This window comes from Polypterus senegalus, chromosome 11, assembly GCF_016835505.1.
Source record: "Polypterus senegalus isolate Bchr_013 chromosome 11, ASM1683550v1, whole genome shotgun sequence".
Lineage (NCBI taxonomy): Eukaryota > Metazoa > Chordata > Cladistia > Polypteriformes > Polypteridae > Polypterus > Polypterus senegalus.
In genome coordinates this window covers 52,560,039-52,678,245 of record NC_053164.1, presented here as the reverse complement: position 1 = coordinate 52,678,245, position 118,207 = coordinate 52,560,039, and the positions used below count along the sequence as shown (strand labels likewise).

The window sequence follows — 118,207 nt, the reverse complement described above, 5'->3', positions numbered from 1 at the left end:
TGCACCTAAAAATATAAGAAATAAAAGATACTGATAAAGTTGGATTTTACTTATTCCAGCCTACCCATAATGATTACTTGAGTGTCAAAAACTTCATTCCTGTCTCGCTTTGTGGTATCGCCTACAGCGAAAAATGTGATTTTTTTTTAGCTTTAAAGAACTCTGTTGATCTAATTATTGTTTTGTGGACTCTTTTTAAGTGCCTTTTTACTTTTTATTATGGTAAAAAAAATAATTAATTCAGTATGCACTACATAAACCATATTTTGCCACTTGCTCACTTTGAACTCCAAATGGATGGAAACAGAGTCGCTTCAGCTAAGAGGAGCAGAGATTACAACTTGTGATTAGTGAGGTGGGATGAGCAGGTTAATCATAATTAATGCAAACTACGCTGAAAATGGTCCATGCACTCTAGCGGTCAGTTGTGACACTAGCAACACTCTTGCTGATTATTTCTCTCACCTTTCTGCACATTTCATGTCTTACTTTTTCAACCTTTTTCCACTTCTAGTACTAAAATGTATTAGGTTTAGTACTGTGATTCTCAAGTTAGAAAACAATCAGAGAATGGTGGCAGCATTGTCTGCCAGTTCCCAGTTAAGCTCACATGGCTGCTTGTCATGGTGAATACTACAACATAATCACTCTTGCTATAGCCTGAGGAGCAACCACTTGCTTCCGTTCTATTTCCATGTGCTCCATCTGCAATGCAAAAAAAGGGGATAATGTTATAGGGGATTGAATGTAGCATGGGGTGGAACACTGATTAGCACTACTGACTCCCAGCCCAAAACTTCCCATGTGGACTTTGTACATTTTCCTTGTATCTGTTGTATCCTGTATGCAGTTAACTTTCTACATCCCGATAAAGTGTATCTTAGGTTAATTGGCAGCTGCTAAGTTTGTCCCATATGACTAATGGTGGATGTGTGTGCGTACCTTGTGACAGACTAACTGCAGGTTCAGTGTGCTGCAAAACGTTAACAGGTTAAACGGAATTATAATTTTACAAACTAATAATTATGTAATGCACGCTCATAAAGATACAGATTTGTTTAAACACATAGGAAGATAAATTGGTTCCAAACTGATTAACATAAACAGAGCCTGGCACTCTCTGAAAATTAATTAATTGTTGAACTATGGACAGTCGACTACAGAGGAGAGGAAAACAAAACCTCCAGTCAGAAGCATCCCTGGAGAAAATATATCTCTGTTAGGTCCATGGTCAATTATAACAAACAACGTCAAAAGACAAAGTCAGAAACAGTCACAGTCCTGGAGACCTCAACTAACTGGCTGCGCACACCACCTCTTTCCATCAGTTCTACAAATTTAACTGAACAGATGCCTACGTGACTTACTCACTTAGATGGGGACAACTTACAGGCTCTGATTACTATAACATGCAGACCTTTGGGATGTCGAAGAAGATTGGAGGACTTGTGACAAAACCCTTGTGCTCTTAGACAGGGACGCAAAATGGAGCTGCAACCAGACAGATACTTAAAGTGCTGAGGCAATAGTCCAAACTACTGTGCCATCAAAATCAGAGTTCCTTAGTATACAAATACTCTCCTTTGTGAACATTAAGCAGAACTGTAATAAATAAGACATACACAATCACAGGTCAAGAGAACAGTTAAACTAATGGGCACCATGGATCCATCATCTGTTGGTGCCTTGCCCAATTAAAGGCTATGGGGCATCATATCCTTTCCCATAAGTTTTGAGTTCAAGGTGTAGACCATGCATGGACAGGGAGAAAGGCCCTCACAAGGTAGATGCACAAACTATGATGGATGCAAGTAACTGTAATCATAACATTTATACTGTAATATTAAGTTTTGTTGGTGCTGACAAAAATAAGAATATGTCAGAACAGGCAGAGAAAGAAATGGTTTGTAATTGGTCGTTATTGTCATGTGTACAGGGTACTGTGAAATTATTACTGGCGTGTGCTAAACAACATGAAACACTTCACCACACCATGGCACAACTATTAGTGAGTATACCTACATTCCTTTGAAACTTTGGTCTCCCTTACTTTAGATAAGTACCTTACCTTGAAATGCAATAAGGCTAAATAATACATGTGCTACAAATTATGCTGGTGTATGTTTATGCTGCAGAAAAACAATTTCCTGATAAAATGCATGTGTGAAAGGTGGATTTAAAAAAAGAAAGACCAAAAAGTATCCCCAAGCAAAAAGACGACAGACCTGCACAAAGACTATACCTGCAAGACATTAATACACAACACTAAGAACAAATGGAGGGGGGAATTATGTCTCACATTCATTAGAATTTGTAACTGCTGCCATTCAAAAGTAACTAGAAAACAGAATCAGTATGGAGGAAGTGGCAGCACATCAAGAGAGAACTGCTGAAAAACAAAAGGAGAATTCACGTCAGATGGCTAGTAAACTGGCTCCTGTTGACCTCTTCTCATTTATTATTAAGGATAGAAGTAGAAGCTGAGGACATTTATATATAAAGTGCACATAGTAGTGCTTTGTTATTATTAATATTTTTTAACATAGTTTTACTTAGAATAGTAGTAGTTTCTTACCACTCCGGAGACCGGCTACTTTGATTTCCTTCCAAGTTAGGCTTATGAGTGTGTGTGAGCTTGAATATTGTGCCCTGTAATGGACAGGTACCCTTTCTGGAGTTTGTTCTTGATTTGCACCTAATGCTCTGAACACCATAAAAATGGAGACAGTTCATTCAGAAAATGGATGGAAAACCAACTTAGAATTTTGAACCAGTTTATATATATATATATATATATATATATATATATATATATATATATATATATATATATATATATATAAAGACATTTTAGCGAACTGAAATCTGAGATGCATCACCAATATCTGCTTGCATGGATCAAAGAAGTCCTAAAGGCTGCAAGGAAGGCAAAAGCAAATATTCCTAGACTTTTCTATCTGTAAATACAAATTAATTTGATCAACTGTGATGTGAAAATGACAGCTTTACCAATGTTTCTTTGTTTGAAACTTTTTGAAATTTTCCTGTTGTATTTATTATTATAAATGTCAATATTTGTATTCATTCCTGGGTAGTGAAAGGGTCTTAATTGATATTAATATTATTTAATCTGTGTTTTCAAATGAAACTGTACATAATGATGCATTTGTGTAAAACAAAAAGAACAAAATTAAAATAAATTAAATAATAAAGAGAAAAATTGCATTAGGAAATGTTTTATATTCAAAACTCTGAGATAGATGCACATTTGAAAATTATGTGATACAAACAGAGAATATATTTGAAATAAAATTTTAAGTGATCTGTCTTTATCTACTTATTACTTAATCCGGGTCTCTGATGTATGGTACTGATTGAGCGTGTGACTCCATTTTACCATTATTGTCTTATTTTAGTGTTGGCTGGTCTGGTCACCTTAGTATGGGAAAAATAGCCATGAGAGATGTTGATATTCGGCAATTCATTATTTTTCTATATAGAAGCAGCTTAATACTTGCAAAGGCACGTGATGCTATTAAGCTCCGTAGGTTTAATCTTAAACATTCTAAAGGCAGCAGTTGAAAACAACTAGACTCACATAAATCTTCCATTGCTTGTCTTTTAGGGCACGTCTTCTGTGCAATTCAATAATATTTCAAATAATATCATAGATAGTCTTAGATAACAAATATTGTATTAGTTAGCACTACTGCTTCATTGATCTAGAGCCCCTGGTTTAATCCATGTCCTTCCATATTGAGCTTGAATGTCACCCTTGAGTTTTTGTGGAGTTTTCTCTTACTCTGAGTCATCTGGTTTCCCTCCCAGAAAGACACACATGTTGTGTTAATTGACTCTATATTGTCCCCATGTGAGTATATGTGTTTATGGAGTAGTCTGAGACTCCTAGGGTTTGTTCATGTCATGCCCCCCCCAAAAAAAAACACCGGTGAAAGTGCTCCGGCATTAGGCAATAGTTGCCCAACACTGCATAAGCTGGTTAGAAAACACATGATGACTTGGCCTTCCCAAACTTTTAAAAACAGACATATCCATGTAGAAAGCACACACTCTGAATGTAAAGTGACAGGTTAAATATTAAGCTATTTCTCTCAGTTACTTGGTATTGCATTATCTGTTGATTAAAGTGATTTAGTAAAGGCTACAGGGAAGTTCAAAAGGTAATGGAACCTTTGTGAAGTGTGGAACAATTCACCAGCAAGAAATGAGGAAGACTGCAAACTGCCAGCGCTTCTGTAAGTGTCTCTTCCTGTTACTGTGTCACTTCTTCATGCTGTATTTATGGATAAACAATAGATACATTTAATTAAGTAATCTGTATATACAGTATGTTAGTGAGGTGAATTAAAAAAGTACAAGCCACAATAACATTGAATGAATTTTCTGACTACACACCCTGTATGACTTGAACTGCACACTGCATGCCCTGTGGTAACATTAATTAACAGGTTGCCAGGTGGTTGCTGGTCAGTGTGAGGTCAGCACACGATTGAAAAAAAAAATGTTCTACATACAATATATACAGTGCATCTGGAAAGTATTCACAGCGCATCACTATTTCCAGATTTTGTTATGTTACAGCCTTATTCCGAAATGGATAAAATTCATTTTTTTCCTCAGAATTCTACACAAAACACCCCATAATGACAATGTGAAAAATGTTTAATTCAGATTTTTACATATTTATTAAAAATAAAAAAATTGAGAAGTCACATGTACATAAGTATTCACGGCCTTTGCCATGAAGCTCCAAATTGAGCTCGGTGCATCCTGTTTCCCCTGATCATCCTTGAGATGTTTCTGCAGCTTAATTGGAGTCCACCTGTGGTAAATTCAGTTGATTGGACATGATTTGGAAAGGCACACACCAGAATATATGAGGTCCCACAGTTGACAGTTCATGTCAGAGCACAAACCAAGCATGAAGTCAAAGGAATTGTCTGTAGACCCCCCGAGACAGGATTGTCTCGAGGCACAAATCTGGGGAAGGTTACAGAAAAATTTCTGTTGCTTTGAAGGTCCCAGTGAGCACAGTGGCCTCCATCATCCGTAAGTGGAAGAAGTTCGAAACCACCAGGACTCTTCCTAGAGCTGGCCGGCCATCTAAACTGAGCAATCGGGGGAGAAGGGCCTTAGTCAGTTAAGTGACCAAGAACCCAATGGTCACTCTGTCAGAGCTCCAGAGGTCCTCTGTGGAGAGAGGAGAACCTTCCAGAAGGACAACCATCTCTGCAGCAATCCACCAATCAGGCCTATATGGTACAGTGGCCAGACGGAAGCCACTCTTTAGTAAAAGGCACATGGCAGCCCGCCTGGAGTTTGCCAAAAGGCACCTTAAGGACTTTTAGACCACGAGAAACAAAATGTTCTGGTCTGATGAGACAAAGATTGAACTCTTTGGTGTGAATACCAGGCGTCATGTTTGGAGGAAACCAGGCACCGCTCATCACCAGGCCAATACCATCCCTACAGTGAAGCATGGTGGTGGCAGCATCATGCTGTGGGTATGTTTTTCAGTGGCAGGAACTGGGAGACTAGTCAGGATAAAGGGAAAGATGACTGCAGCAATGTACAGAGACATCCTGGATGAAAACCTGCTCCAGAGCGCTCTTGATCTCAGACTGGGGCGACGGTTCATCTTTCAGCAGGACAACGAGCCTAAGCACACAGCCAAAATATCAAAGGAGTGGCTTCAGGACAACCCTGTGAATGTCCTTGAGTGGCCCAGCCAGATCCCAGACTTTAATCCGATTGAACATCTCTGGAGAGATCTTAAAATGGCTGTGCACCGACACTTCCCATTCAACCTGATGGAGCTTGAGAGGTGCTGCAAAGAGGAATGGGCGAAACTGGCCAAGGATAGGTGTGCCAAGCTTGTGGCATCATATTCAAAAAGACTTGAGGCTGTAATTGCTGCCAAAGGTGCATCGACAAAGTATTGAGCAAAGGCTGTGAATACTTATGTACAGTACATGTGATTTCTCAGTTTTTTTATTTTTAATAAATTTGCAAAAACCCCAAGTAAACTTTTTTCACGTTGTCATTATGGGGTGTTGTGTGTAGAATTCTGAGGAAAAAAATGAATTTAATCCATTTTGGAATAAGGTTGTAACATAACAAAATGTGGAAAAAATGATGTGCTGTGAATACTTTCCGGATGCACTGTACATATATTCTTTCCACACTTGCACTTATTTCAAAGAGGACCATCTAACTGCCTATATCTTGTCCTTGAAGCTGAAAGAGCTTAGATTTGTTCTCCTCTCCAGTAGTTGAAATTTAAGATGCAGTCTAATATTTTGTGAATAATGCCTTCCTAATATTGATTTTCTTCCTTTTTTAAACTAATATGGTTACTTTTAAAAGAGTAAATGGAAATGCACTTTTTCTATCGATTCACGTGAGTTTGCAGCATGGCTTTGAGGGGGAAATTTCAAACTGGAAGTGCAAACACACATAATAAAAAACATGTGATTGTTCAATGTTCAAGCTCCATCGCTAACCTGGAAAGCTCAGGGTGTGGAGGGCACTGCAGGGTCACTTGGTCCAGCCCCTCAGTCAAAAATAGAACATTGAGAAAAAACAGCTTAAGAAGACAAAGCTGAGGATTACTGTACATACTTTAATATTGAGTTACATTACTTAGGGAAACTTATTACTTATTTTGCAGGGTATCTGTTGGTATCTTACATTAATTATTGGTCTTTTATTATTTGGAAAGTCTCATTTCCCAGCAGCTGTGAACTTCAGATTCGAGGATGTCTTATATATTTATAAAATATATCATTTTTCTTTACTAAGATACCGTCAATCAACATGTATTGAAAACCAAGCCACATCTGCACATTATTAAATCAATCAGGTCCATGGATTATTGACTGGAGCACTGCAGAATTCGTAATCAATTGTAATAACTATTATAAATTAATATTCCAGATGCATAACTGCAGGCTAAACTGAGATTCAAATTTTCAGAAAGATATTCCTGCAAATATGGAAACCTATATGTTTAACAATTTCAATACATGTTTTGATTATTATGTCTGTTTTAAAACGGTTCTTAAGCTGGGGAGAAAGACCAAAGGGGTAATCGTTAAGCATGCTAATTACAGAATGCGTATGCGTGCCCGATTACTTTTGGTTCATGGTACATACTTGTAATAATTGGTTTACCTCCATTTGAATTCAGTTTCTTCCCAGATAACAGTAGCATTTGTCCCTTTTATACTCGGCTATAATGCTGTTTGTTGGCATAAATTATGGGTGCAACAGTATTCATAGTGTTGCCTCTTAACATTAAAACGTTACAACAAACCTGCGTCATTTGCATGTGCCATCACAAGGGTTAAAAGTTAGGTCTCCCAAGATAAATTATTATTGATGAGTCTACTTTGTTAGGCATGCATGACACAATTAAAGAACTTCATTTTGTATGCTTTACTAGGTTCCCCTACTTAATAGTATTCTGGCCTCATAATTGCCCTTATAAAAGCTTTAATTTCCCTGAGCCTTAATTCAACAGGGTGTTGGTTGCAGAGAAATGGTTGACACTATTGTGTCCCATAGTTTTTGTAAAGTGGCTTGGGGAGGATCTCTGCTTCCAATAGCTTATTACATCTCTCTTGATTGTATTGGAAATTGGTCGTCTTTTAAGTCACACTGCATTACGTCCTTGGTATGCATTATCCTCGGGCATGTTTCGGGCTTGCAATGCCATGCAATTATAGTTAGACCCAAGTCGAGCCTGGGGTAACATGTAATGCTTTGTAGTTTTAACTCTTGGGTCTGTGTTCTGCCGCCATCTAGTAGATGAAATAACATTATGCAGCTTCTGCTGCTGCCAAAAAAGGAATATTTGTATGCTCTCTGACACTTTATGGTAACTCTTCAATATTCATGAGTGGGGAGAGCAAACAAAAAAACAATGGCAAACAAAAATCTATGAAGCCAGTTTTAGAACAAACTGAAATTAAATTATTGCTTCAATCGAGCGATAGTGATGAGAAAATAAAACTGGACATCAGACATTGACATAGATAGTGAAATGGAGGCATGATAAAGTAATGTACAACCAAACCACCATGACATATCTGGTGAATTCAGTTATGTGAAACTTCAGCATGGTGCAACAGTAGCTACATGACAAACAGGCAAATTAAATGCAATGAAGTGCAAAGACAAGCAAGATGTGAGCCCCCTAAGTATTGTTTGCAATGCAGCAATTGTTGTTTGTGTCAGAGGAAATGTGGAAGTCAGTAAACCTTGTACTGTGGTAGCTTGCATAACACAAAAGGTGTGTTGATCATGGAGGTCAGGCACTGACATTCTACCCTCTCATGTGCAACAGAAAAAATGACAAGAAAATTGCACAAAGAAGCACACTTCTACTGTCTTGATTGCAACATCGGGCTGTGCATTTGTGACCATCTTAACACATGTCACACGAAAGACGTGTACTAAATCAGCATCAATACAGCAGTGGACACTTGGCACACTTTTTCTACTGTATTTATGTTGACGTTTCGGTATTTACATGTTTCTGTTACATTAATAACATCTTTTTTTCTTGCTGTTTTTGGGTTGTTTTTCTTGAGGTAAATTTAAAACTAAGGAGGCTATGATCAGTTAACATCAAGTTACTATGTAAACTCCAGGATGTCCACAGCTGTGTAGCACAAAATATTATATTGCGAAAAGACTTTTCAGTAATAGGGAAATACTTTACCTGTATAATGTTCAGATATTTTGTGGCATTGAAACATTGATCTGCTTATCTCAAGGCACCCAATGTGCCCCATGGAAGCAATTACTGCGCCATTTCGCCACCCTCACCCAGCAGAATGGACTGATGAGGTTTGCCTACATATCCTGCTCCAATAAAAAAACTTGAATTTATCAATTGACGTTTTCCTGTTCTCTCTTCTTGTTTTCATTACTTCACTGCATTAGTATACTGTATTTGAGTTTATTGCTTGGCCAAAATATCTCATCCACAACAAACTTTTATGTGTGTTATAATACATTTCTTTTGGTGCCCGCTGAATCACTGCTCAACTTTTAATAGGTCAACTAAACCCAGTGTGTTTCCCTGTACAAAATATTGCAGCTTCTTTCGGCTACTTTCATAAATGATCTATTTTTGACTACTTATGCTCACCAACTTACTGCTTTCTTGGCCACGTTAATGTTATGCATTAGCCTTCTGAACTGCACATACATGCAGTCCATCACTGCCGGTCTGTCTACATCAGACAAGATTGTCTGCATATACGGTATGATGTTGCTATTCATTGACTTGTCCATTTAGTTTGAAAATTGGGTGTACCTAATAAAGAGGCTATTCAGTGCACGGCCAAATTACACCGATTTGTGTTTTTTTAACACTCAGCTCAAACTGGTAAAATAAATCATTCAAGGTCACTAAGTGAGTGAGATTAACCAGGTCACCCATGAGCCCCTACTGAAGACAGTTTCATAATTTTACTTTTTACTTACTGTTTGTTTGCTGTTTTTCCAAATTTTTCCTTGTCTCCTTCTTTTTCTTTTCTCATTTAAGCCACTTATAACAAAATAAAACAGAAAAGTGCAAACAGCTATACAATTTTTTAAATCCGATGTGAAAAATGCTGTTGAATCTCTGTTCATTGTTAGTGTAAATCAATGCTGCCATCTACTGGTAGTAAGAAACCTGCAACCAACCAAAAATGAACAGCATTGTTGTCTGTCCAACACTTCATTTATATCTTTCTTGTCTACATGGTTGCATGGAAGTGACTACTGTTTGCCCATCCCTTGCAGGGCACAGCATGTCAACACCCATTCTTACTTACACTTAACCGCTTTAAAGTTATCCATTGACATTTCAAACATGCCTTTATGATATGGGAGAAAAGTCTATACAGACACAGGGAAGACTGCACATAAATTCAGAATTAGAATTTACTGTATTGGCAAGGGGGTGGGACACAGTGGCACAGTGGTAGCACTGCTGCCTCGCAGATAGGAGACCTGGGTTCGCATCCCGGGTCCTCCCTGCGTGGAGTTTGCATGTTCTCCCCGTGTCTGCATGGGTTTCCTCCGGGTGCTCCGGTTTCCTCCCACAGTCCAAATACATGCTGGTTAGGTGGATTGGTGACTCTAAATTGGCCCTAGTGTGTGCTTGGTGTGTGGGCGTGTTTATGTGTGTCCTGTGGTGGGTTAGCACCCTGCCTGGGATTGGTTCCTGCCTTGTGCCCTGTGTTGGCTGGGATTGGCTCCAGCAGACCCCTGTGACCCTGTGTTCGGGTTGGAAAATAAATGGATGGATGTATTGGCCAGGTACTAGGAATTTGTCTTCATAGCAGTGATGCAACATACAAGGATAACAGGTCAGGTTGGGGAGAATGAACTCATACAGCACAGTGCCCCACCCACCACATAATGAAACAGCTCAGGATCCTGGTTGGCAACTCCCCAGGCAGACATGCAGTCCAGTCCCACCCCCAAGAAATGACCCTCTATTACATGGGTGTCCCTTTGGCCTGGTCCAGCCACTCAGATCCTCACTAATGAGGATCCTGCGAGAATCCTTGGGGAATCACGCCACATGGCTGTAGTGCCATAACTGGCACTCCCTCACAATGCAGGTCATTAAAGGCCTAGATCTTGGTTTTTATCTAGGACATTTGCAAGCCCAGACACTCAGACTCCTTGCTCAGTCTCTCAGTCCCCAATCAGAGCCTCCATTGACTCTGCGAAGATCACAGCATTGTTGGCAAAGTCAAGATTAGTGAATCTTTCTTTGCAAACAGGCCTAAAACCAGACTGTTCCAGTCGCTGGTAGGTGAGTAAATGATCACGGATCCTATTGAGGATGACCCTAGCAAGGACCTTACCCAGCACGGACAGCAGTGTAGTGCCGCAACCCAGGCGATCACCCTTCTGTTTTTCCAGGTAGGAACGACAAGTCCCGTTTTCCAGTCAGTTAGGATGACGCTCATCTCCCAGATGGAAGCAAAGATTGCCTGCAATGCCAGGAGGACAGCCTTACCACCAGCCTGAAGAAGTTCACCCCGGATACCACAGATCCCTGCAGCTTTTCCTCCCCTCAGCTGGTTCCCCACCTGTACAATCTCAGTGAGACTGGGTGGTTCACAGCTAATTGGAGGATCAGCCTCAAGAACTGTGGACCCAGAGATATCCAACATCCTAGCTGGAGGATCAGCTTTAAACTGCTGCTCTAAGTAGCCAGCTCAGAAACACAAAATATAAAAGGGCAACACAAACTAAACAAAAGATAAAATTGTATAAAATACGATAAGATATGAAGAAGAAAAAAGTCCAAGGTATGCAAGTGTACATACTGTAGATACTGAGTTGAAACTTAGACCTGGTAAGTCATAAAACTGTTAAAAAAAGTGACATATTGTTTTGACATTCACTGCGCAAAGGTGTTTGCTGGTGGGAACTCTTTGGAATAGGTGGTGCTCTGGGTGAGTCAGATCAGCAATGGGCTTTGTGGGTTGTTTCTTTACTCTGGACTCATTGAGGACTTGAATGTGAGGTAAGTTACAGCCTATGCTTTTTTCACAGTCTCTGATGATATGGTGTGGTTTGGCCTTAGCCTGAACTGAGGCATGACCAAACCAGACAGTTACAGATGAGGTCCAGAATGCACTCAATGATGGCTGTAAAGAACTTACACAGTATTTCTTGGAGGGAGATGTAATTTCCTCATTTGGCACCAAACAAGCTTTCTCTGAGGGGCTTTCTTGATAATACATGTTATATCTGCACAGCACACAGACACTTAAATGACTCATTTACAACAAGTGATAAGGGAGCAGGTAGCTGTTTCCTGAAATTTGTGATTATCTCCTGCGTTTTGTTTTTATTGTTTTAAGTTCTAAATTATTATAGCTGCACTACACTGTCAGATGTTACACCTCTTGTCTGAATATGGACTCACTAATTGTTTGGAATGAGTCCCATTAGTGTGATGTCATCTGAAAATTTAAGAAGTTTGACTGACAAATTACCAGAGGTACAGTTGTTGGTATGAAGTAAGAAGAGTTGTGGGGAAAGGACACCACCCTGCAGCACACCAGTACTGTTTGCCCAACCACACACATTGTTTCCTATCTGTAAGAAAGTCTGTAATCCAGTGGTAGATTGACCTGGGTGAGTTTCTTATCTAGGAGCTCTAGGATGATCACATTGAAAATGGAACTATTGTCCACGAACAAGATTCTCACATATGCTCCTGCCTTATCAAAATGTTGGTAAATAAAGCTTGGACCCAGGTTTACTGCATCATCCACTGACCGGTTAGCTCTAATTGCAAACTGAAATGGATCTAGGAGGTAAGGCAGAGTGATAATCCATTTAAATGAAAAACATTTTTTAAGTGCATAAATCATAATAAATCCACTATCAATGTAAAAACAGCTGAAGTGACAGCTTTGATAACACCATGAGCTAATGCACTTCTCAGACTGTTGCTTCTTCTGAGTTCAAACTATTCCACTATGCCCCAGTGCAGTGATGGAGACAGTGAGCTGTAAAAATGGCACCATCCTTCGCATGAGACAAAAAACTGAGGTCTTGACTCTCTGAGGTCGTTAAAGATCCCTGGGCTTCCCTTGTAAAAAGCAAGGTGTATCCTGATGTCCTGGCTAAATTACCCACCATGGCCTAATCGTTTTGGCCCCTTAATCATCTCTTGTCTCTAATTGGCTAACTATCTCTCACCCCTTCACAACCAAACAGCTAATGTGTGATGAGCATATTGACACAACATGGCTGCTGTTGCATCATCCAGGTGGATGCTGCACATTAGTGGTGGTTGAAGTGGCTCCCCGCTCACTATGAAAAGCGCTTTGAGTAGTGAGAAAAGCTCTGTATAAGTGTACTGAATTATAATTATTTTCTTACTACAGCAGTCAGTGTTAATATTATTGCAAAATGGCTTTTGATATACTTCTATCCCCCACCAGTTTGTTACATATTGGTATTTCCCTAGCTCCATTATCCTCCAGGCCCTGCTTTGAGTTTAGTTTTACCTTCTGCCATATTGTTTCAGATTAGTGAGATTACTCCTTTTTACCTTCATGTTTGTCATTGGTTTATACATCTTTCATACTTTGTATAACTTCTTGCCAGAAGCCTGTAATAAACTATACAGATTCTCAGCCTTTGACTTTCTTGGTGAATAAAGTTACTGTATCTGTCCACATTTACTACAACCAGCGGGGCAACACACACACCATATGGACTGGGTCCATTGCTAAAATAACGTTCGGGGGTGAAATACAGAATTTCATTTTGGATGGCATTGAAAGTGTTGTCTCTGTATTTCAGTGTCTTATCCTGATTGTTTGGTAACTTTACAAATTTAACACTCCCAAAATGAAAATGATGGCTCACTAGAAGCTCAATTGAGGTCACCCCCCAGCCCAACATCTTAAGATATCTTTGTTTCTTTGAAGTAGCTCATCCATTAAACCTGCATACACTTTGCTTTCCACTTGTGCAGCTGCTCAGCTGGCATGGCTTCTCAAGCCACCATATGAATACAATCCTGTTTCCCAGCCTGGCTCCTTTTAAAACCCTCTGGCCACTGAGCCATACTTTATTGACCAGAAGGCATATGCTGTAAACAAATGTCTCTCCACGGCCACCCATGTGCATGCACAAAGCACAACAACGACTCAAGATAACCAGCTAATTGCTGTGGATGACAGGGCCAAATGTCAACCTTCTGCATTAAGCACTTTGAGTCAAAGATACACTGGATGGTTTAATCTCAAAACAGCAGCAGGATGCCTGTGGGCAAGACAAATGTAAGGCAAAAGCAGCATTCTGTATCAAAGACTTCATATGGCCATGCCTTTCACTATTTCAACGAAATCATATTTAGTAATCAAAGATTATTTATTTTGTTAGAGCCCAGGCAGGCTATGAGGCCTAGAGAGTCAGAAGTGGCAGTTCAACCAGTACATAACACCGTCTTCATTAAATAACACAAGAATCTTGCATCTGACACATTTAAGTTATTGTTTTAACTTTAGGAGATTAACACAAATTGTAGAAGTAGAAACACTTGAAAATCCAACATTATATGACTGCCTCTAGTATGGATGCCGCTTGTTCTATTGCCTGTGTGACGATGGTGATATGTTTCTTGACCTGCTCCCAGTCACTCTTTACGTTACTTCTGTCAGCTTTGGCAAAGGCATCTGCCAGTCCTGGGAATGTGGACACCGAAGAGGTTTTAGGGGCCCAGATTACATGTCTGTAAAACATGAAACAGAAAGAGAAAAAGGGCAAGAAGGTTATCTTATTCTGGTGGACAGGAGCATCCAAAACGAATCATCTCTTCATCAGAATCAGACATTTATGGGCTTCACCTTGTATTTCTGACAAAAGGTGTGATGCTGGATCAGTGTATTTAATCAGCTTTCATTTGCGTACTCATATTGTTCAGTATTAGGGCAAATTAACAGAGCAATTAGGGATCTTTCAAACTTTTCTTATCACTATCCAAGGTTGCATTGTTTATTAGTTTGCAAAAGGTTCTAAAGTACGAATACAGTGCAGACATACAATAAAAAAAAAAGTACGAAGACTGCAGTAGTGGGCATTAGGTGGGCATGAAAAGATCTGGAATTAGGTGGCATGGTGATAAGGTGTTTCCTTCACATAGTCATTGATTTAGGTTTGCATGTTGTCCATATATACTGTGTACATTACATTTTTTTAGCATAACTGTATGTTGTATTTAGTGGCACAGTGGGCACAGTAGTAGCACTGCTGCTTCACAGTAAGAAGGGCAGGGTTTCCTCCCACAGTCCAAAGACATACAGGTTAGGTGAATAGGTGATCCTAAATTGGCCCTAATGTGTGATTGGGGTGTGTGTGTGAATGTGGGGGTGTTCACTTTACCTGTTCGGGGTTTGTTCCTGCCTTGTGCTCTGTGTTAGCTGGGATAGGCGCCAGCAGACCCCTGTGACCCTGTTCAGGACTAGGCAGGTTAGAAAATAACTGACTGTATGCTGTATTGTTTTTCTGTGCTCTAGCTGTTTGCTTTTAAATTGTTTCTTTTTTATTTGTTACTGATAAAATAAAAAAATAAAAAATAAAAGACATACCAATTCCTTTGTAAATTTGGATTTCAAATGTAGTGAATACGCATGTCTCTTGCAGATGAGCTTCAACTATACTGTAGTTGCGTAACAGGCTTACTCAAACCATTCCCCCATGTTAATAGAAAATCCGAACACTTTTGACAAAAGTTAGTCATCAAGCCCAAGAAGCATGCCAGTCCTTAACATTTGTAGGTCCCTGAAGTCCTATGCACTACCACACTACTTGGTCATTTATTCCATGTGTCTGTGTTTCATCAAGTGAAAAAAACTTTCTAACATTTGAGTGAAATTAACCCTTTTAAGTTTTCAACTGTGTCACCATGTTCTTGTTCAAGAATTTATTTTAAAGTAAGAGCTTGTATCCACTGTACTAAGTCCCTTTGCAATAGTAGACACTTCAATCATGCCACATCTTAATCTCCTTCGGCTCATATTAAAAAAATTTTACTCCTTCAGTCTTTCTTCATAACTCATTACTAGCCTGTAATCAGCCTAGTCACTTTCCTCTGGAGTTTCATTAGTGCTGCTGTTTCCTTCATGTGATATGGAGGCCTCACTAGTGCTTTATATAGCTAAACTATACCCTTTCTTGACTCGTACTGCACACACCATGATATATAACCTAACAACCTCTTAGCCTTCTTGATCACTTCTGTACACTGTCTGAATGTATTTAGAGATGAATTCCCCATGCCCAAGGTCCTTCTTATAAGATTTGCTTTCAAGTTTCAAACCTCCCACAGTGTACTCAGGTATAATATTTTTGCTTTGTATGTGTAATACCTTACATTTAAGTAATGTACATTCGATTTTATCATCCACAAACCTGCTCAAGCTTGTATGTATATTGTACATATCTCTCTGAAATGATTCAAACAATTATACATCATATGCCCATCTACCTACTTGACATCATCTGCAAATGTTGTAAAACTTGCTCTAATATAGGAGCAAAATTACCGCAATATAATAATAATAATAATAATTGTTGTTGTTGTTTATAGCCTTATGCAGACATTTTATGAATATTACAATATAAAGCAGCCTCAACACTTTTAACATCGCCTAATTCTGAAAAGATTCCTCGGACTAATTTTGTTCCCACCAACACAAAACACCTTGATTCCTCACTTCTTTTAGTTTGATAATTAACCTTTCGTGTGGTACTCATCAAAAACCTTCTGAGAATCAAGGTAAAATGTGTTATATATGCCTCTTTTATTGAATGTTTTTGTTGCCTTCTCTATAATTCCAACATATTAGTAAAACACGTCCTTCCCTGTCATGCTTTTTAACTAATGGGATATTTTTTGATATCTTACAATTTTTAAAAATGTAATTAATGTGCAGAGAATTTTTTAAAAAATATGTATCAAGGGTTTATATATATTATATATACTTATTAATCTCCTTGAGTACTTGAGGATAAATGTTATCTGATAACAGTGGTTTTCTACATTTCAACCTATTTAATCTAAGCAGCACTTTTCTCTCAAGAATTTCCAAATCAATGATAACCTCCTTGGCAGCCCCCGTCACTGTTGGGAAGTTACTGACGTTTTTGCACATGTAAACCTCAAATAAGTATAATTTCAGAGCATTTGCTGTTTCACTGTCTCTATATTTCAGCTCATCCTTACCCTTCCTAATACGGTACATTTCACCTCCTCCTTGACCATTCTTTAACTACTAAAATATGAAAGAATCTTTTTGAGTAAACTTTTACTTTTTCCACGATGTTTCTCTCCAGCTGTCCTTTAGCCTTCCTAATATATGTTTTACTGTTACCTAATGACTACAGAACAGTGGCACTTATGTCTCACATCATGAAGACATTTGATTGACTGTTCCTGGATTAGATAGATAGATAGATAGATAGATACTTTATTAATCCGAATGGGAAATTCACATAATCCAGCAGCAGTATACTAATACAAAGAAACAATATTAAATTAAATAGTAATAAAAAATGAAAAAATGAAAAAATAAAAAAAGTAGACAATAACTGAGTAATAATAAATAATGAGTAATGTTAGCATTGAGATTATACAAGTCCTCTTATGGTAGATCACCTGGACCCACTGCAGTTTGTCAATCAGACAAAGATGGGAGTGGAGGATGCTATTATCAATCTGATTCACTGTGAGGATTATGTTTTTTGATTTCTCAAGTGCCTTCAATACCATCCAGCCATCCCTGTTAAGGGGTAAACTCAAAGATTTGCAGGCGGATGAGTTTATGGTGTCTTGGATGATGAACTAGCTGTCGGTCAGACCACAGTTTGTGAGACTCAAAGACTACGTTTCTCATACAAATGTCAGCAACACTGGAGAACCACAAGGAAAAGTCCTGTCTTCTTTTCTCTTCAATTTGTACACATCAGACTATAAATATAACACCAGGTCATGTGACTTACAGAAATTCACCAATGATTCTACTTTATGAGGTGTATTGATAAAGGAGATGAGACAGAGTAGAGGACTCAGGTGGAAAAGTTTGTTCCCTGGTGCAAAGAAAATTGTCTGCATCAACAAAACCAATGTACTGGTTATTGATTTTAACCACACCAGTCACTGTTCTCCTTCAAGTATTTGAGGGTCCACATTAATAATAAGGTTGGACTGGTCTTAGATCTCAGAGGAGCTATATAAGAAGGGGCAGAGCAGGCTGTTTTTTCCTTAGGAGACTGAGTGCCTTTAATGTGGGAAGTGACATCCTTCACATGCTTCTATAACTCTGTGATGGCCAGTACAATTTTCTACTCCATGATGTGCTAGACTGGTAACATCACTTCAAGAGAGGCCCACTGAATCAGCAAGCTAATTAAAAGGGCAGGTTCAGTGATGGATCACATTCTGGAGCCCCTTGAGGTAGTAGCGAAGGAGTGAATTAAAACAAAACTGAGTGACACGCTAACACTGAAGACTTTCAGCCAATGAATTACAGGTATTCAGCAGAAGTGTGTCAAGAGATTCTTCTGGGGCTCCTGTATAGCAACTGCAATATGTCTGCATAATTCCTCTCTATGGCAGTGAGAGCCGAGTCAGACGTTTCCTTTCTTTGGAATTTTCTTGCTTTATAGTCATCGGGTGTGTGTTCAGACCAAAGTATATCTATCTATCTATCTATCTATCTATCTATCTATCTATCTATCTATCTATCTATCTTTTGCGGGACCCGGCCAGGATGCCCCTGGAATGGAAGGATGGGGGAAGGCAGCTACTTGCCGACACTGCCTCCCCCAACACGCTAGATGGCAGCTTCCCTGGAATATAGCTGTGCCCCAGATTCCTGCAGGGCTTCCTGGGATGTGGAGTTCGGATTCTCAGCCCTGTTGGGTGCCGTGGGTGCCACCAGGATGAGATGTCGAAGGACCTGACAACTCATGTTTTCCTTATAGCCCTGAAGTACTAGGTAGTCATGAGGATGGAAGCCCCAAAGTACTTCCAGGTTGACTAAAGAAATTGAATTCTCCATCTGACCCGGAAGTGCTGGCCAGTCACATGGTAGGAAGAATAGAAGCACTTCCGGGTTGGACACTATTGAAAGTACCCAGCAAATGACCCAGAGCCGGGAGGAGTAGCACAAAGCTTGCTGGGAGGTGCGGAGGAGAGATTTGTGTTTATTGTAATTAGTATTGATTTGCCTGTTTATTGTGGCGGAGGTGCTTGAGAGCACTATTTATAGAAAGAAGAAGAATAAAAGATCTTCTTGGTGCTTTTAACCTGTGTCCAGAGCATCTGTCTGTTGGGTTTAAAGGGGCAATAGTGCTACCTAGCGTCCACTCATTGACTCTATCTATCTATCTATCTATCTATCTATCTATCTATCTATCTATCTATCTATCTATCTATCTATCTATCTATCTATCTATCTATCTATCTATCTAAAGAGTTACTGTAAGAAGCCAAATTTCCCCTTGGGGACACATAAAGTTCTATCATCATTAAGTTGTATCATTATCAACTGTTGCTATCATGCTCTCACATGCCCTTGTTGATCTGAAAGCAAATGCGGTAGACAGAAGCCATCTTTTAAACCAGAATAACAAATGGTGATATGATCAAATAAAAATAAATACTTGGGAGTTGATAAACAGAGAAAGTTGTACACAACAATAAATAAATATTAAATCTTAAGAGTCTCTGTGGATCTACAGTACCTAGACAATCATGATTAAAAGGTTTGTGAGTCCATCTCTATTTTTGTGGGATAGATTATTCACTTACCCAAAAATGAACAATTACACTCTTTTACCTTACTGACCATTTCTTTAAACTACTCTCACCTTCTTCCACCCACTAATAGAGCCTTTGCTTCGCTCTACATGTCCGACTTCAAGCTCAAGCATGGAATGAGTAGAAAGGACCATTAAGCCCTAGCCCTGAAATTCTTCTCAATCAGCTTCCTGGATGATTTCTGGCATCAGGAACACCCTCTGGGAACCCCTGTGGCTGCCTTTCAGGAACTCACTCTAGCACCTACATGTGTTGTTCCAGTCCATATTACATTAAAAGGATCAGACAACTATCTAAAGGCTGAATTTAAATATGCTACTTGGCAAGGAGCATTGAATAAATTAATAAGCCTCTCTGAAAGCACCTACTGGATTGGAATTTTTTTCAACATCCTTCCATTATTTGACCATCCTTAGAACACTTGCACAACCAGCTGGTAGCTGGTTTTCTGAACTACAGTATAATGAGTTGCCTTCATGCTGGGACATTTCATAGATCTCTTTTCATTCAGGATGGCACTACAGGGGCTTGATTATGTATGACTTTATATTGTGTACATAATATGAGGAAAATGGGAACTCCTAAGAGAACAAAGATAATCTACTGCATGTCAACTAATGCAGTTCACAAGCAGACTGCTGTATGTGGACATTATTACTTTTCTCAGATTCCTTTTATTGAATATGTAGTGTTTTCTGAATTATCGCCCATTTGTTTTCTTTGGCTGCCGTTTATTCATGTCAGCCTTTTGGCTCCCCCAACTAACCTGCCGGCTAGAAAGATAACAATGATTTCTTTGAAGTTCCTAGCAGCTGCTGTCAACATTTACAGTGTGTATCAAGGCACAGGCCAGATGAGGAAGCTCAGAGGATAGCATAGACTTTTTGTGGCTCCCTTTCACCTTTTCTCTATTTATTCTTTGCTCCATGTTTCCTATTTAGCCCTGTCTAGCCTCCTTTTAACCTTCTTTTTCATATTTAGAAACTCTTTAAAGAGTTTTATCTTTTCTTCTCATCCATTTTTCTGCATCTGCTTAATTCAATTCATGACATCAGGGACCCAGTACACAAGCAGCAGGAATGGACATAAGGGCAGGGCGTTTACTGGATGGAGCCCAGTCCATAGTAGCACCTTTAAATCACTTTGGCTTGTTTTTAAATTATGTATTTATTTGTTTTACTGTTTCTTTACTTATATATTTGTGAGTCTGGTTTGCTTCTCAAAAGTTGAGCAAATATATAAACATTATAGATTTAAATGCCTGTGGAAGTATGAGACTATCCATGAATGCATCAGCATATAGGCTTCTTATATACATTGTTTCTCTGTAGTATATTCTGGGCCTTTTTAGTTATTTAAGTCAGCTCCCTGTTTTATGACTTTCTGTTTGAATTTTTTCTTGTTTGTCTATGACAAGACATGAGTTTGGTAGTGTATGTCCTGCAAGAGACTGGTGCCCTGCCTAGTTTGGCACTTTTTGCTGCAGGATTTACTCAGATTCCCTTGGGGTGGATGGATGGATAATAGTAGAAAACAGTCAAAGCAAGGAGACAGAAATCGGTGAGTGAGCTTATATCCTTGGTCTCCTATAAAATAGAAAAATGACAATGATGGATAGTGTATGATAAAATACAACAAATGAGCACCATTACATGTTCCAACCTGATGTGTTTTCATAATAATATAATACTGTATCTTAAATTCAAGTAATCCACTTCAGAGTCATGGAAGGTAGCAACTTATCTTGATAGAATCCCATACAAAACAGGAAGCAGCCCTGGACAGAGTGCAAAGCCAAGCTGACATCACTTGGAATGACTTTTTCAATTGTAGCATTACATTTGAATTTTTAGTACTGACATTTTTTATTTCACATTTTTATAAACATTTTTTGCAAGAGTTTAAAATTAACCAGCAGTGCATTAGTTTTACAACTTGGAAGCAGTGGTGGTAAGTTTAATTATTAATTAGCACTTAAAAAATGTTATGCAGATTATGACTCTACAGATATGCAGGGGTGAAGTGTAGAAAATAAATCAGGTTTGAACAGGGGCACTAAGAGGCAGCACCCAAGAGTTCACACTGGCATGGGATATACCATCTCATACAGGAGGTTCTTAAGCACAAGGGGCAAAAAGCTAAAATTAAAGCATTTCTAAAGTGGATTTAACATGTTTATTGAATTGCATTTTTCACATTTTATCATTTTCGAATTATTATTATTAAGTATACACTGTATACAATTTTTCATTTAAATAATAATGTCACTTCTTAAGGAAAGTGGGTGCACTAGGATTAGTTAGATGTCCATCCATCCATTATCCAACCTGCTATATCCTAACTACGGGTTCATGGAGGTCTGCTGGAGCCAATCCCAGACAACACAGGGCGCAAGGCAGGAAACAAAACCTGGGCAGGGTGCCAGCCCACCGCAGGGCACACATACACATCAAGCACAGACTAGGGCCAATTTAGAATCACCAATGCACCTAATATGCATGTCTTTGGACTGTGGGAGGAAACCGGAGCACCTGGGGGAAACCCACGCAGACACTGGGAGAACATGCAAACTCCATGCAGGGAGGACACGGAAAATGAACCCGGGTCTCCTAACTGCGAGGCAGCAGTGCTACCCACTGCGCCACCATGCCACTCCTTAGTTAGACGTGGAATTAAAAATATTTATAGAATGAGCAATTTGTCCATTTGTTTCTTAATATAATTGTGACTAAATTAATTCATAATATAACTATATATACTACTGTATATGTGCTCATCAAGTGATTCACTGATTGTCTTTTCAAAAGTAAATCATCCACAATTTGAACCAAATACATAAAACTAGGGTGGCACGGTGGCGTAGTGGGTAGTGCTGCTTCCTCGCAGTAAGGAGATCTGGGTTTGCTTCCCAGGTCCTCCCTGCATGGAGTTTGCATGTTCTCCCCGTGTCTGTTACTTTATTCAAATTTGTAAGCAGATCTGGTCTTAGGGATTTGGTCAGATCATAAATGGTTAGAATATTCATTTAAGGAGATTAGGGGGCTTTACCCCATGCTTGCTTCACTCGCCGACCCCCGTAACTGCGCTAGCCTCTATGTGGAGGCAGATGTACAATTTAAACAGATTTTAATTTTCATGGGAATTGTTACATGTGCATAATAGAACTATTTTTCATTACAGCGAGTAATTAACCATATTAAAAAAAAGAGCAAAACGTAATAATTTGAAAGCAAATTATGTTTCATGTTGCGTTATACAATTTTATTCTGTTTGGCTTTGAAATTAACACGCAAACACTTTTTATTCTTACACTTTTACTGTAAAACTTCAGTAAAAACAATTTTTTGAATTACATTTTTGTGAATATCGTATTGAATTTTGATTCTGTGTTTGGACTTTCTTAGTGACAATGCAATGTATAACTGCCTGTGATTGAATTTTGTTTCTTTCTCTCTATTAAACGACTTTTTTGAAGGTTTGGCTCTGAGATTTGTTAATTGTCATTGCAAAAACTATTCTAACGACAAACTGTTAACGTTTTAATATGAATGGCATATCAAGATCTCCTTTGTTGTGTAATGTTATCCATGGAATATGTACTGCATTACCTTTCTTGGATATATCCTTCTTTCTACAGAGACCAGACAGTGTTAATGGTTGTAGATATTCTTCAGGATATTGTAAGTTGATGTTTTCATCACCACCAACTGTTTCAGCATAGTCTATTGATACACATTTAACCAATTTGCCGTGTAACCAATCGACATTTTTGGTATTAATTTGTTTGACTTCATCGTTTCTCAGTGCTAGGATTGCCCGTGTACTCATTTTTTCTTTTGATAACCTTTCGTGATGAAATTCTTCAATAAGATTTGAACATAATAATTCTTTAATTGGGAACTTAAAGTGAGGAAAACATTAAAATTTATAAGAGCTGAGAGAGCAGAAACTGTGTCTGTCAAAAGCATTCACACGAATTAGAGGTGAGATTACCGTGTGTGTGGTTGAAAATGGTTGAGAGGGGGGCGTGACTTGAAAAAAATCTCAAGGCCAAAGTCTCAACTCACGGGACTTGAAAAAAATCTTCTAAAAACTCTCATCTCATCGTAGGATTTTTTTTATATAATAGAAAGATAAGAATCATAGTTGTCAAAACAAAGAAAGATGGTTTAGACCACTGGAGAATGGTAGTTTTCAAATTGGACACAATGAATGAAACATAGAAACTGAGCTCGGGTCTAAGCAATTAGTACCAGTGATGCACTGCTTAGACACAAGTGAAAAATGGACCAGCTAAGGAGTGCCAGAAGATCTATAACCAGAACATGCCAGTTGGTCACTGATAATAGAAAAGCAGCAATGAAAAGTGTCACCATATTAGCACAGTGTAATACTTTAGTCTTATGATATGTATCTAAATTTACCTGAAGTAGGTCTTGTCTGGAAAAGCTACTGGGTCCAGAAAGGCTCGCTCTAAAAGCATCAACTGGTCATTGATCATGCGAATCTTCAAGGGACTATTTCTGGAATCATTTACATATAAATAAATATATGAAAGCAAAGAAAAGCAGCCAATGAATTCAATAGTAGTGGACAGTTACTAGCAACTTGATGATAATAAAAAATGCTTGCATAAATGCATATTTCACACATGTTTTTAATCATACTGTATTTCAATATTATATACTAACAAAACATGGAATAATTTACAAGGAAGAAATCTTATGGAGCAGTGACAAATAATAATTTTTTTTCCATTTGTGACACATGCAAGCCTTAACAGTGTTCCTCTGGCTTGGATAAGGTAACCATAATGCAAATGGAGAAGGGTGTTACATAGTCGGTAACTGCCGTTGCATCTTGTCCCATAGAGTGGAGGAAGACAATTTGGGCAAACCATGATGTCCTTTCTGCACTAATGCTGGAAGCCCTGCCTCTTTCCGACTTTTCTTATCTAAGAAGAAAGACAACCAGAAGTCGTCATACATTTTGGAAACTGCTTTCTGAGAAGGAACATCTCTCATGGAGACAACTTCTAAATGACATTGGATCATTGGTCCTTCCAATTATTTTCTTTATTTTCTCTTTACTTCTTTGAAGACTTGCAACTCATTAAACAAGGTAGCCAGGTCAGTACAACAACTCTTTGAAAGTGTCTTTCAACTTTTATTACAGTGGCATAGTCGGCAGGACTGTTTTCCTCCATTCTATAGAACAAGAGGCAAAAGCAGTTTACAACTGTGTAACACCATTTTGCTTCTGCATTATTTTCACCTGATCCAAGTCAGAGAAGAACTCCCATGGCTTTCAAAAATAGACATGCTCAGTGCTTAACACAGTATTTTACATTGGAAATGTTGAAGGATACTGAAAGTAAATGCTTAAACTGAGAGATGTGACTTTTGTGATTTTTTTAGAATAATATTGGCAAGTTTTTAGGTCATATTATACAAAGTCTTGAAGGTATTAGTAGCTTAAGATGGAAAATAATTAAAACCATTAGAAAGCCAATTGAATGCCTGAACCTTATGCTGCACAGCTTTCAATGCAGCAACTGTTTAAAACAAAGTCACAACTTCATTTTGTAAGAGTTTGTTCAAAAGGAATTAATGAGCCGTGCTGGACTAAATGGCATGTTCTCAGCAATCATGTTTTATGTTCATAATTAGTAAGTAATAAATTCTGTTCATCCACTCCATCTAAACACACATAAAGCCAATGTTTCCCAGTCATGGTCCCGTAACCCATTGTATCTTTTGGTCTTACCTCAATTAAAAACTAAACATTTTACAGTGTCCTAAGGAGCTCTTCTCATCCTTCATTTGTAATATTTAGGATTCTACTTTAACATTAATTTTGTCAAAATTAAACTTTTATCTATACTGTTCATTTATAGCTTTTACTGTATATCCTGTTTGCCTCTATGTACGTGACAGTCCCCTTTATACAATGGATTCAGAAACTAGACCCCATCACTCCCTGAACACTTTATTGTGTTGTACATTTAATTTCAAATGCATAAATTTGCCATTTTTGCCCATCACTCTACACTCAATAACCCATAGTGACAAAGGGAAAAAGTGTTTTCAGAACGGTTTGAAAATGTATTGAAAATCAAAAACTGAAATCTCTCATTCATATAAGTATTCAGACCCTTAATTCAGTACTTTGTAGAATCCTCTTTGTCTGCTATCACAGCTTTGAGTCTTCTTGGGTAAGTCTCTACAAGCTTTGCAAAACTAGACTTTTGCAGTTTATCCTATTCCTCCTGGCAGATCCTCTCAAGTTTCATTGGACTAGATAGGAAGCATCAATAAACTGCCATCTTCAGGTATCTCCACAGATGTTCTATCAGGTTTAAGTCTGGACTTTGGCTCGAACACTTAAGAACAGTCAGATACTTGTCCTGAAGCAAACCAGTGTTGTTTTAGCTGTATGCTTCGGGTCATTGTTGTGGTGAAAGGTGAACTGTTGCCAAAGCGTAAGGTCATGTGGACTCTGGAGTAGGTTATATTTGGCTGCATTCATTGTCCCCTCAATTCTGACCAGTCTCCTGACCCTGCTGCTGAGAAGCACATCCACAGCATGATGTGGCCACCACAATGCTTCACCATGAGATAATATTAGGCAGGTGATGAGCAGTACCTGGACTTCACCAGACATAGTGCTCCGAGCTCTGCACAGTTTGTTTTTTGTCTCTTCAGACCAGAGAATCTTTTCCTCATGCTCTCTAGCAAAACCCTAGTGAGAATTATCCATTCTTTCACAAATGCCTGATTGACGGGGTGCTACTGAGATAGTTGTCCTTCTGACCGATTCTCCAGTATCAGCAGAGGAATTCTGAAGCTCTGTAAGAGAGATTCTTGGGTTCTTGAGCAAGGCCCTTCTTGTCCATTTACTCAATCTTGCCTGATAGCCAAGTCTAGGAAGAGTCCTGGTGGTTTCACAATTATTGATGCCACTGTGCTCCTGAGAACACTCAAAGCTTTAGAAATGGCATTATGCACTTACACGAACCTATGACTCAGCACAATTTGACAGTGGAGGTCTACAGTGAATTTGTCCTGACACGAATGATGAATTGTGGGACCTTTTATACACAGGTTTGAGCCTTTCTAAATGATGCCCAGTCAATTTAATTTTAGTTAGACCTATCTCAAGGATAATTAAAGCAAACAGGATGCAACCTGAGTGAAGGTTTATGGTCAAAAATGGCAAATTTATCCATTTAAAATTAAAGTGTGCAGAAAGGGAAGAAGTCTGAACACTTTCTAGATTTGCTGTAGATATTTAAACATACAAATCAAGTCCGTACATGCTTACATAAATACCTTTTCAAATTAATCTTATCATGCAAACAGATGATGGGCTAACTGAGGTTTAAGAAATTAGCACTTTATGAAAAGAAAACATTAACCGCCATTCCAATCCATTGAAATGTTAAATTGTCACATCCACATGTAGAAAATCTAAGAAGCATTCACAATAGCTGAGCTGCCCATAGACAAAAGTGGCACCAAGGATCAGATTCAAGAGTTTACTTACTTTTCTATATTTTTTTCAACATTTTGGATTTCCTGTTCCAGTTTAGAAGAAGCTGTTTTGAACTGTTTAACTGCTTCCTTTATTGAATCTGAAGGGATAAGGATCGTGGTATAAAAATGGCAGCATGTAGTGAATGAGTAAAAAAGCAATGAAACAACAAGTCTTTAAAGTTTCACTTTTAGTTGTTAAGATTTTTTTTTTCTTTAGGAACAAAGATACACAGAAACAAAGGAGTCATTGCCTGCTGAATTTGCAGGTTGTAACAGTTTTTCCACTGCTAAGACCTCCGCCTTTTGAGCCGGTTGATGTCGGGCCTTTACTGATCAGGCTTAATCTTCTGTAGGATCAGAAAAATGATCAGAGTATCTTCTAGAAGCCTTTACCTGCTTCCATTATGTCGCATTCGTAATTAAAGCAGACAATGTGTGAGTATATTTTTAAGGGGTGTGTTTGGGAAAGATGGCTTATAAATGTATTATTATTATTATTATTATTATTAAATGCTGGTAAGGGTGCATAAAGTCAAGCAAAGCAAATCATTTAGAAAACACATTTCTATTGGGTTTTTTTCCCAATAACCTACAATTGTACTTCTGTTGATATGTCAACATTTTTTTTCTTTATAATTTGGGGCTGCTTGCCATGCCCAGGGATTACATGCCATTTTGATTGTTAAATTAGACTCTTTTTTGGTTGTGAGGTCTCTTTCACGCTCTAGGACACACTGTGTTCCTTTTCTAATGATCTCTACTTGATGTGTCCAAAGAAGAATCAGCATCAATTTTTAATTATTGTATTTGAACATTAATGTCCACATTCCTATGTAAGGTACTTGAAGAAATTATCTGAAGCACCATATGTTGAAACTAATCAAGTTTTTGACTGGCTGAAATACTGAACAGATTTTGCACTCCTAAAGAAGGGATAAGAATAAGTAAAACTTCAAGTTTGGGACAATCTTGGTGTAGCAGATGTCCATATGTGGAATTTCAGGTGATATCTGACTACCTTTAAATGCCGTCTTCATCTCAGGTTCCCTGGCTTCAGCTAAAATTGTCTGACTGCTAGTATAACATAAATGATTCCATCACATCTACAAATTGTATTTGTATAGAAGGTCTATAGGAAGATTTCCAGTAGAATATGGATTGTATTCACATCTGCAATAAAAAGACTTCTTTTCCTACCCAACTTAATGCCATTAGCAGCAAGTTTGTTTCCAAACACCTCCAACGCCGTTGAGGAGTACTTCTCCAAAGACTCGGTATAATCACTGGCCTTGAAGGGCAAAATTAAACTGTCTGCTAGTCGGAGAAGAATATTTCCTGCTGTCCGAGTCACTGCCTGGTGACTTGTAAAACCTGAATGATGAAGAGAAGCAGACCATGAAGTTACTAATCAAATCCTTTATTCTCTGCACTGTTATGTATGCCATGTTTCATTTCTGATTAGTATAAAGCACTGAAAATGGGAAAATCTTAAACACGATGAGAAAAATTAGTACATTTTAGAAATTTATGATAATAGTGTCAATATGCAGTATGTCTTATATTCACGATACAGTTCAAGCACCCCTCATTCTCGAAACATTTCAGGCAGTTGTGAAAGACTGCCTGGTACAGACAACAACTACAAGGGATTTCCCAGAGGACAGAATACGGCTTGGGCTGTAAGATGTCCCAATGTGTAATGTTCTGTCAGAGGTATAAATTGCAGTGTCAAGTGACGACCACTAGTAGACACTATGTTCCATCTATCCCCTTACTGTATCTTCCTTACTCGTTCCCTCTCATTGCACCTCAACTCATGCAAAACTCCAGTTTGATCAAATATATATGAAACTGAAAGGGGACCACCATTCACTTTTCCTTAATCTGCCATATACTTATGACTAGCAAAATACCCGCGCTTCGCAGCGGAGAAGTAGTGTGTTAAAGAAGCAATGAAAAAGAAAAGGAAACATTTTGAAAATAACGTAACATGATTGTCAATGTAATTGTTTTGTCACTGTTGTGAGTGATGAGTGTTGTTGTCATATATATATATATATATATATATATTGTCACGCACGAGTAGGAGGCATGGATTGATTCGATAGCACCTGGGAAACCATTCGCGCCAGGGAATGGCGGGTATTAACTTTCTCCCTCTGCTTCCTCATAGAAAGAAAGACCTTCCTGCACCATAGGCCTGGATTGACGCAGTGCGTACTTCCGCCCTTCCTCCGCCATCTTGCCCTGACGCCATCCTTCCCATCCTCCCTTGCGGTCCTTCCCGCCCTCCACTTCCGCTCCTCCCCAATAAAATGGCGCGACGCCAGGAGTCGGTCGCGTTATGAACTGTTTGTTTATATTTTGACCCTTTTTTTGTGTTTCTGTACAATATACGGGCCGGAAACCCCAACCCTTATTGCTGTCTCCTCGGTCCTTTCACAAGTGGCGTAGCCGGCAGGATACAGAGATCCCGAGATGACGGAGGGACAGGACCTCAACACGGTGCTGCAGGCATGAATGACCAGCTCCAGGCGCTGCAGCTGCGCAAGCCGCCACCACCCGGGAGCTGGAGGCCACGAAGGCCAGGTTAGTGGAAGCCCAACGGGCGAGACCAGACCTCGCCAGGCAGCCGCCTCCTTTAGTCCGATGGGCCCTTCGGAGGACGCCGACGCTACCTGGGCATGTTTGAGAGGACGGCCACCCGAACGAGTGGCAGCGTCCGAAAGTGGGCGCCCATCCTGGCGCCATATCTGAAGGGAGCGCTGGCCTATTATGACCTCCCTGAGGAGGAGGCCGCTAATTACGACCTCCTCAAGCCCCAAATACTGGCCCGCTACGGCATTAGCCCGGGCCAGCAGGCGGCCGAATGGCGGAACTGGGTCTTTGACCCTGAAAAGCCCGCTCGCGCCCAGGCGCTCGAAGGTCTGGGGCAAGATGGGCGCTGGCTACGCCAGAGAGACCCGACGGGCGGAAAGTGGTCGAGCGGGTGGCCTGTGAAGGCCTGGTCAATGCATGCCCAGTTCCCTCGCCCAGCAGGTCCGGGACACGCCTACCAGAACATGTCGGGCCTCCTCGACGCCCTGGAGCGCCAGTTGGCGGTCCTCCGACTTGGGGGTCAGAAAAGCCTGCTCGGGAACCGGCAGGGACGGGCGGCCACCCCGAGCCCCTCGACGCTGCAGAAGCGCCAGCCAGAGCCAGAGAGGCGGGTCCGCCCGCGCTGTTTCAAGTGTGGCGAGACCGGTCACCTGCTACCAAACTGCCCCCATCACATCGCCCCGAAGCCTATGGACTGCAGCTGGACGCGTCGGAGAGGTATTGTACCCGCCGCATCCCTTGGCGAGTCCGAACACGGGAGTGGTGTTGCTAAATGGGCACGCCGTGGTGGCTTTGTTTGATTCCGCAGCAACATTACCATTGTTGCTCGCCGCTTTGTCTTACCGCAACAGTGGTTAAAACAGCATTTGTTGGTCACCTGTGTGCATGGGGGACTAGGTCATATCGTTCGCCACTGCTATGTCACCTGGAAGGGGGAACCAATCCAAATGACGGTCGCTGTGTTACCTGAACCCCCCTTCCCAGTGATTTTGGGACAAGACTGGTCTAAAAGAATCAGCGGTAAGCCATTCGCCGCCCCGGGCCTCGTTGGATCTTGTTATGAGGGGAAAAGGCACCCTCCCGCGGCCTCCACGCCGTGCACAAGGGCAGGCCCTATGGGCGCTGGTGTCTCGGGGACCTTTCGTGGCTACGGACCTTGACCCGAAGATTCCGCGGAGAAGGGACTAGCCAGGGAACTCTTCCCGGCCCAGGCCCCAAGACCCTCTCGGCGCCTGGACCATCAATTTCGTCCACGCCGCCTCCTTTAAGAGGGAGCAGTGGAATGATGACTCCCGCGCTTTGCCCGAATGCGTCGTTCTGCCTAACAGCTCAACAGCGGACGGATCCACACGCGGGAACCCTTCTTTGTCCTTGAGAATGATCTGTTGTACCGAGTGGCTACCCATGAGGCGAGGTGCGGAAGTTGTTGCTAATTCAGCGCACCTTCCGGCGGGAGATATGCGAAGTTGGCACATGCTCACCTCCTAGGCCCACCTCGGGCCGAAAAACACTGGAGAGGATTAAGCCCGCTTTTACTGGCCTGGGATCAATGAGGAGGTCCGGCGGTTCTGTCAATCCTGTCCGAGTGCCAGACCCGCCAGATTCCTAGGAGGGACCGTGCTCCTCTAGTCCCTATTCCCCTCGTGGACATCCCCTTTGAAAGGATAGGGGTCGATTTGGTGGGACCCTGGAGCCCTCAACCCGTGGCCACAAGTATATCCTAGTCATGGTGGACTATGCCACCCGGTACCCAGAGGCGGTTCCCCTGCGCCCGCTAATACTAAAAGCATCGCACGGAACTGGTTAATTTGTTTTCACGTGGGCATACCCAAGGAGGTCCTCACGGACCAGGGTACGCCTTCACTTCGGATACGCTCAAGGAGGTAGCCAAATTACTGCAGATAAAGCACCTGAAAGCGTCAGTCTATCACCCGCAAACTGACGGGTTGGTCGAACGTTTAATCAGACGCTTAAGCAGATGCTCCGCAAGGTAGTCAGCGGACGGCAGGAACTGGGACCAGCTCCTCCCGCCGTGCTTTTGCCTACCGGGAGGTACCCCAGGCCTCTACAGGCTTCTCCCCATTTGAATTACTATACGGGCGACAACCCCGGGAATCCTCGACATCCTAAAAGAAGGCTGGGAGGCCGAGGCTCTTCCCTCCTCTAACATTTTGGAGTACGTCGCGCAACTGCGCGACCGACTCACAAAGATCAGGCCCCTCCTAAAAGAGCACGTCACTCGTGCGCAAGCAGCGCAGGCCCGGTGTTACAACCGCAACTCCGCCCTCAGGGAGTTCCGCCCGGGACCGAGTTATGGTGCTCGTCCCGACCTCCCACTCGAAGCTGCTCGCCACTGGCAAGGGCCTTACGAGGTTAAGGAGAGAAAAGGACTCGCCGACTATTTGGTGAAACAGCCCAATCGCCGACCGAGTGAGAGGATCTATCATGTCAACCTGTTAAAGCCCTGAGAGATAGAGAGGAGCTCCCAGCTCCCATAGGTCACTCTCCCTTTCGCAAGCACAACTGCCCTTAACCTCGGCGAAGAGCTGACCCCCAAGCAGCGGCAGGAGTTAGCCCAAACACTCCGAGCCATCCCCGAGGTAGTGAGCGAGTCACCCGGCGGACCGCTGATTGAGCACGATATAGTCACGGAGCCCGGTAATCGTCCGAGAGGCCCTACCGACTCCGGAGGCAAAACGCGCAGAGGTCGAACTGGAGGTGAAACGTATGTTGGACATGGACATAATTGAAGAGAGCCATAGTCCCTGGTCCAGCCCTATTGTCCTCGTCTCCAAGCCAGACGGCTCCTGGAGGTTCTGTAATGACTTTAGACGTCTGAATCAGATCTCCAAGTTCGATGCCTACCCCATGCCCCGCATTGACGACCTCCTTGAGCGGCTGGGTACGGCTCGTATCTGACTACCCTTGACATGACAAAAGGGTATTGGCAAATTTCCTTTAACGGCATCCGCAAAGGAAAAACGGCCTTTAGCACCCTAGCGGGCACTGGCAGTACAAGGTCCTCCCATTTGGGCTGCACGGGCCCCGCGACCTTCCAACGCCTGGTAGATAGAGTGCTGAAGCCCCACCAGTCCTATAGTGCCGCTTACCTGGATGACGTTGTCATCTATTCCGCACCTGGGAGGAGCATCTACTGCAGGTCGCAGCTGTCCTCCTAACACTGGCTAAAGCCGCCTCCGCATAAACCCCCGGAAGTGTTTTTTTGGATTAAAGGAGGCCAAATATTTAGGCTACCTCGTGGGACAAGGACAGGTGCGGCCACAGAGCTCCAAAGTTAAAGACATCTTAGAATGGCCCCGTCCGAATACCAAGAAACAGGTGCAGGCTTTCTTGGGGCTTGCGGGTTACTACCGCCGGTTTGTTCCCCGTTCTCCCAAAGAGCAGCACCCTTGACTGACCTGACAAAAGGGCGCCCCTATACGTGGTGTGGACCGACAAAGCAGAACACGCGCTCAGTGACCTAAAGAAGGCCCTAACGCCGGCACCTGTGTTACGGACGCCCGATTTTGGGCTCCCGCTTATTCTCCAGACCGACGCCGGACACAGGCCTGGGTGCCGTGCTGAGCCAAAGCGCCGATGGTGTCGAGCACCCTGTGATGTACCTTAGCCGGAAACTGATGGACCGGGAGACCCGGTACGCGGCAGTGGAGAGGGAGGCCTTGGCCATTAAGTGGGCAGTGACCCACCTCCGTTACTACCTGCTGGGTCGAATTCGCTCTGGTGACTGATCACGCTGCACTTCAGTGGATGTCCCTACACAAAGAGTCGAATCCGCGGGTCACCAGGTGGTTCCTGGACTTACAGCCGTATAAGTTCACTGTCACTTATCGGCGGGCACCCTTCAGGCCAATGCCGATGCCCTCTCTCGTATTCACGACCTCTCGGTTAGGTCCGCCCACCTGACGGTCCTGGGCTAAGGGGGATCGGTCACGCACGCGCAGTAGGAGGCGCGGATTGATTCGATAGCACCTGGGAAACCATTCGCCGCCAGGGAATGGCGGGGTATTAACTTTCTCCCTCTGCTTCCTCGTAGAAAGAAAGACCTTCCTGCACCATAGGCCTGGATTGACCGCAGTACGATACTTCCGCCCTTCCTCCACCATCTTGCCCTGACGCCATCCTTCCCATCCTCCCTTGCGGTCCTTCCCGCATCCCTCCACTTCCGCTCCACCCCAATAAAATGGCCGCGACGCCAGGAGTCGGCGTCGCTATGAACTCTTTGTTTATATTTTGACCCTTTTTCTGTACAAGTTTCTGTACAATATACAGGGCCGGAAACCCCAACCCTTATTGCTGTCTCCTCGGTCCTTTCACAATATATATATATATATATATATATATATATATTACACACACATATATAAACATATATATACATATACATACATATCTACATATATACACACACAGCTATTTCGTATCAGTGCAATACGCTGCTTGTTAAAATGGATAACTCCCGCTCTTACGTGCAAGTCTGCGTGGATATTATGAACTATCGTATTTGTTCAAGTTCTATTTAAATGTTAATTAGAAGGAATTTTTATTTAGTCGACAGAAATATCTTTGGTAGGAATGGTAAAAACAGACAGGAATATTATTCCTGAATAAATCAACTCAAACCTTAAATAACTTATAATATTTTGCTCTCCATAAAAATATATCCTGTCTAAATTATACAAGTTAGAAATAAAATAAACATTAAAAGAACAAACATTCAAATTTCTTTACTCTTATGTAATTTTATATAAAAAATAAAGTTAGATTTTAAATATCCCAAAAGATTTTGCTCTCCATAAAAATATATCCTGTCAAAATTATACAAATTCAAATATGAACATGCTGCATAACAACACCTGGAAAATTAAATAAAATGTGTTCCTTTCAGCAATAACAAATCAAATCATTCAGTTGTCTTTGCTCATATGTCATTTTAGAGCTGGACGCCTGGCATCTTTTTTTGGCAACAAGTTCGTTTGTTTGGTGTGAGGTTCTGTGTTGTGGATATTCTCAGGATGGACTGCAGGTGCTCATCAGTGAGGCGACTCCTGTGTGCTGTTTTGTTAGTCTTTATCACTGAGAAGAGCTTCTCACACAGATATGTGCTACCAAACATGCACAAGGTTCGAGCCGCATGTAGACGGACTTTTTTTGTTCTTCAAAGTCACCAAAGTGCCGTGCAAACTCAGTGCGCTCAGTTTATCAGCAAAGTGCGATTTGGGAACACCGTAGTGACGACTTGGTTTAACATTACTTGGCAACAGGGAAAGTGGGGCAAATTGCACTGCTGCATTTGTGTCTCCCATAAAAGCAGCTTCACTTGAAATCACTTTGTGATTGTGCACGGGTTAAAACGTCCGCTGAAGTGTCAGATTCTTATTTAATTATTCTGCTTTCTGTATCTTCTGCATTGCATTCAGGTTACCCTGATGTTTTGTTTCATAGTGCCGTCTTAGATTAAATTCTGTAATTACAGCCACATTAGCTCCACAAATGAGACACACGGGTTCAGTAAACATATACTCAGCCTCCCATCGGATTTTAAAGGCTCTATTTTCAGAATGAACTTTTCTCTCCAGCATCGTGTGAGCTAGCTTCGCAATAACTTGCAGCATCATAAGCTAGACTTGATTAACGCGGTAAGTGTTCGGCAAGGCTGCTGAAGCGCTGCATTATGGGATCTGTAGTTTATTGTGTTACCAGCGCTTCATATACCTGGGCCATTAATAACAATAATACAGTATATAAAATGATCTCACGGGCTGGATATAATTACGCCGGCCGGATGTGGCCCTGCACTTGAGTTTGACAAATATGGACTAAATAGAACTTGAAAAGATATATTTTTTGAAATGTGATTGCGCAATTCAGATAGAGTTGACGCGCACTACAGCCTGCATCCTCCCCCGCTCTTACTTTTTACCGCTCATCTAATGAATACACTGAGTATGGCTTTACCAAAACAATCATTGATGGCGAATAAAGTATCCATTATTCGAGTATGTAGATCGGGATATATATATATATATATACATATATATATACCCGCGTATCGCAGCGGAGAAGTAGTGTGTTAAAAAAGCTAGAAAAAGAAAAGGGAACATTTTAAAAATAACGTAACATGACTGTCAATATACAGTATTTGTTTTGTGAGTGTTACTGAGTGTTGCTGTCATCAAGGATTTGATTATCATTATTTCTTTCAATCAGGCTCGTATTTGTAGGATGTGTTGTGTTCAAGTTACATTCCGTGTTTGTCAATCGTTGTAAAGATGACAGGTTTCTTTCATCGATTCGCTTCTTACTGCATCAATAAACAGCTCGTCTTCTTCTTTATCTGAGACCTGACACACTGCATGCACGGGTTTTTTACACTGTCTTCCTTTAGCGGGACATTGACTTTTTCCACCGTGTGCTTTGTTTCCACAGTAGCTGCATTTATGAATATGCTTATCAGACACTTCATATTTTTTGCTGCCTTTTCAATTGTGTAATTCGGTTTTTGTTCAGCGCTTTTTGGAACTGTTGCGTTTTATCTGTACACTGCGCCAGTTCACGTGAGCCGCTCGGTGTACATGCATCGAAGGTTCCCAGCTGTGCTGGTGCCATCTCGTGCTATGTCCATGGCTGTATTTAATGTTACCTTAGTCCTGGCACTTAAAACTTTCTCTCGCAGTTTCACTGAGTTTGTGTCAAACACCACCCTGACCATCTCATCTTCCTCTCCATAAACACAGTCCTTCACCCGTGAATATTTAGTGGGAGTTTGCTATTGGATTGCCGCTGACGGACGGCCTTATATGGGCAGGCACTAAATTACAAACGCCAGCGGCAGCCTGTCTATGAACTTAATTTAAAGTGTAGGTTTACATCGTGCTTTGTTTCCTAAGTAGCAGAACTCATTAATATGGTTGTATATGTCACTCGCTCGCTTCTTATTGTTTCGCTGCCTTCTCAATTATATAATGCATGTTTTCTTCAGCGCTTTTTGGAGGTCTTCCTGGTTTTCTATGTACTGCGTGATTACGTGGGAGGCGTGATGATGTCACACGAAACTCCGCCCCCACGGCTTTCAAGCTCATCTCCATTACAGTAAATGGAGAAAAACTGCTTCCAGTTATGACCATTACGCGTAGAATTTCGATATAAAACCTGCCCAACTTTTGTAAGGAAGCTGTAAGGAATGAACCTGCCAAATTTCAGCCTTCCACCCACACGGGAAGTTGGAGAATTAGTGATGAGTCAGTGAGTGAGTGAGTCAGTGAGTGAGTGAGTGAGTGAGTGAGTGAGTGAGGGCTTTGCCTTTTATTAGTATAGATAACCCTGCAATAGATGTGGTTGAGTAGCTTAGAGACTTTGGGGGATATTAGGAAGCCGAGCAGGACCCCCTCACATTGGCAGGTACCTCGCTATTTTTCAATATAACAGACACGTGTAAAGGGAATGATCTGTCTCTTTAAAGGAAAATAAAATTTTAGAGCTATAGAGACGGCAAAGGTCACTAAGGCGAATTCTAGGAGCAAAACCTCAGGAGTTCCCTACACCATTTGTGAACCAGTAAGTCACATGTGAGTTTCCTTTACAAATGGTTCCTGGGCAGAGTTTGCAACCTCTTTGCAGCTGTATGGTCAATGAGCTCGGAGTTTGTAGGATTAGTGTCGAGAAAGACTCAAGTAGCAGACTGAACAAGTGTCTGCACTGCTTACATCATATTAATTTCTTACACAGTGGAAATATTGTTTCATTCTTCATACTGTGCCAAAAAAGCTGTTATACACCATACAGTTTGTGATGCTCCTTCTGTCTCAACATTCTGATCTACAATGAAGACCAAATTAATCTTCCCTGCTTTTTTAATTGTAGTTCCTTTATTTATGAATTTCTACAGACTCAATGCTTAATGTGACATTACCATCACTATAATAATAAGGTCTGATAGATTTGATAACTTGGATACTTTACTTTATTAGTTTTCACATGCCTTTTTTGTAGATTAGCATCACAAATGTATATGATGTGTAAAGTTGTAAAATTCCTTTATTGTTCTGATGTATATTATACTGATCAGTTTGTATATTTAATGTTGCATTGTTTGATATTAATAAGAAAATCAAGGAAACATTAGACATAAAGTAAATGTATGCTGCTTTACAAATTCATAGTAAGGGCACATTAAATACCTGGATCAATGTATTTAGATGCATAATCAAAAGTGTCATAGGCAGTGTGGTAGGCAGGATATATCCGGGCTTTAGTCTTCGTCTAAACAAAACAAACAAATAGTATAATTTTCTGTTCTTCTTAGCTTGCAGTATTATAATATCTGTTTTTCAACAAGGATTATAGGAGGTCAATGTTCATTTACAACAAAATTAGATGGGTTGCCATTCTGCTGCAGGGCACAAGTCGACTCTTTCTTATTGGGCCAATCACACCTAATCTACACACTTTGGATTTGGGAAGAAACCTGGACTACACAGAGAGAAGCCATGATGACATGAAGTGAATGTCCTCTAAACTCTAAATAATCTGTGGCGCTCAGGACTGTGAAGAAGCACTTTCATTAAAATAGAGAATTATGTTATAATGGACATAAAGACGAATTCTATCAAAGTCATGTTAAAAATATAAAAAGTTTCAGCTGAATTCCTTAAGCAAAGATGACAAACATTTTAAAGATGTATTTTACCCGATCATATGTAAAAGCAAGATCCATTGAAGAGATGCCCAGGTAGTGCACAAAGGAAGCATAGTCACTGCCGGCTCCTGAAAAACTGCCCATGCTGCAAAAAGACAAAAGAATATTCAACAAAAAATCTCAACTTCATATCATATTAGTCCTACTGTCTTTCACACTCTGGAAGGAAAGAGCACTAAAAATACGTCTGATAAGATAAAAAAGAAAGTCTGGAGGCTGGCTCGATGTGAGCCCAAAAACTGTAAGGAGTGCAGCTAGCATTAACGTTTATGCATTAAGAGCAACATCCACAACAGATGTTGTGCAAAATAAAAAAGAAGCTTCACACAGAAATGGATCTTATTATTAAAATGTTTAAAACATCTCTCAACTTGCAGTGTGTCACATTGTTGTTATGCCAGGTGCAGTAGGCCTGTTTCTAGCTGAGGGGCTGGCCAATTGGCCCTGCAGTGTTCTCTATACCTTTTTTGGGGGGGTGTGAGCAACCTGAACTTCTCCAGTTTAGAGATGTGGCTTGAAGGTCATCACCCATATTAAAATGAGGACCACCTATTGCTGCCTTTGTTTTTTTAAGTGGTTGTTTGCATGTCTAGTTCAAGCTTTAACCAACAAAAAGGTATGAAAAATCCAGTACTATTGGCTCCTTTAAAAGTCGTATTAAGTTAAAAAAAAGAACATCAATATCAGGAATGCATTTCTGACAAGTCATCACGCTGTAAGTTGATTTTCACCCACTGCTAAATTTGAAAACACCTTCATGGCAGCTTAAACTGGCTCCGTCCATTATGTGAAATAGACGCCGTAAGTCTTGATGCTCCTGTTTCAAAGAATTGCATAATCCTGGTGCAAAAGAAACAGCAACCACCTGGTTGTGCAGTAGTTAGTATAGTTCAGATCGTGTGGAGTGTGCAGTCTCTGTTTGTTCTGTATTATTGTGGATTGTCCTTCATTACCTCAAATCTGTTTGATTCTACACTTGAGCTGTTGCTATTTCAATTCAGACACTTCATAGCCAATAGATTTCATTTGCAATGGGTGGTTGCAATGCTCTCTTTTGTCTTTTTTAACAAAGCTAAATTCTATACAGCTGTATTTTGTCAGATGATGACAATGTCACAAATGTCACAAAAATCTGACACAATCAAGACAGACCAGGCACCAGAATCCCATTATGTCATTGTTTTTATTTTATGACATAAAGGTTATATGAACTTGTATGTTTTAACAAAGGTGGGATAGATATTGTCTGTTAGGTAAGATAATATTCATGTTAGAAAACTTTCAAACATGCAGGAAAACTCTGGTATGGTCCCACTAGAACAGGGGTCCTCAATCACAGTCCTGGAGGGCCGCAGTGGCTGCAACATTTCCTTCCAGCAAGTTTCCTTATTAGAAGACGGCCCTGGCTGATAATGAATCTTGGTATTTAACTATTTGGCTTGTTAGTGCATTCATTCATCCAAGGGAAATTTGAATTGCACTGTAAAGTTTCCTTCACTGTGGACATTATCCATGTGTTTTGTGGACCAGAACAGATTTACACAGTCCTTCTAATTCCTCTCTCACTTATTTTTAACACAGATACTTCATGGTGCATATGGACAGGTTTAAAAGGAAGCCCATTAGCTGGAGAGTTGCTGATTTATTGGTTATCTGCATTTCATTATTAATTATCCATCCATCCATTATCCAACCCGCTATATCCTAACTACAGGGTCACAGGGGTCTGCTGGAGCCAATCCCTGCCAACACAGGGCGCAACGCAGGAAACAAACCTCGGGCAGGGCACCAGCCCACTGCAGGGCACACACACACACACACACACACACACACACACACACACACACACACACACACACACACACACAAACACACACACACACCAAGCACACACTAGGGAAAAGTTAGAACTGCCAATGCACCTAACCTGCATGTCTTTGGACTGTGGAAGGAAACCCACGCAGACATGGGAGAACATGCAAACTCCATGCAGGGAGGACACGGGAAGCGAACCCAGGTCTCCTTACTGCAAGACAGCTACCCACTGCACCACCATGCCGCATTAGTAACTAATGTCTGGTTAATTAAACAGGCAACAATTAACACTTAAAGGCAGCTGCTAAAACCTAAAATAGGCAATTAAGGGTTCTGAATTGTAACAGGCCAGATAACTACAATCCCAAGAACTGTATTGCTTTAGTAGTAAATAAATGGGATCAAATTAAGAAATTGGCTGAAGTGAAGACCCGCAGCCACTGCAGACCTCCAGGGCTGTAATTGAGATCCTCTGATCTACAATGTAACTATAATTTGTCTTTGTCGAATGAAAGCATTAGAGGAAGCATAGAGTTAAATACCTAGTTTCATTATCAGCTGAGTTCTAATTGGGGAAACTGGCTGGAATGAAAACCTGTAACCACTGTGGCCCTCCAGGACTGTGACTGAGGACCCCTGCACTAGAATTTTCATTGCAAAAATGCCACTGGCATTTACAATACAAGAAACATCATAAGAGGTAGTCATCTTTTAGAATAACATGTGTCACACACGTGCAAGTAGGAGGCAGCTAAAGGGCCTGAGTAATTGTAATACCACGACAGACAAGGGGGCGGTGGGGTATGCGGACTGTCTCTCTCAGTTCCTTGCAGTCCCACCCTGATGACATCACTTCCAGTTCCAGGCCAAATGATGACGTCACTTCCTGTACTGGACTTTAAAGCCGCCATCTTGCCTCCATACAATCAGTTCATTCTTGGACTTGACTCTGCTCAATTTCTAAAAACGTATTTAGCAGCTGTGGAACAACATATGAGTGGTTGCCTTAAACCTTTATGATGTCTTTGGCTCATCCTTGTTACACATGAAATATACCCATACAAAGAAGGAACTACAACTTGACAACTGCTTCTCTGTGGTTTCTGGCAAAAATTCATCCAAAGTAAAAAAAACCAACTAAAAAATCATAAAGACCACTAAATATAGACAGTTTTCTTACTTGGGAATGACTCCATGTAATGTGCTCGACCGGTTGGCGTGTTTCATCCAGTTGTCATAAACAGACATTGTTTGAGATCCAGGGTTCTCCACCTAAAGACAATGTTATTACACTTTCAATAGGATTCATTCTCTGAACTTAACCCACCAGACTTCACCCACCAGAGTTCATACCTGTTTGGCTGCAGTGAAAATGACACTCTGCAAAGCCGGAGAGCCAGTTGCTCTGAATGTATCGTTTGCTTAAAAAAAGGCATTGAGACAAATGTTAGTTAGGTATCTCCCGACACAGACGAAGGAAGCCGAGAAAAGTCAGTGACTGATTTGATCCAATGATATAAAGCCCACTGTGGTAATAGCAAAGGACACGCAACAAACAGCAGATCCCCCTGATAACAAGCCAGGAAATCTGGGATGACACGAACTGAAGGAAATAGTCTGTAGTGGTAATTGTTGCATAGAAGATCTGAAGATTATGATACAAGTACTTCACAATTATGCTCTCCAATCTGAAGGGAAGTAAACAATGGAAAAGAATTGTGACATTAGTTGGCTTACTGAAGATAAATCTCTTTAGGGAGCAAAGTCTCAAACTGCATAAGCTGTTTAAAAAGACGGAATGGGCCACTTCAGAGATTAATATATTTGAAAGTTTGGTAGAAAGACCTGTCCTTGGGGGATACTTGGAGCTGATGTACCAGCCTGATCTCAAACTCAGTTTATACCTTCTGTAACACTAACAGATAAGACTGCCAAGCTCAGGAGACATATTCTTAACTAAAGGAGCAGCCACTGGCCTCTGTCTTACCCATCAGTTCTCACTGTTTAATAACTACCTATCACAAATAGGATCATAGAGTGTATGGGTTTCTCAAGTTAACAAAAAAAACCTTTTAGATGCCAGTGGCACAACCATAAAACACCCAATTAGCATGGCCAGGCAAAGCAAGGTTCTGGATGGATGCATCATAGGCCCCCAGGCAAAGCCGTGTGCTTTTGATAGCAAAACAGAAACATCGTGGGCCCCTGTAGGACCCCTGGCCAATGCCCATTGGGCCCATACGTTAAGATGGATGCCATATCAGAATGAAAGAGAGATCTTCTTTAAACCTCAGAAGTAAATAAGGATCTTTTTAAAATGAACAGTTAACCCACAGACAATCAGTTTAAGTAATGAAGAACGTTTTCTCATTTTTAATTTATTTTTGCAGTATTTAGACTTTGGGAGAATTCATGAAGAAACCCAAATGAATACCAGGATAACATACAAACACACGTCAGAGGGCACTCCAGCTGGGGATCAAACTGGCATCAAAGCACTGCAAGGTGGCACATACACACTCACGGTTCCAATGCTGTCTTCTTTACTTACCAAACACACTTATGTCCACATTTATATAAGCTGTGGTCCTTTCTCTGAGCTTGCTATAGTATTCCTGTTGGGACAAGGGGACAAAATGGAGAAAATTAAAGTGCTGTTATACTTTAAAAAGTTAAGCAAGCATTATTTGAAAAGATGAATGACTACAAATTTTGCCTTTGCTTCATATATTTCCATTAAGTCAGTTCATGTCTCTTTTAGAACAGGAATGTACACAAAAGGGGTGGCTACAGTGGCTCAAGCCCCTTCCTCTTTCCCTTTATTGGCCCAAGTGCTCCTTTCTTGGGTTAGGAGAGCAAGAGCTTGGGAGCATGCACACCTTAAAATAAATAATGGTCTACAATAAGTATTGCCATTACTTCCACAAAATATGTACAGTATATTACAATCTGTGTGCTAGTCATGTTGGTATGTATGATATTATGACACATGACATACACTATATTGCCGAAAGTACTGGGGCACCCCTCCAAATCATTGAATTCAGGTGTTCCAATCACTTCCATGGCCACAGCACCTAGGCATGTAGACAGCTTCTACAAATGTTTGTGAAAGAATGGGTTGCTCTCAGGAGCTCAGTGAATTCAAGCGTGGCACCATGATAGGATGACGTCTGTGCAATAAGTCCATTCATGAAATGTCCTTGCTACTAAATATTCCACAGTCAACTATAAATGGTATTATAACAAAGTGGGAGCAATTGGGAACAACAGCAACTCAGCCACGAAGTGGTAGGCCATGTAAAATCACAGAGCATGCTGAGGTGCACAGTGTGCAGAAGTCACCAACTTTCTGCCGAGTCAATAGCTACAGACCTCCAAAAGCTCTAGAAGAGTGCAGCATAGAGAGCTTCATGGAATGGGTTTCCATGGCCGAGCAGCTCCGTCCAAGCCTTACATCACCAAGTGCAATACAAAGCGTCAGATGCAGTGGTGTAAATCACACCGCCACTGGACTCTAGAGCAGTGGAGACATGCACTTTGGAGTGACAAATCATGCTTCTCTGTCTAGTAATCTGAAGGACGAGTCTGGATTTGGCGGTTGCAACAAGAACGGTACGTGGCTGACTGCAGTGTGCCAAGTATAATGTTTGGTGGAGGGGAGATTATGGTGTGGGGTTGTTTTTCAGAGGTTGAGCTTTGCCCCTTAGTTCCAAGGAAAGGAACTCTTAATGCTTCAGCATACACATCCATTTTGGACAATTTCATGCTCCCAACTTTGTGGGAACAGTTTGGGGATGGCCCCTTCCTGTTCCAACATGGCCGTTCACCAGTGCACAAAGCAAGGTCTATAAAGAAAAGGATGAGCGACTCTGGTGTGGAGGAACTTGACTGGCCTGCACAGAGTCCTGACCTCAACCCAATAGAACTTAGAGTGGAGACTGCGAGCGAGCCAGGCCTTCTCATCCAACATCAGTGCCTGACCTCACAAATGCTCTCCTGGAAGAATGGCCAAAAATTCCCATAAACTCACTCCTACACCTTGTGGAAAGCCTTCCCAGAAGAGTTGAAACTGTTATAGCTGAAAAAGGTGGGCCAACTCCATATTAAAGCCTATGTATTAAGAATGGGATGTCATTTACGTTCATGTGTGTGTAAAGGCAGGCGCCCCAATACTTTTGCCAATATAGTGTAATTGTAATGACTGCACATATCATATTCACTGTGTTTATAACACCAGCTTTTGTAGCTGGTTTTCTACAGTTACCAGCTGCACTCCATTTTCACTAAGTACTGGAGATTTATAAAGTAACTGTTCACAGAGCAAAGCATTTTCTGCCAGTGCATTGTAACAAAACAGTGTCAGACTGTTAGACACACGCCTCCATGTCTGCATGTGGGTCTGCTCATTCTGAGAGAAAGATGGCAACTGATTCAGGTTTAGGTTTCAGACGTCACAGTGCCATTCAAGCTCAGTTGGGTCAAACCCTTTGACGGAGCAGTGAATATTTTATTCTGCATACACTTTCCCACATAAAAGTAATACTGGGTATGTTCAAAGAGTTTGGTGCTAATTTAGTGTTCCCAACATGGTTTGAATTTCAGAAAATCTTTGCCACACCACCTGTATCAACAGCAACTGCTGAACAAAGTTTTTCCCAGCTCCCACTTACATCCATACTCTGAACTCTATGGCTCTCTGATCTTCTGCTTCTGTACAAAAAGATAGATATCATTGTGAACGAAGCTGGACGTCACTACATTATACTGCTGACACTCTGAGTATGTGGTAGGGATTGGGAAACATCACAGGCTACAGAGGCAGAAGCAGATGGTCGACCACTGACAGCCACTTCTCTAGATGGGAATTCTTGTATTTGCTCTTTCATCTTAAGGTGTGTCATATTAAAAAAACTAGCAAAATACCCGCGCTTCGCAGCGGAGAAGTAGTGTGTTAAAGAAGTTATGAAAAAGAAAAGGAAACATTTTTAAAATAACGTAACATGATTGTCAATGTAATTGTCGTAGGCTTATTTTAGTATTGAGACTGAATTTGATGATTATAAATAGTTTAATTTATGATCGTAAATGTTGTGTTTGAGAAATGCACATTTTTAGGATCTAAGGATCTCTTTGTAAACGAAAAGGCAGGAGTCACCAGCAGGAAGATGTGAAGCAAGGCCAACAATAACAGGCTTGAAGCGGTGGAGTAAAGAAGAAGGGATCAGTGAGCACGACGAACAGCTGAGGAAAGTAAGGAAACGAGTGAGGAGACACATGAGTGTGGGATGTTGTTAATGTATATAAGCAGGGAGCACATGTGGTATGTGCGCAGACAGCGGCCGTGCAGAAAAAGGAAGGGGGACCGGGGCGGCCTTTGTGCGTCTCTGCCGTGAAATAACTTGTCTGTTAACGGAAATAAGGAATGAAACCGTCAAAAGGAATGGTCAGTTCTGAAAATTCCTTACGGCATAATGGTGAGATCCGCCAAAAAGACGATGCTATTTTCAAAAGTTCGTTATGGGGCACGGCGTGAAAAGAAACATACTTAACGCTTGTAAGTACAGTGTAAAGGATGAGTTTTCTGCCTCACTCCGCACTGTCCATGCAATGCGGCCGTAGAGAGCTTAAACAACTCGGCACATCCACATAAAAAAACGACAAGGGGTGAGCGAGCTATCTTGAAGGCTTTTACTGGACGTACTTCGTTGTAAACTGAAATACAGTATATACAAAAGAAACATACAGGCATTTACATGTATACAATCAAAGACAATAGAGAATGATTAACAAAGCAATACATAGCAGACAGTGTACATTAAACAATAAAGCTTTTAAAGACACTTACAAGGCGAGTGATTTACATGGATGGATCAAGACAAAGAGAAGCGTCAGAGGTTCAAATTGCTGTGTACTACAACTAACCAGACCCAGGGGTTTATATACCCTAAGGATACATTTTGGATGTGACCGAAACAAGAGATAAAGGGGTGCCTACATGAGAGACATGGGGTGTATTGTATTCAAATGTTTTTTATGTGACCTACGTGCGTTATGCAAGTTTCATAGACTTTTATAGTACCACTGTGAGTGTGAGACGTGACTGACTGGTGTGTTAATAAATGACAAGATGAAGGGGGTACAGTTCAACAAATAACAGTCTCAACTAACAAGATGTGGGGCAGAACAATGAGCATGCAAAATTTCAACTTCCCATCTATATGGAAAGTGGGAGAAATGGTGAGGAGTCAGTGAGGACTTTGCCTTTTATATGTATAGATAAAGATTGTGCCCAGTAGAGATGGTGTAGTGTCCTTTCTAATAACATGACAAAGAGTAAACAGAAATTATAGGCAATATTTAGTGAACATTATAATGCCTCTGGAGTTACATCCAAATATTCCATAAAATTAAAAACAATTTGTGTCCAGACTTAAAATGTACTAAATACTGTACCATAACACGCTCATTCTCCCCTTCTGAGCCACTGCCCACCAATGTCTGTACAAGTCACTGTTTTAGAAGACAATTAACTGACACTAAATTAAGGGATTTTAGTCCAACGTTAGTCAGAAATATTGCATAATAAGACGTCAACAGAATGAGGACAGAAGCAAGTTGATTTAAAAACTAACAACATCACCTAAAGGCAGAAGGTCACTGTGGGAGAAGCCCTAATAATGAAAACCATCACTTACAGTGGCAGGCAAAGAGCAACAAAATGGTCCAATCTTTGATATCTACAGTTCTCTGTTAAAATAATTGCAGTATGAATTCTTTTTCCATCCAACGTCAAACTTATTTTTGGCATCTTAGAAACCATCGCATAGTAGAAGTTAAACAGGATTGTGTTAATAGGTGAAATATTTGTTAAAGTAGCCTTTTAGGCATTCATGCCCCTTCCTTTACAGATTGATTGCTCTTTACAATTAAGGAGCTTGTGGAGACAGTGGTGCCACACCTGCTTGGTGACACACTAGAACATCTCAAATGCTCTTTTAAAAGCTAACATCAACATATTTGAAACCTGTACCTCAGTGTATTCTGTAGATCCAACAAGACCAAATTCTTCTGCACCCCAACTGCCAAAGATAATGGATCTCCGTGGCCTCCATTTACCTGGAAAATAATGTCACCTTTCATTCTAAAGTCTTTTTAGAATACGCAATATGAAAAATAGACAACTTCATAATTACAGTGAGTACTGTCTTGGGAGTCAAATTGTAACAATTACATTGCCATGAAAAATGTGTTTATTTTGATAGTCTGGTTATTTCATAGCTCTCTCTTTTAAGAAGAAAACAAATTTTAGTTATTGTGCAGTGTTTTCTAGGGCCATGACTTTGATATAGCTGGAAATTATTTGTGTGTGAGAACATTTAATGAGTGTCGTTAAGCAATTGCAATAACAATGAATTGGACTAGACAGGTTTGATAGTGGATGAAAGCACAAGTAGCCTAGAAGAGTGTGATCCTGTAGTCAGGCATATTCAAGGGCCTGATTGTCCTTCTAAGGTCCATTCACATTTTCATTAAGATGTTAAATGTTTATATACTGTGGTGGGCTAGCACCCTGCCCAGGGTTTGTTTCCTGCCTTGTGCCCTGTGTTGGCTGGAATTGGCTCCAGCAGACCCCCATGACCCTGTAGTTAGGATATAGCGGGTTGGATAATGGATGGATGGATGTTTATATACTGTCGCACTCATGTGCATGGAGGGGCAATCTAAGGCCCCCGGATAATTATAATTCCCTGCCGAAAAGCCAAAGGGTGCTGTCAACTGATGCTTTTTCTCTTCCTCTGTCTGCAGAACAGAATATTGATGACCATGACATCCCTGATGTCACTTCCAGTGTCCTCCTGCCTGGACCTGCCTTTTCCTGCCAGGAGAAAATAATATCGGAAGCTCCGCCATCTTGAACAGTCTGTTTTGGAGACTTGCATCAATACGACATCTTCTTTTCTTTTTTATGAAGCCTCAATACCCGCATTATATTTTTAACATATGGGGTTGGCCTTCAGGTGCCCCAAATATTTAACATCTGTCTCTTTTTCTTGCAAAATATATTGTAACAGATGGCTGGCAGCTCAACTCGGCCGCGACGTCTCGGATATGGAAGGAAGGGGGAAGGCAGCTTTTTTAGGGCCCTGCCTCTCCCAAGACACTAGAGGGCGGCTTCCCTGTTTTACAGTGGTGCCCCTAGATTCCCGCAGGGAACTATGGGACTTGGGGTTCTTTTTCTCAGCCTTGCTGGGTGCTGTGGGTGACACCAGGGGGTGCTGTGAATGAACCGGGGAATGTGAGCAATCCGCCTGACCCGAAATTGTTAGCAGACCATGTGGTTGGAAGAGCAGAAGCACTTCCGGGTTGGACAATATATGTGAACCCAGCCAGTGAACCTGAGTCAGGAGTAGGTGGATAACGCTTGTTGGAAGGTGCGGAGGAGAGAAGAGAAAAAGAAACAGAAAAGAAAAAGAATTGTGGCTGATTATCTGTTTACGTGTGGCTGTGGTGCTGGAGAGCACTGTGAAGAATTTAAAAGAAATAAGTACGCTCTTGGTGTTTTTACCTGTGTCCTCAGTATCTGTCTGTTGGGTTTGAGGAGCAACAGGGTCCTCTAGCATCCACAACATATATATATATATATATATATATATATATATATATATACACACATATATATATAAAAATATATATACACACATATATACATATATATATATACACACACATATATATATATATATATATATATATATATATATATATATATATATATATATATATATATATATATATATATATATATATATGAATGTTATATGTTGGTGATTCAACATGTGAAGCCATGCATTCTTTCTTGCATAACATCTATGAAAATAACGAGTTTACCCTTCTGGATAACAAAAGATGTAAGTTAATTTAAAGTTTATTACAGTCCAGCACCATCACATCTACTCCCTCAGAGAAGGAGCCAAGTAACAGAAAGGTTCAGTTAAGATCTTGATCACCTTCTTTCACCATTTTTCCCAGGATGCGTGTGATCTCCAGCATGACAGCAGTCCCACTGCTGGGGTCAATTGCTCCATGAACCCAACTGTCTCGGTGATTGCCATAAATGACATAGCGATCTGTTGAAAATCAGATTCAAACATTTTGCTCATGAGGAAAAATATAAATATTTAAAATTAAAGCAGAACAAGACTACCTGTACTTGATTTCCTTTGCTCATTGGAAAAGAAAACTTGAAATGGTGTTTATCAAAATATAATTTGGATGTACACATTTAGTGCTTTTTGTTTTTGTAAAATTAAATAGTAATTTATCAGTACCATATCAATTTTTGTTTCATTATTTTGGATAGTTTGGTAGTATCATTTTTAAAAAGAATATTTTTTCAGAAATATTTCATAATAAGAATTAAATATGTGGATGTATTGGTACAGCGGTAAGGGATGACCTAATGATAAAATAACTTGTATAACTGAAAGTAACATGCCACCCAGGCAGGTGTCTGCGGGTTTAATTTATCTTTGTCATTGACATTCATTTGTGCACACTGAAGAACAAGGCCTAATATTTTAAATATAGCAGGATATGTGTTTGTGTTTCAATACAGTGAGGTTTCATGTTCAGAATGCATTCACTAGGATTTGTTTTGGGTTTTGTTTTGCAGAAACTACCATACTATGTCATTGTCATTGTCACACTATGAAAAACAGAGAATTTAAATGTAGACCAATTTTATAAAATATGTTGCATTAATAATAAATGCTGTCCAACCTGGTTCCACTGATCCTCGAATTATTCCCATCACGTTGTCAGAGTCATGGATTCCATATGAATTATAAACATTCACTTGAACATCACTAGAAAGAAAGAAAGAAAGAAAGAAAGAAAGAAAGAAAGAAAGAAAGAAAGAAAGAAAGAAAGAAAGAAAATTTAAATCATTGCAGCCCTGTGAGAGATTTAACATTTCAGGTTTGGTGACTTATAATAATAATAACAATGATACATTTCATTTTATAGCACCTTTCTCATTGCTGTGGTGTGAAATTTTGTGTATAAGTTAATAAATATTTTGTATGTCTTTATTTGTAATTTAGACAGAGCAATATAATATTAGTGTTATATCACTGATAAGAATAGCAATTGTGTTTTAGTTTGATGTCCCCCATTTAGTACTGAGTCTTTGTAATTTTATGACAGGGTCAGTGGAAGTGGCTACACTCAGTTTGGCAAGTGATTCTCTGCAGGACTCTCTCAATCAGCCTCCACAGGAAAGCCAAATTACCTCGCTGGCAAACATTAGCTCAACAAATGGTATAGGGGGCAGGTGTGAAACCATTGCGTCACACCAGAATTCTTCTAAAAAGGTCTAAAGTCACCTGTTTGTTTAAAATCAGAAACTATTAAGTACCACAATGCCCTATTCAAGTCTAAATGTCTGTTAATGGAGTTTTCATCACATACAAGTTCCACCGGACACACGTTTAACTTGGACATTGTGAAAGTAAAATTCAGGACCAACACTAAGCGTGCCAGAGAGCTGTCTGAGCTGTGGGCCTCTAATTAAAACACCACTAACAGACACTTGGACTTGAAGCCAGCAAATGCAGGCTTAAAATGAAGAACATCAAAATAATAAAAAGACTTTAAGACCAAACCCCACCAAACCCCACTTTATTAATCCACCTGCCCCCCCTTACAACCTCACCCTGAATCCTCATCCTTCACTTGCCATATATTGCCTTTGAATATATATATATATATATATATATATATATATATATATATATATATATATATATATATATATATACAGTAATCCCTCGCTATATCGCTAGCATATCTAAATATATAACGCGGATTTTTCGCTGCTTCGCTGGTTCTGCAGACAATGGGTCTTTTTACTTCCTGTACATGCTTCCTCAGTTGGTTTGCCCAGTTGATTTCATACAAGGGACGCTATTGCCGCATGGCTGAGAAGTTAACCAATCAGAGCACGCAGTTAAGTTCCTGTGTGCTGAATGTGATGTTAACCAGGAAGTCTCGTCTCGCTCATTCAGCATCAACGTGTTTCGCTGTGTAAAGAGTTAACTTTTGTGCTCTTTTGTGTTTATCTTTGTGCATAGTCAAGCCCTTCATTATGGCTCCAAAACGATCTGCTCCTGCTACTGCTTCAGGGGTCGTGCCCAAGCACCAATGGAAGATGTTAATGATTGCCGAAAAGATAAACATTTTGGATATGTTGAAGGAAGGGAAAAGCTACACCGCTGTAGGACACCATTACGGCATCAATGAGGCTACGATTCTTTTTATTTAAAAAGTAGGAAAGTAATATAAGATCTACAGCCGCAGTGTCCTTTTAAACAGGGTGCAAAACGAGTTATAAGTGGATGTAATAAGGCAGTACTCCGGATGGAATCTGCTTTAGGGATTTGGATTGAAGTCTGCCGGAAGAAGAACAACGGCGGTGCTATACAGTTGCCTGAAGAGGCTCCTTTAGAAGAGCTGTAACGCTCTCCTTTGTCGTTCAGTAAATTTCCCCTTGGGATTAATAAAGTATCTATCTATCTATCTATCTATCTCATCGTTATCGGACAAGTCATCATGTCATTGTTGGTGAGTAACCATAATTAATTTTCTACTTACAGTACTTAGTACATGTACGTACGTTTAGTGTCACTGTACACACATTTACTGTATACTATTTTTCTTGCATTGTACGTATTTATTGCTGGTGGCCCGTCTATCGTAATGGCTGTAACATATGTGATATCGGAGACACTCAATATATTTAAAATAATATTTAGGTTTTACTGTATATAAACATTGTGTTTACATACAGAATTTCAATAAATCTTACCTAATATCTAAGAGAATACAAAGGGATTATGCTGTATAACTGTGCAGGGAATATTTATAAACAGTGTGGGAGAGTTTATAAGGGCTTAAAATATATAAAAATAACCATACAAACATATGGTTTCTACTTCGTGGATTTTCACCTATCGTGGGGGGTTCTGGAACGCAACCCCCGCGATCGAGGAGGGATTACTGTATACATACACTGTATACATGGGTGCACTAAATCTACCTCTGTTATCTCTGCAGGCCAAATATGGGAAAACCTGCCTGATTCGACATCACTTTTGGTTCTTACCTCCAGTCACTTCCGGTTCTGACCAGATGACATCACTTATGCCTTTCGGCTTATAAAGCCACCATCTTGCCTCCACCAGTCAGTTCAGGTGAGAACTCAAAACAGTGCACATGAGTGCTGTGTCAAAACCCTTTTGCAGCCAAGGACAATATATGGGTGGCTGCCCCAAACCTTTTTGCATGTGTCAAGGCTATTCATTTCAGTATACTGTATATATATATATACAGTATATATATATATATAAATATATATAAACACGCAAACAAACAAACATTTACATATTAAAAGAGGTATTACAATACCTGTTATTAAATGTACTATCAGAGGAGAATCCAGGTCCAGTTTTGTATGAGCAATTAAAACTTCCCTGCCAATCTGCTGGAGTCTCAGTTCCAGCTAATTTACTGGAATAAAGAACATTGAGAAGATTATGTACAGTTATTTCCTTTGTGCTTCTGTACTTTGCTCTCTCTTCTTTTTTGGTAGTAGATCATGAACTTATTTCTTACAAAGGGAACAGTGCTGGGCAGGCACAGCACCAGTTAGCCAAGCAGAACACTATTACTGAGTCACATTAATATTTACTTTAATGAAGTTGCAGTTCTTCTAGAGGTGTAAAGCCATTCAGTTTGTATACTGTCGGAGTCTGTCTAGCTCTTTACTGTGCAGTCCCTAGCTATTCTAATTTAAGCATATTGCAGAACTGAAGACTTTGTGTTTATGAGGTCAGCTGATAAATGCATTACAAGTAGGCAATGCAAGGTCCATGGGAACCAAAGCTTCAGACACATCACTGATATTCTTTTGTCATATTTTTACATCCAATTCACGTAATCCACTCTTGTCACTCTCTTTTTAATTAAAAATGTACAGAATACAAAATCTAAAGAAATAAATCAAATTTTATATTCTTATGTAATTCAATTGAATCCTTCACATCAAGCACAATTTTTCTAAAATCTTACTACCATTCCAGTTCATCCTTTTGACACATGCAAACAAAGCAGACACATCTAAGAAGAGTCCCCAGGAGGGAGAACAACAAGGTATAATCAAAGGGTTTCTAAATATCTTACATAATCCAAGTTTATTTTTGCCATTTCTAATCGGTGTGTTCAGATTTTTCTTTACATTTGTTCTCTTGGTAATAAAAATGTTTTTAAAAAATCAGCCCAGCAGTTGAACCATCATATTCTGTTTCAAGGTTGCAGAATGTTCAAGTCTATTTAAGAAATATCAGACACAAGGTTACTAACCAAACCAGGTGGAGGCACAAGCCCACCAGAGGGCGTATTCACTTACACCGGAGCAAATTCACCTCAGGCAGGTGTCTATAGAATATCTGAGAAAACTAAAGTACCAAGCCTCGGCGAGAGCATGCAGACTCTACACTGACAGTGATGGGTTTGAATCCCTGTTCACTACACTATGGTGTCACCTTCCAGCATGATGACCAAATACAGTTTTTATAAGCTAGGAAAGGTGTCATGCTGGAAATTCTATGACCAATGGATGTCTGTGTGCAGTTTGCATGTTCTTACCAACATGAAGGATTGAAAAAGTGAGACTGGGCACATGGCAGTGTGGTGTAGTGACTATGTTGTACTTGACATCACCAAGTTACTGGTTCAGTTTCTATCCTCAGCTCTGACCCTGAGCAAATATCCTAACCTGTAATCCATGGGTGGTCAACACTGATCCTGGAGGGCAGCAGTGGCTGCAGGTTTTTGTTCCAACCTGGCTACTTGACTAGAAACCAGTCCTTGCCAATAACAGGTCATAGTTAATTTAATGATTTGTTTGTGTTTTAACTCTACAATGAAGTTCATGCTTAAATTGTAGATTTTTTTCTTTTCTAATTACATCATCTAAATCATTTGAAAACTGAAACAGATGAGTAATTTTCAGTTCTTCACTTTCTCTTCAATTTCCTTCTGTTAAACCAAATAGTGCACAATGAATACACACAAGTGGTTCCTTTGTCATTTGCATCTTACCAATAAGACAGAGCAGTTAAAGCTGTTTAAGACTTAAATAAGCAATTAAGGGTTTAAAATCTTAACAAGCGAGTCATCTAAAATGAAGCAGAAAAATATCACTTGAGCAGTAAGTGCTTGCATCATCAATAAATGACTTCTCATGAAGCAATTGGGTAGGAACAAAAATGTGAAGCCACTACAGCCCTCCAAGACCGACATTGTTCGCCCCAATTTAAATAGTCTGTGTCTTAAATAGCAAATCAATTAAAGAAAGTTAATTAGCAGCAGAAAATGGTTAGAATGAAAACCTGCAATCCCTGTGGCCCTCCAGGACTGAATGTGGGTGCCCCTGCTCTAAGCAAATTGTGAAAAATGAATGTAAACCATTGGATTGTGTTCTGATTTTGTAAAACCCCATGGATTAAGCTGTCGCCTGAATATACAATATCTCACTATTATAATAACAAAATCCTGGGACAAGACATGACTTTTTCAGAAAGATACTTTTACGTCCCGCGAGACGGGACTTTGTGCCAAGAGATTTAACCACACCTGGGGCCGGAACTAAAGGACAAAGAGTAGATGACAAGGTAGAACATCGTCAGGAATTCAAATACGTTGGCATGATACACATGCACAGCAGGTTAGAGATAATGGAAGTATGAAAATTTGAAAGTTTGATAGTAAAGTTCGCATTAGTGCAAACAGATGGAAATTATTACTCGATGAAATAACAGAAAAATGAAAAGAGATTGAATATATTGTTCGGATTTAAACTTTAACTTGTTGACTTGTAGATTGTCTAATTCGTGTTGCCATCAAGGAAAAATAGTCTTTCTTCCCAATGAAGAGGCTTATCCGCGAGAATTAAAAGATTGCTTGTTTCACATACACAAGTGGCAGAGACGAGAAGTGGCTGGCATGTAGCTCAGGCTTATTGAGGTTGGCGAGCGAAGCGAGCAGGGGGCAAAACCCCCCTAGTCTTAATTAAGAAAGACGTTACCTCCTGTTTTCTGCATTTTTTGTTTAAATCTAAAAATTACACACTGGATTTGTTCTTTATTGTTATGTAGCCAGCACATGTATGTGTGTGCTACACTGGAATTAATTCTTGTTTTTTATCCTGCTTTTTAAGATGATCTTCTTCTTCTTCCTCAGCTGCTCCCGTTAGGGGTCACCACAGCAGATCATCTTGTTTCATATCTTTCTGTCCTCTGCATCTTGTTCTGTCACACCCATCACCTGCATGTCCTCTCTCACCACATCCAGAAACCTTCTCTTAGGCCTTCCTCTTTTCCTCTTCCCTGGCAGCTCTATCCTTAAAATCCTTCCCCCAATATACCCAGCATCTCTCCTCTGCTCATGTCCAAACAAACGCAATCTCGCCTCTCTGACTTTGTCTCCCAACTTGAGCTGACCCTCTAATGTCCTCATTTCTAATCCTGTCCATCCTCATCACACGCAGTGCAAATGTTAGCATCTTTAACTCTGCCACCTCCAGCTCTCCTGTTAGAGGATGCGGTTTTTCTTAATGTGGAGTTATTACGGCCTTTATCGAGTAATGAGGGCCCAAGTAGGTCTGACAGCAAAGTATCTGTGCAGCTTAACACAAAAAGGTTAATTAAAAGAAAATGGTAAGATAAAGTTAAGAATTTACAGCTTTTGTCAAGATATTTTAAAAAAGTGTTAATCTCTTACTACTGTATTTTTCTTAATGCACACTCTATACAAGATAAAAGGCCAGGTACTGAAAGCCACAAATTGGTGAATTTGTTTTAATTTGTTTGTTAAGGGCTGTGCATCTGCTTCATGTGTAATACTGCATCTGCACACCCTAAAAAATTGAAATTGTCATATAAATTATATAGAGGAGGATGACCTTTGTTTTATTAAGACAAAAAATATTAATAACATGCAGGTAGTGGAGAAAGGAAAACTGTGTTGCTTAAAGACAATGTACGCCAAGTGTACTCAAAACTTTGATTTTTCTAGTTCAGAAGACATAACCAGAGAGAAGAGTAGATAAATTAAATCACTCAGATTATCACAATGAAGGAGAAAAAAAACCTCTTTGGGAAAGAAGGAGAGCATTATGTTGTGTTTTAAGCCAGGCAAAAATGATCCTTTGTCTCTTTTGTGGCACAGCAATACATCAAATATACATCTTCTAAAAGTGACCCTCCCATATCAACCAATCAGAACTTTTAAAAGCTCATTTTAGGTCTGATTGGATAGGCTTATATTCATGAGGATCAAAGTGAGATAGGGGTGTATGCTGGATATTGGACTGTGGGGGTCCTTTTTCAGGAGAGAGTCACCTTAATGGTAGGACTGGCCATGCCTGCCATTATTCCATCATTTGGCAGAACATGTACAATATGATTTAGCACTTTGCCCATTGAACAAATATCGAAAATTCATGAATATCCTTTTGTGTTTCAGGTTGTGGTGTTGAGTATATGATGCTGATACTGTATCTATTACTGCTGTCTGTTTGTGATTATACTGTATGATAAAATAATATGTCATTTTGTATGACTTTTAATGGCATTATTTGGCTGACATTTTTTCAACATTGGTGCTATTATTCTTATAACAAGATTAAAATATAAACTCTTCATTGTAAAACTTTGAATATAGCCTTTTTTACCATGTTTTCAAGAACTATGAAAAAACAGAAGAACAATTTCATTTCTTTTGTGCTGTGATGTAATACTAATTGTTTAAAAGAAATGGAAAACAGAGTATGTTGGCGCAGCATTATTCTAAAGGGGTGGCATGGTGGCGCAGTGGTAGCGCTGCTGCCTCGCAGTAAGGAGACCTGGGTTTGTTTGCATGTTCTCCTAGTGTCTGTGTTGGTGTCCTCCGGGTGCTCCGGTTTCCTCTCACAGTCCAAAAACATGCAGGTTAGATGCATTGGCGATCCAAAAATTGTTCCTATTGTGGTTGTGTGTGTGCCCTGCGGTGGGCTGGCGCCCTGCCCGGTGTTTCTTTCATGCCTTGAGCCCTGTGTTGGTTGGGATTGGCTCCAGCAGACCCCTGTGACCCTGTAATTAGGATTTAGCGGGTTGGATAATGGATGGATGGAAAATTCAAAAGGTGTTAATTTCTATTAGACAACAGAATCACAGTTTATAAAATGTTGTTATAAAATAAAAGATCTCATTTTGTTAATTGTTATTGTTGCTTACTTTTTCTTCCACACCTAATAAATTGTGAAATATTCTCTCTTTCTTCATCCCCATCTCACATGAGATTTACAGACCATTCCATGCAGCTTAGGTGATCTTTTCTGTGCCATGTTGACTGCCTGCTCATTTATACCACCAACTCCACATCACACCACTCAGTCACCATGTACACTCCATTTGCCAATTCAGGCCACGATCCATCCTCAAGTTCATCAGTGGCCACATACCCCTGCCTTTGGATTTGATTGGTGGATCGGGTCTCATAAGTGCTGTCCTGTAAGTACTTGCTCATCTCTCTCACTCTCTCTCTTTTACACACACGCTCTCCACATGCTTCTCATGATGGCTCCGCCCCTTCTGACTGTGTCTTCCTCTCTCTCTCTCTCTCTCTCTCTCTCTCTCTCTCTCTCTCTCTCTCTCAGGTCCCCCAGAGTTTCCATTCCAAAAGGCCCCTGCTTATATGTAATATCCTGACTCAAGGGAAAATTTTAGCTTCTGACTACTTACTGTTATACTTAGGGTGTATTCACACTAGGCAGTTTTGTTCCATACTGTGCCCAAGCGCGATTGTCCCCCCCCCCACAACCCCCCACACAGGCCTGCATTCACACTGCGCTTAATGTTCTGGACCTGGGCACACTTTCATCATGACCTCGTGACTTTGTGTAAAGCCAAAACAACATCCGAACATGGAGTGACAGCATGCATTTCAAAATCATTTTAATTATTTTGTGGTTGTTTTGGAGTCACATAGGGCAGGAATAATGCTCTACCCTCTTACAAATTTATTGAGTATTCAACACAGTGTTTTGCTGTTAATCATGCTGCATGTATGAGAAGATTTTTATGGAGACAAATGATGTTAAGGGAGGAATTTGCAGCTCAATCACTCTGTTCCCGAATGCTACTGAACTGTGCACAGGCCCACCTCTTCCAAGCGGGCCAGGGCACGGTGCAGTTGTCCTGGCACAGAGTGATCACACAAGTCAAACAAACTAGACTTTGCAGGATTACACCCTTACTGTATTACATTTGTTTTAATGTTAGATATCTTTAGTTTATGTACACATAAGTTATCATCTATACTTAGAAAGGAAAAACGTAGCACAAACCAGATTAAAGCATAGGCATCTTCAAATCCAATTGGTTGAGTGGGAATTGAAGCCATCCCTTCTATCTCACTTTCAGGTCTTCTGTATGTATGCTCTGTGGCAGAACAGTAAAGCAGATTAGTCTACCTTGAAAGATTACAGTTCTTCTCAAAGAGAAATTATTTTACAATTCAATTTCAAGTAACAAAGTAAATTTCAGAACATTAGGCTTTCTGAAACAGCTCTCTTTTAATATTTATATACAGATTTTAATATATTTGACACATTTTGAAAGCAAATGTTTAATTACATGATACATTCCACAAAATTATTTTAAAGAGATGGCAGGGCTCAGCCATTGCCGTTAACACTAAGCCTGTATATCAAGGGAAAGTGAGACTGTCACCAAAGGTTTGAAGTGTGCCACTGTGATTTGTGAATTTTATTCCAGACATATTATTTTATTAAAACTGGGTCATTGCAGCCATAAATAAATACAGCTGAAACTGCACAAATCAGCTGACAGAAAGAACCTGACAGAGAGAGGGGCAGAAACAAGTGGAAGGCGATGTGCTGATGTGTCCTGTTTGGTGATGATCAATATATTGAGTTTTTCCCAGTGAACGAATTCCATGGGACAGTCCTTTCAGGCAGGAATTTTGGTGAATTAAAGCAGGCCTGACCCATCACCTCAAGCCTGACTCATAACTTTCAGACAGAGGCTATGAATGATCAGAGCAGGTGCACTGTGCACAGATAGGGAAAAAGGTGCTATTTGGGTCGTAGAAGAGCATAGTCCATAAATAACATGGTTTCAATGTTAGTTACCCATACCTGGCAAGTTTCATAAAAAGCTCACTGAATATGCAAAATGTGTGGGTATATATAATAGTGAGGAACCATCAAGAAGCCAGAAGCCATCTGCAGGAAGAAATGCTGCCTTGCACTCGGCCAGACTGGACATACATTTATCAGGATTGCCCACTGTGGAACTGGAAGATGAATGGAGTGTTCCAACGGCTTATCTTTGGCCTTGATATGTATGTATAAATGATTACACTACATATATTGCGAGTGAAAGCTGCATTTTAAAGAAAGGTAAATATATATTGTCACAAGCAGGACAGTCATTGGAAAGGTTTGAGGCAGCCACCCATATATTTCCTGGCTGCAAAATCAATCAAAAAGAACAGACATTTTCACACAACTGAGTCCAAAACAGAACTGACTGCTGCCTTAAAATAGCGGCCTTTAAATGCAAGTAGAGGAAATGATGTCATCAGGGCCGGGACCGGAAGTGACATCATTGGCAACGCCAGAACCAGAAGTGACATCATTGGTTGTCCCAGAACCGGGCGGGACTTCCTGAGAATGGTATGCACGGAATTGAGGGAGAGAATCAGTATACTTCGCCGCCCCCTGGTCAGTGTGTGACTATATATATATATATATATTGTCACAAGAACGAGACATTGACAGATAAAGAGTTGGGGCAGCCACCCGTATATTGTGGTATCCTGGCTGCAAAAGTCGTTTTCCTTTAACAAAATACAGAGCACTGAAGTGCACACAACCGAGTCCAAAACAAGACTAAAGAAACAAAGGAAAAGGGGCAGGTTTTAAAGGGGAGACAGGAAGTGAGGTCGTATGGATCTGGCACGTGGTCTTCCACCATTGGCTCGTAGCCGGAGGTGACATCAGAGGGACTGGAGCTGGTGTGGCCGACTTCCATTGGCTCAGTCCCGGAAGTGATGTCAGGTGATCCAGGTGAAATCCCGGGGATGGTCTACAGGCAAGGGAGAAAAGAGTCAGTGCACTCTGCCACACCCGCATGCCTCCGAACTGCCTTCACTCAAGCCCTTTAGCTGCCGCCCATGCGCACGTGTGTGACAATATATATATATATATATATATATATATATATATATATATACAGTATATACTGTATATATTCAGTATCTCTCTATTATAAAAAAAAATCTTGGGAGGGAGACAAGGAAGACAAGACGTGATCTTCTTGGAAGACACTTTGAGGTCACGCGAGGCAAGGCAGTGAGACAAAAGGACAAATGATCAACATGCAGCACGACAAGCAGTACATGCAGCTCACCAGCAGCAGCAGCAACAAGCCAGCAGATGATCCGACCACATCTCCTTAGCGTGCGTTCAGCCCCCCCCACCCCTTCACAACACGAGTGGCAGAGACACGAAGTGGCAAAAGGACAGCTGCTGTAAAGGCTTTTAAATGATCTATGCGCAGCACGACAAGCAGAACATGTAGCTCGCCAGCAGCAGCAGCAAGACAGCAGCTGATCCGACCGCATCTCCTTAGCGTGCATTCAGTCCCCCCCTTCGCAACACGAGCAGCATTATACGTCCTGCAAGAAAGAGATTTAACCACGCTTGGAGATGGAAATAAAGGACAAAGTAGAACATTGTAAAGAATTCATAAATGTTGGCACGGTACACATGCACAGCAGGTTAGAGATAACAGAAGTATGATTATTCGAAAGTCTCAAAAAAAGGGTAGGAAAGGTTGAATTAGTGCAAATAAACGGAAATTATTACTCAGTGAAATAATGGAACAGCGAAAAGAGATAGAATATATTGTTTGGATTTAAACTTTAAGCTGGAGACTTGTAGATCGTATAATTCATGTTGCCAGCAAGAATTAAAAGATTCCAAAAACATTGTTGCGGTATGATGTTCTGTGAGAAGGAGACTTTTAACATGAGATTCTTTCAAGTCATGCCCTACTTACAACTATTTTCAAACAAAACCATGGTCATCTAACCTCTAAGTCAGACACACTTCCTGTGCTCTCAGCTCTCATAAATTTTAACAGGACAATAATTTTATACGTTCTAGGTGACATGTCAACGAGAAAGCGAAGAAGAAAGAGCATGGACAAATATTCGAGAAAGTTGTTTTATTTATTAGATAGAAAGAAACGATATTCACTCACAGGCAGATATACGTTGCGTTGTCACGATGTAATTGCAAACACGGAATCAAAATTCAATGCGATCTTGAAGAAAAGTTCATTCCAAATATTGTTTTTACAAAAGTGTTAAAGTAAAAGTGAAAATAATGCATATGCAACAATTCCCATGAAAATAACAATCTCTTAAAATTGTATATCAGGTAAACCAAACCCGGGGGTGGGTGAGTGAGGCGAGCAGTGGGTAGAGCCCCCTAGTATATATATATATATATATTTATTTATCACTTTTTGTACCATATTTCTCTTGTCTGATTATTTCAGCCATGCTTACTGAAGCAGTATACTTAAGATTCAAGTATGTTCAACATTCAATAAAGAACACAATCCCAGAGAGCAAGCACCCCCTGCTGGAGACAGAGACCCATTTGTAACTTAGTGCAGAATGATAAGGTGCTTTCCATTACAAAACACGTCTGAAGCAGTTTCTGCAGCACCAGTGTCATACAAGTGTACAAGCTGAGCTCAGCAGTTTAAGTTCAGCAGTTACTTCAGGTTCACTCACTGTGACACCTGATTGTTGACTACTCTTAATTGTACAATATTCTTGTCAGGGCCAGCAGCAATGTTGAGCTTGGTGCCACCCACTTTCCTCACTGGCCCACTCTGTAGTTTAGGTTTTTAATTCTTTGTCTTCAAATGAAAATGAGCCTATACTGCAGACATGCATTTTAATATACAGTACATCTCCCTTGACTAAAATTTTATATTATACTTACACAGCAAAATCAGAAATGCTAACTTTTTCACTAGAAAAGTTCATTTAACTCTTAAAAGTAGTTGGAAAGCATGTACAGTATATGGTGTGAACTTGGACCCGGACACAGACAGACGGACATCATTGGCTCCACCACACACTGTTTATTTACAATACTATTTACAAATTGGACGTGCACAAACCCCAGTGCCTCTTGCACCGATTCCCCAAATGTCCAGGCCACACAGTCCTGTGCCTCTTTTCCTCCTGGCCGCCTTCAGTCCTCACTCCAGCTCCGTCCTCTTCCACCCGATTTCCACTCCTGACTGGAGGGAGGCAGCCCCTTTTATTGGAACCCGGATGGGCTCCAGCTGCTTCCCAGCAATCTCCCGTGGACACACCCTTGTGTCCTCTGTCGTCTTCCCCCCGGCACTTCCTTGTGTGGCGGAAGTGCCAGGCTCCTGGGATAATCAGGCACTGGGGCGCCGCCTGGAGGTGGCCACGGGTCCCTACAGGGCTGGGCTTCCAAGCCCTTTACCCGAGGCCCCCAACATAACCAGGACGGACGCCCCCTCGCGTTCTGGAGGGACCACAATGGATAGACATTATACAGCGTGCGTCTGCATAACAAAGTTTAGAAAATTAGACTGACGTAAAATGTTACTAATCACAGCTACTCAAAACATGTGATGCTAACATAAGGCTATCGACTAGCAACTTACTGAAGTTACTGTATTTAGCACTCCCATTATGCATTATATGTTTTACTGGAAAGAGTCATTCAAAGAACAAATGAATCTTTCATAATTTGACCCATCACTAGATACTATTGAGTTAGGTCGTGTTGGGGGAAATGTGAACTATGTCTTGACAAACAGAAATTTTAGTTTTTATTAGCAATAGGAAACAAACAGAAGTACAAAATATGCCAGGGTCAAATGTCGACACTGAAAACTCCGGCAATAATGCAATGGCAAGTGCAAACCCTGCTAATAGCGGTGTTCACTTTTGCAATAGCTGTGCTACCAACACTCTGGTGTATGGTGTCTCATGTTTTACGTCCCACGACAGAATGGAAAAAAGAAGATTGCAGCTGAACTTGCCTCATCTATTAACCCTTCCTTGAGTGTCAGCTCTGTCAGGCAGCATGTTATAGGTGGTCAGAAAAAGAGGTGAGCACAACTGCACTGGGAGTTCAGCACTCAGTTGCTGAATTTGACATGGACAACGATTTTCGGTCATTTCATTTGATGTGGCCCAGCGTCAAGATGAGCAACTGTGGTCAAGCCATTAGACAAGAGGACATTTGTATTGTCGACAGCCAGCTACACACAGATCACTTACCTGCTATGTCTTGCTAGCCTGACAGTTCTGTTTTATATTCCAAATGTTGTCACATGACCTTTTTCCACTCACATTTGAAAACTGTTGTGATGGGCGGCTGGGTCGCCCCTGCTGCATATGTTCCGGGGGAGCAACCATGGACAGCTCAATACCTCCCCAGGGATGCTTGGTGGCAGCCTCCTTGGTCGACGGTGATTCCCCAACCTCCTGCATGGCTCCATGGGAGATGGAGTCCTCCACAGCCTGGTTGGGAGCTGGGGTGGCCACTAGGGGGTGCTGCCTGGAATCAACAGCCCAGCTGGGCGAGTCTTCAGCCCCACCCGGAAGTGCAATTGGGACCAGGTGGTCAAGCACCAGGAAAGCTTCCTGGTGGGCTATAAAGGAAGAGGACGAGGTTGCTTGGGAGGAGTGGTGGTGCCAAGGTGGAGAGTTGTGTGTCTTATTTAACTGCTTTTGGGACTGTGTACTGTGTATTACGGGGAAGACGTGTGCCCACAGGGGAAGAAAAATAAAAAGTCTGTGTGCTTTAACACGTGCCTCTGGGTTAGTCTGTGCCGGGTTGGGCGCAATATATCGCCTTTTCCACACTGTATATTATATATGTTCTTCTTGTTTTTCCTTCCACAAAGTAAAACTCATACCTTTTGCTAAATTATGCCTAACAATAGCATTAAAATCATACTGCAGATGGACTAATACTTTCCAGATATCTTAAGAGGTTATTTTAATTTTTATTACAAAATATACAAGAAAATAAAATGTTCAAAGGATGTTTAGCTCTCAAAACCATCTGCACATTTCTTACTGCCTTTTTTAATTTTTTGGTTGACCAACTTTGAGGTCAAAGCTTTACTCAGTAAAATCTTAAAAAAATTCCATCACATTAATAGGCTCAAACGTATTTGATGACACACACACCCCAGGCTATGTGCTTTACTTTTTGAACCCTACTCACTTAATAAAGCTTGCTGTAATATTCTTTTTGATCAGTGTTTCTTTTTTCCAGAATCATTCTGTTACTGTAATATTTTTCTCACATTCTTACAGAGAAGACAACTCTTAAATGGAATTCAGAATAAACTTTATCACTACAATGGGTTTCAGTCTGCTCAGCTTTCAATGAAATTTGGTTCACAATGAAAAATCATTTATGCCGACACCTAATTTGCCCTTATATATGTCACTTGGCCAAAAATAAAATAAATAAGCCATTACATTTATTTTCATTGATTTTTTTAAGAGTGAAAGAGAAACTGAATTGTGTTTGAGTCTGCCATGCCTCAGTCATCTTCAAGTACCCTTAAGGTCCAGACTGTCAGGATGGGACTGCAGTCCACCCATTAAATCACACGGATACTGTGCATGGTGAAAATTTAGAATCACCAGCGAGGAAATTCAGGACAGATACATTGAGAATACACAAAAACTGCACACAAATTGTGCCCAAGGCAGGGTCTGAAAATCGGAGCTGTGAGGCATCAGTGCTAATCATACAGAAGGCTACCAAATGTGTCTTAAATGTGCTTACTAAATTATTACAACTCAGAAAAATTCTTAAGAATTAATTATGGTCATTTTCTGTTAGTTATTTTATTTTTTAGTCATTGTGCTTCTGCCTAATTTCATGTTTTTAATCTGAACAGTTAGCATTGAAATCTGTCTAGACAGACAATAGAACTCTAAGCCCTTTCACACCCTAAATCATGTAGTCAAACAAAATTAACAGTTATACTTCTTGAGAAATTATTCATCTGGATATACTTTAAATGAGCCTGAAATAATGAGCTAATTGCATGCTAATGATCTTCTTACAGGTGCACTCAAACATTAAAGTCCTGCGTCTTGCTGCCTCAGAATAAACACACTACATGTACCTTTAGCAGGATAATAAGGTGTCAGGAGGTCTCCAAAAGTGCTTTTAAAGGATCCACGTTCCACTCCGGAGGGGGGCAAGTACCACGAATGGGGGTAGGTCTCATTAATGTCCGACATCTTCCCATCATTAATGTCTTTAGGGTCAGTGTACACAAGAACTCCAATCACTCCAAACATGGCACCATTTATAGCCTGACAAGGGAAAAAGATTTAAATGACAAATAATTGATGGACATTTCAAAACTTCTTGGCTAAAGTTCAAAAGCCCTTTTATTTGGTTATTTTATTTTAAACATCATTTTTTTTACTATAACTTGTTTGTTCACGTATAGAAGAGAAAGGTTCAGATAGCACTCCAAAGCATTTCTGCAGAGTTCAACTAAACATCACAATGATACAATACACCAGTTCCATTTCTTCAGCTGATCCAGTAATTGAAAAGCCAATATGCACACTTTATCTTTGTAATAAGTATATAAGTTTAATATGTCACTGTGCTCTGTAAAAAATATTTTATTAATCCGCTTCTCTTTCTACTCACATGTACAGCTAACACAAGGCCAGATTTAGCACACGGGAGTTCACCATATAAGAACTGCTAGGCAAGCATTAGAAGACTAGACAGGGACAACTGCGAAATGGGCATTTCTGTGTGTCAAAGTCAGCATGAAACTGTATCCTCTGTGCCTTGGTTAGAAATGGCATGAGTCACCGAAGTGGGGGCCTGCACACGGAGAAAGAGTATAAAGCCTTGGAACATTGCCCGGCACACCTTTGAAACCGACGGACAGATGGGAGATAATGTCATCCGATCCGGAAAATCTTTCCACTGCACAGCCAAAATGGCAGACTCTGTACATCAGGCCCCCAATACCCGAAGGTCTTGTCATGGGTTCTTCATCTGTTATGCCATGTAGACTGTCATTAAAGAAAGCTAAGTTATTTCTCCTATGGGATTTCTTACCGCCATATCACTTTTTATATTATATCTATATCTATATTTGGGTTATATAACAAGCCGCAATTACAAAAAAACGTATTCAAACAAGGGACCTAGCACCCCCTGCTGGATACAATCTTTCAGAGATCATTAAAAGTAAATGTACTTCCGGATGAGTCTCAGAGATCTTGTTCGCAAAAAACTATCACCGTCATGCTCCTGTATGTACTTTGTGTGGGATAATAAGTTGAAGTGTTATAACGATATGTAATGGCATTGCTGTTGGCTTGAGCACAGTAAATGCAATGTCTTCAGACTTCTTAGTGATGTAATTGCTAACCTGACTGCTTGATCTTATTTTATAGTTTATAACTGAAGATCAATCCATCTTTGAGCCGCAGCCTACCCAGGATGCAACAGAAGATGAGAACCAACCAAGGACAGGATTTCATAGTGACACCAAAATGAGTCAAAAATTCAGATGTGAGCGTTAGTAGTCTTTGTGCCCATGGAACCAAGTTACCCCAACTATTCTATAACATTTCAGCAATTATTTACAGCTTTGATGCAAATCTTTCTGATCATAAAATAGGTCATTATGGTAGCAATTGAATTCATAATTAATTGCAGAATTACGGTATTTGATGGTTCCGGTAGAGTGCCTCTTTCTCTCGCATAATTTGGCTCAAAAACTAATCGGCACATCATCATCTCATAACATGGTTAAGTGTTGAATTTGGTATTTTTCTGTCTGGCCATTTTAGCTCTAGACTGTCCTCAAGAAACTGTGACAGACACACACACACGCTAATACACTAAGATCCATCGAAAACTAGAGATCGAAATTTTTGATGAATCTAAAGCTTTCACTCCTCTCTTATAGATGATAGATTATGGTGGGGAAGGTCACAAAGCAAAAATTAGCCTAACATAGAAATGTTTAGGGACAGGAAAGGAAATTGGAGCTCTTGAAAACAAACGCAAAGAGAATTTGTGAACTTGGCACATAAAATGGCCAGGAATTAAAGCGAGGCTCTGAAACTGTGAGGCCGCAGCACAAGCTTGTAACACCAGCATGCTACATTCATGGAAGACTGTCAGAAATGCTTCTAGAAATAATGCTTTTCCTATTATGAAAATACAGTTACTAAATGATGTTAAAGATATAATTTAAAAGAAAATCCAAAGCAACTATTAGCATGTAAAACCCATTTTCTCTTAAATTTCAAAGTACAAATCTTTCAAGCTGCATTTGTTGATTTGATTTATGCTGAAGATCTATTTATCAAAAGGACACTCTTCATCACAGTTTATTTAAAGCAGTACCTTGCCGAGGTTACTTACAGAGTGTAAATTTGCTGGTTGGATTGACTGACAAATGCTCCTGGTACTTACGTCACTTCAAAAGTATACAACTTGCACATACAGCTGGCATACAGGAAAACTAGTGGCCGACATGAGCAAAAGCAAACTCCACACAGGGGACACTCAAGCATGCATTGCAGGAATGAAAACTGCTCAGTATGTTAGTGTGCCATCTTCATGCATTTTCTTCACTCATGATCAAACCTGCTGAATCAGCTGCAGGTTTATAAGGGGCAGGAAGGTATGCAAGGGGCATCAGACACAAGGCAGAAGCCAATCCTGGGCAGAATACCAATCCATTTCAGAGCACACTCATTCATGCCCGTAAAACTGTCCTGGAGTGGAAAGTCTCCAATTTTTTGACTGCAGACTGTCTATATTAAATTTTAATTATTTTGCTCAAATGAAACACGATGAACTGAATTACAGGACTATAATTACAGGCATTGCAAGCATCCTTTCTTGCACATTCTTCCTGTATTGTACCAGCAATTTATGAATCTGTTCCAGCCGATTTCTTTTTCAATTAGCTTATTAGCTGAGAATGGGAAATAAATGGAGATTCTGCAGAACCTGTTTTGATTAATTTATAATCTGGGAATGGTTGGATGCTGTAGGACTAGGAATTATCAAGTTAGTTTACAGCTTGAGAATGGAAGTAGTGCGGATATACTTTAAAGATCAAACACTTTGTTCAGAGTCATTTGTCATCAGGTCAAGATAACCAGTCAAATGTCTGCAATGTCACATCTCCCAAAACCCTACATGTGCATTTTAACACAAATATGGCTTCTCTGAAGGACTAAAATGAGCAAAACTATAGAAGGGCAACAGAAAAAGTGACGTCAGAGATCGAGGCACGTGTGAATGGAGTGGTGGCACTCTGGCTAAAGGATCTGGGGCCTCATGTATAACGCCGTGCGTAGAACTCGCACTATAACATAGCGTAAGCACAAAAGCCGAAATGTGCTTACGCACAGAAAAATCCAGATGCAGGAATCTGTGCGTACTCCAACTTCCACGTTCTTTCGCTACATAAATCCCGATCAGCGTGAAAACTAATGCTCGTGCACGCGCTTCATGTAACGCCCCAACTCCTCCCAGAATTACGCCTCTTTCAATATGCAAATCAATATAAATCGCCCTTTAAAGCACGGGGGAAATATAAGAATTTCAGCGAATACCAAGTGGAGGCAAAGGAAAAACATACTATTTGTTCAAATAAACCGTGGTATAATCAACAAAATGAAGTTGATCGAGTGACATAGCGTGTTGGAGAAACTTGAAAGCTCACATCCACAAAATCGCACAGTGCCGGAAATAAAAAAGAAGTCACATATCAAAGTCACCGTGGAAAGCAGAGTTGTAAGCCCACTGTCTGAGAGTCATATGAAAGCTTATTAGGGTACAGAGAAAAAAGGCACACAGTGGGGAAAAAGCACGAAATGTCCACTTCAATCTCGACATTTCCACTTTAATCACGTAGTTTATTTTGTCATTAAAGTAGAACATCATAAACTTCATCTTAAAATCGTTTAATTAACCAGTTTCTCAAATCACATCGTAATTAAAGTAGCACGTTAAATGCTTTGTTTTGTATTTGATTTTCTATGTGCTCTATGTGTGTGAATCACTACTTGCTTCTTAAACCGGCTCTCTTCCTCCAACTGGACACAGAGTCCATTACATTTGTGATATTACAGCTCTCTGAATAACTAAAATACTGAGATATATACGTGATGTCATTTTCATGATGATAGGAGTTAAAGCACGTTATTAAACATGTGTTTCACTTCAATGAAATAATTTATTGTAGCAGTACTCAGGGGCGGTGTTCTGACGATTTGTCCTACTTTGTCGAAGTATCCTACCGTAGTTTATTGTAAGTCGTAACATTAAACTTATAACGTTATATCATGTCATCATTTAACATGTTGTATTTAGAAGTCGTCTGTCAAATTTATGGAAATGTTAACATTTCTCAATTTATTCTATATGCATCATTTAACGCCTGAAAGAGACACAGCCTGATGCAAAGATTTCACAAGACGGTCATTACTCGTGCATGGATACAATGGCCTGTACAAGATTAAAAGTCACACACGCAAAATATACAACTTATAAAATGTTGACAGTAAATCCCTATGCAGTAAACTGTAATAAATGCATTAATGTAGTAAGGCTAAGTTGCGTAATTTTGGTCTGCGCATGCGTAGTATCAGTGAGTATATCATTTCGATGGGTAGGATGTTTAATTAGAACAGCGACTCTAGGCTTGTGGTGGCATTGGGCAGAGGAAGAATCGGTGGCTCCTTCGCCCGCCAATGTCATGCACGGTGGATGGCCATGTCCGTTGCAGACACTGCATAGCCGCCTCGTGCTCATGACACAAGCATTTAACTTTTGCTGAAATTTGTCGCTGCGTTTTTAGCTGTGTTCTTATTTTCTCTTTCTGTTTTATATTCAGTATATATTGGCGTAGCCGTCACTGCAGTGAGTGCTTTTCTTTCCCCAAGTAACCGATCGCCATACAATCAGCTCTGTAATAGACGTTAAGCCATCTGTAAGCTTAGCGCCGATTCTTCAAAACATTTAAAGAACATTGAAATATCTTCGTAGTACATGTTTAATTATTCTATCCTTAACGACACTCCCAGTGAAGAATATAGATTATTTAAATGAAGTTAAAGTTTTATCTGTATCATTAAACAAACATATTTTGCTGCATTTCACCTTAAAAATGATATCGTCATCATATATAAATACGCACTTTATAAAGTGGCTCAGGTTGTGCGATATTATAACTGTAGTGCAAGTTTACAGTGGGGTGATTGTACTTATAAGTACAAACAGTTCTACAAGGAGCACTTGATTGGCTGCATTTAAAGTTCTTGGGATTAAATTGTTTCTGAACCGCGAGGTCTGTACAGGAAAGGCTTTAAAACGTTTTGCCGTGGCAGAGACAGCGTGTGCTTAATGCCGTATACCGATAATTCTCTTTCTGATCAGCTGCTGCTGTGATTCACACTCAGATACAGTGATATAAATACTCCGAGTGGTGCAGTGAGAGTAATATGGAAAAAGATGATCCGCTGTGGCAACTCCTAACGGGAGCATCTGAGAAAAGAAGAAGAAAAATAAGAAGAGGAGGTGCAGTGAGAGTAACAACGCTAAATCAGTTATGGTATTTGGAATACTATGGCTGTTCCCTGGACCATTATATTGTTACGAGTTAATTACAATCAGATGCATTACACTAATAAACAATATGCGGTTAGTTTCGGTGTATTTATAAAGCCGCGTCATGAAAATAATGAGTAATCACACAGGAACAGTACCATTGCTTTGATGCTGGGTGCCGCCAGTCTGCAAAACCGAGCGGAGAACTTGCGTACCACAAGGCATAAGGTACCGTGGAAAAGTGCGTGGCTTTACGCCAAGTGTAGGTTTTATACATCGCGATTTGAACGTGGAAAAGTTCTTACGCAACATTTCTGTGCGTACGCACCGTTTATACATGAGGCCCCTGGACTGGTAATTCAATGGTTGCCGGTTTGAATGCTGGCAATGCTACTCCATTGGGCCCTTGAGCAAAGCCCATAACCTGCAACTGCTCCAAGGGCATTGTACAAACAGATGACGTTGTGGTCTGACCCCCAAAACTCTCTGCGGGGTAAGTTGGGGTATGTGAAAAATGACAAATTCCTAATACGAGAAATTGTATATGGCGAATAAAGGATTAAAAAAAAAAATCAATGGGACCATTTCATCTGGACGACATACCATTTTAGAGTCTCCATGATACTTAACAGGGACAAACTGACTGCTCTTAGAAAAACTTCAACGGACACAAAGAGAAGGTGCAGACATATTTATATAGATATGCACAAAATCTGAACTCAGCACTCTGATAAGCACTGCACCAGCATGTCATTGCAGATTTATAAAGTACGTTAAATTAAGCAAGGTTAATGTCAACATATTTGAGAGGGCTCTAAAGATAGTACCATAGGTGAATGCTAAAAAAAGCACACAACTTCTTTTCAGTTAGTCAGTTATTATCCAACCTGCTATACCCTAAGACAGGGCCACAGGGGTCTCCTGGAGCCAATTCCAGCCAACACAGGGCGCAAGGCAGGAACAAAGCCCTGGGCAGGGTGCCAGCCCACCACAGGGCACACACACCAACACACACTCCCACACACCAAGCACACGCTACAGACAATTTAAGATGGCCAATGCACCTAACCTGCATGTCTTTGGACTGTGGGAGGAAACCAGAGTACCCGGAGGAAACACGAGGAGAACATCCAAACTCCACGTAGGGAGGTAAGCGAACTCAGGTCTCCTTACTGCGAGGCATCAGCCCTACCACTCTGCCACCTTGCCACCCACAGCTTCTTTTCATTCTTCACAACTCACACAGTTTTGATGATTTTGTAGTACTGCTGTAGTGTGCTACTATATTGACAGAAGAAATGTCACAATTTCAAAATTTTCACTAAAAAAGTATGAAACATAAAATACATCTAAAGAAACCCATTATAATGGATTTTTTTGAAGTATCCAAATAATAATCTCTGAGTACTTTCTTTAATTGGCTCATTTGTACTCTTTCAGTTTGACTAGCTGAAGTCCAGTTATCTTTAAGGGGTGTTTAAGGTTTAACAAACAAAACAGCTTTACAAGCGGCAATAACATATTATTTTATTTATTCTAGGAAGAGTGTTCTATGAAGCTAAATAAGAGCCATTTGTAAAAACCCTGAATCTGTAATGAGGTTTACAAACAGTATAGCACAAATTATCCTGGTGGCAACTCATCTGAGTCATGATGGTAGATGTCCAGATGTTACCCACCTTTTCTGCTCTCCCTGCTCCCCCATAACGGGTGATGGCGATGGTCCCTTTCAAGTTAATGGTCTTATTGAGGAACTCATAGTCGCTTATCTTACCCTGATTTGCATAGACCAGTTTTCCCTAGAAAACAGAAAAAGAAAGAAAATGTTAAGCCAGAAATATGTTTTTCACTTTTAATGAAAAACTAGCAAAATACCTGCGCTTTGCAGCAGAGAAGTAGTGTGTTAAAGAAATTATGAAAAAGAAAAGGAAACATTTTAAAGATAAGGTAACATGATTGTCAATGTAATTGTCGTAGACTTATTTTAGTATTGAGAGTGAATTTGATGATTGTAAAGAGTTTAATTTATGATCATAAATGTTGTGTATGAGAAATGTACATTTTTAGGATGTAAGGTTCTCTTTGTAAACAACTGTAAAATGACCAAGCTGTCTGCTGAGCTTACTCTTGAGCATGCAACATACAGTTGGCCATGTGAGAAGCAACCTTGTGTCAAGTCAATGGCGACCTTTTTTAGAGTCTGGCCTTGTGATTTATTTATTGTCATAGCGAAGCAGACCCTTACTGGAAATTGGAGGCGTTTGAATTGGAATGGGAGGTCAGAGGATATGAGAGGGATGCGAGGAATAAATCCAGTCTCCCATGAGTCAGTTCCAGTGAAGACAGTTGCCTCAATGAGGTTCTTATTTATCTATTGTGCAGAGATTTGATCTGAAGCCTGGTGTCGTTACAATGTTTTGGTGGTTGTAAATTTCATAGTGACATAATTGGTGTTCCAACCTTCAAAAGTAGAGTATACTGAGGCATGCCCGAAGGATTAAGAGTGTGAAGAAACTCTAAGGGATAGTGCACTGCATCCTCTAGTTCTACAACAGAGTCGACAGACTTATATGTTTTTGTTTCGGAAGTTAGTTGGTGAAATAAAATGGTGCTTATATACTCAGCAAAAAAAGAAACGTCCCTTTTTCAGGACTGTGTATTTCAACAATAATGTTTTAAAAATCCAAATAACTTTACAGATCTTCATTGTAAAGGGTTTAAACAATGTTTTCCATGCATGTTCAATTAACCATAATCAATTAATTAACATGCACCTGTGGAATGGTCGTTAAGACCTTAACAGCTTACAGAAAGTAGGCATTTAAGGTCACAGTTCTAAAAACGCAGGACACTAAAGAGACTTGTCTAAAACACCCAAAGAAAGATGCCCAGGGTCCCTGCTCATCTGCGTGAACGTGCATTAGGCATGCTGCAGGGAGGCATGAGGACTGCTGATGTGGCTAGGGCAATAAATTGCCATGTCCGCACTGTGAGACGCCTAAGACAGCGCTACAGGGAGACAGGAAGGACAGCTGATCATCCTCGCAGTGGAAGAGCCCGGATCTCAATCCCATTGAGCACGTCTGGGACCTGTTGGATCGCAGGGTGAGGGCTAGGGCCATTCCCCCCAGAAATGTCCAGGAACTTGCAGGTGCCTTGGTGGAAGAGTGGGGTAACATCTCACAGCAAGAACTGACAAATCTGGACCAGTCCATGAGGAGGAGATGCACTGCCGTACTTCAAGCAGCTGGTGGCCACACCAGATACTGACTGGTACTTTTGATTTTGAGCCTCCCTTCATTCAGGGACACATTGTGAAACATTTTTAGTTTAAGGCTTATGGTGTTGACTCTTTTAGTGTTCATACAAATATTTACACATTAAGTTTACTGAAAGTAAAAACAGTTGAAGGTCAGAAGGAGTTTCTTTTTTTGCTGAGTATATGTGAAGTCATGTCATGTTTTCGTGTTAGAATAGCTCTGTCCCTCAACCATGAGACATCCTTTTCATGCAGATTTCGTAGGTTGGGGTAAACATTTTCAATAAGGGTTTGTAAGTTATTCACCAGGAGACAGAGATTGTTAGGAACATTGATTTTACAGTTCTATTCAATTAAATTGCCATCACTTATTTTGATGAGGAGAGCAGCGAACTCTCTGGCTTTTTGTCGCAGTTCAAGTAAACCTTCATGTTTATTCTTAAGGTAAGAACATTGGTCTTAGGTCATAGGTATGAAGACTTCAGACATGCTTTAACTTCGTCGGCGCGTGTTCCTCTTGGGACCATGGCCGGATTAAGGTGGGTGCTACTGATGCTGCAGCATTAGGCCCATTCCTGAAATAGACCCAGATGAAAACAGACGAGAATTTTCCGGAAGCTGAACAGTTTTCCTTTGCTATATTAACCTCAAAATAATTCTTAGAATGGAATTTGGAGTCAAACGTTTGGACTACGTCATTGTTATTATTCAGGTTCAATAAAGGCTGGCTGGTTGCATCGCAAGCAATTAAGGCTCCTTGGTTGATCTGAGTGCGCATGTACGGTGAGTGTCGAATGCAGATGCACCAATGCTGAGAAAAAAATAGGCCTTTATTGCGCTGCAGCATCAGGCCCAATTTCGTCTTAATCCGGCCCTGCTGACAACTGGTAAGGTCTGCCGGAAGTCTCCAGCCAGTAAGACTGTCAAGCCTCCCATCATTTTTGTTGTGTTTCTGAGGCCTCAACACCTGGTCTGTGTGCCATAGTGCATTCATCCCATAAAATGAGCTTACAATCGTGCAGCACTTGCACCACTTGCGCCATGGTGCTCTCCTTGGATATGTTACACATGGGGGAATTGAATAAGTATGGGTGAGGTTTAGAGGTAGCCTGAAAGAAGAATAAGCAGTCCTTCCACCCTTGAAGCGGTGGAGTAAAGAAGGGAGCGATGAGCACGATGAACAGCTGAGGAAAGTAAGGAAGCGAGTGAGGAGGCACATGAGCGCGGGATGTCATCAATGTATATAGGCAAGGAGCCAACCAAGTGGTAGGTGCACGGACAGCAGCCATGCAGAAAAAGGAAGGGTGACCAGGGGCGGCCTTTGTACGTCTCTGCTGTGAAATAACTCCATCTATTAACAGAAATAAGGAATGAAACCACCAAAAGGAGAGGTCAGTTCTGAAAGTTCCTTACGGCATAATGGTGAGAACCACCAAAAAGATGACACTATTTTCAAAAGTTTGTTACAGGGTATGGCACGAAATGAAACATACTTAACATTTGTAAGTACAGTGTAAAGGATGAGCATGGGAAATTTGGGCTTCTTATGTATATTGAAAGCCCCTATATATATATATATACAGTGTGAACGGCACCCGGGCACAGACAGGCGGACATGTTGTTTAAAACCACCACACGTTTATTAAACACAATATTTACAATAATAATAATGGTCACAAAGACCCAGTCCAATGGTCACACAGACCTTAATCACGTGCACAAACCCCAAATGACACTCAGTCCTGGCCACAATGCCTTCTTCTCGGGCCGCCTCCACAACTCCTCTTGCCTCGTCCTTCTTCCACCCGACTCTAGCCTCGAATGAAGGAGACGGCCCCTTTTATAGAGGACCCGGATGAGCCCCAGGTGTTCCCGGCAATCTTCTTCTGGCCACGCCCCAGTGTGGCGGAAGTGCCGGCTGTCCTCCCGGCTGCTCTCCGGCATCCTCCAAAGTCTTCCCCAGCACTTCCTGGTGTGGCGGGAGTGCTGGGGAAACAAGTCCCCAAGGCATTGGGGCGCCTCCTGGCGGTGACCACGGGCTCCTACAGGGAAGGGCTTCCATGCCCTTGACCCGTGGCCCCCAAAGCAACCCGGAAGGCAAACCCCACGTGATCCAGGCAGGGCTCTGACCCTCTTCCGGTCCCTCCTGGCGTCCCGGCCGGGTCATGGCCCCTGGCATCCCTGACAACAGTTTAGGGGGTACACCCATTTCCCCCCCTTGGGTGTTGCAATAGGACATGAAACATACCTAACTTTTATAAGTACACTGCAAGGAATGAGCATGTGAAATTTCAGTTTCCCACCTATATGGAAAGTGGGAGAATTAGTGATGAGTCAGTGAGGGCTTTGCCTTTTATATACTGTACTATCAAAATACCAGCGCTTCGCAGCAGGCGAAGTACTGCCTTAAAATTTTTATTAAGAAGAAAATTAAACCTTTTTAAACTGAGGGAAAATATACCAATAATTATTTGTTAAGGATCTCTTTGTATACCACATTGTGAGGTTCGGCCCTCCGAAACATTTGGCATCTGTCAAGCGTTGTAAGCATACAACCGGTTTCATCGATAACTTCACATCCAGCTTTTGAGAGTTTAAACATTCATAAACATCAAAGTGTCCACTACTGAAATCGTCACCTGTCAATCTAAGATGTTTAAGAGGCATTGGCGGTTGTCGAAAGGTGTAAAATATTTGGCCATTTTGGTACACTTGAAAGCGACAATCGAACAATTCAGCAGCAGCCATCAACTCACATGCAGATCCATAGGTGAAGGGCTTAAGCATTTCACTCTTATAGTGCTCCTGTGTAGTCTAATTATCTCCTGTACCGTCATCAGTCCACACCTTGAACCTGTCCCAGTCATTCAATACATAAGACACAATGTTCCTCCGGATATCAAGAGTGAGCCTGATATGGTCATGCAATATGTAACACAGAGAATGGAAAAGGTAGGTACCATCTCCGGGCATGGAAACCACTCGGTAAGTGACAGTTCTTTGATTGATGGTGATCACCTTGATAGACATGTTAATGGGGAGAATGATAAAGGAAATGGGCACCTGAACAATGTAAAGTAAGTCTAAAGTACCAACACAATAATTATAATCGTAATAAATGAACAATAAAACAGCGGAGAAGCCGTGGATTAAATAAAAAGGCTGTAGTTATCAGCTGGGAGACGTGAATCCCGTGGCAAAGCAAGGAAGGGAATGTAGAGACTGGAGCGACGGACGGCCTTATATAGGCAGGCAGCCAACAACGTGGGAGACTTTAAGATGGGGGAACCAACGCCGTCTCACACGGTGACCAAGCTGCAGGCTATGGACGTATATATGTATGTAAGTAGGATTCAGTTAGCGTTGGGAACCCGCGTACCAAATTTCTTGAAGATGGACCCATAAGTAACAAACAAAGTTGAAAAATTCAATATGGCAGCCGACAGTGGCATCATACCACCGAAATAAGTACGTACATCGGTTTTGGTTAGTGCAGGGAAGCCACCTACCAAATTTCGTGAAGATGGGGCCATAAATAAGAAAGTTCAACATGGCGGACATTGTCGACCGTTATCGACCGTTATGACCGTTACGTGTAGAATTTCGAAATTAAACCTGCTTAACTTTTGTAAGTAAGCTGTAAGGAATGAGCCTGCCAAATTTCAGCCTTCTACCTACACAGGAAGTTGAAGAATTAGTGATGAGTCAGTGAGTGAGTCAGTGAGGGCTTTGCCTTTTATTAGTATAGATATAGATGTACCCTACACTTTAATAACAACACTGGTCAACAACAATTTTGTCCCAAGGATTGTGGTGGGTGTTCTAAGCATAATTTATAATGCTGAATCTGATCATGATGTTTTCTACCTTTTCATGTGTAAGGATTATGAATATGTTATCAGAAATGGTGTATTTGGCTTAATTAAGAAGCATAATAATTTGTTTATGTTTTGTTGCAACACCATTTTGTTTTTCCCTATTAGCACCACCTTTTCAAGCGCCTATTGCATTTGTTGTTTCCTTGGTAGCGGTTCCCAGAATTCACTATTTTGCGTTCATTGCACACGTCATCAGAATGACGGCTTAAAGATCATCCTCGGAAATCCGAATTTGACAGATAAACCTTTGTTTCATGTTGAGAAAAGAAAAAGAGTATTATTTTCTGCTCTTCTTGGTATCTGAATCTCTGCTCTTGTTCTCTTTTTTTTTGCTCCAATTTCTGGTTCTCATTTCGGTTTTGACCTTTTGCCTGCTCTCTGACTACAATTCTCCTGCTCACGGTTCATTTTTCTTTTACTATCCCTTATGAGACAAAACACAATGCAGGAAAAAAAACCCTGAATGGGAAGCAAGTCCATCATGGGGTACATTCACGGATGCAAGCCATTTTAAAATGCCCTGTTAATTTGACGAGCACATCTTTGGGATGTGACTGATAAACAAGACTACCTGAAGAATGACATAGACAGTATATGCAAGATGGAATCTGAGCAGCCAAAAGGAGTAGCAGAAGTGCACATATCTCTTTAGCATACTATTTTTAGGCGCAAAAATACAATGACCAAGTGAAGTAAAGACCAAAGGGCAAAAGTTACGTAATATGTGCCACTAGTAGCTCAGGATAGTACCAGAAAGCAAAATGACAGTCAATGTTTGGCTCCTACTTTTCTAAAAGATTTAACAAAGATGTTTATCATGTGTTTCTGTAAAAAGCCAATCTATCTATCTATCTATCTATCTATCTATCTATCTATCTATCTATCTATCTATCTATCTATCTATCTATCTATCTATCTATCTATCTATCTATCTATCTATCTATCATTCTAAAGGTATAAATTAAAAGAAAATCCAAAGCAAAACATTACCATGTGAAACCCATTTTTTTAAAATGATAAATTTCTTTAAATTTCAAAGTAAAAGTGTTTAAAGCTGCATATGTCGATTTGTTTTATTCTGAAGATCTATTTATCAAAAGGACACTCTTCATCAGTTTGTTTAAAGCAGTACCTTGCCGAGGTTACTTACAGAGTGTAAATTTGCTGGTTGGATTGACTGACAAATGCTCTTGGTACTTACGTCACTTCAAAAGTATACAACGTGCACATACAGCTGGCATACAGGAAAACTAGTGACTGACATGAGCAAAAGCAAACTCCACACAGGGGACACTCAGGCATGCATTGCAGGAATGGAAACTGCTCCGTATGTTAGTGTGCCATCTTCATGCATTTTCTTCACTCATGATCAAACCTGGTGAATCAGCTGCAGGTTTATAGGGAACAGGAAGGTATGCAAGGGGCATCAGACACAAGGCAGAAGCCAATCCTGGGCAGAATACCAATCCATTTCAGAGCACACTCATTCATACCCGCAAAACTGCCCTGGAGTGAAAAGTCTTACATTTTTTTGACTGCAGACTGTCTATATTAAATATTAATTATTTTGCTCAAATGATACATGATAGGGCGGCACGGTGGCGCAGTGGTAGCACTGCTGCCTCACAGTTAGGAGACCTGGGTTCGCTTCCCGGGTCCTCCCTGCGTGGAGTTTGCATGTTCTCCCCGTGTCTGTGTGGGTTTCCTCCCACAATCCAAAGACAAAGGTTAGGTGGATTGCAGATTCTAAATTGGCCTTGGTGTGTGGGTGTGTTTGTGTGTGTCCTGCGGTGGGTTGGCACCCTGCCCAGAATTGGTTCCTGCATTGTGCCCTGTGTTGGCTGGGATTGGCTCCAGCAGACCCTGTGTTCGGATTCAGCGGGTTGGAAAATGGATGGATGATACACGATGAACTGAATTTACAGGACTACAATTACAGGCATTGCAAGCATAATCTCTTGCACATTCTTCCTGTATGGTACCAGCAATTTATGCATCTGTTCCAGTCAGTTTCTTTTTCAATTAGTTTATTAGCTGGGAACAGGAAATAAATAGATCAACCAATCAATCAATCAATCAATCAATTAATCTATCTATCTATCTATCTATCTATCTATCTATCTATCTATCTATCTATCTATCTATCTATCTATCTATCTATCTATCTATTGTAACACTAGATGGCACTATACCAGCACAACCTGACACACAGGCACTGACAACACATTTTTAAAACTCCAAAAATCTGTTTCATTCCTCTTCTTCAAATAAATAGTGCCCAAAGCACCTCCACCTCAATAAACAAATAATCACAATAATATTTAAATCTCCAAATCTCTCCTCTATACTTCCCAGTAAGCTCTGTCACTTGCTGTGTCCCCATCAGTCCTTTATATAGTCCTTGACCCGGAATGGGGAATGGAATGGAGAATTGTATTTTTCTTCAGCCCAGAAGTACTTTTGTGCTTCCATCCCCGTGACTTTGGAGTACTTCCAGGCTATATAAACAGTAGGGACTCCCCAGTCTCCCTGCACCCATGGTACCCAGCAGGGCTGTGTTGCCAAACTCCAAGTCTCAAAGTGCCCTAAGGGCATCTGGGGCACTTCTGCAGTCCAGGGAAGATGCCTTCTATCATCCTGGGGGAGGCAATGTCCATGATAAGCTGCATTCCCCCATCCTACCGTTACTGGGGGGTCCTGGACCGGGATAAGCTGTCATCCCTTACACTATCTATCTATCTATCTATCTATCTATCTATCTATCTATCTATCTATCTATCTATCTATCTATCTATCTATCTATCTCTACTCCATAGTAACACAATTCCTTGTGTGGAATTCTCAAATGTTCTTTCATATTCCAAAGATGTACTGTACATATGCTGGGTGAACTGACAACTATAATCAGGCTGGGTGTCAGTGTGGATGTATATCCTGGTGCCCCCATTCCAGGTTGGTTCCTGTTTTGTGCCTGATACTTCCTGGGCATGCTCTCCCAAATGACTGTAAACTGGATTAAGCGATTAGATAATGGATCGTTGGAGTGAATGCTGTGCTGTATCCCTGCTTTTCTATATTAGAAAACAGTCCTGACTCATAGAAACTCAGTTTCAATCATTTTATTTTTGGTGTAATTATGAAACATGAACCCTTACTCACTTTTGGAAAAAAAAAAATAAAAAAAATCACTGATCCGCTCACAAGAATGTCTAAATGGTCTAAACAGCCTTCAGAATGTTCAGATCATTATATTAGGCAATGTTTTGATGCTAACATTATCTGCAATTTAGATAACAGCTGTTATTGAAGTGTCATGTTTAGGTTAACAGACTGAAAAATAAAAGCAGAGATAAGGAACAAAATGGCTATTCATTATCATCCCATATGGTTCAGAGTTCAATTACTAGTCTGGATTTCTAGAAGCATGCAAATTCATCAAGATAAGCTATTTTCTTTGAACAAAAGGATATTTTTGGAGATTCAGCAAATTTATTGCAGGGAAGCAGTTCAACCAAGAACTCCACAGTTATCACTTAATCACAGAAGCATCTGAATGGTTTACGACCTTTGTCATAAGTGCTTCAAAGTCTAAAAAGGAGTGCTAAATTACAGTACATTCTGCCCATTATTCGTGAATAGATAATGGTTAGTAATATTGTTGTAGTCGAGAGGACCACACTCAACAGAAAGACCAGGTAGCATGCAGTTATAATAATCATATCCAAATTGAGAATGCGCAATGGATGAGTTATTTAGTGTTAAAATTTGAGTTATTTACAGTGTTAAAATGTTGTGCTTGGTAAATATTTACTTAAACCCTCCTACTCCAAGTCCTGGTCATCCAATTCTGTTTGATCATAAAATTTAAAATGTAGAAACTCTGGTTTAAGGCCCTGTCACATTACAAGACTTTTCTAGCAATTTACTGCCATCGACTCCATTTAGACCATCTTAGGGCGTTGGGGGCAGTCGGAGTGCGCTTTGTGTAGTATGACATACCCAGCCTCTCAGTCAAACCAGTATGCAGTTCAACAACCTTTTTGATTTTGTCTGAATTCATACCGGTGGGCTCTGTGTGCATCAGAGCTGACAACCAATGAGCGCCCACCCACAAGTATAATACATGTAATGCAGTGACGAGGAATAAGGAATGTGGGTGTGTTGAACCCGATCAACAGAAGAGAGACTCTGATGTGTCACGTTTTACATATTGCAAAAGAACAGAAAAAAGAAAATATGCAGAGCCGAGGTTGTGCCTGAACTCACCATACCTTCACATGTGCATCAACGCCATTCGGTGGTGTGTTATTGACTGTGAGGTGAGTTTCTGATACTTGGGAAAATGTGAAATTTTGCTGGAAAGGCATCATACACAGTTGCATAATTTAACATCCCCAGCGATTTCTAGTTGCGCATATTAACATAACCTGGCAATGAGATCAGCAACTGCAGTGGCCAAGTCTGACATATAATCCAACTACAATTTCCGTAACCGTAGAAAACTGAGAGAAACTCACACTAGCTGAAATGGGGTGCCTCAGACAAGTGTATAATGGAGAACACCATCATTTCATTGTGTCTCCTCCACTTTGGGTTCTCTCAAATTCCCATGAGCTAATTACTCCATAGGCATGAAAGTAAAAGAATGACAAACAAGGGGGAGTAGTAAATTGACAGACGTGCCCTGACCAATAGCTGAAAACAAGGTGGTCCAACAAAAAGTATTTGGAAGACATGTCATAAGGGCCAAGCAAGAGTTTACCTGGATCTTTTCAAAGGGTTCAGAGACTGCCCTTCAGTGCTCTCAGAGGGTACTTCTGACCAAAGACGCAGTTTCAGAAATTGCTCCAGAAGTAATACCTGTGTGGGGCTTGAACACCACTTCCTGAGTATAGAAGGTCGACAAGCAACAGCACGAAGAGAAGCCAGGCATAGTGATGACCAAATTAGTTTTTTATATTGTACAACTGACCAAATGGGCAAGCCACCCCACCAAACAGACAGGAACCAAACCCAAGTAGGTAGGCCCAGAAGGCCATTGGGCCTGTTATGTTGTGCTTGGTTTACTCCTTGTGTTTTGATTATTTTTATAACTAAGGGACTCCACCCCCTGCTCGCTTCGCTCGCCCACCCCCAGGTTTGGTTTGAAAATATACAATTTAAAGAGATTGTTATTTTCATGGGAATTATTACATATGCATTATTTTCACTTTTACTTTAAAACTTTTGTAAAAACAATACTTGTCCTTTATTTCCAGCCCCGGACATGGTTAAATCTTTCTCGCAGGACGTTTAACGCTGCTTATGTTGTGAAGGGGTAGGGGGAGCGCCTGAACGAACGCTAAGGAGATGCCGTCAGATAATCTGCTGTCATTCTGCTGCTGCTGCTGCTGCTGGCGAGCTGCGTGTTCTTTTTGTCGCGCTGCACGTCGATCATTAAAAAGTCTGTGCTGCAGCTGTCCTTTTGCCACTTCACATCCCTGCCACTCGTGTTGTGAAAGGAGGGGGGGGGTGAACGCACACTAAGGATTCGGATCATCAGCTGGCTTCCTGCTGCTGCTAGCAAGCTGCATGTTCTGCTTGTCGCCTGTCATTGTTTTAAGAGCTGGGAGCACATGATCTTTGTCTGTCAAAGGTATTCCAACAACTGCTTGGTTAGATGTCCTTGAACTTGTTTTAAATGTGGTCTCACTGCCTTGTCTCGCGGGACGTTAAAGTGTCTCTCGCGCGGACGTCAGATTGTCTTTGCGTGACGTTAAAGTGTCTCTCGTGCGGACGTCAAATTGTCTTTGCGTGGACGTTAAAGTGTCTCTCGTGCGGACGTCAAATTGTCTTTGCGTGACGTTAAAGTGTCTCTCGTGCGGACGTCAGATTGTCTTTGCGTGACGTTAAAGTGTCTCTCGCAGGATGTCAATTGTCTTTGCGTGACGTTAAAGTGTCTCTCGCGCGGATGTCAAATTGTCTTTGCGTGACATTAAAGTGTCTCTCACGCGGACGTCAGATTGTCTTTGCGTGACGTTAAAGTGTCTCTCGCAGGATGTCAATTGTCTTTGCGTGACGTTAAAGTGTCTCTCGCGCGGACGTCAGATTGTCTTCCGCGAAGATGACATCTCCTCTCCCTAAACTCCCTCTCAGGATATTTTTTTTATAGTAGAGAGATATCTTATATTGATTTGAGTGCGAGAGTCATGTCATGAGTGCCCCTTTTGTTCATGACATTTAACTAATAACTTGCTAATGGCGTAGATTTAAAATAACTTTTTGCTTTTTCATTCCTTTATTTGCCATGCTGTGGAGGACTGCAATGGTAACAAGCATGGGAAAGGTGTTATATAAATAAAATGTATTATTATTTATTATTAAGATGAGTAGCACAGAATCACAGACAGGTGCAACAGGTCAATAAGTATAATATTAGACAGTTGTACTTTGGGGATCTAAAAAGATAGGAGAATAGCAATTAACAAGCCATGTTGGGATGAACTGCTGTGCTGAACAGCCTTTTCTTTTAAAATTTGATCTCATGTTCTAACAGTTGCCATCTTGCTAGGTGGACTCCTAGATGCCCCCATGTTATGATCATTGACCTTCTTTGTGAAAAATCCTGCATAGATCTTTATAATCTACTAGCTGTGTAAGCTCTAGAAACTATTGAATTCGTCAGAAAAAAAGCTGAAATGTAGAGATGTCAGGTAATTGAAAGGAACTACTCTGGGCATCTCTCTCCTAGGAGGATTCGTTTTGCTGATGTGCTCACTTCGCTTGTGTATTAGTGGTGGGAGGAAAAGTAAAAGGGATACTGTTTTACAGATGTTAGCGACTAAGCGTCTTTGTCTTTTTTCTGAGGTTTCGTTTTGCTTATGTGTTGGACCCTCTTGTATTATTAGCGGCTAAGCGAGTTTTCCGTTTCCTCGGAGGTGGAGCCCTTACCCCGACTCCACCTCTCACATCCCGGCCTGACAGATAGACACACACACATCCACGTGTAGACGTTTATATATAAGATGCATCAATCTGTGGTGTTTAGGACTTGAAGAAGTTACATTTTTTAACCTTATGCTATAATGCCTTCTTTGTTTTCCTATAGGCGCAGCTGCATTGATCGTCATCATGGTAATTCTCCCAGAATTCACCAGATTCTCCACCACCTGTGATGTCATCAGAGCAACTAATTTAAACATCATCCAAATTTGCTGATAGATGCTTGCATTTAAGCATTTAAAAAGATGATTTTCCAGTTTTTGAACTCTTGCTCTTGTTTCTGTCTCTTGATTTCTGCTTAATGTCCTAACCTGATGAAAGATCAGCCTGATTGACATTTAAGGCTTTGACTTACTCCTCGACTAAGTGTACCTCTTGGCCACTATCATTAAACCTTACTCTTCAAGTCAGTATCGTCAGACACCTGTATTGGGTTTCCTGTTAGTCTGCCATAAGAACAAAGCAAATTCTCAGCGTATTTGCATCGATAAAAAAAGTAATATTTCTTCTCTTGAGTGAAGAAAAAGCAAATCCTAATATGGAATAATGAGTAGATAAGAAAAGAAGGAGCATGAGATGGAGGTTATGAACAAACGATCACCGTGGCAAATTATAATACGAGAAAATAAGACAAGTTGACCAAAATGATCTCTCTATTCCAGAGCACAGAGAACATCATTCTGTCTGTTGAAAAGCAGATGGTGCGCATTATCTGTTCAAACATGCAGCCTTAAAAGATGGTGAAATATGACATGGCATACTTACATATAAATGCATGATGTTTTAAGAGCTTCTCAAGCCACTTGTACATTTTCCAATAAACATTCTTACCTTGGGATTCCCAGGTGGTGCAAATGCTGCGTATGGCTGCACTACATCAGTATCATTCTGATCCTTTGTATAAGCCTTCTCCTTGAGTTGTGTGGTGTGAAGGATTTTATTATTTTCAGAAACTGTAAATGAAAAAAGTAATACATGAATAATTCATCATGCTGCACCTTTTTGACACCTCTAAACAATCCAAATTATGTTAATTCAACTTAAAAAAAAAAGCTTGTTTGAAATTGCTGTACTGTATATCATGAAATTGTTCAATAACACTACAAATGTGAAGGAATTGCAGCAATTCCAAAGTTCGTCCTTCATTTCAAGTATCCTTATTGAAGAATGGACAGGCTGGCCTTCATATTGCTAGCGTGCCCTGTGAAGGAGATCAGCCCAGCTATCAACTTTGGGTAACTCCATGGCTGAGGTTTAGTGTTCCTTGTCAATCGGCTTTAACTCAGCTGAAAATATCTTATTTGCATTTTTTTTTTGCCAGTGCACCCATTTCCTCTTCTCTACCTGTGTGAAGTCTGCATTTTCCATCCATACTTGTATGTGTTTTCCTTGGAGAACTGGTGGCTTCTTCCCACATGGCAGTAGTAAGAAGTCAAGCAAATTGACACCTTTTATTGGCTAACTAAAAAGATTACAATATGCAGGCTTTCAAGGCAACTCAGACAAGATGTAATTGAAAGCTTGCATAATGTAATCTTCTTAGTTAGCCAATAAAAGGTGTCGATCAGCTTGACTTCTCACTACATTCATAATGGCTAACACCCTAGTAGTACAGTCCCACATGGCAAAAAGCATTGCAGTAAGCAGACTGGGACAATAGAGGAGAGTGTGGGTATGGACTTGTGTTATGCCCTGTCCAGGGTTTGGCAGGACTGAATTGTATTTTGTCTTTACTGTCCTTTTCAATGTCATGTGTCAGATTTCTCTCAAGGGGGCACATCAGTAAAATATCCATCCATTATACAACCCGCTATATCCTAACTACAGGGTCACGGGGGTCTGCTGGAGCCAATCCTGGCCAACACAGGGCACAAGGCAGGAAACAAACCCTGGGCAGGGCGCCAGCCCACCGCAGGTAAAATATCCCATCATCCTTAGTTTGACATTCACTGTTAATGCTTCTAGTATGGTAATGTATGTTATAAAGGAGATGGTTGGCATTTAGAGGCGAGTTGAATAGGCTATTAAAAAAACATTAACAAGGAGACCACTAATAAAAAAGAACTTTGTATAACTCCATTTCAGCTCATTGTGCATCTACTGTATACTTTGAAATGTTGATTCCATTGGTTGTATTAAGATTGAGATTGAGTCCTAACCAGTGACAACTGGTGTCTTTTTGTTAGAAGGCAAACATAGGAGTGGAATTAATCTAAATTATTTTACCAACTGCGGTAGAACAATAACAAACCCAGTGTTTCATTAATCCTATGTTAAATCAAGCAAACAAACTAGTCCGGCTAACAAATCACATTGGTATAGAAGGGTGAAGCTCTTCTGACCAGTAATAATTCATATTTTTCATCAGTGCTATGTACTGATATGCAGCTATTATTGGGGTTATGTATGCAATTCTTTCATTCTCAAATTTTTTTGAGCAAAGTAAACACTGCAATCCTCACTATTCGTTTCCTCCACAGAGAACCACACGGTACCATCTAGAATCTCTGCATGTCTCACCGTTATTTCAACCTGGATAAGGCAGCTCCATCCCAGCTTGGCAAAGACAGACATCTTTTTGTTATTCTAGTTCAGCATCCCACCTCTGTTCAGGATGGCGCACTACTGCTAACACCCACCTAGTCTGTATGCAACCTTGAAGTAGTGATCAGCTGTTCTTCACTGACCATGTCGCAACGGTCTCTTGGTCTTGTAGGTTCACTCTATAAGCCATTCACAAGATCAGACCATATCTGGACAGACTATGCAGCAGAACGCCTGGACCAGGCTTTGGTCTTATCATGTCTGAGCTGCTGCAGCTCTCTGCTGGCAGGAGTAATGGTATATGTCACCAAGCTGCTGCAGATAAATTCATAATACAGTGGCACATCTGGAGCGCAATTGGCCAAGGCAGGCACAGGTCGCTCCTCTTTTCAAATCATTACAGTTCCTCCCTGTAGCAGCAAGTATTAAATTCACATCCTTAATGCTTTCCTAGAAAGTAGTTAATGGGTCAACACTGATATACAGTATGTGGAAACACTGGTTAGGTCTTACGTTCCTTCTCAACCACTCAGATCTGCTGATGCTGCCTACAGTATGTGTGGCATCAAATCTCAATGCAGACTCTTCACATGTGTAGCTGGTGGAGTGAGATACCCGTTACCATTCAAACTCCTGACTCCCTGAATGTTTAAGAAGCATTTGAACACTGTGTTGTTCTGTAACTTTGTAATTGTCTGACTAAGTCGTCTAATTTATAATGGCTTTGTTAGGTTTTTGTATTTAAGGCAGTACATCTAGCTTGCATTTAGTTCTGAGCTCTTTACTTGTGATGATCAAGTTTGTAAACTTGTCCTGTAACGCTTCTTTTTAAACAGTCACCCAGACTGGTGTTTACTCAATTATGTTGATCTCTTTTGTGAATCACTTTCGTTAACAGTGTCTGCTAAGCAAATAAATGAAAATATAAATGTCATTACATAAATTAAAAACAGCATGCCCAAAATGAACCTAGTGGTCGAGGAACAGAGTAAAACTACTGTTAACTTGCCAATATTTGACATGCCTGGGAATGAAAAGACTATGCGGTGCCAACTTTCACCTTGGAGGTCATGTGACCTGGTGCAAGCCCTCCATGGCATCTCTGTCTCTGGCCTGAAGAGACTTACTCAGGGGCTCTTAGAAGGGGCACGCTACATGACAAGGTCTACTGCCCCTAGCCTACTTACTGTTGGCATGGGTCTCTCTCTCTCTCTCTCCCACCTCACCTCTCTTTCTCCTTCAGTGTCATTGGACAGGACTAATTGTCCATTGTCAACATGATGGGACACTCTCCTTTGGCAAATCCATATCTATAGGTACTGGCCAATCAATAACAAGGTGAGATGACAAAACAGACAACAAACATCATTTCTTGGTTTTATTTAACCCTTAAATTTTGATATAAATAGAGAGTTAATGTTTAACATGCTATTTCTGTGGGTAGAATATGCTCTTTTTTAAATGCCCTGCCTGAGCAAACATTAGTCAGTTTTTCACCTGATGGTACCATCCATCATATTCTTCCATTATAGAAGCACCTCTCAGCTTGAATTCATGGGATTTTTAATTTTTGCAGTAACTTTATATTGAATTGAGAGGGTGAGGTGGGTGGTGAATGGGGCTTTTGTATTTTTATTGTACTTATACATATGATTGTTTCTTTCTGAGAGTTTTCCGAGCAAAGCAAACTGTGCCATCCTCACTGTCTGTCCTGAATTAAGATAATCACATATGTGTGATTTAATAGTGTAACAAAGGCGCTATATAGGCGCCTGACCCGACACAGATGGACACGGAGGCACGTATAAAAAACACAAAGACTTTATTTTTCTTCGACTTTGGGACACGTCTTCCTTGTGCCACACAGCCCAAACACAGTCCCCAAAACACAAGCACAAAACAATTCTCTTCCTTCCGTTACCACCACTCCTCCTCAAGCTTCGTCTCCTTCCTCCCAACTCTGGCTCTTCGAGTGGTGGTGGCTGGACCCTTTTATAGCCCACCTGGAAGCGTTCCAGGTGATTAACCATCTGGTTCTAATTGCACTTCCGGGTGGGGCTGAAGACTCATCCAGTTGGGCTGTGGGAAGCAGACAGCACCCCCTAGCGGCCACCCCGGGCCCCAACCAAGCTGTGGAGGACTCCATCTCCCATGGAGCCCTGCGGGTGGTTGGGGAATCACCGTCGGCCAGGGAGGCTGCCACCAAGCGTCCCGGGGGAGGTATTGGACTGCCCATGGGGACATAAGCAGCAGGGGCATCCCTGCCGGGCATGGGACCTGGCTGTCCTTCACAGTAGTTTTGGATGGACAGCATGGTGGCACAATGCATCTGATGCCAATAAAATTTTTGTTGTGCATCCCACAGCTTTCACTGTCTAAGCAAATATGGCATTTTCTAGCCATGACTGTGTCGTTTTTATGTGAGTATCCAGTTTGTCCACTTAAATCCCAAAGACATGAATTTCAGTGTGCATCACCCCTGTGTGAGTGAGTTAGCGTGTGTGTTTTTAAGTCATGCATTGTTCATTCATAATTTGCACCCAGCGGTGCTCATCAATGTGACACAAACATGGATAAAGCAGGTTAAAATATAGATGGATGGAGAACTTGAACCTGGAAGATGCAGAAATGGTAATCACAGCCAATGATCAATGTTGCCACGACAAGCTCCATTTTTCCACAATCCTGGATTTACCAGGTTTGATAAAAGATGAATAGATTACTTCTATTGTGTTTCTTACTAACACCTCAATCATTTACTTTTGATTCACCTTTCCAAGTACTGTCTGTATTTAATTTCTGCATGTGTCATTACTTCATTATTTTTATTTAGTAATACTATTCTTGATTTCCTTTCGATGACACTGTATTTTGGTGCTCATTCTCAAAAAGTATTAAATTAGATTAGATTTCCTGATCATTAAATACTATTCATTTGATCAGTGAATCACATACTCAAGGACACCAGTGCATTAGAAGGTGAAGACACAAGACAAGAAGAACTTCATCCTTTAAAGCCCAGTAAGAAGAAGAAGAAACAAAACACAAAGTCGTGTAATTGAACGAATAAAAGATTCAGAATATGATATCAGGATACTTTATCTACTACTAAATCAAATGATATTTAAGGATTGAGCAGTTTGCTCTCATTTGTCAAAGACCCAACTGAGAGCAGATAGTGAGAATGGAAGGTTGACTGGTCATACCTACTATGGCACTGTTTGGTTTGGTTTTGTTAGGAAAAGAGAGGAAAACCTTATAAGTATCCGTCCAAACACCATCAAGTCCGGTCTTGTGATCTCCCCATCGGTCAAGCATAAGTTTCACCAATTGTTTATCACCAGCACTGGTGGCCATGTGAGGAATTTTGGTCAGCTCTCTGCAAAAACAAAAAAATGCACAATAAAGACAAAGATTTGGCTACCCATGTAAATGACCAATTACATATCTAAACAAGAAATGACATCAGTGGCATAACAAGGTGTGGTTTTACAGATCCATCCATTATCCAACCCGCCATATCCTAACTACAGGGGTTTGCTGGAGCCAATCTCAGCCAACACATGGTGCAAGGCAGGAAACAAACACTGGGCAGGGTACCAGCCCACCACAGGGCGCACACACACACACACACACCAAGCACACACTAGGGACAATTTAGGATCTCCAATGCACCTAACCTGCATGTCTTTGGACTGTGGGAGGAAACTCACGCAGACACGGGGAGAACATGCAAACTCCATGCAGGGAGGACCCAGGAAGCGAACCTGGGTCTCCTTACTGCGAGGCAGCAGCGATACCCACTGCGCCACCACGCCGCCCTTCACAGGTCCATACACTCCCAAATGTGATTTATATAAAATGAATACAAATGACCAATATATCAAAATACACTGCTCAAAAAAGCTAAAGGAATACTTAATCATAACCGTCTAACAACAAGTCAATTAAGCTTCAGGGATATCAATCTGTCCAGTTAGGAAGCATAAGTGTTTATGAATGAGCTTCACCTGCTTTGGTGCAAATGAAAGTGGCAGGTGCACTGGAGAGGCAACAGCAAGATAAACCCACAAAAAGGGAATGGTGTTGCAGGTGGTAGCCACAGACAGTTGCTCTCTCTCCTTATCCTTCCTGACCAGTTCTTCTCTAGTTGTACATTTTGCTAGTGTCCTTGTTACTACTGGTAGCATGAGGTGGTTCCTGCTGCCGATTCAAGTTGCACAGCTTCTTCAGGATGGCATATCCATACATGCCATTGCAAGAAGGTCTCAGGAGCATGTAACAGATACCAGGAGACAGGCTGTTAAATTAGGAGAGCTGGACAGGATGGTAGAAGGACATCAACCCAGCAGCAGGACTGCCATCTGATTCTTTGTGTGAGGAGGAACAGGAGGAGCCCTACAAAATGACCTCCAGCTGGCTACCTCCAGGAGGGTGGCATGAGGTCCTCTAGTGGGATCGAGTGCTCACAGCTCATCACCATGCAGCTCGTTTGGGATTCACCAGAGGATGCCACAATTTGCAGCTCTGTCATTGGTGTCTCATTCTCTTCACACCTGAGAGAAGGTTCACACTGAGACATGAAAGAATTATGAACGTTATGCAGCCTTCAGCATCATCCAGCATGACTGATATGGCAGTGGGTCAGTGATGGTCTGGGGAGGCATATATTTGGAGGGTTGCACAGACCACCACACGCTAGGCAACAGCACCCTGACTACTGTTAGCTACCTGGATGAAATCCTCAGAGCCATTGTCAGACCTTACACTGGTGCAAAGCCCTGGGGTCTTCCTAGTGCAGGGCAATGCCCGGCCTTATGTGACCAGAGTTAATAGGCAGTTCCTAGATGAGGAGGGCATTGATGCCATTGACTGGCCCACACATTCCTCAGACCTGAATCCAATTGAGAACATCTGGAACATTATGTATAGGTCCATCCAATGCCACCAAGTAGCTCCCCAAACTGCCTAGGAACTCACTGATGCCCTGATCCAGGTCTGGGAGGGACACCATCTGCCTTGTCATCAGGAGCATGCCCACACATTATCGGCCATGTATGCAGGCACTTGGGGGCCGTACATGCTACTGAGTCATATTGGGAGTTGTCATGATGAAACTCACACAAGCTGGATCACTCTGTGATTTCAGATTTTGATTTTGATCTTCATTGTGATGTTGATTCCAGGGTTGGTGATTTTGGTTTCCATGGCCGTTTTTATATCATTTTGTTCTCAATGAATTACACAGTATTACTAAGTATAGATTTTCCACTTGAATATTTTGTTCATCGAGATCCAATGATTGAAGTGATTTGTGATTTTCAATGTTCACTTAATTTTTTGGAGCAGTGTATAAGACTAATGAAATTCTATCCCAAAGTGTCAACATAATTTAAAGTAACCCAAGCCACATTAAATTCACTCCAAAGGTTTTAACAATCTTTCCTACATTTTTTGAAAACTAAACTAGCAAAGTGAAGGAGGAGAAAATAACTGCACAAGTCCATGACCATTTTTATGAAGAACTTAAGGGGCACGCCTGCAGTCTCAGATTCAACTTAAGTTGTGTAATTCAGTCCCCCATTGTGACGAGCAGAACAGGCAAACTTTGGTTTGCATACATACATTAAAATGCAAGCTACCGGTGATTTTCCAATTGTGAAATGTGAAACTTACTAAAAATTGTTTTTTATTTGCTTTTTTTATATTTGGGGTGAAAACCAAGTAATACTGCTCCCTAAAACCATTCTTCATATTTCTCTTTTACCCGTGTTCTTTACTGCAGCTGTGTAGTGCACACCTGTAAAGTCAATTCTGTTTACACCTCTTGCTCACATCATCACGTAGGAGTGCAGTATGTTGTATTAAAATGTTACATTCTGAATATTTTCCACATGAACATACACCTTATGTACCGTTATCAACACTGTTTTCCATTCTTCACGGGAAAATCTCACTGCACGGGATGTCACAACTTCCCATCCCATGCTGCTTTAGCAACCACCCTTTCCTGTTTCTTGATTCCTGCAGAAGAGGCTGAGGATATGGAGATTCACAGTCTCCAAGAGCCATGGAGCTTTACGTCTCCGACATCAAGATTGTCATCATATTTAGCAAAGTCCAAAACACTGATGGACTGAAAGCCAGAAGTCTACGTGACCATTATCGTCAGGTCCTTCCATGAAAACCCTAAATACAAAGAGGACTGTTTCATTTATGTTAGGTAGATTGCCCAGAGGGGACTGGGCGGTCTCGTGGTCTGGAACCCCTACAGATTTTATTTTTTTCTCCAGCTCTTGGAGTTTTTTTTTGTTTTTTCTGTCCACCCTGGCCATCGGACCTTACTCTTATTCTATGTTAATTAATGTTGACTTATGTTTATTTTTTATTGTGTCTTCTATTTTTCTATTCATTTTGTAAAGCACTTTGAGCTACATTTTTTTGTATGAATATGTGCTATATAAATAAATGTTGATTGAGTGATTGAAGTGGGGATCCTACTACCAGAACACGTCTGATAGCCTATGGAGGAATATTTTGGACAAAATTAAATAAATAAATACATGCATAAATAAAACTACTGTGAAATGTGAGCGTAAATAAATAAATGTGTCATGAAATAAGAGCCTAAATAAATAAATGTCATGAAATGAGAGCATAAATAAATAAATGTGTCACGAAATATGTTTTTTGTTGCTTATTTATTTATTTCATTTTGTCCGTAACATTCCTGCAAACCGTCATGAAATATGGCTTGAAATAAAACTGTCACTTTCACTCGTCAAAGTTGAGAGGGTGGACTCTAACGCGCCCTCTAGTTACTGATTGGTGAATCGAAGCACAAGAATTAATTAGAAAATTGCTTACTACTGCCGATGAAATGGATTCTGCCGAAGATATTACGTATTTCAGAGAGAGAACTGAAGATTTATCGGAAGAAATTTTAATGTTGGCGGCCCTTTTAGACTCCGATATAGATGAAACTGTTTTTGAAATTATCGAAGAACAGGTGGAACGGACTCTACTACACTCCAGTTCAGGTGATGCAGTTCCCTGCTCTGGACGTCCATCCTTTGACATTCCAGCTGTGTCAATAGAACACCTTCTGTTATGCGGTTTAAAAGTACGACAGATTGCAGATCTATATGGTGTATTTGGAGAAGACGATCACAAAGCGAATGAGCCAGTTTGATATACGGTAAGCTGCAACGGCTGTATTAGTTTAGGTACTTTGACATGGAATGCCCAAAGCAGCTCCAACTATTATTTTGAACTGAGTATTTGACCCTTGTTTTACGAGTATAAAGTCAGGTTCATATTCGCAGCTACTTTTTCAAACAACTTTGCCACTGATCACGCCAACATTGTAATTTCTTCCGATAAATCTTCAATTCTCTCTCTGAAATACGTAATATCTTCGGCAGAATCCGTTTCATCGGCAGTAGTAAGCATTTTTCGAATTAATTCTTGTGCTTCGATTCACCAATCAGTAACTAGAGGGCGTGTTAGAGCCCACCCTCTCAGCTTTGACGAGTGAAAGTGACAGTTTTATTTCAAGTCGTATTGCATGACGGTTTGCAGGAATGTCACGAACAAAATGAAATAAATAAATAAATAAGCAACAAAAAACATATTTCGTGACACATTTATTTATTCAGGCTCTTACTTCATGACACATTTATTTATTTATGCTCACATTTCACAGTAAAGTACTTTTATTTATTTACGCATTTATTTATTTATTTATTTATTTATTTATTTATTTATTTATTAATTTTGTCCGAAATATTCCTCCATAATAGCCAAACAGAATATCTACACCACTGGAAATGAGTCCAGTGATAATTACAAGAGATCTTTATTTAAAAGCAACATCTTCTTGATAGGGGTAACTGTGAACAGATGAACATAACAGTTCTATTACTTCTCCACATAGTCTTTCTGCAGGTCAATGTGTCCTCGTATCATTCACTAACTTCTTTATTCCTTGGGAGAAGAAGTTTTTCTCCTGCTCCCGTATCAATGTCTGCACCGCTTCCTTAACCTCATCCTCAGAGGTGACCCTGCAACCATGTAGAGCAGTGGTCTCAAACTCCGGTCCTGGAGGGCCACAATGGCTGCAGGTTTTCATTCTAACCCTTTTCTTAATTAGTGACCTGTTTTTGCTGCAAATTAACTTCTTTTGAATGAATTTTAATTGACTTTTCTTGAAGACTCAGACCCCTCAATTGTTTCTTTTTCCTTAATTAGCAGTCAAACAATAGTGAGATATAAAATGATCCAAAACATGATCAGCAAACTGTGTCCATCACACAATATCTGGAAATAAAGAAAGAGGAAGGTCTCTGGAATACTGATCTGCTCAGGACCTCAAAACATTTTAAAATGTTAAATAAAATGTTGACATAAATTTGGAAATGTATGTCATTGTATAATGAGAGCAGCAACAAGCCATGGAATTAAAGAACGGGTTTAGATAACAATAAGAATCCGCGCCTGATTAAACAACTGGTTAGAGCGAGTCTGAGGCCCTGACTTAGTTGGTCTTCTTTTGGTTCACTCACTTCACATTTCATTTCTGTTTGGGTGCCATTTAAGGAAAGAGGGATGATGAAGAAATTCAGGGGAACACATTTTAAAAAACAAGTCTCTCTATTACAAAAGGAAATCCTGAGACAAGACCTTTTTTCAAAGTCCCGCCCTCCTCTCAACCATATTCAGCCACGCACATGGTCTTCTCACTTCTCATTCGTGTGAATGCTTTTGTCCGACACAGTTCCTGCTCTCTCAGCTCTTATACATTTCAACATTTTCCTCACTTTAAGTTCCCAATAAAAGAAGACAAATTATGTCCAAATCTTAATGAAGAATTTCATCCTGAAGGGTTATCAACAGAAGAAAGGAGTACACGGGCAATCCTAGCACTGAGAAATGATAAAGTAAAAAAAATAATGTGAAAATTTTCGGTCAGTTACAGTTGGTTAAATGCATATCAACAGACTATGCTGAAACAGTTGGTGGTGATCGTGCAGAAGATGAAAACATCAACTTACAATATCCCGAAGAATATCTACAACCGTTAACACCGTCCGGTCTTCCACCGCACAAATTACTGTTGAAAGAAGGATGTATCCAAGAAAGGTAATGTAGTACATCTTCAGGGGATAACATTAGATAACAAAGGAGATCTTGATATGCCATTCATTTTAAAACGTTAACAGTTTCCCGTTAGAATATCTTTTGCAAAGACAATTAACAAATCACAGGGACAAACATTCAAAAAAGTCAGTTTATTTATTACAGAGAAAGGGAAGTTATATGTTGCATTGTCACGATGAAAGTGCAAACACCTGCGGTGGGCTGGCGTCCTGCCCGGGGTTTTTTTCCTGCCTTGCACCTCCTGTGTTGGCTGGGATTGGCTCCGCAGACCCCCGTGACCCTGTAGTTAGGATATAGCGGGTTGGATAATGGATGAATGGAAGTCCAAACACAGAATCAAAATTCAATGTGATTTTGATGAAAATTTTATTCAAAAAATTGTTTTTACTGAAGATTTACAGTACTAGGGTGTTGTACCGTGTTAGTCATTATGAATATAAGAAAAGCCAAGTAAAATGACATCTTTTATTGCCTAACTAAAAGATTACAATATGCAAGCTTTCGAGGCAACTCAGGCCCCTTCTTCAGGCAAGATTCCCCCTGAAGAAGGGGCCTGAGTTGCCCGAAAGCTTGCATATTGTAATCTTTTTAGTTAGCCAATAAAAGGTCTCATTTTGCTTGGCTTTTCTGAAGATTTACAGTAAAGGTGTAGGTTTAAAAAGCGTTTGCCTGTTAATTTCAAATCCAAACAGAATGAAATTGTGCCTGCCTGGGGTTTGGTGAGCGAAGCAAGCAGGGGGCAAATCCCCCTAGTCAATTAAAATGAAAGGAAAAGGAATTAATTAGCAGCAAAAACTGGTCGCCAATTAAGAAAACTGTTAGAATGAAACCCTGCAGCTACTGTGCCCTCCAGGACCAGAGTTTGAGACCACTGATGTAGAGCCTCTTTAAGTGGACTGAAGATTTGATAGTGATGAAGAAGCAAGAGTGGTTTTGACAACATTTCTAGTCTTTTGCTAAGAATTGCAGATTTCAGTTTCTCTCTACACAGGCCACAATACATCGTACAGGCCGCCGGTTGTTCATTTTCCTTGAAAAAGTGCAAATATAAGACCATTCATGTCTCAAAAGAAGGGCATCATGATTTTCTTCTCAGAAGGCTATTGTTTGCACTTCATGCTTTGTCTCCTGCTTTCGACCCATGTCTCATCTCTGCTGACAATTCACCCCAAAACACTCGGAACTTCTTGAGAAGAAGCTTTTGAATTGTGTCACCTTCTGTTTCTTGCATTTCCTGTGTAATTATCAAATTGCCTTTACTTTTTGATTTACCCTTGTATTAAATGAAAGGGCAGGTGCATGTGGAACTAAAGCATGCCAATGCTTTCAAGCAGGATTAAACATCTGTCTTCTTGTGTCAAAGGTATGAAATTCACTAGCGGGAAAATATAGTTTTATTGCAAATTTGTAAAGTGAAACACAGATCATTTCACCACTAGTCAGTCAGTCATCGTCCAACCCGCTATATCCTAACTACAGGGTCACAGGGGTCTGCTGGAGCCAATCCCAGCCAGCACAGGGTGGAAGGCAGGAACAAATTCTGCGCAGGGCACCACAGGGCACACACACACAGACACCAAGCACACACTAGGGACAATTTAGGATCGCCAATTCACCTAACCTGCATGTTTCTGGACTGTGGGAGGAAACCGGAGCACCCGGAAGAAATTCCACGCAGGGAGGACCTGGGAAGCGAATTCAGGTCTCCTTACTGCGAGGTAGCAGTGCTGCCACTGCGCCACCATGCTGCCCATTTCACCACTAGTCTCACATAAAATTAATGTCTAGCTATTGTGGCAGATGTCCAATGCCCTTACCCGGCAAGGATGCTAACTTAATGAAGAACATACACAGAGCATTACCTCCCCTGGAATGTTAGATGGCAGCTCGCCTAGGTTGTAGCAGTGCCTCAGATCCCCACAGGGCTTCATGGGTTCCGTGGGTGTTGCCACGGGGTGCTGCAGGGACTGCAAAGTCCTACTTTGTCAGGCTTCCACCTCAATCAGAAGTGCTTCCAGACCACTCAGATGTGCCTCCAGAAACTCCAGGTGCAAGATAAAAGAAGCCCGCAGCCATTGCTCCAGATGCCAGAGTCGGGAGGAAGGTGACAAAGCTTGCTGGAGGAGGAGTGGTGGTGGACAGAAAGTGAGAAGTAGACAGAGAAAGAAGTGTACTTGCGGGTGGGAAACACTTGGGAGAAGAGTTTCCCACTCAATAAATCCTGTGTTGTGCTTGTGGAATTTGTGGCTACATCTGTCTCTGCCGCGTTTGGGGAGCTGATGTGCCCTCCCTGCAGGCCACACTATGCAAAGTGAAGCTTTATAAGCAGCAATGTTTACAAGTAGCAATGTCTGACAAAAGTTATGCATTTTTGTAACTTCCTCTAGCTGTTCTTTATTCTGTGACTTATTGACCTTTTCATTTAGTGATCCACTACTCTAGAGGTGGCACTGAAAGTTTTTGTATGTCACATATGGTGCTAATGTGACACTCTTTTTATCTGATCCATTTGAACTGAAGATAAAGGTTGCACCTTATAATCAAGATGAGGTCTCACAGGTCCATAATGCAATTTAACTAATCTCGAATTTTTAGTTAATATATAATCTTTTACAATTTATTACAAGTATATATGAAGCCATAACAGAATGAATTATTAAACATATGGATAAGGATTGAATGGATCTCAAGGGTTAACTAAATATAGCTTAAAGCTTAAACATGTGAGGTCTGCCTCACCTTAGATAAACCACCAACTAGATTTTCCAGGGTTAGAATGAAGTAAATGAGTAACAAACACCCCTCAAGAAAGTGAGGATATACTAATGGGAAAGCCCAAATACCCCCCATGAAGTGGGGATAGGATCACTAAGTGAATCCGTTGAACACCCCTAGGTGTAGAACACGAGTAGGCATTCAGATTAATGGGACCGTCGACAAGAGCCACAAAATAGTGGTGGCAACAGTTGATTGGATGGGATGATAAAATTCATCATATTAAGATCCAGATGGCGTGAGGTATTAGATGAGGAAATGGTAATAGAAAAGTATAAAAGCAGAAGAATTGTTTAATTGATTGTTCACTGCATGGACTGAAGCTTTTTGTGCATAACTCTGTGCAAATAAAGAAATATTCTGCATTCTCATCGTCCAACATCCTCTAGAGGGCCCGGTGCTCAAGCAGCTTGATTGGCATTCACCAGAGAATACCACAATTTGCAGCCCTGCCATTGTCACCCCGTTTTCTTCATAGATGATAGCAGGTTCACTCTGAGCACATGTGACAGACACAAAAGAGTCTGGAGATGCCATAGTGAACATTTTTTCCACAACAATATGTACTCAGCTTTCACAGAAGCCACCATGTTTTTTTACTCTTCAGTCTGCTCAATTGTGAATGAGAGTCCTTACATGCTCTTTGACATGAAGTAAGAACAAGTGGGTTCAGAAAATGGCTGAATGAATTGTTGTGGTGGAAGCCAATCTGGTTAGACTACTTCATTTGAAAAGAACGTAAACAATGACAGCACTGGCATGCGAGTTACTCAACTTCTCATGCTGAGTTTGAGCTTACGCAGCTTATCTTTGAAACATTAAAATAGCAAATGTTGAAACTCATTTCATTTTCTTTTTTAGGGTCACAGAAAAATCTTTGAAACAGTATCTTTTGAAGCATAAGCTAGAATCGTTCAATTTTTTTATAAACTCTCTTACATGACAATTTAAAAGTTTATTTACAGGTATATAAAATTATAGTGCTTGTAAAACATTGATTCAATGACTAAATAGAGCAGTGAGTATAAATGGAGTAGCTTGCAAGTGGGTGTGAGTGCCATGGAGGACAGCATCCCAGCTGGACTTTGGTATGACCTCCTACCAAATATGTAAGGTACCAGGGGACAGACAAGCAGAAGTCGGAGGCCAGGAGCACTTTCAACTCCCATACATTAGGTGGCAGAGGTTAGCTGGAAGTATCCCAGTTTAGACAAGAGCAGGGATTCATGGAAGCTGGAGTCGAGAAGTGCAGCCCTGTCGGACACCCTGGGTGGCACAAAGGGGTGCTGTCACGGGAGGACTATCCAGGTTCCCAAATATACTGGAAGTGTTCCCGATAAGACATTCCAAGTCTAGCTTAAAAGGAGCCTCTGTCTTACCTCAAGGAGTCAGAGTTGGGAGGCAGTGGCTGACACCCAAACTGGAGGCAGAAGGAAAGGAAAGAATGGCATTATCTGAATAGGTATAGGCTGTGACTGTGTTGGGCATTATTGGGTCAGGGGTTTAGGATTCAGTGGTGCCCCCCATTGGTTACAAGGAATACCACAAGCTTAGGTTCCTAGAATTTGTGCACATGTGAGGAATAAGGAAAACAGCAGAGAAGAAACGTGAAAGAACAGAAGTGAGAATGCTGAGGTGGGCTTTTGGAGGGGTCTCACTGACAAACAGACCAAGTAAGGAAGAGGTTGACAGAAGGGCAGGAGTGGTAAAGATCAATGAGAAGATTTAAGAAGCTGTGGTCATGTGGTAAGGAGATGATTGAGAGAGTCTGGAAAAGACTCGGGGAGAAGAGGAGGCATACAGTATAAGGAAGTAAGGATGTAGAGGCTAGATCAAGATGGAGACTCATTAATAAGGTTGCTGACCCTAGCAAAGTGGTAGCAGTGGGGAAGAAGAAGATGAGACAAAGCCAGACTATAAGCTGTAGGGCAAGTCCTGCATATGTCAGTGAGGGGGCACAGAGGCCATTAGGGTGTGAATGTCATCATGAAATGTTTTTTGAAGCCTCCTTATTAACTTCAGCCTTACTGATGCCATTCCCTAACTTAAATGGAAATCAGAATTGTTATAATCTAGAGTGGTATGTGAATATTTTCTCTGTTTTGGAATTGGAAGAAACTGTTGTTGATCTTTTATAATATTTTCTGTTATATTAATGATGTCATTTCTGCTGTCGTCACACTCTTAGTTCTGGGACACTTTCCTGTTTACAGTGGTGTGGCACAATTTCTGATGTGCCAGTCTCCCTCTTTTTTTAAAAAAAGTTATAGATGCCCCCCTTTAAAGTTAATGACAAGCAAATCATGAAGACTGACAAAAAAATGAAGGATTTGACTTTTTGGTTCCAACTTTGAGTTTTGTTTAGCCCTTTCCAGGAAAGTTTGTTTGATCATGTGACTGCCTTTCCCAACCTCTGCCACTTAAATCTCAAGACAAAGAATATTGTTTAAGTTTTTTAAATGTGGTCACTGGTTACATAACATTCTGATATTAATTCTTAAAATTTGTTTTATCCTTTTTAACAGTTGCATAATTATGCCACGCTGCCATTTTGTGCTTTGGTTGCTAAGATGCAATTTGTCACTTGAGAAGTGTTCAGTGCAAAGACTAACGTGTGACCTAATGGTGGCCATCTTATATGAAGGTGAGCCACATGTTTGATTATTCTTGGGACTTCATTTTGATAAAGGGAAGTCATTTGTGATTAGCAGCTAGTTTCTCCCACAATTTCTTTTCACTAATTGCATTGACATTTGCTTAGAACTATTTTTGTTTTGATTTTGAGCCCACCTTCCACCGTTATTCAGGTCACTCATCTCTTAAACTTTTCTGTGTTTTCTCTTATGCTCTGTTCGATCCTTCTGTTTTCATCCATTTATTTTTTTTCTGCACTGAGGTAATTAAATTAGCCTGTCTGATCAAACCCTTTTGAAAGGCACTAGACGCTATAATCACAAGTCTCCAGAGAGTAACCTTCCCTTGATATGGTGGGGAAATTCAGAATCATCAGTTGATATCACATCATGTTTCAGATATGCGGATGGAAAACTGAAAAAATATAGAAAGATGACGGCAGGCCCACCAGCAGAGAACTGAACAGACCCCCATAGTCCTTCCAAATTCCGTTCTTGCTTTTTGACTCACTAATACAATTAATAATTTCTTGTAAAGCACACAACACCTCTCAATGTTGTACTCACCTTCAACTTGAACTTTGTCCACCAGGTAAACTTATATTAAGAGACAGAAAAAGAATAATTAACAGATTATGGGATCAATGACTGATAAGAGCACACCATTTGTCCTGTAAAAAGTCATAGGATGGGACATGCTGTTACAGCATATGACCCAATGTTACTTCAATCTCATATTTTTAAATGTGTTGTTAATTTAAGAAATGAAAATGATTATTTATTTTCAATCTCTGAAGGGACAGATTGATAGCTCTTTCTCGATTATGTATGTGTTTGGTGGAGCATGGCTGTTCTTAGATGATGGAACAATTTTTCTGGTTAAATCTGATAACAAAAGTGCCTCCCATCCAACTTTTTAGAGGAGCAAATGGCTTTCAGTAATATGAGATTGTGCCACAGCATGTCAGTGATACCCTTAGAAGCCAGGAGCTACACACACTCTGCACTGAATAGATTAGCTTGTGTCTGCTCTGTGGCAAGAGGCGTGGGCAGGCCATTTGAACCCTGTTCGTGGTGGAGACCATAATGATGCAGTTGTTCCCCATGAGTGAGGAATTCCCGATAAGTGACACTGATAAGCCCCTGAACTTATTTTTTAACTGCTAATTCAAGCAGGATTGCTTGAATGGATTGCAATGTTTAGGACTTCTGCTTCACAGGACCAGTCTACTGAGTCTGAATCCTGGTCCAGGCATTGTTTATCTTCAGTTTGCATGTCTTCCCTATGTTTGTGTTGGCTTTTTCTCCAAGTAATTTCAGTTTTTCTGCCACAATCCAGATATGTTCATGGCTACTGACAAATGACCCATCATGGATAAATGTGATGGCCATGGAGTCGCATCGCAACATGGGGTGTTGCCTAATTCAGGGTTCCTTCACCCTCACATAGGCTCCAGTCCTGAGCCAGACTAAACATGCTTAATTATGGACAAACCTCTAATACAGGGATACATCCACATGCCATTGTCTCTTGTTTGAGTAATATGGAACTTTTATCAAAATGACACAAAACAATCATTAAAAGTGCAGAGTCCGCCTTCATGATTTTAATATTAGCATGGTCCTCAAAGAGAAAAATGGGAGGATTGTGAACTCAAAATATAGTCAATGCAATTATTTAATATACATATAGTTATTGAAAAGAACAAGCTTTACTTAGTTAATGAACATCTGTACACGTGAACAGGACTGAACCAATCCTACAATACATAACACCAAAGTGGGACCAAATTTTTGTATCAATTTGAACTAAACACTTGCCATTTACCAGAAAGTGTGACATTTATACAAACAGGGAGCCCTTATTTTGTACTGTCATGAAAAGAATGAACTATAGAAATTCAATTATAGATAGATAGATAGATAGATAGATAGATAGATAGATAGATAGATAGATAGATAGATAGATCTGAAAGGCACTATATGATAGATAGATAGATAGATAGATAGATAGATAGATAGATAGATAGATAGATAGATAGATAGATAGATAGATAGATAGATAGATAGATAGATAGATAGATAGATAGATAATCTGTCCCAGAGGGGGAATTAAAACTTTAAAGAAGTTCAAGAATGTTTAAAAAGAATGCATACATATAATTTACATATACTGTATAAAATATATACATATATAAAATGTAAAATGACAAAAAAAGCAAAACAGCTGGGATATTTGGTCTTACCTTAGGTTATCTTCAATTCTTTTGTTATCCACTTCTTTGATAAATTCTTTAATTAAAGATTCATCAATGTCTTGGGTGACATCACCAACCCATTCTGGTTCTGAGGTGTTCTTCGTAATTCCAAAATGACCAAGAAGGATTCCCACAGCAAAGACCACAAGCCCCAAAAAGCCAAATCCTATTACTTTTTTCCACATGGCTGTGGATTCAATTCCCAAACTTGCCAAGGCTGTATTGCTCAGTGGAATAACCTTTTATAGCAAGGTGCTGAAGTTTAATCATTGACAATAAGAGAGGAAGTGTTTCTGATACTGTAATAGCTGATCTTATTAAAAATGAAGAAATCAAAATTGCATAGATTAGCAGAGATAAAAAATGTTTTCTGAATCTTTATGATGTTTCCAACAAAAAGCACAAAATATAAAATCTCAATCCTGTGCATTCAGAAAGTATTTAGACACTTTGTTTTTTTCATGTTTGGCTCTGTTGCAGCCTTATGCTAAAATCATTTACATTCATTTTTTTACACTTATGAATGACAAAGCAAAACGGGATTTTAGAAATTTTTGCAAATGTATTAAAAATAAAACCCTGAAATATCCCATTGACATAAGTAGTCAGACCTTTTACTCAGTGCTTTGTTAAAGCCCCTTTGGCAGTGAGTACTTTCTGGAATCTCTTTGGGTCTGCTGCAACAAGCTTCACATATCTGGATTTGGGAAGTTTGGTTTCCGTTGTTCTCCTTTCTCCTCTGCAGATCACCTTCAGCTCCATTGGGCTGGATGAGGACCATCCATGGACAGCTATTTTCACATCTCTCTCCAGTGATGTTTGATTGGGTTCAAATCTGGGATCTGGCTGTGCAACATAAGGGCATTTCCTGAGTTGTCGTTGCTTTGTGCTTAGAATCCTTGTTTTGTTGAAAGGTGAACCTTCAGCCCATTCTGATGTCCACAGTGTTCTTGGGCATATTTTCATTAAGGATATTGCACTGCTTTGCTTCATGTAACTTTCCATGTTGAGTCTCCCAGTACCTGCCACTGAAAAACAACCCCAAAGCATGTTGCTGCAACATCATGGTTCACCTTTGGGATGGTATTGCACAGGTGAAGAGCATTTTCTGGTTTCCTCCAAATATGACACTGGTCTTGAATTAATCAGACCAGAAAATCTTGTTTCTCACATTCTGAGTCCTTAAGTGCTTTTTGCAAACTCCAAGCAGGCCTCCATGTTTCTTGGACTGAGGAGAGACTTGCCACCCTGCCATAAGACCCAGAATGGTTGAGTGTTGCAGTGATGGTTGTCCTTGTAGAGGTTTCACCCACTTCCACACAGGTAATCTGGAGTGCTGCCAGAGTGACCATTGTGTTATTGGTCATCACTCCTACCTTGGCCCTTCCCCTACAGTTGCCTAGTATGACTCAGTGGCCAGTCTAGAAAGTGTCATACTTATTACAAAATTTTTTCCATTTAAGAATTATGATAGCCATTCTGGTGTTACGAACTTTCAAAGCGGGAGGATTTTTGTAGCCTTCCTTAGATCTGTGTCTCAACATAATCCTATCTCTAATTTCTGCAGACAATTCCTTCAACCTGATGGTTTGGATTTTGCTCTGATACACATTGTCATCTGTAGGATGAAGTGAGTATTGCCCATTCTGCTAGACTCTAAAGGTACACCAGGCATGTTAAGAAAGCAGATATAACAAGGATGCAGGCATCCCTGGCTTCCATCTTCTCCTACTTGCATTCCAAACTAAGTGACTAAACTCCAACTTGTACCAGGATCTGCCTGGACTTCATCTGATAGCAAAGGTGTAAAACACAGTTGCACTGACATCTCTCTAGAGACTTCTCTGCGGAACTCTTGAGCCAGAAGGCACAAAATGGACTCAAGCAAGAAAAAAGACATAATGTATAATGTCAAGTAAGATGGCTAGAAAAACTCACCTATTAGAAGATGCTGATTTTATAACTGGAAGTAGCTTAAATCCAATCAGAAGAAGTTTCAATCTTCCTTTAAAACTCTCTACACCATCCTGAAGAAGTTCTCCAGGATACCTGTTGAACATTCACTGAACTCAATGGGGATTTTCTCAGGGATGGGGAATATATACAAAATGAACTTCTGAAACCTGGCCTCAAAAACATAAGAAGTAAAACTCTTCTCTTTGTGAGCCTGAAGCTGAGACCCAGCATGTCAATCCAAAGCTGTGTGCCAATATTCTGATGAGGTACTACGTTTTGATTAATATTCTGATGATGCTCAAGAAGCCATTAGTTCAGGAGGGGAACTTCAGCATCCAAACTCTTGGGTCAGAATGAGTAATGCCTAATTCCTATAAAGTGGCAAAAGATGGCAGAAGGCAAGGTGAGGAAGCAACAGCACTGACAGGGATCATGCAAAAAACTAAAAGAGTGCACTCTAATGCAAAAAGAATCGTCCTCTTGAACCAAGAGCAACAACAAAGCAACAACTCCACAGAACATTAGACATCATGTTTAAAGACTTGATTTCATAAAGTTATTGATCTGCTCCAAGATCAAGAAGAATTCTAGATACCAGTAAACAGCCAGCCTATATCTTAAATTTGTCTGTCTAGTATGTCTGTGTCTAGTCTTATAAATCTATCTAAATCTACCGTATAAACTTGAGTATAAGTCGGGTCTTGAAACCCGAAAAATCAATCACAAAAATCAGACCCCAACTTATACGCCCATTCAAAAATGCAACACTTAATTTTTTTTTTTACATCTTCTTGCCTCCTCCAATCTCGCACCAGTTTCTCAGACACGTCGAATTTTGCAGTTACCAAATTCTTACACCACTTGAATGACTTTTAATTTTGAACCAGCTTCATTTTTCCTTCTGATTGAATGCTCCATCGTAGATAAGGGATGTTCTTACGTTAAAGGTGCATGCTTCAGAATAGTTTGGGTATTACCGTGTGGTCATGTAGGCACAATACATAGAAAAAAATGCAGTGTGCTCCGTGGTTAATCTCTCAGGTGGGCGTTAGCATAGCATAATCTCTTGGACCAACAGCGTGAGTTTTCCGCATTTGACTTATATGAGCAACATTATAAAATACCAGAAATTATACTGTAAAATCAATCCCTGACTTATCAGTGATTATATACACACACACACACTTTATATTATATATATATTATTTTTTTTTATATCTAAATATATATATATATATATATTATATATGATTTTGAGTTGCTGCAATGAAATTTCTGCAAAACGGACTAGCCTGCCACATCACTTTTTCACTTTGATTTTTGGGTTGTCTTTGAATTCAGCCCTCTGTAGGTTTATAATTTTCATTTCCATCAAACGATGCGGCATCATTTTTTTACTAACACATTACCCAGTCCATATCAGTAGAGATATCCAACAAGATTGTTTTCCCCATCGAGATCTGATGCATTTTCAAATATATATATATATACGAGCAGACCTTGTGCGCTTCGCTGCAGTCGCTGTAGCTGGAATAATTATGTATCTACATGCGACTTATAGAGCTTCTTTATATACATTTTTGTTTTGTCCTCCTGGAGCCAAAATATATAAATTTTCTCTATGACTAATTCGTGAACATGCTACATAAAAAATAGAAACGGGAAAAACGGCAACACACTGGAACAACAGTAAATGAGATAAAGTAAAAGTCTACCAAACACTAAATGAGATAAAGTAAAAAAAGGGCAACAGCGCCAGGAACAACAGTAAAAAACAACAGTAAATGAGATAAAGTAAAAGTCTACTAAACACTAAAGTACAAAAACGAAGTAGAAAGTAACAATAAACTGCAACACCACCGGGAACACAGTCACACTGCGTCTACTAAACACTAAGAAACACTAAGTAGAAACACTAAAGGAAAAATACTATTCAGTAAGTACTGTATCTAGTAAACAGTAAATCAGTAAAGGAGAGAGGACTAAACACTAAGGAAAAAGAACGGCAAGACAGTGTCAGCTGCGGAGCTCAGCGGAGCGAAATGAAGTGAATGAAATGAGGTGAATGGGAGGGGAGATGATCACGTGACTCCTCCACCCACCTTAACTCTCCATCCCTCCACAAAAACACAAACACAGTCTCTCGGATCCCAACTCTCCTTTATATGTATAGATATATATAGTAAGAAAAATGACCATGAGACATTGCGAAGGTTTGGAACGGCCACTTGTATAATTTTTCCTGGCTGATTCAAAATGACAGACATGATCACACAACTGAGTCCAAAACAGAACTGCTTTAGTATCAACAAGATGGTGGTGGCTTTAAAGGCCATTAGGGGAAGTGATGTCATCGGGATCGGAACTGGAAGTGACATCGTTGGCTGCCCCAGAGCCAGGTGGGATTTTCCTAGAATGGTCTGAAAGAGAATGAGAGAATTAGTGCACTTTGTCACCCCCTGGTCCGGTGTGGAATTACATGTACTCAAGCCCTTTAGTTGCCTCCTAAACACGTGTGTGTGACTATAGAGTGTGGCAGACGACCAGGGACCTTGCCCCACTGGGGCGCTTGGAGAAGGGAAGGACCAGGAAAGGGGCAATATCTTACCTGTGCACAAGGGGGCAGACCCCTGATTTCCATCAAGGACCACGGATATGGAGCTGGGAAGCTCAACCCTGTGGATTTCCGCGGGCCAACCCCAGGGGATGCCTGGATGGTTCCCGAGCCCTGGACGACAGCACTTCTGCCACACCAGGAAGTGCTGCCGCTTCAGGAACTGTGTACGCCCGGAGTGCTTCCGGGTGCAAGGTGTGGACACTTTTTCTCTAGTGTCATTTCTTGTGACTGAAGACAGAGAGATATAATTAAAGTTAGTAAAAAATATTTTATTAATACACACCAGGCAAAGGTAAGAATGACAGAGAAGCACAGTCCTAGGACACCTGCCCTTCATCTGCCCAGGTGTCGGTGTCCTAAATCTTTTATAATGCTAAGCGCAAAATTTGACCTTATGACTTTAGTTGCACAAGAATTTCAAGACATTACATCTTTACAATAATTTTGTTTGGATCAGTAGTTACACAATTTTAAAGGTCATCAGTTGGGCACTTGTAACTTCTTGTTCGTTACAGAAAACAGAAGCTGCACTTGTCGCAAGACAGACTTCTCGTGGCCCTTGTCACACACACCAGATTTGATCAATAACTGATTTTTATTTTTCCACATTCCCCCCTTTTTATCAATCTGGGCATGACAAAGAGTGAAGAAAATTCAGAAGGTGGAGGTAAGGGATGGGGAAGGAGGAGGAGAGGGGGAAAGGGATGAGGAAACTGAAGAGGCAATTTGGAGCATATGTTCCTCGTGTAGCATATAGGCCTTGGCTATAGAAGCAGTGAAATATTTGGATATTATATAGCGAATAAGAGGAACAATGCAACATCCGATAAGTAAAAGGACAATGAATACTACTGCCAAAGAAATAAATACTGATTTTAGCCTTTGGCCCCATGACCCAAAGGTGGACATGAACCATCGATCCCAAGGGTCAGAAATGCCTGAGTTAGTGGCAAGTTCATTGGAAAGAGATGTTAGGCTGGCTAGTGCTCGAGTAATGGACCCATCAGGTGCAGTATTATTAGGGATATATGTACAACAAGCATCACCAAACATAGCACATACTCCACCTTTCTCAGCAAGTAAACGATTTTGCCAAGTCATTAGGGAGGTACGATCTAATTGTTCATGAATACCTTCTATAGCATTTCTAGTAAAATTAAGGAAACGCTGCTGGTTATAATATAAGTAACCATCTATTCTGGTCTCCATAACCAGTTTCTACTGAGAACGTGCTTGTTAAGGTGGTTAGATTCAAAGCCTGGACTAGGGTTTTTCCTCGCTTGCGGATGCAGTAGTCAAAAACTAAGTAGGAAAGGGGGACAGAGGAGAGGGAGCAGGTGTCTTGACCTTAATTTGAAAGAGTCCTCGGGGATCATGACCACTTGCATATGCAGCTAAGACATAAGTTCCTGAATCATGCAAAGAAGGATTCTTTAGAGTAATGATTAATGGGTTACACTGATTCTTAGCACACTCATGAGAGGCATGTCCCTTTAAAATAGAGAATCGAGTCTTTAGGCCATACTGAGTAGCCTGCCAGGGTTCATAACCCCAGTCATTTGGTCCTGTGTTTGCAAACACATCACTCCAGAACAATTGCACAAAAGTCAACCTGGTATGAGGCAGTTTCCTCAACCTGGAAAGTCAGTGTCACCCGTGAAGTGGATAATGGAAGAAAAAACAACAAGAGTATGTATATTATGGGTGCCATCTTTTGCAGTGCGAAGCGTGAATCCAGGCGGCAATCCTTCAACCTTTACAGCGTGTGGTGTGGACAAAAGAACTTGGAACGGTCCTCTCCACCTAGGCTGATGCCAATGTTTCCTCCGGGTGTCTCGAACCAGGATCCAGGTGCCCAAGGGAATCGGCGAGTCCTTAGATGGAGGGCTGGTTCTCCAAGCCTGATTAACCTGCTCGTGGACTTCCTTCAGGGACGCCGGAGGCCTGTAAGACTAGAGAGAAGATCATTGTCCACAGTATGCAGGTTCACATTTCCTATAACCATGCCAACGGGCATGGGTCGTCCGGTCAGGATTTCAAACGGCGATAGCCCCAATTGCCGGTGTGTCCGTCCCTCAATCCCATTAAAGCCAGGGGTAAAGCATCTGGCCAGGATAAATTGGTTTGTTCACAAATTTTTGCAAGCTTAGCTTTTAGGGTGCCATTGCATCGTTCCACAATACCCCACTTTGTGGATGGTATTTGCAGTAATGATGTACATTGATCTGTAGCCAGGTAGTCAATTCATTTATTATGGAATTCACAAAGTGAGTACCATTATCTGTCTGTAGCTTTTGGGATGCCCCATCTTGGAATAATTTCTTTAATTAGTGCTTTAGCAACCGTTTTGGCATCATTGCGTTTTGAAGGGAAAGCTTCTACCCATCGGGAGAACACATCGACAATCACAAGGCAATATCGGTAACCTTTAGACGGTGTTAGTTCAATAAAATCCATTTGGAGGTGTTCAAACGGACCCATTGGGTTAGGAGTAACGGGACTTACCTGAGTGCCTTTTCCTACATTAAACCTTTGACATAATGCACAGCGTCTACAGAATTGCTCTGCATATGTAGAGAAGCCTACAGCTTCCCAATGTTTTTCAACATCTTGAACCATGGCATCTTTCCCAGCATGGTCAAGGCCATGGGCTATTTTTGCCATACCTGGAAAAGAAGCTTTTGGGAGAAAAGGTTTGTTAGTTTGCTGATGAGTCCAGACTCCATCAGAGAGGGATCCTTCTTTGGACCACTTTTTCTTTTCAATGTCCGTGGCTGCACTCTGTAAAGAAATAATTTGATTATCGGGGTCCTTGTCATTTCTCTGTTGGAATAAAGAGATTGGTGTGTTACTGTATGCCGCCTCTTTAGCAAAGTAATCTGCCAATTCATTTCCTTTGCTGACAAGGTCCTGTTTTCCTGTGTGAGCTTGACATTTAACAATCGCTAGTTTTGATGGTTTAGTTATGGCTTCCAAGAGGGATTCGATTAACTTTTGATGTTGGATGGGCTTGCCAGTACTGGTCTTAAATCCCTCAATTTCCATAATGCCCCATGATCATGGCAGACTCCAAAGGCATATCTGGAATCTGTATAAATTGTTATGATTTTTCCTTCGACAGCTGACATGCTCGGGTGAGCGCTATTAATTCAGCTGCTTGTGCACTTAAACTTGATGAAATTCGATTTGCTTCCAGCAGGCGGTCCCCTTGGACCACTGCGTAACTAGTTGAGGGTGCTCCGTTTTCCAATCGCAAAGAACATCCGTCTACAAAAATATTTTCTCCAATTTCTAAAGGTGTTTCTTGTAGATCTACTCGAGGCTTTACAACCTTTGTTATTTCTGTATGGCAATTAGTGTATTGCCCTAGCAGTAGTGAGATGGGAGGTCTTAGCCTGTACTAAAATGGAATGTACAGCGTGAGGCACCTTTACTGTTAGGGGGCTCATGAGCACTATATCTGTACTGGCTAGCACAGCTTCTGTTGTGGCAGCCACAGCCCTAAGGCAAGGCGGAAGTGCTGCGGCCACAGGATCCAATTTTTAAAAAATAAGCTATTGGCCTTTGTTTATCCCCATGTAATTGTGTTAAAACTGCATTCATATATCCCCCCTTTTCGTCCACGAACAGAGTAAAGGGACGAGAAAAGTCCGAAGGCCCAAGGCTGGTGCCACCGAAAGTGCATTTTTTAAGTCACAGAGAGCCTTCTCAGCCTGCTCGGACCATTGCACCTGACCAGAAAGAGGAAGGCCAGGGGTGTTTGCTAAATTTTGTAACGGCTGTGCTCTTTCAGTGAAATTCAAAATCCATTGCCGGCAGTAACCCAGAATGCCCAATACAGACATAACCTGTTGTTTTGTGACAGGTCTGGGAAGATTTTGAATGGTGTTAATGCGATCGCTAGAGAGAGCTCTTATTCCATTTGTGATGTCATGACCTAAATATTGTACAGTTGTTTGAATTAATTGCAATTTAGCCTTTGAAACTTTATGTCCATTGTCCCCCAGAAACTGCAGTAGTTTTTAGTATCTTGCACAATCTTCTTCAGTAGCACTGCATAACATAATATCATCTACATACTGTATTAATGTACTACCTCGGTCCGGCCAGAACCCTTCTAAATTTTGAGCAAGCGCTTGTCCATACACACAAGGGGCTTCAGTATATCCCTGAGGCATGACAGTCCATGTCCAACGGCGGCTTCGAAAAGTAAAAGCAAACCAGAATTGCGAGTCAGGGTGTACGGGGATAGAGAAAAAAGCATTGGCTAAATCAATTACTGAAAAATAACGAGCAGAGGGAGGGATTGCAGAAAGAATAGTGGAAGGATTAGGTACAATAGGAGCTCTAGGAAAGATTGCAGCATTCACTTGTCGTAAGTCTTGAACAAAACGCCATGAACCGTCAGCCTTTTTTACAGGTAAAATGGGAGAATTAACTGGAGAATATTTAATTGGAATAATCGCACCGCGGTTCACAAGATCGGAATGTACGGCGGAGATGCCAGCCTCTGCTTCAGGAGACAGAGGATACTGGGCACGTGCGGACGGAAAGAAGATTTAGGGTAGATCACCAGAGGCTCACAATGGGCTATCCTTCCATAATCATTTTTACCCTGAGACCACAAAGAGTCAGGAAGCGCTAAGAGCCAAGAAGGGAAGTAGTTTGCAATGACAACGCAGAAAGGGAAGTGCAGCATAATGTACGATGTACTAAAAAATCAGTTTGAAGCACAACTTTAGTTATTAAATGGTCTGAGGTATCAAAAACACCTGAAGCAACATGTACCCAGTCTGTTCTATTAAGACATTGTTCTACCCATGATCCGATTTCCACCCAATGGACAGTGCTTGATTTAGCTAAAGAAATATGAGGTAAAAATATTCTGTGAATATGTAAGATGTACAAATGCAGCAGCTTTTGTGGGGAAATGAAAATGCAGGGGATGTGAAGGGTTTCGGGCAGGTACCTGATGAAAGAAAAGATTCTAGCCAGGGGTGTCTACTTCTATAGGGAAATATTGGGCAGTGCAATAGGGTGTCAGGGGCTTGGAGATTGGGAAACAAGCAGGAGGGAAATGAGTGAAGGGCTTTAAGAAGGATGGTGTGTGGGGAAACATTTCATTGAAATGGAGAGAGAAAGTTTTGTCATGAGATCCCTTCCTAAGAGGTTAACTGGACAGAGCTGATTTAAAAGAAATCAGTGTGTTAAAGTGGAATCACTGGAATGCAGCTGAACTCGAAGAATCTCTTGAGGCAGGGACCTCCTTCAGCGAAAGGGCTGAGCGCGTGGCTCCTGTGTCCACGAGGAAAACAGTTTCAGTGCCATTCACCAGCCAGCAAAGTCAATAATGGATCAGTCTCTGAATTATGGGTGAGCAAAGGTAGTTGAAGAGAAGGGCTGGGGATCCCTGCGGATTCCTATGTCCATGAAACATCAAATTGTTCAGGTGGTGGAGGAGGGGGTGGGCACTTGTGAGGGCAATTGCGGCAGAAGTGTCCCATTTCACCACACCCGTAACAAGCATATGGTGTAGCGTTTGGATCTGGAGGGGAGGCAGCTGAGTGGATGATCCACTTGGATTAGGTAACATATATCCGCTACCTTGTCCCCGTCCACACCCTTGTCCCCGGAAAAATCCTCCACGTCCACGACTTCTGCCGGGAGTGGCCCCACCAGTGTAATAGTTCATTTGTGCTGCAATCAGCTTTGTCTGGGTGTCTGACTCTTTCTGCTTGCTCTGTTGTTCAGCATGCGCTGCGTGACGTTTTACTTCCTCAAACGCGGCAGCCTCTCATCTAATACAGGATACCTTGTTTTGAATGTCGCTTCTAAGTCCGGAAACAAAAGAGGAACTGCAGTTTTAGTTCGGTTGTCTGGATTTTCAAGGCCGGAGTGTGTTGCCATTAACTCTTAAATTCAGTGTGCCCATTCATCTACTGTCTTTTTTTTCTGTTTGGCAGCCGAGATAAGAGACCAGTCTCTGCCTTTCTTATACTTGTCCTTAATATTATTTTAACATGTTCCCATTGCGTAATAAAGGGACCTTCATCCCGGCCCCGAGGCAACGCCTCGTTCCACTGCCACGGGTTTCCGTTATGCTGTCCATGATTGACAGTCTCCCATGTGGTGCCAAGCTTTCTCCACAGCACCTGAGTCCATTCTGCGGCATTAGGCTTATACATATCATACAGCTGCTGTAATTGTTCTATGAATTTTTTAAACACACCGATGACTTTGGGATCAGGCAATTCGGACACAACGTCCTTCAGCTCTTGAATGTCTCAGTTACGATGTATCATTACAGTAGTGGGGTTATTAGCTCCTGCAGGTTGCATTGAATCATGTCGGGGGGGTTCTGGGATCTCAATCAGGGGGCATTCCAATAAGGGGCCTGTGGGTTTGGGGGACTTTAAGGGGATTGAAAGGTGGTGTTTTGATTAGGGGGCTGAAGGAATAGGGTTTGACTTCTAGTGCGTTGTGAAATGGAGGTTCTAGGATCGTGAAACCCACCTGCCGAACCCATTACGTTACTTTTGTCATTCCCGGATCAGTGTGTAATGAGGGATCATAATGATATTCTTCAAAGAAACCAGACCCCAAGGGATCATCTTTTAATTCTGGTGCGGTGGGCGCTGGAGGTGGTGGAGGAACAAGTGTGGGATATAACGGGTCTTTTTTTTTTCTAGTTCTAACTTTCTGCAGCCAATAATTCATTTCTGTACTGCCTTTAAATTACAATCTTTAATAACCAACTCCCATCTGTCATACATAACACATACCTCTATTACAACATCCTCATACACTTCTACATACAACACCCTTGTGCATTTCTACATAATATTTTTCTAATTTCCTGAATTTCACTTGCGTCTTCTGTCCCTTCTAATGTCCACCGCTCTGCTTATTCCATTTTTTACATGCCCTTTTAAAATCCAATCCTGTGTTTTCTCTATTAACTTTCTAGGTGACCCTTTTTTGTGCGGCGTCTGCTGATCCTCCGAAAACAATCCTTCCAGCATAAAAGACTTCGAACCCTGGGGCGCCGGTTGGCAGGCTTGCTGTTATGTATTCCCATTTTTTCCTTTGCTTTTCCCCCCCGAGCCCTGTGCCAGATTTATCTTTCTATCCTTGTCCTACTCGTCCCCTGTCCGATGAACTATTGGAATGCTGAGTGTGCCACTCACCCGCCCCAACGTTCCCTTTAATATTCCCAGGGGAAGTATACTACACTATTTCCTACGTTACTGTCACAGTGCACGGTGAAAGCAAATATTTATTTCTAGTACGTACTTTTTATTACTCCCCTTGTTTTTTTTAACCTGTTATTCTTCTATTCTATGCTCTATCCTCTGTCCAATAGATTTGTCCGGGTTTATGGGTGTGCCACGCACCGGATCCCGTCCTAAATCCCCTTTTTAATTCCCAGAGGATAGTGTTCTATACTATCTTTCCCAACAGGAGTGACCTAAAACAAGGTATTTCTTTTCCATTTACTATTCCCGGTCACTTTTATACTCTACAGCAAGCCCGCCCCCAGCTTATCTTTTTACGGAAACCTCCGGGTTACTTACCCCAGCCTGGGTGTTAGTCAGCTCTGTCAGGAAAATCCTTCTCAGTCACCGTGGTTGTACCAGAAGGAGACCGGGGACTCCTCACGCAGGAGTCGTCTCAGGACAGGGCAGTCCTAACTTTTATCGGAGCTGCTTACTCTGCTGCCGGTGTACACTGTAGCGGCAGTCTGCTTCAAGAAGACAGATCGCTGAGATCTTCCCGCTCGAGGAGTCAGCCGGCCGTCTCCTGCCCCACGTCCGGGCGCCAGAAAACTGTGGACACTTTTTCTCTAGTGTCATTTCTTGTGACTGAAGACAGAGATATAATTAAAGTTAGTAAAAAATATTTTATTAATACACACCAGGCAAAGGTAAGAATGACAGAGAAGCACAGTCCTAGGACACCTGCCCTTCATCTGCGCCCAGGTGTCGGTGTCCTAAATCTTTTATAATGCTAAGCGCAAAATTTGACCTTATGACTTTAGTTGCACAAGAATTTCAAGACATTACATCTTTACAATAATTTTGTTTGGATCAGTAGTTACACAATTTTAAAGGTCATCAGTTGGGCACTTGTAACTTCTTGTTCGTTACAGAAAACAGAAGCTGCACTTGTCGCAAGACAGACTTCTCGTGGCCCTTGTCACACACACCAGATTTGATCAATAACTGATTTTTATTTTTCCACAAAGGGCAGCACTTCTGCCACACCAGAAAGTTCTGCCAGAAGACCATCTCAGAGCACCTGGAGCACATCCAGGGCATTATAAAAAGGGGCTGCCTCACTCCATTCGGGGAGCCAGAGTCGGGAGGAGGAAGATGGAGCTTCTGAGAGAGGAGTGGAGGCGGCCAAAGAGAGGAGAGGACTGAATAGTTGTGTGAGTCTGTGGAACTGGGCACTGGGGCACTGTAAATAGAAATACTGTAAATAAACCATGTGTGTTGTGGACATCTGGTGTCAATATTTAAATGAAAGACCTGTGAGTGTGTGTATGAAGCAGTCTGTTCTGCCTACTAGATGGCACGTGCATGCACTTTTACATGTTTTTGGCACTTGCATGCACCACACTTCTCACAACAAACGACCTGTGAGCAGCAAACTCCACTGCCGCCTAACAACAACGTTGTGCTAATGACACAGATGAAGAGACACAACGTTGAAACACCATACGTTACTCCTTAACTATCTGTAGATGATAATGTCTGCTGAACAAACAGGTATCACTAGCTACGTGGAGGCAAGGTGCACTCCAACACATTGCAAGAGGTAGAGTGACAGAGGCGGGCACATGAATGAGGAGGGCCCCGCCACCTCCCCTAGGCAGAATACTCGGTCGCTAAACAAGCCCCGTGGACAGCAGGTCTCACAATGAGCTGTACGTGATGAAGGAGTCACCGCATAAAGGACAGCTAGCGATGATAGACTTGCCATCGAATGCTTGTTGCAGCTGCATTCGTCTTACTGGTTTGTGCCAGCGAGTGGTTGCTTTTCCATGGATTGGCTATAACTTTCATGGCTAATGCTTAGTGACACATCTGACATTTGTGTGGCTTTCTCTACATTTTTCTGGTTAAGTTATTTTTCCCTAAAGGCTAAAACATCTTCAGTTTTGGTAGTAAATAAGCAAATAAAAAAAAAATGAAATTGATTTTATTGCACAACTGACATGCATGGTATAGCAGCAGCAGCCTGATTGTACTCAATGGAGTGTCTGAG

The 118,207-nt window shown here is 40.9% G+C and overlaps 1 protein-coding gene across 1 annotated transcript; it reads right to left on the bottom strand.

Moving 5' to 3' along the window:
* Window positions 1–13,796: 13,796 nt before the first annotated feature.
* On the bottom strand, window positions 13,797–104,581 carry naaladl1 (N-acetylated alpha-linked acidic dipeptidase like 1). Its single transcript, XM_039768629.1, has 19 exons — window positions 104,353–104,581; window positions 90,746–90,918; window positions 85,827–85,948; window positions 72,557–72,676; window positions 65,392–65,584; window positions 58,497–58,590; window positions 52,517–52,618; window positions 49,832–49,917; window positions 49,060–49,179; window positions 47,082–47,167; window positions 42,600–42,663; window positions 41,402–41,469; window positions 41,229–41,320; window positions 38,225–38,318; window positions 37,716–37,797; window positions 28,117–28,290; window positions 26,930–27,017; window positions 23,809–23,907; window positions 13,797–14,293 (listed from the first exon to the last, which is right to left on the bottom strand). The coding sequence occupies exons 1-19, from the start codon at window positions 104,547–104,549 to the stop codon at window positions 14,116–14,118; spliced, it is 2,232 nt and encodes a 743-aa protein (XP_039624563.1). The 5' UTR covers window positions 104,550–104,581; the 3' UTR covers window positions 13,797–14,115.
* Between the last annotated feature and the right edge of the window lie 13,626 nt (window positions 104,582–118,207).

Bases quoted from the DNA above. Each gene is read 5' to 3' on its own strand.
- naaladl1 (XM_039768629.1), bottom strand. From the start codon at position 104,549: ATGTGGAAAAAAGTAATAGGATTTGGCTTTTTGGGGCTTGTGGTCTTT. The intron at 65,585-72,556 runs GTGGGTAACATC...TTCCCTTGTCAG, and splicing joins GAGCAGGGAGAGCAGAAAAG to GCTATAAATGGTGCCATGTT. The intron at 14,294-23,808 runs GTAAATTTAGAT...CATGTTTTACAG, and splicing joins CCAGACAAGACCTACTTCAG to ACATGTAATCTGGGCCCCTA.